The sequence below is a fragment of the Rousettus aegyptiacus genome, unplaced genomic scaffold, assembly GCF_014176215.1.
Source record: "Rousettus aegyptiacus isolate mRouAeg1 unplaced genomic scaffold, mRouAeg1.p scaffold_m13_p_13, whole genome shotgun sequence".
Classification (NCBI taxonomy): domain Eukaryota; kingdom Metazoa; phylum Chordata; class Mammalia; order Chiroptera; family Pteropodidae; genus Rousettus; species Rousettus aegyptiacus.
The window spans coordinates 77,191,473-77,335,651 of record NW_023416288.1 but is presented as its reverse complement, the minus strand read 5'-3'; the positions used below and the strand labels follow the sequence as shown (position 1 = coordinate 77,335,651).

At 38.0% G+C, this 144,179-nt stretch overlaps 1 protein-coding gene and 3 pseudogenes across 2 annotated transcripts; 1 reads left to right on the top strand and 3 right to left on the bottom strand.

Moving 5' to 3' along the window:
- Nucleotides 1-2,972: 2,972 nt before the first annotated feature.
- Nucleotides 2,973-3,543, bottom strand: LOC107512711 (annotated as a pseudogene).
- A 59,861-nt stretch (nucleotides 3,544-63,404) lies between these two features.
- RALA (RAS like proto-oncogene A) lies at nucleotides 63,405-128,464 on the bottom strand. 2 transcript variants are annotated; one of them, XM_036231031.1, is made up of 6 exons: nucleotides 128,245-128,464; nucleotides 96,738-96,848; nucleotides 81,702-81,854; nucleotides 72,847-73,055; nucleotides 69,819-69,993; nucleotides 63,405-65,373 (listed from the first exon to the last, which is right to left on the bottom strand). In XM_036231031.1, the coding sequence occupies exons 3-6, from the start codon at nucleotides 81,813-81,815 to the stop codon at nucleotides 65,251-65,253; spliced, it is 621 nt and encodes a 206-aa protein (XP_036086924.1). In that variant the 5' UTR covers nucleotides 81,816-81,854; nucleotides 96,738-96,848; nucleotides 128,245-128,464; the 3' UTR covers nucleotides 63,405-65,250. The 2 variants fall into 2 exon arrangements, with proteins under 2 accessions (XP_036086924.1, XP_016004015.1); XM_016148529.2 differs by lacking the exon at nucleotides 96,738-96,848 and having other exon boundaries at nucleotides 128,245-128,463.
- Nucleotides 128,465-130,205: 1,741 nt separating this feature from the next.
- LOC118611261 lies at nucleotides 130,206-130,324 on the top strand (annotated as a pseudogene).
- Nucleotides 130,325-137,427: 7,103 nt separating this feature from the next.
- Nucleotides 137,428-137,545, bottom strand: LOC118611235 (annotated as a pseudogene).
- Between the last annotated feature and the right edge of the window lie 6,634 nt (nucleotides 137,546-144,179).

Genomic DNA, 144,179 nt, shown 5'->3' with positions numbered 1-144,179 from the left:
TTAAATTGGGGCTAGCTTAGCCACAAATACAGGCAAAGGATCTGGTTATGACAAACATAATGTCTGTTTTCCCCTTCCTTCCTTCATTCATTCAAGAAATTTCTATTAACTGCTAGGCTCTGCTCAAGGCTCTGGTGAAAGGGCTACTAAAATCCAAAGGTCCTGTGTTCTCAAAGACTAATAGGTCACCTGCTCCCTTTCCTGTCCCCTCCACCTGCCCTTTCATCCTAGTCCTCGTTTTTTTTCCTTCGAAATTTCTTTAGGAGTTAATTGAGCCCAAACCAGAAACTCTAGTCACCAGATTGTTAAATCTCAGGGTTTTTAAACAATTTCTAGTACAATGTTTCTCAAACTAGTTTCTCCACCTTTATAGTTTTAGGTTATGAATATAGTGAATATACTCACTATTAAGGATATAGCTATATAAAAATAAAGCTAAGAGTATGCAAGCTAGGAAGGTATTACCTCAAGAAATTAAAGACAATCTATAAAACTTTCAGTTGTATATTATTACTAAAATATAAAAATTTTATCTTTATAACTGACAAAATAATTCCACCAATATAAAATCACAAATACAAGATGATTGTTTCATTTTGACATTAGGTGCAATGTTCCTCAAAATGAGGTCTGCAGATCTTGGGGTAGGGGATGTGTTCTATGAACATGTTAGGGCGAGATCATGTATTTTCCTGTTTGAGAAACAAACCTAGGGTAGTGGATCCCAAAGCTAGAGTTAGAGTTAAAATTAAAGTCTTAAGAGGATTTCTATTGTTGTGCCCCGATTTGGAACCCCACGAGCCGCGAAGAAAACAATTGCCGATGCAATCACACAAGGGAGTTTATTAGCGAGCTAGCTCGGACCCAACTCCATACACAGCCAAAGCAGTGTGCAGGAGAAGGGCCCCTTCCTTAATCTTACAGACATATTTAAAGGGAAAAACCACAGAATGGGGTGACAGGTCTTGGCGTTGCAGGATTGGTGGGCAGGTAGCCGCAGGGGAGATCTAACTAGCAAACAATAGAAGGGGAATTCCAGGGCCATTCTTACAGGTTGACTGGAGGGGGGGGGGGGGAGTGGCTACCGTTTCCATAGCGTCCCCATAGTGATGGTCACACATGCATTCACGCAGTAATTTCCAGGAATTGGCTAAAATGGAGGCCCATCACAGAATGGAGTCACTTTGGTTCTTCACTATAAAAATATTCATGCCAAGGCTCTATCCCGGACCTACTAAATTAGAATTTCTATGAGTGAGGACAAGGAATCTGAATTTTAACATGTTCATTAAAGGATACTGATGATGTGCTACTTTAAGAAACCGCTAATCAAGGAGTTCCTTTACTTCTCTCCATTAATAAATGTTTAAATCTATTCTACAACGTTCTGACAAATGCTCATCTAATATTTGCTTAAATCCTCCAGTGAGGGGCATCTTACTTTCTTCTGAGGCTGCCCACTCTGTTGTAGACACAATTGTTGTTGATTTCTTATATTAAGCTGAAACTCCCTTTCTCTTAAGTTTTACCTAAAGTTCCAGTGATAGAACAAATTTACATTAAAACTCGTAAAGTTATTAGTAAACAATTATCTTTGTATAATAACCCTTTTAAGACACCCTGTCTTCTAAAAGGCTGATAATTCTTAGAGAAATTTTTTTGACAAAAACAATCCCAACACCACACACTATATCGGAACTAATTCTTTTTTTTTTTCTTTTTTCAATTTTTATTTTAAAGTTTTGAAATTATGAAAACAGCAAATCCTTCTCAGCACAAATAGCACTTGTTTAAAAAAGGAGTTGGGGGATGCACAACACGCAATGGCGTGTTTTCCTATTTTATAAGATTGTACAAGTTTTTTCTCCTGGCTCCCGGGTGTGAAACTTAAGTGCTAGCTCTAGATAGGTGTATACACATTTACACGCACACAAATTTAGCTCTGTAAAACTACTTAGCAATTCAAAAGCGACTGCAGTATGTCTTACTGTCCACTCCCTGCCCACTATCCCTCCCCCACCTATCACTACTTAGAAAAGACTCAGAAATAAAGAGGTAGGGAGGTTTTTAAGTGGTAGTGGCAGGGCTGGAGCCCCGCTGGACCACCAAGCAAAGCCACCTCTTATACAGGAGGATCCAAAAACCAGGAGGGAAAAAAACTCCTCCTAGGATACAATCCAATTTGTGGAAAAATACAAGTTTCAACAGGGAAGACTGAGGCACTTGGCTAACTGACTTCTCACCCTTCCCTCAAAGTTTCCACTCCTATTTAACAGGAGATTTTCGGAAGCCACAAAGACCCCTTCTCCATGGCTAGTTTCCAACTAACTGAGAGAAGTCATGGCTTATCAGACCAGCTGGTACTTTGACACTCACTCTAGGACAACAGGCCACAAGGTTAGACTAAGTGAGAAGGAAACTCGATTTGAACATCCACTGCTCACCACTGGGAGGTGGAAGTCAGGCCACGGAGGGTTTATTCCACCTCCTTCCTTTGCATCCAGCTGCTGCCACCATTCTCCTCCCCACCAAGGTTCTGAAATTCACAAGGGCTGCTCAACTTTGCTGGCTAGTCTTAAAAGATATTCCTACAAACTTTACAATTCCTGGGCTCCCTCTCATCTAGCCAGAACAATCTGCCTTTCCAATCCTCCCTCTTTTTCCTTCATAGCAAACAAACCACCCAACTAAACATAACACAAACTCACCCCAAAACCATAAGTAGATTAATAATAAATTAAAACATAATTTTAAGTACATTCTCATTATTACAGAGATGTAATGGTTTTTGCTGTCCTTGCATGACTGGTTAAGGAAAATGAACTATTCTCCAATTTCCAAGGAATCCAAATTCTATCTCTCATAAAGTCAGACTAGAAAGGGACAAGGGGCTGCAGATGAGGAGTAAGAGAGAAGAAAGGAGAAAAGCATTTACAGAAAATAGGAGACAGGCAACAGACAGAAAAGCTTCATTATTCCTTCTTATTGCTGGCCCTCTTGGTACTGGACTTGGCTTTGGACTTCACTGGTTTGGCCTTCTTAGGCTTGGATGCCTTGAATAGCTTGGCTTCCACAGTCTTGGGTCTTTTGGTTTTCTTAGGCGTGGCAGCCGGCTTTTTCCTGGCCTTCTTGACTGGGGTGGCTTTGAACTCCTTGCTAGGAGCTTTGGAGACAGCCTTTTTAGGCTTGGCTGACTTCTTTGGCATGGCCACCTTCTTGACTTCCTTTTTCATCTTCTTGAAGGCTACCTACCTCTTGGCCAACCAGAAGGACCCCAAGGCACTCACCCCTTTGGTCTGCTTGAGGACGGCAGTGGTAACCAAGTGCTTGATAGACAACTTAATCTGCCAGTCAACATTCTTGCCCACCTTGTAGTGGCTCTTGATGTACTTCTGAATGGACTGGCGTGAGGAACCAGGTTCTTCTCCACCTGCATAGCAGCCATCATCATGTCTGAGTATTTAGGGGGTGGTCTGTTGACTTCCTGGAGGCCTTAGCCTGCTCGGGTTTGGCCACAGGGATGGAAGTGGAGTGCTTGGTCATAGTGGCCTGCATCGTTTTGCTGTTGAAGAAGGTGCTTTCAAAAGAGCCAGCCCCTGTCGGAGGGCGAGTAAAGCCTGACTCAGGATCGACTCCAGCGCCCCTGCCTCTGAGACCAGTCTGTAGCCCGGCACTTGGGGACTTGCCTTGGGTCACAGGAGGACTCATTGAGCTGTTTCTGCGTGGCACAGCACCGCAGGTTAGTCAGGGTAGTTGCCCGGCTCCGACTCTAGCTCAGGATCTGTCTCTGCTACCGCCTCCGTTGCTTTCCTTTTCCTAGCTCTGCGACTAGGACTACTTCTTACAAGCTTTATTTAATTGTAATGACTCACAGACCATGGTCTGGCAGGACTACTAGAAAGTGTTTATTACTATCTTTAGGAAAATTTAGAAGGATATGTGCAAAATTATACGTATTAGGACTGTCAGAAATGGAATTTGTTAAGAAAGGTAGCTTTTATATTTTTCTCACAATGAATCTTTTCATTTTATTTGCAAGTTATCAAAATTTTTCAGTATTGTTTTGTTCCCTCCCTTCCTTTCTTCTTTCATGTTTTCCTAGAGTCATAAGCATGTGTTGTGTCTTCCTACCACGAGACAGGGGAGAGGCTGGAAGAGGAGAGCCAGTTTGGATGCTGTTACAGCAATCTAGGAATGAATAGACAAAAGACAATGACAATAGAGATGGAAAGAGAAGGTGGAAATAATAATTAGGAAAGGAAACATGCCAGAACCAAATTACTAAGTAGATGTAAGGGCAAAGGAGATAGAGAAGGTAAAATTAATCCCAGATTTGGACAGACGCAAGGGGGAGTGATTAGCAGAAATGGTAAGATCTAAAGAAGCAAATTCTGAGAACAAGATAATGTGTTTTGACATACTGGTTTGAAGAACTGATGGAGAATGTTTCAAAGTTTTTGTAATGTAGTACTTCTGTAATGCAGTACTAGGATCAAAGTTAGGACAGAGGAAAAATATCTTAAGTTATAGTAATAACTCTCAATGACTGAATCTAAGGTATTGATGAGAAGTTTGGAAGAATATGTCAGAGAAAGTTAATCTTTCTAGTGATCTATATTTAGAAATATTTTCATTAGTTTATTGGGGTAACATTAGTTAATACAATTATATAATTTTCAGATGTACATTATCATTTGACATCTGTATATTCTATTGTGTGTTTACCACCCAAAGTCCAGTTTTCTTCAGCTACCATATATTTGATCCCCTTTAACCACTTCACCCTTCCCCTACTCCCCTATATTTAACTGCCTTCACCTCATCTACCTGCCCCCTCCTCCTCTCACCCCTACCCTCTGGTAACGACTAGTCTATAGTCCATGTCCATGAGTCTCTGTTTGTTTGTCCTGTTCATTTGTTGCTTTTAGGTTTATAACCCACATGTAAGTGATATCATGTGATTTTCAGCTTCTTCTGTCTGGCTTATTTCGTTTAGCATGATTGTCTCAAGGTCCACCCGTGTTGTCGCAAATGTCTGTATTTCATCTCTTCCTATGGCTGAGAAATATGCCATTGTATATATGTACCACAGCTTCTTTAGCCAATCATCTATCATAAGACACTTCAGTTGCTTCCATGTTCCGGCCACTGTGAATAATACTGCTATGAACATTGGCGTGCAAATATCTTTTTAGATATGGGTTTTGAAGTCTTTGGGATAAATACACAGTAGATCGATCGCTGGATCATATGGTAGATCAGTGCTTAGTTTTTTGAGGGATCTCCATACCGTTTTCCATAGTGGCTGTACCAATTTGCAGTTCCACCATCAGTGAATGAGGGTTTCTTTTTCTCCACATCCCTTCAACATTTGGTATTACTCATCTTGTTGATTATAGTTATTCTAGCAGGAATGAGATGGTATCTCATTGTGGTTTTGATTTGCATCTCCCTAATAGGTAGTCATGTTGAACATCTTTTCAAATGTTTGTTGGCCATTTGTATGTCCTCTAGGGAGAAGTTTCTGTTCAGGTCCTCTGCCCATTTATTGATTGGACCGTTTGTTCTTTTGTTGTTCTTATTGAGTCGTATGGGTTCTTTGTATATTTTGGATATTAGGCCCTTATCAGAGGTGTTGCTTGCAAATATATTTTCTCATTCTGAGGGTTGTCTCTTTACCTTGTTGACAGTTTCTGTTGCTGAGCAGAAGCTTTTTAGTTTGATGTAGTCCTATTCATTTATTTTTGCTTTTACTTCCCTTGACTCTGAGGTCAAATTCATAAAATCCTCTTTAAGTCCAAGGTCCTTGAGCTTTTTTCCTATATTTTCTTCTATGCGTTTTATTGTTTCAGGTCTTACATTCAGGTCCTTAATCCATTCTGAGTTCTTTTTGGTGTGTGGTGATAGGTAGCCTACCCTGTTTCCCAGTACCATTTATTAAGGAGGTTTTCCTTTCTCCACTGTATGTTTTTGGCTTTTTTGTCTAAGATTATTTACCCATATAAATGTGGGTTTACTTCTGGACACTTGATTCTGTTCCACCGGTCCATGTGTCCGTGTTGCTGCCAATACCATGCTGTTTTGATTACTGTTGCTTTGTAGTATAATTTGAAGTTGGGCAGAGTGATGCCTCCAGCCTCGTTCTGTTGTCTCAGGATGGCTTTGGCAATTCAGGGTCTTTTGCTTCCATACGAATCTGATGACTTTTTGTTCTGTTTCTTTAAAAAGCGCTGATAGGATTTTGATGGGGATTCCATTAAATCTATATAATGCTTTAGATAATAAGATCATTTTAACTACGTTGATTCTTCCAATCCAAGAACATGAAATATCTTTCCATTTCTTTGTATCTTCTTTGATTTCTTTCAATATGGTCTTATAGTTTTCATTATATAGGTCTTTCACATGTTTCGTTAGCTTTATTCCTAGGTATTTTATTCTTTTTGTTGCAATCGTGAAAGGAATTACTTTTTCCACTTCTTTTTCTGACACTTCGTTGTTAGAGTATAGGAATGCTATGGATTTTTGAACGTTGATTTTGTAACCGGAAACTACTGTATTTGTACTTATTGTTTCTAGTAGTGTTCTTGTGGAGTCTTTAGGGTTTTCTATATAGAGCATCATGTCATCCACAAATAGTGACAGTTTGAATTTTTGTTTCCTATTTGGTTGTCTTTTATATCTTTCTCTTGCCTGATTGCACTCGCTAGGACTTCCAATGTTATATTGAATTCCAATGGCGACAGTGAACAGCCTCGTCTTGTTCCTGATCAGGAACAAGTTTTTCACCATTAAGTATAATGTTGGCTGAGGGTTTGCTATATATGGCCTTTAACGTTGAGGTACTTTTCTTCTATACCGATTTTGTGAGGTGTTTTGATCATAAACGGATGCTGTATCTGGTCGAAGGCTTTTTCTGTATCTATTGATATGATCACATCATTCTTATTTGTTAATTTGTTTATGTGGTATATCACTTTGATCGATTTCTGTATGTCGAATCATCCCTGTGCCTCTGGGATGAAGCCCACTTGATTATGGGGTATAATCTTTTTATTATGTTGCTGTATTCGATTCACTAGTACCTTATTTAGGATTTTTGCATCTGTGTTCCTGAGAAATATTGGTCTGCAGTTTCCTTTTTGTGTTATCGTTACCAGGTTTTGCTATCAGAGTAATATCGGCCTCACAAAATGAGTTGGGAAGTATTTCCTCCTCTTCAACTTTTTGGAAGAGTTTGAGGAGAATAGGTATTATATCTTTGAATGTATGGTGGAATTCACTGGTGAAGCAACTGGTCCTGAACTTTCACTTTTTGGTAGGTTTTTTGACCATTGTCTCAATTTCCAAACTGCTGATCCATCAATTTAGGTTTTCTAGTTCTTGATGCAGTCTAAGAAGGTTGTATATCATCAAGTACTGGTCCATTTCTTCTAGGTTATTAAGTTTGGTGTTATATACTTTTTCATAGTATTCTTGTATGATCCTGTGTATTTCTGCGCTGTCATTCATAATTTCCCCTCTTTTGTCCCTGATTTTGTTTATCTGTGTCCTTCCTCTTTTTTCTTTAGTGAGTCTAGCCATGGGTTTGTCAATTTTATTAACCTTCTCAAAGAACCAGCTCTTTGTTGCATTTATTTTTTCTATCCTTTTGTTGTTGTTGTTTTCAATTTCATTTATTTCTGCTCTCACTTTGATTATTTCTTTCCTTCTGCTGACTTTAGGCTCCATTTGTTCTTCCTTTGCTAGTTTTTAAACATGAAGCGTTAGGTTGTTTATTTGGGCTCATTCTTGTTTTTGGAGATAGGCCTGTAATGATATGAACTTTCCTCTTAGGACTGCTTTTGCCGTGTGCCAAGTTTTGATACGTTGTGCTATCATTATCATTCGTTTCTATGTATCTCTTGATCTCTCTTTTTATTTCTTCTCTGACCCAGATATTCTTCAGCATCACGTTGTTTAATCTCTGTGTATTTGTGGTTCTTCCTGCTTCCATTCTGCAGTTGATCGTTAGTTTCAAAGCATTATGATCAGAGAAAATGGTTGGTATGATTTCAACCCTCTTGTATTTGTTGAGGTTATCTCTGTGTCCCAGTATGTGGTCGATCCTTGAGAATGTTCCATGTGCCCTAGAGAAGAATGTATAAGCAGCTGTTTTGGGATAGAAGGCTCTGTAAATGTCAATTATGTCCAGTTGGTCTATGTGTCATTTAAGGATGGTATTTCCTTACTGATTTTCTGTTGGATGATCTGTCCATATCTGACAGCAGGTACATAGGTCCCCTACTATGATTGTGCTTTGGTCTGTTTCTCCTTTTAGTTCTGTTAGTAATTGCTTTCTATATTTCGGGGCTTCCTGATTGGGAGCATAGATATTAATAATTGTTATGTTTTCTTGGTGCGTCATTCCCTTTATTATTATGAAGTATACTGTAGTATCTTTCTTTTTCATTGTTGTTGAAGAAGACTTTTAGTTTTTTTAATTAATTAATTTATTTAAATAAGTTCCAAGTATACAGCACATTGGTTAGACATCTATAATGTTCATAAAACGAACCCCCCAATTGCTCCCTCCCTCCCTTGGCTTTCCACTTAGCCATCATAATAATGCTAACTGCATTCCCTCTTCCATGCTCCTTGTGTCCAACTATCAACTACTAATTTGTAATTCTTTAACCATTCACCCCATTATCCCACCCTCTAAACTCCCATACTCCTCTGTCCGTCACTAAATTGTTCACTATATTTGTAAGTCTGTTTTTGATTAGTTTGTTCTTTTTGTTCCTTAGATACCTCATGTAAGTGAAATCATATGGTATCTATCTTCTCTGTCTGACTTATTTTCCTCAGCCTAATAACCTCTATGTCCATCCACATCGTTGCAAATAGTAGCATTTTATTTTTTAATGGCTGAGTAATATTCCATTGTATATATGAACCATAATCTCTTTATCGAATCATCTGTTGATGGGTATTTAGGTTGCTTTCATACTGTGGCAATTATAAATTGTGCTGCCATGAATATTGGAGTGCATAGATCTTTATGATTTATTGTTTTGGTTTTCTTTAGATAAATACCCAGAAGCACAATTGCTGGGTCAAAAGGTATATCCATTTTTAATTTTTTGAGGAACCGCCATACTGTTTTCCATAGTGGCTTACCAATTTGCAATCCTTCCAATAATGCATGAGGGTTTCCTTTTTTCTGCATTTTTGCCAACACTTGCTGTTTTTTGATTTATTGATGATAGCCATTCTGACATTGTAAGGTGATATCTCATTGTGGTTTTAATTTACATTTGTCTGATGTTTAGGGACCTTGAGCATCTTTTCATATGTCTGTTAGCCATCTGTATTTCCTCTTTGGAAAAGTATCTATTCAGTTCATTCACCCATTTTTTATTTGGATTGTTTATTTTTTTGTTGTTGAGTTGTATAAGTTCCTTATAAATTTTGGATATTAATTCCTTATCAGATGTATCATTAGAGAATATCTTCTCTCAAACAGGTGGTTGTCTTTTTGTTTCGTTTATTGTTTCTTTTGCTGTACAAAAACTTTTTATTTTGATGTAGTCCCATTTATTTATTTTTTCTTTTGTTTCCCTTGCCCAAGGACATATATCTGAAAAGAAATTCCTGTTCGTAATATGTTTTCTTCTAAAAGTTCTATGGTTTCATGTCTTACATTTAAATCTTTAATCCATTTTGAGTCTATTCTTATATATGGTGTAAGAAGATGGTCCATCTTCTTCTTCTTCTTTTTTTTTTTTTTTTGCATGTATCTGTCCAATTTTCCCAACACCATTTATTGAATTTTCTTTATCCCACTGTATATTCTTACTTTCTTTGCCATATATTAAGTGAGCATATAGGCGTGGAATTATTTCTGGGCTCTCTATTCTATTCCATTGATCATTGTATCAGTTTTTACACCAGTACCATGCTGCTTTGATTACTGTAGCCTTGTAGTGTAGTTTGATATCAGGTAGTGTGATGCCTCCAACTTTGTTCTTTTGACTATTCAGCCTTTTTTTTATAGCTTCATATAAATTCTAGGATTATTGTTCTAGCTCTCTGAAAAATGCCACTGGTATTTTGATAGGGATTGTATTGAATCTATAGATTGCTTTGGGGAGTATGGCCATTTTAACAATGTTGATTCTTCCCATTCATGAACAGGGTATATGCTTCCATTTATTTGTAACTTCTTCAATTTCTTTTTTCAATGACTTATAATTTGTTGAAAACAGGTCTTCTACCTTCTTGGTTAATTTGGTTCCTAGGTATTTGATAGTTTTCGATGCAATTGTAAATGGGATTGTTTTCTTAATTTCTCTTTCTGAAAATTCATCATTGGTATATAAAAATGCCACTGACTTCTGAATATTTATTTTGTAACCTGCTATTTTACTGAATTCATTGATCAGTTCTAACAGTTTTTTGGGTGGAATTTTTAGGGTTCTCTATATATAGTATCATGTCATCAGCAAGTAGCAAGAGTTTTACTTCTTCCTTTCCAATTCAGATGCCTTTTATTTCTCTTTCTTGTCTTGTTGCTGTGGGTAAGACTTCCAATACAGTATTGAAGAGGAGTGGTGAAAGTGAGCATCTTTGTCTTGTTCCTGATCTTAAGGAAAATGCTTTTAGCCTTTCCCCATTGAGTATGATGTTAGCTGTAGGTTTGTCTTAAATGGCCTTTATTATGTTGAGGTATGTTCCTTCTATTCCCACTTTGCTGGGAATTTTTATCATAAATGAATGCTGGATTTTGTTGAATGCTTTTTCTGCATCTATTGATATGATCGTATAGTTTTTATCTTTCGATTTGTTAATGTGGTGCATCACATTAATTGATTTGCAGATATTAAACCAACCTTGCATCCCAGGAATAAATCCAACTTGATCATGGTGTATGATATTTTTAATGTATTGCTGAATTCAGTTTGCTTATATTTTGTTGAGGATTTTTGCATCAATGTTCATGAGAAATATTAGCCTATAGTTTTCTTTTTTGTAATGTCTGTCTAGTTTTGGAACCAAGGTAATGGAGGCCTCATAAAAGGAGTTAGGAAGACTTCCCTTTTATTGAATTTTTTGGTATAGTTTGAGAAGAATAGGTGATAATTCTTCTTTGAAAGTTTTGTAAAATTTGACTATGAAGCCATCTGGTCCAGGACTTTTGTTTTTCAGGAGGTTTTTGATTACTGATTCTATTTCATTGGTGGCAATTGGTTGGTTCAGATTTTCTGTTTCTTCTTGACTCAGTCTTGGGAAATTGTATGTTTCTAGGAATGTGTCTATTTATCCTATATCGTCCAATTTATTGGTGTATAGTTGCTCATAGTATTTTATTATGATTCATTGTATTTCTGTGGAATCTGTGTTGATTTCTCCACTTTCATTTCTGATTTTATTTATTGGAGTCTCTTCTCTTTTTTCCTTGATGAGTCTGGCTAAAGAAGTGTCAATTTTGTTTATCTTGTCAAAGAACCAGCTCTTGGTGCCATTAATCTTTTGTATTGTTTTTTTTAGATTCTATTTTATTTACATCTGCTCTGATCTTTATTATTTCCATCCTTCTATTCACTTTGGTCTTTGTTTGCTGTTCTTTTTCTAGTTCTTTTAAGTGTAAGGTTAGATTGTTTATTTGAGTTCTTTCTTGTTTCTTGAGGTAGGCCTGTGTTGCTATGAATTTCCGTCTTAGGACTGCTTTCACTGTGTCCCATAGATTTTGAGTTGTTGTGTTTTCATTTGCATTTGTCTCTAGGTATCTTTTGATATCTTCCTTGATCTCATTAATAATTCATTCATTGTTTAGTAGCATGTTATTTAGCCTCCATGTGTTTGTGTATTTTCCAGTTTTTTCTTTGTAGTTGATTTCTAGTTTATACCATTGTGATCAGAGACGATGGTTGATATGATTTCAATCTTCTTAAATTTATTGAGACTTGATTTGTGTCCTAACATGTGGTTAATCCTTGAAAATGTTCCACGTACACTTGAGAAGAATGTATATTTTGCTGCTTTGGGATAAAATGCTCTGAAAATATCTACTACATCCATCTGTTCTAGCGTATCTTTTAGGCCCATTCTTTCCTTGTTGATTCTTTGCCTGAGAGATCTGTCCGTGGGTGTCAATGGGGTATTAAAGTCTCCTACTATGAGTGTATTACTATTGATTCCTCCTTTTATGTCGGTCAATAATTGCTTTATGTATGTAGGTGCTCCTATGTTGGGTATGTATATGTTTACTAGGGTTATGTCCTCTTAATTTATTATTATATAATGTTCTTTTTTTTTATCCCTTATTATAGCCTTTGTTATAAAATCTATTTTATCTGATAGAAGTAATGCTACTCCGGCTTTTTTTTTTTTCATTTCCATTTGTGTGAAATATCTTTTTCTATCCCTTTGCTTTCAGTCTGTGAGTGTCATTTGACCTGAAGTGGGTCTCTTGTAGACAGCATATGCATAGGTCTTGTTTTCTTATCCCTTCAATTACCCTATGTCTTTTGATTGGAGCATTTAATCCATTTACATTTAAAGTGATTACTGATAGGTACATTGTTACTGTCATTTTATTATTCCTATTTGTGACTTCTATTTTCTTTTTTATATCTTCTCTTTTTACAGAAGACCCTTTAACATTTCTTGTAATACTAATTTGTTGGTAATGAATTCCTTAAGCTTTTTTCTTTCTGGGAAGCTCTTTATCTCACCTTCCATTTTAATCAAAATCCTTGCTGGGTAGAGTATCTGTGGTTGTAGATTCTTTTTTTTTTTTTTTTTTTTTTTCATAACTTCGAATATTTCTTGCCATTCCCTTCTGGCTTGCAAAGTTTCCATTGAAAAGTCAGCAGACGTTCTTATGAGGGTACCCTTGTAAGTAACTAGCTGATTTTCTCTTGCTACTTTTAATATTCTCTCTTTGTCTTTGACCTTTGGCATTTTCATTGTTATGTGTCTTGGTATAGGTCTGTTTGAATTCCTCTTGTTTGGAATTCTTTGTGCTTCCTGAACTTGTACGTCTAATTCCTTCTCCAGGTTAGGGAAGTTTTCTGTCATTATTTCTTCAAATAGAGTCTCAATCTTTTGCTCTCTCTCTTCCTCTTCAGGTACTCCTATGATTTGGATCTTTTTATGCTTCATGTTGTCCCAGAGGTCTCTGAAACTAACCTCACTTTTAAAATTCTTTTTTGTTGTTGTTCTAATTGGATGTAATCAGCTACCTGTCTTCCAAATCACTAATTTGATCTTTTGCTTCATCCAATTTACTATTACATTCTTCTAGTGTATTCTTCATTTCTGTTATCATATTCCTTATTTCTGTCTGGTTCTTTTTTATGGTTTCTATGTCTTTTGTTGTTGTTGTTGTTCTTGTTGTTGTTGTTCTCATTGTGCTCATTCATTCTCCCCATAAGTTCGCTGAGAATCCTTAATCCTTATAATCATTATTTTGAACTCAGACTCTGGTAGGTTGCTTACCTCCATTTCATTTAGCTTATTTTCTGGAGTTTCCTCTTGTTTTATTTGTAGAATGTTTCTTTGTTTTCTCATTTTATTAGCCTCTCTGTATTCTTTTCAATGTGTCAAGAATATTTGTTTCATCTCTCAGCCTTTTCTAGATAGCCCAATGTGGAAGGTGTCCTGTGTGGCTCAGTGGTGCACTCTCCCTGATCCCTTGTGCCAGAAGCTCTGGAGATGACTTTGTGTGGATTGTATGTGACCTTCTGTTGTCGCCTAGCCTTTATTGCTGTTAGTAGATCAGTGGGTGGGATTAACGTTCAGGTTGACTAATTGTAGGAATTGGCTGCACTCTCAGGATAAGAGTTGTTGTGTGAGGGCTGACCCCACTAAGTGGGATTTGCCCTAGCAGGCTTGTGTACTTGTTGCAACCACCCTTTGTGTGTATCACTACTGGAACCAGTTAGGAGTTGCTCCATTGTGGTCTGATGCCAGCTTCCAGATGCATTGGTTTTGTGGCCCCTTGGGAAGGGCTCCCCCCATAGGCCAAGATCAGCTGCTGCTTTTGATTGCTCAGGGCTACCCAGTGAGAACTACAAAGTGATTCACTGATGGTTGTTGCCTATGCTGGATCTATAGGTAAGTGGAAGAGACACTGCTGTATGCAGCTCTCAGTTATCCCCTGTCCCTGACCTACAGCAGTTTAGCAGAGGGATCAGTGCTCCTCAAGTCCTGATACTGCCTGTAAGTCTCTGAAACTGGGTGAGCTCTGGGTGATATCTGTCTTGAGTGGTGCAGGGACCCTGGCAGTCTCCTGGGTCTAGTGAGTAAATTTCCCCCTGCCACTGCAGTGTCAGTTTACATGCCCACGCTGTCTCTGTGGCTCCCTGTACAAGTTTCCACTCATAGCAAGGTCAACTGCTGCCCACCCTGAGCCTAAATGCACTACCCCAGAGCAGGGACAGCTGCCTATCAATGTGCAGTGGGCACTTTGTATACTGGATGGGACAGGAACTCAGGGAGTTAAGGGCTGTCAGGTCAATGCAGACCCCTACAATCCCCTTAAGAGATATTGTAGCTCATACAGGCAGCAGTGGTCTGTCCACAACTGTTTTCTTCAAAATGCGCTCACTGTACTACCCAAAGTCTTTTGCCTGTGCTAACTCCTCAACCCTAGAGCCAAGTAGGGCACAAGAGGCTGCTTGGCTGCAGGCACTTAGTGGCTTGAGAGAAGCGGGATCTCAAAGCAACAAGGTACATTCGGCCAATATAGCCTCAATTTTGCTACAACTTCTGTGCCTGGTCATTCCTGCTGTAGACCCAGATCACAGTGAGACCAACTGCCATCAGGAGTGTTCCCACAGACTCCTGTGCTCTCTGGACACAATATTGCAACTCTTGCAGGTAGCAAAGGTCTGCCTGCTGTCGATTTCTGTGCAGTGACCACCCTGTACCAGCTGAAGTTTGTTACCTGTCTGGATTAGGCGATCAGGGGAGGGAAAAGGCAAGGTTTTGTCAGTTCACTGTCACCTGGGGCAATTTGTGGGTAGGGTAAGACAGGGTCTCAGAGAGACAATGGTAGTGAGATCAATATAGCTTCAGTCTTGCTGCAAATTTGATAACTGTTGTGAGTTCCCACTAAAGACCCAGATCACAACAACACCAGCTGCTGTCTGGGACTGGCCCACAGGTCCCCAATATCCACCCAAGTTCGTGTTGGCAGCAGCAATCTGCCTAATCCTACCTTTGAAATGTGGCTCACAGCACTGGTCACCCACTGGGAATGGAAATGTAACTTACCAGGTTGGCCGCTTTTGCTGGAATTGGAAAGGCCACTCACAACGATGACTGCCCTACTGTGAATACTTGGCCCTGAATCACTTTCTCAGAGCTGAGCTTGGCAGCAATACAACACCACCTGCCCTGGGCAGTCTGCAGTTTGGATGGGGTGGGGTCTCAGAGAGACAATGGCAGTGAGATCAATATAGCCTCAGTCTTGCTGAAAATTTGGTAACTGTTGTGAGTTCCAGCAGACGACCCAGATCACAAGACCAGCTGCTGTCTGGGACTGGCCCACAGGTCCCGATATCTGCCTAAGTTCATGTTGGCAGCAGGGATCTGCCTGCCCTTATCTCTGAAATGGAGCTCACAGTGTTGGCCACTGTTGCTATTAGAAATGCTGCTTACAACAATGGCTGGCCTGCTGTAAATATTTCACTCTGAATCACTCAACTGCTCCTGGCAGTCTGCAGGTTAGGTGGGGTGGGCTGCTCCCTTCAGACTAGTGCTTCCTAATGGATCTGTGGGAGGGGTTTGCACAATCAAACTGGCGTGGTCTTTAGGTTACCTTGTAGGGGGGCTGGACTAAGGCACATGGTGGCTGCCTTTCCAGCTGTCTTTCTGACTCCAGGTAGTGGAGACTTTTTCAGAATGAATCCCATGGAAGCCTCAGACTCACCACCAGTGTCCCGGGTGAGTGTCCACAGGTCAGAAAGCCTTTGTGTGGGTCCTTCGAAGGGATCGCCTTCCATCTCACCCAGATGGCCAGAATCCCCTCTAGTTTCTACAGTCAGAGTTATTCGAATATCCTCTTTCCTGGGCTGGGACCCTGTGCTGGAGAGCCGCAGATGAGACTAGGACTGTTCCCATCACACCCCCACGCCCCTTCAGGAGAGCATCTGCAGCCTCGCTCTCCCTCCTGGTGATTCTCCACCACCTGCGGGTGCAGTTTCAGCCTGATTCGGGACTTTGCTCCTCCTACTGGCTTTGATGTAGCTCCTTTATATTATCAGATGTAGGTACTATGATCGGCTGGAATTTAGGTAATTCTCCACATTGATTATCTTATAATTTGTAATTTCCGTGCAGTCCAGGGAGGAGACAAACCCTGCTTTTGCCTAATTCACCATCTTCCCCTTGGTATCTTTCTTTACATTTTTTATTTTGAAGTCTATTTCAACTGATATTAGTACCGCTACTCCCACTTTTCTTTGAATGCCATTTGCTTGAACTATCATTATCCACACTTTCACTTTGAGTCTATTATTGTCTTTGGAGCTGAGATGTGTCTCCTGGAGGCCACATATGATTGGGTTTTGTTTTTTAATCTATTCTGCAACTCTGTGCCTTTTTATTGGTGAGTTCAGTCATTACATTTAGGGTGATTATTGAAATATGAGGTCTTCTTTTAGCCATTTTATCTTTCGCTTTCTGGTAGCTTTGTGTTTCCATTGCTTCCTTGTCCTTGTGTTTCTTTTTTCTTTATTTTGGTTGGCTTTTGTGGATTTTGTCTCTGGTTCTTCTTGTTTTATGTTATATACTATGGTTCTGAACCTTCTCTGTGTGGTTACCATTATGAATATGTAAAGGATAGTTATATATATACACAGTCATCCATTTTCTTCTGCACATACCTTATCTCCATTCCCCTTTGCAAATCTGGATCTTTGAATCCTCCCCTTTTCAGTCACTGTTGTCTCAATTTGTCCCTATGTATGCTGAACATTCATTACTATCTTGCTAATAGCAATTCTCTTCTCATTGTTTAAGTTTATAATGCCCTATTCTTAGTAAGGGCTGCACTCCTCTGCTTCTATTTGCCTGATAGGCACTTTACTCCTAATTATGTATTTTTTTTTTGTCATTTTCTTTTAGGTGAATTGAACCCTTTCAGTATTTCTTGTAGTGCAGGCCTCGCAGTGGAGAATTCCGTCAATTTGTGTATGTCTGGAAAGGTCTTAATTTCTCCTTCATATCTAAAGGAGAGCTTAGCTGGATACATTATTCTAGACTGGTAGTTCCTTTCACTTTAAATATTTGATTTCGCTCCTTTCTGGCTTGTTAGGCTTGTGCTGAGCAGTCCGATGATAATCTAATGGGTTTTTCTGTATAAGTTATCGTTTTTTTCTCCCTTACTGCCTTGAGAATTCTGTCTTTGTTGTTGATTCTGAATAATCTTAATACAATGTGTCTTGGAGAAGGCCTTTTTGGGTTAAGATAATTGGATGTTCTGTTAACTTCTTGAATTCCAAGCTCCAGCTCATTCCTTAGATTTGAGAAATTCTTGTCTACTATTTGTCTGAATAATGCTTTCTAGTCCCTGCTCCTTTTCCTCACCTTCAATAATGTCCATTATTCTCGTATTTCCTCTCCTAATGGTATCAGCTAGTTCTTGTATTTCTCTTTCATTATTTTTCATTCTTTGATTTCTCTCTTCTTCCTTCTGATTTATTTCTATATTTCTGTCTTCTGTATCACTGGTTCTTTCCTCCATTTGGTTGATTCCATTTCCCAAACTTGCTATTTCATTTTTCAACTCTTGCAGTTGTTCTTCATCGGCAGAAGTTCTATTTGGTTCTTTTTGAGGGTTTCAATCTCCTTGCTCTGCCCATCTAGTTGTTTTTCCAATTCCTAAAACTGTTGATATGACTAATTTTGGAATTCACTGAGCTTTTTCAGAAGTATCGTTCTGAATTCTCTATCATTTAAGTTGCATATTTCTATGTCTGTAAACTTATTTTCTGGAGATTTTTCTCTTTCTTTCTGAGATGCCCTGTCACCTTGGTTGTTCATGGTGTTTAATGGACTATTTCTCCACCTGGGCATTAATGGACATGTATTCTGCTTTTTTTTTTTCCGGAAAGATTTATTATATAGAGGTCTCTCTTTAGCCTGGTGCAAAGAAGGAGCTTTTCTTTTGGTTTCTGGTAGGTGGTATTTAAATCTCTTAGATCTCTGCTTTATATAAAGCCTTAAAACTGGTTTTTAATTTTCTTGTAGATATTTAATTACGCTCCCTGCCCTCAGTTTCAGTCCCTGTCAGTGTTAGCAACAGCTTTGGTAGCATATTCTCAGATTCCCCTGGGCCTCCATGGTGTTCAGTCTCAGAGGGTATGGGAGGAGGGCCCCTCTGGGTTGATGGATGAGGGCTGTAGCTCAGCCCCAGTTTTGCAACTGCAGCCAGTAAAAATCAACTATTGTTTTTCTGCCATCCTGCTTCTCTGCTTTCTGCCCTGAAGACTGGACCCTGCTGCCTGCTGCGTGGAACTCACAACTCTCCCAGGCAGGCTCTTCAGGGAACTTGCTGTAACTTCCTCCCTTCCCCTCCTACCTCAGGTAACTCCAGCAGCTATGAGAAGCAGCTTCTTTATTTCTCCCAGTCCATCACCTGACACCTGGGGTTCTGACTTGTGGTAGTTCTCATATGCAGATCCCATGCTCGGACGTGCTGGTGTGCAGTTTGGGTGTTTTTTGTTGAGTTTTAGATGTTCAGCTTATTGTTGTTTCAAGGGGAATGATCTGGGGACATCTCTCACTCCACCATGTTTCTGAAAAATCCTATATTTAGTAATATTTTGTTTATAATCTTATAACACCAATATTATCAAACTCAAAGGTGTGCCTCACACAGTGTAAAGCCGATCAAAAAATAGAAATATCTATTCACGTTCCTTGCAAATTTTTAAATCAGGTAATTTGAGTTTTTTTGTTGAGTTGTCCTTGTAAGTATTGATGGTCATGTTTCTCTAAGTAATTTCTATGCTTTTCCTTCTAATTTTTTATATTTTGTGAGCAAAGCGTAGCTTCCTAGAACTCTTATATAGTTTCAGTGTTCATTTAGGATTGAAAGCAAGCAACTAAAAAAAAGTATAAAAGAAAGTAAAAGAAATGTAGTAGCTTCCAAATGGAATCGGAATATTTCACAAGCAAGTCTCATGAAAAAGAATAAGTTGATTTATGTTAGCTAAAAAATATATGGGTAGAGATGATTAGCTAGCCAATTTAAAGCTTAATGTAGGGCTCCAACAAAGTCACCCAGATCCACCTTTTGTCTCCACTTCTAATGGCTGTGTTCCATTCTGAGATGGCTTTTCCCAGTGTGATTTCAAGATGGCTACCAACAGAAACCTTCTTTTCTTCCCTTCTCTTCTGCTACTTCCTCTTCCCGCTACTGTTCTTCTGTAGTAAACTTTATTTTGACATAATTACAGATGTACATAAGAGTTACAAGAATAAAATAAGGAATTCCTGTATAACCTCTGTACAGGAAAACGCTTCTTATGTGGTTCCTTTACTCTCATTGTACCAACACACTTTACTTCATATCTGATACCAAGTGTGTGGTAGTTTTTTCCCCCACATATTGAACAATTCTGTGACACCAGCTGGATATCCTACAATTTACTGCAATTCTGACATTATCTACCTGGATATACTATCAGATTCCACAGGCTCAGTCCTACAAGATCACTCCCCTCTTTTCAGATGCCAATTACAACTGCAGGTTGTCACCTCTGTTTTTGACCAACTGGCTATAAATTAGAGGTTCCCAGATTCCATTCTCAAGTTTAATTACCTTGATAGAGTGGCTCACAGAACTCAGAGAAACATTAACTTCCATTTACAAGTTTATTATAAAAGGATATTATAAAAGATACAGATGAACAGTCAATTGAAGAGGTATATATAGGATGAGGTCTGGATGGGTCCCATGGACAGGAGCTTCTGTCCCCATGGAACTGGGTTATGTCACTTTCCTACTATGTGGATGCTTTTGCCTATCCAGAAGCTCATTAAATCTTCTGTAGAGTTTAATCTCCAACCCCATCTTCCCAGAGGTTGGTAAATGTGGCTGAAATTTTCAACCCTCTAATCACTTGACCTTTCTCGTGACCAGCTCCATCATGAAGCTATCCTAGAGCCCAACCTAAGTCACCTCATTAGAGTAAACTCAGGTGTGCTCAAGAGGGGCTCCTTATGAATGACAAAAGGCACTCCTATCACTCAGAAAATACCAAAAGTTTTAGAAGCTCTGTGTTTCTGTGCCAGGAATCATGGACAAAGACCAAACGTGTTTCTTATTATACTACACCCTTTAAACCCCAGGTTCTTCAGTTGTTAACTTTTTATCCCATTGCTTTATCATTCTTTTTCTTGTCCCATACTTTATACATATATTATCTCTGTGTATGTTTGTGTAATGTAATTTTTTTTGAACTATGGGCAAATTTGTTGTAGATGTGATGACACTTTATGTGTAAATATTCCAGTGTGCATTACCTAGAAATAAGAATATTAACCACAACACAATTAGCAAAATACAATGATCAAAATCAAGACATTAAACTTGATATAATATCAGCAGTTCATCTATAGATCTTATTTAAATTCGCTAATTATACTGAGGGGATCTTTTATAGGAAGAGAAAATCACAGATTCTGAATTGTGTTCTGTTGTCAGCCTATTTAGATATTTCAGAGTTCCCCTACATAAGGTTGTAATATTTTATATTCCTATCAGCAATGTATTCTAGCAGTAGCTCTATCCTTTTTTATCTTTATAAAATACTTTATTTATTATCTATCTATTTATTTATTTAAGTTTACTGAAGTAACATTGGTTAATACAATTATATAATTTTCAGGTGTATATTATTATTTGACATCTACATATAGTATCTTTATTCTTAATCCACATCCACTGAGAAAGAATAGATCCAAGTCACTCACCAATAAACTCAGCTTCTTGGAATTGAGTCTTTTTGCCCTCATTGATCTGATTTGGGTAATGAGTTCTTTCCTGAACCCAATTACTGTTGTCAGGGGAATTGGGCTATGCTGATTAGCTTAGCCTAGGTCACATACTCCTGAGGAGCCCATGAATTCAGAGTCACCTGAAGCACATAGGCTCCGAGTGGAGGTGGGATGGTTCCCCAAAGCAAAATTGGAGTATTTTTTCTACAAAATAGAGTGGTATGAAAACAACATCAGCAAGGATAAATACCCAATACATTCTCTCCTTAATGGATGCCCAATATGCACATGTACCTCAAAACAACAAATGCCTACTGTGCTTGGCAAAAGAACGAGAGATACATCAAAACAAGGGCATAATAAATGATGAGAACCTCCCTCCGGGCTCCTTCATGTAAGCTATAATAGTTCTAGTTGCTTTTTTTTATATAATTTTTTTCTTACCTGTTTTTGTTTTTGTTTTTGTTTTCTGTTTTATTTTATAATGAGCTTGAAAGAAATAAAGATATTTGGAAATTTAAAAAACATGAGCATAGGTAGACTTCAACTAAATTTTTTTTTTCATGAAGTAAATATTTTAATCTATTCTTTTATTCACAGCACCACTCTAAGAGAGATATTTTAGTTCATCTACTGTCTGTTTTATTTGGTTTTGTTTTTCAATTTAATAATTTTCACAACAGCTCCAGATAGCAGCAGAAAATTGAATATTTATCCCACTTTTGGAAAGTACATGCTAAAAAATAAAAGTATGTACTTGAAATAATTTCACTAAATTTAACTAAGTAAATAAACTCAGTTTGTTGTTGTTGTTGTTGTAGACCATAGGTCTTCTTTCTAAAAGAACATAGGTGCTATTTTTCTTCTCGGTTTCTCAAAAAAAAAAATCTTAAGAACTTTCATTGTTAGTATGTTTATTTTTCTACCTTTTCAAATGGCAGAAGGTTTTCATCTTTTACAGAAACTGGAGAACTCTTAATGTAGGGTGATAATTTGTTACTGTTTCACATTTCTTCTCAAACTTCTTTTTCGTCTGAGTGTAAGCTTCTAAATGATCAATTGCCATCATAACAGATCTTAGGTCAATCATGTTTCTCCTGTTCTTGGTACTGTCTCCTGGGAAGTTTCTTTAAGCCCAGGAGTATTAACTCTCCCAACTGTATCATTTATGGGATAAAATTATTTATTGTTTTAGATCCAAAGAGTATTTAGGAAAGTATTTTCTGAACCTAAGTACCTGATGTACTTTGAAGTGCACACATATAATTTCCCTACTCATTAAACCTCAAAAGGTCTGACCATTCCTTGATGTAGGAAGGTACTTTTCTATTTTCCATAATTAATTTATTTTCACTCAGGAGAAACCAGAAATGCCAAAAAAAAATTTATTTATATCAGTCTCTTTCTGTTCTTAATCAATAATTACACAAATATTGAATAAAGAAAACCCAGTTGTCAATGAAAGAAATGTCTAAACCTGTGGAGAATGTTTTTAAAAATTTATTTGAGCCCAAACTGATGACAATTTCCAAGAAGTAAGATCTCAAATGCTCCATAGAATGATGGTTTTACATTTTCATTTGTGTTTTTGAAATTAAGGAGAAAGAGTGTAGGTTCCAGTCAAGATAGAAGAGTAAGTAAATACTGTGCTTGTCTCCTCCCATGACTATATCAAAATTACAACTAAACTATAGAACAACCATCATTGAGAACCACCTGAAAAGTCTAGCTTAACAGAAATAATATAACTAATGATATACAGAAAAAGCCACATGGAGACTGGTAGGAGGGGAAAAGACACAAAACAGCTGGCCCCACACCATGTATGGAAGTTAAAAATTGAGATGGATATCTTGGCTGTGATGGCTCCCCAGGAGGAGCAAGAGGTTCCAGCCCCACACCAGGCTCCCCAGCCAGGGTTTCAGTACTGGTAAGAGAAGTCCCCATAATTTCTGGCTGTAAAAACTAGCAAAGGTTGTGGCTGAGTGAGACCAAGGGCTGTTGGAGTGCCAAGAAGTCCCTCCTAATGGGTCCATGAAGAGACTTACTTGCTCAAAGACTCATTCACTCTGAGCTCCAGAGTTGGACCAACAGCTCAAAAAGCATTAGGGACATATGGGGAGGAACTGCATTGTCTGGCTTCAGGGAGAAGGCTAGAGAGGCAGTTTTCTCCCAGACAGAAGTGCTGTCAGAAGCCACTGTTTCTTTGTTGATCCCTCCTGCCATCCAGCATGCAGGTACCATATCTGAGTCTCCATCAACCTAGCTAACACACTGTTTGCTTTACCCCGAGACTCTGCCCACCCAACTTGTATGCCCACCCAATTTGCTTCCAGTGGCTTTTCTATACAATCAGCCTTTCTTGGCTCAAGCTGAAGACTTTGATAAAGTCTCTCGAAGGTTCACAAACCCCAAACAAGCAGAATCTGACGTTGGCAGGCCCTATACCTCTTATTAAGTAGCTCCAACCCAGACACTTGTGGCAGCCAGCCTCAGTTCACAGCTTTAGCCTCTCCCAGGCACCTTCAAACTCAGCACAAGTGGCAACCATCTGCATATCACCTTATAGCTCATACCAAGTGACTTCAGGCAGGACCCAAGCACCGATTGATCTTGGCCAGCAACAAAGCCCATCCCAAGAGGCCCTAGAACCAGCATACCCAGTGGCCAGCTTCAGACCATACCAGAGCACCACCCAACCACTTCCACAAATGACACACGTAAAGGGCAGCCTGGGCAGGCACCAAAGCCCTGCTAAAGTGAATCCTGCTACATAAGGTCAGCCCCTGCACAGCACCTCCTCCACTGTAGTCACAGACAGTCCTCACAACCAATTAGCCTGAGGATAAATCCTTTCCACGGATGAGCAAACAGCAAACAAGGCTTACCTACAACAGAAGGGCACACACAACCCATACAAAGGACACACCTGAAACATCTGCCTCAGGTGACCAGGGAGACTGTGCCACTGGGCCCCACAGGACACCTACTATACAAGTTCACTCTACCAACACTGGGTGACATAGCAGATCTGCCTAATACATAAAAACAAACACAGGGAGACCGCCAACATGAGGAGACAAAGAAACATGTCTCAAATGAAAGAACAGAACAAAACTCCAGAAAAAGAACAAATCAAAATAGACAAAAACAATATACCAGATGCAGAGTTCAAAACACTGCTTATAATGATGCTCAATGATTTCAGTGAGAACTTCATCAAAGAGATAGAAAACATAAAAATGGAAACAGAAAACATAAAAATGGAGATAGAAAACATGAAGAAGAATCAGAAATGAAGAATACAGTAATTGAAGTGAAAAATACATTATAGGAAATCAACAGTAAATTAGATAAAGTGAAGGACCGAATCAGCAACTTAAAAGATACAGTAGCAAAAAACACCCAAACAGAACAGGAACAAGAAAAAAAGAATCCAAAAAAATGAGGATAGTTTAAGCGACATCTGGAACATCATCAAGCATATCAACATTTGTATAGTAGGGGTACCAGAAAAAGAAGAGAGAGAGCAAGGGATTGAAGAAAGAATTTGAAGAAATAATGACTGCAAACTTCCCTAAACTGGTGAAGGAAATAGACATACAAGCCTAGGAAGCACAGAGAGTTCCAAACAAGATGAACCCAAAGAGGCCCATATTATAACACCTCATAATTAAAATGACAAAGTTTAAAGACAAAGAGAGAATCTTAAAAGTAGCAAGAGAAAAGCAATTAGTTATTGCCAAGGATCTCCCATAAGACTCTCAGCTGATTTCTCAACAGAAATTTCCAGGCCAGAAGCGACTGGCATAAACTATTCAAAATGATGAAAAGCAAGGACCTCCTTGATCGAGATTACTCTACCCAGCAAAGCTACCATTTAGAATCCAAGGACAGATAAAGAATTTCCCAGACAAGACAAAGCTAAAGGAGTTCATCATTACCAAACTAGTAGTACAAGAAATGTTAAAGGGACTTCTACCATCATCATCATCATCATCATCATCATCATATAATTATAAAACTCAAAAATATAAATATAATAAAATGGTAATAACTACATATCTACCAACAATTACTTAAATGTAAAAGGGTTAAATATTCCGATCAAAGATAGGGTGGCTGAATGGATAAGAAAAGACCTTTGTATATGTTGCCTAAAAGAGATAAACTTTAGATAGAAAGACACACACAGACTGAAAATAAAGGGATGGAAAAAAAAAGATATTTCACAGAAATGGAAACTTTTTTAAAAAATGTGGAGTAGTGTCAGTGCCAAGCTTATCAAGAAAGGAAGATTTAGGTGGTGGGACGCCCAGTCGAAATAACACACAACCTGACATGAGAATGAAATGGCAGGCACCAACTTCATTGTGGGGAGTGTGCACTTCTGCACTAGTGGACCATGTGGGCTTTATATATGTCAGAGAACAATAGTGGCATTCTGCCACACATGCATAATACAATAAGATGAATTATGTTTACTGTATTAGGCACAGGCTCCCTACTACACTAATGTAACAGTTCAAATCTGGGGCCCTCTTCCTAGCCATGAGCCTGGATCACAGTCAGACCTGGGACCAGCTAGGCCTGGGACCCACAGTCCACCTCTACAGGGTCATGGCACAGGCCTGGAGGGCACTACCTTGGGCCTATAATCCACTTACCATTCTTGGAGTGGCTTAGCCCTGCAGGGTATCACCTCCGGAATATTCTTTACCTGCCGTCTCTCTGGGTGCTGCTCAGCATACCAGGGGCATTGTGACACAGAAACTTGTGCTTATGCCCGGGTCAACTGTAGCCCCCATCATTTTCCTACCTGAAACATGGTACGAGCTGTCTGTGTACCAGGCATCCTCAGGGTTGGGAGCCCAACCCTCTACATAGAACTCGGTACATCTCCTGTCTCAGCAGGCTCCACTAGGAGCTCTGCTTGAAACTGCACTGATCCCAATAGGGAGTGCAGTTGACCTCACAGGGGGCTCACAGAGAACTGTGCCTGCTGCTCCAGGTACACTCCCCACTTGGTCATTGTAGGGGTCTGAGCAATTCCCAATGTGGAGTCTTCACCAAAGACTGCAGCCACCCCTCCACAGGGTACATGGAGTGCACAATTACGGGATTAAGGCCAGTGATGGCCTCACTGGCCAGAAGGGCTGCATATATGGCACCAGTTGTTTCTCTATCAGAGAATACTGCACTTGCATGGCTTTCCATAACTGGGACTAGAAGCCTATCAGCACCTTCCAGGAAATGTGCTTCTGCCACAAGCCCCACCTAAACCCTGTATCATCCACTTGCATCTTAAGCAAGAATGGGAGGGCTGGATCTACTAGGTGTAGAGTTTGGGCTTGTGCTGCAGCTTGCTCTGTAGCCTTAAAGGCCTCTTCTATCACAGGGATCCAATCCCAATGGGCACCCTGTCGCTCTAGATGGAGCAGGGGTCTCATCAAGGGGGCCAAATGGAGAACGAACACTCTCTAACACCCCAGCAGTCCCAAATAGGTTTGGAGCTGCTTCATAGTCTCAGGTCAGGGATATGCCTGTATCTTATCAATCACCGCCTCCAGCATTACTTTTGTCTTACCCAATCAGACAACTCCCAAGAATGTGACAGAAAGCCCAGGTTCCTGGACCTTGTTCTTGTTGACTGCCTAACCCCAGTCAGCAAGAGTTTCTCACAGGCTGGTCACTGCTGGTTCTAGTGCTTTAAAATAATCAGAGGTTAGCATTATATCATTATATATCATAATGATACAAGTGAACTACGGGCAGTCGTTTCCACATGGCTAAATCTTGAGCCACAAGACCATAGCACAGGGAAAGGCTGTGCAGATAACCCTGGGGAAAGATGAGGAATGTCTGTCACCCTTCCCAGATGAAGGCAAACCCTTCTTTCTGGGGCTATGGCAATAAAAAAAAAAATGGCATTTGCCAAGTCTACCACATAATGATATCATCTAAGTTCATGTGACAGCTGGTCCATAATGTCTGCGATGTTTGGTATGGTGGCATGTAACCTTATTCAGCTTCTGATAGTCAACCACCATGAGCCAGGAGCAGTCAGGCTTCTTCACTGGCTACACGGGGGAGTTGTACGGACTATGGGTAGGATGAATGACACCAACTTCTTTCAGTTTCAGAGTGGTGCATCCTATTTCCTCATGGCCACCTGGCAGGTGATATTGTTTTGTGTTCACTACCTGGGTAGCATGGGCAGCAGGAATGGGGCATGGTGTGGAAGTCCCCAGATAATAGTTTTCACCACCCAGATATGAAGGTGAAATTCACCAGCAGTGGTATTTACAGTCAAGCCTCGCAAACATCAATTCCCAAAATGTACTCCTGTATGGGGGATATGTATACGTAGTCCATCCGAGGAGGCAATCTGCTAATAGCCAGTGTAATGAGGACCTGCCACATGCAAATCATTTGACCCCCATTGTCTTCTATGGTTGCAGTAGGTCTGGGGAAACTTGTCCGGATTCCCATAAAGCAGGGTGCTATCAGCACCCGTGTCCACAAGGGCTAATACCCTCTGTACATTGCGAGGGGGACCAATGTATAGTCTGTTCTACATGCAGCCTCAGGCCATCCAGCTCCCCCACCAACTGGATGTCCCAGCCGAATCACTAATCAAGGAGATAATAGGCCAGCTGCATCTCACGGGTTGTAGCTATCCTAGGAATAAGCATGAATTGCTAGTCAGGGCACAGCTGATTCCACAGAGCCAGCAGTACTTCATTAGGTTGCTGCTCAATCTTCTGCAGTGACCCCTGCCAAGAGGAGATCAAATCGCATATACCTGTGGCTCACCTTCACGGTCCAAAGGGCTGGGCACTGCTCTGCCCCACTTTTTCGTCCATGCCTCCATCCATGCACTGGCAGGTTTGGGAGTGCAGGGGGTGGTACAGCATATACTTGAGTGGAACGCTGCTGTGTTTCACTTCCACGTCCCCCAACCTAGCCATGGCAGATGTTACCTCATGGAGCCACCTATTCACGCAAGGAGCCAGTAGTACCGCCATGGTGCAAAAAATACTGGCCAGGCAGAGGTCAAGATCAAGTTCTTCATATGGGTTGTAAACACCTCTTCATCAGGGCTAGTATACTGTGCGCTAAACATCATCTTTCGCATGCTGATTTCCCGAATTATCTGAACCATATCTAAGTACATGGTCCATCTGCTCGCTGTCTCTGGCAGCTCCCCCAGGTCAGCGCACACTGTCCATGCAGCCAACTTGAACCAGTTAATCAGGAAGTGATTGCCTGTACCCTGTGCCAGATGTGTCACATTCTGGAGGCACTGAGGAACGGTATCACCCTTATGGAGGCCAGCTGAATCATCTGTTCCAGAGATAATTCAGTGCCTTTAACCCCATCATCCCACAGCTGCAGCATCTCCTCTGCTCTCTGCCATACCTATTTTGTCAGGTCCTGGAGTTCGGCAGGGGTGTACTGGATCAAAGTGGTATGCTTTTTAGCCTGGAGGGGTGGGGGGCACCGCTAACTTGCCCCCTCCCCCGCAGAGCCAATGGCTGTTCCACCTCGACCTGCTGCCATATTACTGGTCACGCCTGCCGGGGTATCACTGGTGGGCTCCCAGATCAGGACAATAGCAGCGACCTGTCAGGACCCTGCAGCATGCGTTCTGCTGCTGCCAGCAGGCTTTCCAGCACTTCTTCCTGGCGTTGCAGTTGTTGCACCCATTGAGCTTGGTCCTAAACCTCCAGGCTGGTTGCTGCAGCACCAGCAGGAAGATCCAGGCCACCTGGCTCGCTGCCTCCCAGTGAGTGGTCAGGACATTTGGCTTCAGCATCTCCAGGACTTTCTGGATGTCCTCCAGACTCAGCTTCCCTTCATCCCAATTCTCCAAGGATGTCTACGTAGCCAGAAATGCAGCCACAGGATACCATTGGGAGGCAAGGGGCCACCTGTCCTCCACCTGGGTATCCTCCCCCTGAGGACCGTGGAGTGCTGGGGGCTGTACTCACCTTATCCTGCCAGCTACGCCACGTGTCAGCACCGAGCTCATCAAGAAGGAAAGGTTTAGGTGGTGAAACACCCAGTTGAAAAAATGCATAAGGAGCCAACATAAGAATGAAACTATATATAGGCACTAACTTTGTTGCAGGGAGCATGCTTTCAGGCTAGGAGACTGCATGGGATTTTTATATGTTAGAGAATAATAGTGGCATTCTGCCACTCATGCGTAATACATAAGCTGAATTATGGTTATATAGGTTAGGTGCAGGCGCCCTACTATGCTAATGTAACATTCCAAATCCAGGGTCCTATTCCTAGCTGAGAGCCTGGATCACAGCCAGACCTGGGACCAGCCAGGCCTGGGACCCATAGGTAAAAATACTTATACAAGACAAAGTAGACTTTAAAACAAAAACTGTAACAAGTAACAAGGAAGAACCCAGTAGTTTTACTTCTGGATTTTTATCCAAAGAAACCCAAAATACTAATTCGAAAAGATGTATGCATCTATATGTTCACTGAAGTATTATTTACAATAGCCAAGATATGGAAGCAACTTAGTAGTTCATCAATAATGAATAGATAAAGAAGAAGTGATACTGATATATAACAGAACATTACTCAGCCATAAAAAAAAAGAATAAAATCTTGCCATCTGCAACAACATGGATGGCCCAGAGGGTACTATAGTAAATGAAATAGACAGAGAAAGAAAAACACTGTACGATTTCACTTATATGTAGAATCTAAAAAAATAAACAAACAAAACAGAAACAAACTTATAGATATGAAGAACATTTAATAGTTGCCAGATGGGGTTTGGGGGCCTGTTGTGGCGCATTCAAATCTAAGACCTACGGAGCCAATTGAGATTAATTATGAGCCTTTATTAGCCGGCCAGCGACTGACCCTCCCCACTAGAGAGTCAGCCTCAAGCCTCCGGAGGAGGCAGCTTATAAAGCCCAAAACTATGTCCTGGTTGGCCTTGATCAAGCAAGCAAGCAGATTACAAAAGCCAAAGTTAGCTGTTAGCGTCTAGCACAAAGAAATACGGTTTCTGGTGGACAGCTATGTTATCTGTACTCTAGCGGCAATATTGTTTTATTTTTCTTCTTGGGAGCCTTGGAGCTATTTACTCCTAGGCAGCTGGCACCTGGAGATATCACTCTCTGCCCTGTCCTTGGGGCTGACTCACTGAGGAATTGATACCAATAACCATAACAACATATTTTCCAAAGTAGTAATGGCCGGAGTAAAGAGGGGAGATGTGAACAAGGAAGATGTTATTGAAATGCATTTTTTTACAGTGTTACAGGGCATAAATTAAGTGAAGGAATTAAGTTCAAATTGGTAGTTAAAGAATAGTCATGGGGATGTAAAGTATAGCATTGTGAATATAGTCAATAATATTGTAATAACTATGCATGGTTTCAGACGGGTACTAGATTTATCAGAGTGATCACTTCATAAATTATATAAATGCCTAATCACTGTTATACACCTGAACTGATATAATATTGTATATCAACTATAATTAAAAAATAAAAAATTATTTTAAAAATAGAAATTAAGGAGGAAACATAAAGATTACAAGGGGGTGGGAGAAAGCAAGGCGGGGACTGGATTATAGGTTAGTTAACCTGTAATGTTAACTAAGTTATGTGCTCTCTTGAGGATGGTTATTTCAAAGGCAGGCTAACCTAGATACACAAGAACAATGGACAGGGCTTGCTTTGGGGTGACTACCTACCATGACCTACTCAGGAATTTATGTAAGGTTACTATCTATAGAACCCCTTTTTTCTCTACATAGTGATGGCTTCTCTGCATCTTTCTCTTCAAGTGCATTTAAAGGCAGAAGATGCAGGACAGTGTTTCAGGGAGGCATTGAAGGATGTAGAGAGGAGTATGGGCCCTTGGAGATGCGAGACAAGGCACCTGGGTCCTCCTCTAGCTGTGTAACCACAGCCAAGTCACATACTTTCTGGGTGTTAGACCATGGTATCTAAGAAAAATTCTGCAGAATTTAATACAAAAGCCATAATTCTCCCAAAAGCAACAATGAGAGTTGTCCTGAGAGAACCACCATAACTTTATAATCTCATAATTCAGATTTTCTAGATAGAAGTTTATATATATATGTAATTTCCTTATATATTGATAAAATCTGTCCTTTCAGATGGATACTTCTATTTTAGTTGAGTGGGACAGGGAGAAATGTGTATTTCTAGTGAATACACTCTCTTCACCTAGTACAAGGTAAACCAGAGGCCACTTCTTTAAAAGTCTTATAGAGACAAACTACAGAAGACAAGCCTTAGGGAAAAGGAGGCAAAAGTGGATGAATTATTCTTTTAAAAACAACTGATCTGACTTTGAATTTGAAGGGCGTGGCTACTTTCCTAGAAAATTTTTTACCCCAAAGTAAGCAGTGATTTTGTCTTAAAACCCATTTTTGTGTACATCCCGTGTCTATAAAATAGGATTAAAATGTGGAAGGGTTTAAAAATAAAACAGAAACAATGAAACAAAATAGTTTCTAAACCTCTTAAAATATCAAGTGGTCAAAATTAATTTCTAAAATTCCAGTTGGCAACTCTGGACATTCTCATTACAAACCAGAGAAATTGTTTTGATAAATAGCCTCCATGTCTAAAGACTTTGCCTCCAGGTCTCTTAATTAAATATTTCACAGTGTATATTCATTATTTTATAAGGCAAACAATACCCCCATTGTTCTCTGTTACTGTAACTTTGTCTAGAAACTACACTTAATTGATCTCTTGTTACTCCAAAAATAAGAGTAAAATGATTTAACCTCCAGAAAATCTCTTAGGAAGAATTCCTATTAGAGAACATTTATTTACTTATTTTAATATTTACTGCAAGCATCTGGACATGTAATAATGAATTAAAACAAAGACTCTTATCTCATGAAACTAGATTCTAAAGAGGGGAGACCTATAATAAACAAATACATATGTAATATCAGCTGGAGATAATTGCTGCAAAGAAAAATAAAGCATAATAAGTTTGCAAAGAACAGACGAAGAGCATGTGTTCCATTTAGGGAGGATGGTTCAAGAAGACCTAGATGATAAAGTAACATTTGAGCAGAGACCTGAATGAAGTGGGGAAGTGAAACATGAGGTTACCTAGAGCAGGAGTTTGCAAACTTTTTCTGTAAGGGGCCAGATAGTAAATACTTTTGGTTTTGCAGCCATACAATCTCTGTAGGAACTATTCAACTTTGCCCTTGGACAAGAAACAGACAACATAAATGAATGGATGAGGCTGTGTTCCACTAATACCTTAATTATGAATTGCAATATAAATTTCATATACTTTTCATGTGTCACAAAATATTATTTTCCTTTTGATTTTTTTCTAACCACTTAAAAATGTAAAACACATTCTTAGCACAGAAGCTGAACACAAATAGGCTATAGGCTATGTTTGCTGACCCCTGATCTCTGACCCCTAATTTCAAGTATACACATTCCAGAAGAGGGAACAATTAAGACCTGAAGCAGGAGCATGCATAACTTGATGATAGAAAGCAAAGAAGTAAGTTCCCAGGTAATGCTGATGCTGCTGGTCCTTGGACCTCACTTGGAAACTATTTGATAGAATGACCTTCCAAATGCAGTTGTACCTGAGAGCAGCTCTAAAAGAAAATGGTGCCAGGCCATTATAGACTTTCTTATGCATGAATTCCCTTCTTCTCCTGCCTTCTTTCCTATGACTCCTCAGGAGGGCTCAAAATTTATAAATATGTCTCATGTGGTGCTTCTACTTCCGGATTAAAAAAAAAAAGTTATTGAGACATGTTTTGCCATCAGCAACAAACATAGCAATTAACATGGAGTGGCACAGAGTACACCAAGCATTCAGAAAGACAAAGGAATTAAGAGAAACTTGGAATTGACTCTCATAGTGAGTTTATGTCTCTTTCTCACAAATTAAAGGCAAGGATTAAACTTAAATTCTCCAGCAGCTAAGAATATCATAATTAGGCTTTCTATTTACACATACTATTGATTCTTTCATCTTAACCATTCTTTTAGAGTGGCAGTTAGGCAGAACCAAGCAGCACGTATTTCTTTAAAACCATTCAGTTGAACCAAGTTTTCAGTGATCAGCAAGAAATCTGAAAGGCGGACAATTGGAAAATCAATATATTCTAAAAGAAATATGTGTTTTAAAACAGAAAATATCAAAAATAAAAATTCTCCTTTGGTGTTCATTAAACAATGAAAAATGAGGTGAAACACACACACACACACACACACACACACACACACACACACACACACATCTAGAAGTAGCCCTTCAAAAATATTCAAGTTAATACTGAACTACAATCTAATTAAGAATATGGAGCAAAAACTCAAAATTTGAATAATCAGAATAACTTCTGTGTGCTGAGCTTGCTGCTGACCAATCCCTTCTAAGTGCTAAGGCCCTGCCTACAGATTCTGCAGCCTGACTGGCTAGGGATTGTATTTCACAACCCTCTTCCCATGACGCCGGCTTTGGCTTACTGGGTATTTGATCCAAGGGTGACCTACCTCAGGCATGCCAGCAACCTATCATGTAGCTTGGTGAGGCTGAGTCAACTAGCTATGAGAGCTAAGGGCTCACTCTGGACTATGGGTAAGGTGAGGGTATAAAGAAGCCCAGTGGTAAAGAGAGAAGGGCAGAATGAACAGACTCACAAGAAAGAAGCAGAGAGGACATGAGTGGGAGGTCATGTGGCTACTAAAGGAGAAAGGGGTCTCTAGTCCCAGTACACATGCATTCTTTTCCTCGGGATAACTAACTTGTATGGGTTTCTTTAAAGGTACCTAATTTTAATAGCAGCTATGTTTCTAATTACTACCATTGTTTCTAACTAGGAAAGCAAAGCATTTGTTATCTTAAAACATTCAGCTTATATACTGGAAAAAAGTGGTTCAGAAGCAGGCATTGATTTAGGCTTTGTGAGGCCTGAAGATTATACAAACTGGGTGATATCTTTAAAAAAAAAGAATGTCAAATTACCCACTAAAAAATAGGTATAAGACCCTAAAAGAGGCCTGCGCAAGTGAGAAGGCTTAAAGCCTGAGTTTCATTATCTTCATAGTAAATTCAATTATTTAAAGGATGAAATAGAATAAGATAGAATATGATATGAGGATAACTCTTGTCATATGAGACTTTTGTTTCAGTTTTATAAATATATATGCCAGTCATTCGTAAACTCTTTGGTTTCAGGATCTCTTCATACCCTATTATAGAGAATCCCAAAATGTTTTCTTTATGTGGGATATGTTTATTGGTATTTACTGTATTAGAAATTAAAATTGGGAATTTTAAAATATATTTATTTATTAATTATTATATTAATAACTGTTGTGGTCATCCCAATGAAGCAGATGAACCCAAGAATTGGCACAAGGAGTGAGGTGTCTAGGTGATGACCAACAGCGAGGGTCTTTCTTCTTTTATTTGGCTTGCTTACTGGCTCTGCTGCCTGCTGCCAAGCATGTATTTTGAGCTGCTGCCTCCTGGCCAGCATGTTCTTTGAGCCATACTGCTGCCTGCTGGGGAGTTTGCACTTTGAACTGTCCTGCTTTGTGCAGTATTTGCTGTGTCCTACCAAGTCTGTTATAGATTTAACCAACCTAAGTTAAAATAATTGATGTTTGGGGACTGGAAAATTGGAATGAGGCTCTCTTTAAAGTAGCCCTGGGTCATATGTCTCAGTCTTTGCCAGATACTACCGTGCTAGTCGCCCCTCTCCAGACCCTTTGACTATCTGGGAAGCCTCTGGGGTTTGATACAGTGAATAGCAATGATAGTTTGCACATTTTATAGACAGCATTGCCATGATTATACATGATGGAGCTTGTTGAAAAGCTGCTTTTCATTGCTTTACTGGGACATCCCTAATTTAGGATGGGACATAAGAGTCAACGGAACTAGCTAGACTTCAGGCTGTCACCTTAGCACTGGTTCCTGGCCAACAATCAGCCCTAACTGTACATTTTTACAGATACTTGGGTCATTCATTGCTAGTGGTAGACCATCTAGTCTAGCCAATGACAAAAACAGTTCCTTATCCAAGATTGCACCCTTATGGGTGAAGAATTCTGGAAATCTGTTGCCTCACAGATACCCAAAATATAAACCAGGGTCACACATATCTCTGCACAAACTGAAAGCACAATGTGAGAGCTCACCAAAATACTTATCTTCTTTGCAGTTCCAAACATTATTGGTAGTGACCAAAGTATATGTTCTACTCTGCAAAATACACAATGCTGGGCTCTTGAAGAAGTCAGTCAACAGAACTCCTTAACTAGTCTCAGAATACAGGTCTCACAGAGCACCATAACACCTTATTTGTTACAAATTCAAATTCAGCTAAATAAAACATGGCACATTCATTAGTCACCTATTAGGGGTGAATTTTAATAGTGAGTCTGACTCCATTTTTGATATTTGAGCACCAACTCAACCTCTACTTTTCACCTTTCCTCTTGCCCCATACTTGGGAGGGCAGTGAGAAAGCTCGCGAGCTCCCTCCCTTGGTGCCAACAAAAACGTCAGACCACACAAAATCTGGTGCACAGGAGGAAACCCTCATTCCAGTTCCACCCGCTGAAGTGGTGAGTAAAAGTTTTCCAAAATTCTAATTTTTGCTTGAAAGCTCAAATTTTATTATTGGCAACAAATGGTGATAATTGTTTCCTTAAAGCGACAAGCTCATTTCATTCATTTTTAAGGAAATACCTGCCAAATACCCAGTGTAAATAAATCTAGTTTGTCTCTTCGGTGTTGTTTCAGTAGGTAAAAATGGTGTTTTATGAAAAATATAGCCAGTTCAGTTTACAACTGAAACAATGCTCAAGTGCCTTTTTTGAACAACCATTGTACTTCAGTATGCAGCAAAAGTGTTTTATGCATAATTATTACACATTTAAAAAGATGTGTATGCAAGAATCAAGATCTGATCAAAGTAATGACTTTTCACAGCTTTATCAAGAATGTTCTTAAACAATCCTGGCAATGATTACCGATAAAGTTTGGTGCCACTGCCTTGACTGGTGCTGAGGACCCAACAAATTTACCATGACTGGTTTCCATCAGTCAACACAGTGAAAAAGGCCAACAATGTCTGGTGATTTGAGGCTGTGAGATGAAATAGCATATTAGACAGGAAAAAACAGAAGACCAGGAATCTGGAGTGAAGGGTTCTAGTCTGGCCCCTGCACTACCAAGCATAGAGGTTTACATGTAGAAGTGAATTAATAAATATTTTTAGGTGTTTGATGAACTATGTGAACTTGGGAAATCACTTAGGCTCCCTGGAGCTCAATTGTCTATAAACTAAGGCAACTACTTTTGGAGATGAATAAGTAGATACAGGTGATGAACCCTTAAAGGATATTCTCTATAAATGTGCATTTCTGTAGGGGAGCAGAGCACATGGATAATTTAATGTGCCAGTTCACTTGTGAGAAGAATATCATTTTCTGTTCTTTTTAACTTGGTGCTAGGTGGTTGGCACCATCCATTAAAATCCTTACAAAAGACCCTAGCTTATTTGGAGTAAGGCAAAGAGAATGAATGAATCCAAACCAAATGCAAAACCATCTGTAGCAGGTTGCATGATGTCCCTCCGTACTCCTTAAAAATTCGTGTCCAACCATAAATTATGAATTTGACCTTATCTGGAAATAGTTTTTTTTTTTTTTGCATACATAACCAAGTTAAGATGAAGTCGTACTGGATTAGGGTAGGCCCTAAATTCAATGAATAGTGTACTCATAAGGAGCAGAAGAGTTGGAGACAGAGATACAGAGATACAGAGACACAGACAAGGATTGAAGGTCATGTGACCATGGTGGCAGGGAGTGGAGTGATGAAGCTGCAGGCAGAAGAATGCCAAGGATTGTCAGCACACACCAGAAGCTAGAAGGAGCAAGGACGAATTCTCCCCTCCAGGTTTCAGAGGGACATGGCCCTGCCAACACCTTGATTTCACACTTCTGGCTTCCAGAATTGGGAGAAAATAAATTGTTGCTCTAAGCTAACAGTTTATGGTAATTTGTTACAGCAGCCCTACGAAACTAATATAACATCTTTAAAAGCTTCCATTTGAGAAAAGTCAATGTTCCAAACAAAAAGGCCAAAGAAACCTTGAGCGAGACTTCTCTGGCAGGCAAATGGAATCTGCATTCCAGGTGACAGGATGATTCAGCTTGGAGTGGGGGGAGGGGGAACATAGGTACAGGCCCAGAAATATAATTCAAAATGCTTATTTTTTTGCCTTACACCTACTATATTCATGAATTTAAAATGCATGTACTCTAAGGAAAGTTAACATAGTGTCATACTCTGTAGCAGGAGAATATTGAGGATCTAAGGACAAGGAGAAGTTGAAAATGAACAAACGAATTAAAGACTGAAGGGTAAGTGTTGTGGTGTGATGAAATCCAAGACCCACGAAGCCAATTGAGATGAATTGTGAGCCTTTATTAGCCGGCTAGTGACTGACTCTCTACCACGCAGGGTTAGAAGAGATCAGCCCCGAACTCCCAGAAGAGGCAGTTTATATAGCCACCAGCACATCCCTGAGCAGATCACCACACCCTGGTTAACAGTTGGCTGTTAGCATATCCTTGATCAGATTACCACACCCTGGTTAACAGCATCTCCTTGATCAGATTACCACACCCTGGTTAACAGAATCAGAAGTAAATACTTAATGCTGGCTTACTGGAAAATTGTCCACCCATAACAAAAGGAAGATAAAAGAAGTAATGCAATTCCATTTCTATGAAATGTCCAGAACAGGCAAATCCATAGAGAACAAAAGTAGATTGTTAGTTGCCAGGGGGTGGGGAGAGAAGGGCACAGGGAGTGAGTGCTTAATGGGCTCGGAGTTTCCTTTTGGGGAGCTGAAAAAGTTTTGGAATCTTTAGTAGGCAAATAGATAAACAAACTGTGGTACATCCAGACAATGGAATATTATTTAGCACTAAAAAGAAATGAGCTAGTGTTAGGTAGTTAGGCAGGCATGAACGACAGGAGGGAAGGCCCAGCTCTGTAACCACGGAAACCTCCCTTGAAAACCTTCCTTAAGAACCTCAGAAACACTTTCCATTTTATGGTTATAAATTACCCCTACATCCCAAGGCACAAAGGCCATAAAAGCTGCTGGCTTAGACCAGCCACAAACATGTGGCACAGAAAGTACTACCCCAACCTGCCCATAACCTCAGCCTCATTATACCATCATTATAATATCAGACATATCCCTAGAAGTTCATAAATCTAATAATAACAGACTGAATTCCATGTAAGTACATGTGCAGTAGGCAAAGGGTGATAGGGCAGTTAACTGTCAGTGAAGGTGACGTCACATGCAGATCATCTAGTACTGTTGTGGTGTGATCAAATCCAAGACCCACGAAGCCAATCGAGATGAACTGTGGGCCTTTATTAGCCAGCCGGCGACTGACTCTCTATCACGCAAGGTTAGAAGAGATCAGCCCCGAGCTCCCAGAAAAGGCAGTTTATATAGCCCCCAGCACATCCCTGAGCAAATCACCACACCCTGGTTAACAGTTGGCCGTTAGCATATCCTTGATCAGATTACCCTGGTTAACAGCGTCTCCTTGATCAGATTACCACGCCCTGGATAACAGAATCCTTGATCAGATTACCACACCCTGGTTAACAGAATCAGAAGTAAATACTTAATGCTGGCTTACTGGAAAATTGTCCACCCATAACAGTACCACCTTCGTAACCTTCCATGGAGGCCCAAACATAAACAGACCTATCCCACTTCTGCACTGTTACAGCTCTTGCTGAAACCACCCCTCCCTTGGGATGTACTGTCTTTTATCTTTTTACCTCCCGAATTCCACAGGGCTGCAGCCTTCTTTAGCATGGCCTGTCTCCTAAAAATGTACTTTCAACAAATTTAACTGTTTCTAAATCTTGCTGACCTGTAATTCTTTACTGTGTCAGTGGGGAAAAACCGAGGAACCCCTTCATGACTCTTGGGTAATGCCAGATTTCACATCACCCCAATAGTAACAACTAGGAAGTCATGAAAGGACATGAATGAAGCTTAAATGCACACTACTAAGTGAACAATGCCAACCTGTAAAGTCTACACATTGTATGATTCCAACTATATGACATTCTGGAAAAGGCAAAACTATTGAGACGGTGAAAAGATTAGTGGTTCCCAGTGGCTAGAGAATAGTGAGAGTCAAATAAGTGGTGCACAGAGGATTTTTAGGAGAGTGAAAACTGCTTTTTATATTGATGGATACGTGTCATTATAAATTTGTCCAAACCCATAGAATGTACAATACCAAGAGTGAACCCTAATGAAAACTATGGACTGAGATGACTATAATACATCGGTAGCCCATTTAAACAAACAAAACCTAAGCCAGAGTGAAAGCATATAAATCTCTGAAAACAAAATTTAAGAGCGAACAGCCGACTAGATTTTCCCAAATAAGGCAACATTCAAGCTATAGCCAATCAAATTGCTTTGCTTTGCTTCTGCATCTTCTCAAAATAAATAAATAAATAAATAACAAATCTCCTCACTCCTGTTAATGGAGGGCTCTTTTGGTTTGGTACTACCTGACTCAAACTGATGTTTTTCAAATAAACTCTTCAAAATTGTAATGTTACTTTGTTTATCTTTTAATAATCATCATGTGCTGAGTGAACATTATAGTTAGAAATGTTATGGGTGGACAATTTTCCAGTAAGCCAGAATTAAGTATTTACTTCTGATTCTGTTAACCAGGGTGTGGTAATCTGATCAAGGATATGCTAACGGCCAACTGTTAACCAGGGTGTGGTGATCTGCTCAGGGATGTGCTGGTGGCTATATAAACTGCCTCTTCTGGGAGCTCGGGGCTGATCTCCTCTAACCCTGCGTGGTGGAGAGTCAGTTGCAGGCTGGCTAATAAAGGTTCATAATTAATCTCAATTGGCTCTGTGGGTCTTAAATTTCATCTTACCACAACAGGAAGAACTCTGATACATCATTCAGCTCCAGGATACTGTGATGAAGTGACTAGAGAATTCAACAGAACGCTCAGAGGCACTGATTCCACAAACACTTTCCCTGCCAGACTACAGAGATGTGGCACTTCTTTTTTTTTGCATTTTTTTTCCACTTTACAATATTCGTACATTCTTAATCACTGCATTACAGTCTTATAGGACAGTCAGTTTTGCTATAAGAAAACACAAATTTGTTTTGGTGCAATTGGTATGTTAGGGAACTATCTGAGCATGATGGGAATTTCACATTTGTTTATGTGTCATTCTTTCTGCAAGACATGCTAGGTGAACACAGAAAACTGAACCTTGCTGAACTGAGCTACAGAAAGAATTCATTAACTGCACACAGGTCCATACACCTCAAACTTCCTCCAGGGACCACAGCTAACTGCTGTGTTATGAGCCACACTCATCCAGATGTGGCATGTTCAAAAAAATGATTCCACTCTAGGAAAAAGAGACACTCAATCTGCATTTCACTTTTGCAAACTAAATCCCCGAATGTCTTTCTTTTTCTGTATAGCTCATTCCAAAACATTGGGCTAGTAAAATCTCAAGCAGTCGAGACGTTTAAAGAGACATTAAACTTCTCAGATGGAAGAGAATCACATTTCCTTCTGATGTGGGAGGATCTGATTAACACAATCAAAGAAAAGGAATGACAAAACTGTGTTGCCAGAAGGTGGCACCTGGTGTGCAGCAGCTGGGAGCTTGGCATTCTAGAAGTAGCCTTCAGGAAAAGTGAGGCTGGTAAGACATGGCCTTGAGGAGAAGTGAGGTTCCCCAGTAATGCTGGCAGCAAGAAGACTGTGAATGGGGCTGGAGGGGGCAGGTCTTAGTGGCCCCACAGCAAATCAGGAAGCAGAAGAATGACCTCTTTCTTCTATCTCCCACTCGCCCCACAATATGTTAGTAGTTCTCAAACTCCTTGGGGTGCATAAGAATCACTCAAGATGTATTGGAAATGTAAAGATTATAATGGACCCCATTCCAAGATCCAGATCTACAAAGTCTGCATAATAAGAAGCATCCCAAGGGATACTGATGTATGTGTGATCCTTAGGTCACAGCCATAATTATTTTAAGAGAAGAAAGCACTTTTTACAGCCTTAGGTTTGAGTGCAATAATAACTGACATTAGATCTTACTTCTCAATTTACAAAGGGCTTTCACATCAAAGGTCTTATTTGAGATTCAGAATCGCCCTTTTATTTAAGACTCAGAATTACCCGGAGAAGTCAAGCCAGCAAGAGCCTTCTGTTTGCAAATCACATGCCCTCTCCTCAGCCCCAGGCAGCCCCTTCAGGGCCCAGGTCAAAACAAGACCAGGAAAAGGTTACTTCAGTGGCTCTCAAAACACGAGAATCAGATCACTGAGAACTTGTTAAAAGTGCAATTTGGGGTATCCCAGCTCAGACCTATGGACTCAAGGATTCTGGAGTGTAGTTTAGTAATCTGTTTTAACGGCCCTCCCCAGGTGATGCTGAACCTTTAGGATCACTGGGTTACCTCAGACAGACCCTTAAACCTAATGTCAACCTCAGTGTTTAGACTCTTGCCACACTACTGAGCACAGCCTGCGGCTGGAGAGAGCAGGAAGGGTGGAGGAGGTTGGAGGGATGGGCAGCCCAGTTTGTAAACCTTTCCCTCTAGTCATGTGTAAACAAGTGCCTTGGGATCTGTTTATTTTTTCTGCTCCTAAGCAGGACTACATTGTGCATATTTCTACCCCTCTCCCCAGGAACTTTATCTAATTTCAGATAAATTTTATCAGAGCCTGCCTGGTTCTCAGATCCACCCTCCACCCCTCAGGCCATTTGGAGGCCACTGACCTTCAGACCCAGCCTGAGTCTAGTTCTTGGAGCAAGCTGTTCTTAAGAGGGCAGTCTGGAAGGAGCATCAGCCCCACCCTTCGGGACTATATCTTCCTCTTCCCTTGCCTGCCTGGATCCTGCTGCTGCTCGCTCACACATAATTCTAATTGTGGCTCTTTGGCTCTTGAAAGCTGAGAATTCTCTGCCTCCCACATGGAGATATCTGATATCTCCTTTTTCCTGCAGAGCCAGGCTCAAACTGCTCCTTGATAACAGCTTTCCTTGTACCCACCCCACCCCCTTTACAGGAAGAGTGAGCCAGTTCTTCCTCTGGGCTCCTGTGGCACCCAGAGCTCACCTCACAGCATTTACCTCACTGTTATAAGCATTTATTTACTCTTCTGAAATCCTGTTTGGATTCCCAGGATGTATGTCTGTTCCTGGCAGGCATCGGTAAACGCTCATTAGATGGAATGAATGTTTCTTTTCTCCTAATTACAGGCTGCAGTCAGTGTACAGTGCTTCATATATCTGGATTCCCAGTATGTGGAGCAGAAGTGTGGGTGCTCAACAAATGGGGTGACCGGGACATGGAGACGAGTCAGAGCATGTATCTTTGCCTCCTGGATCCTTCCTACTGTCGGCTGGACAATGCCGACCATCCCCTGCACTCTCCATTTCTTTTACCTTTTAGGGACCAGCGCAGTGTTCCTGGACCCTGGTTCTCCAAACCGCGTCTTGCTAACTGTTGGGAATCAGTCAGGTTCTTAATAAGAAGAACATATAATTTATCACTCATACTGGGGCACTTTGGAGAGTGAAAGAGGCAGTATAAGTAATGAAGAGGAATTTTCACTCAAATGGTTATCATTGTAATCTGTAGACATGCTTGCTGCATACAGTGAAGGAACAAGTGACCTCAAAATCAACTGAAGACTCACTCTCCCCTTTGCTCACGCTGTCTGGATAACAGATGTATTGCCTTTGTTTGTTAAAAACAGATGTATTGCCTTTGCTTGTTAAGCCCTATAAAAGTTAAGTCCTGAGCTCGGGGCCCAGATCTTCAGAGTGCTAGCTCTTCTGAGACCACTGAGCATAATAAACCTGAGTTCTCCAACTCTGAGTGGTGCTTGGTTTTTTGCCGGTCTCGTTCCACAACATTTCTGCAACACCACCATGACAACAGGCATAAATAAACAAGAGTGTCGCAGGCAAACTAAGAGGAGATGTGGTCACCCCATGTCTGAGTCACATGGTTGCTTGGGCCACTCACATTCCATAGCCAGGTTTGACCAGGCTGGGCCCAGGTAGAAGCTGGATAGGGTCAGTGAAGAAGTTTCATGCCTGAGATAGACAGCATTTTTCTATGTAAATTACAGATGTCTTGGACTTACAATGGCTTGACTTAACCACTTTTTGACTTTATGATGGTATGAAAGTGATATGCATTTGTCGAAACGGCACTTGGAATTTTGAATTTTGATCTTTTTCCAGGCTAGCGATATTCAGTATGATACTCTCTCATGATTCTGGGCAGTGGCAGCTGCATTTCCAGGTCAGCCACGAGGTCATGAGGGTAAACAACTCATACTCATCAGTGCATTCATTGTGTTAGATGATTTTGCCCAACTGTAGGCTTACATAATTGTTCTGAGCACTTCTAAGGTAGGCTTGGCTAAGCGATGATGCTTGGTAGTGTGGGGTAGGAACAAACTTTCCTCTCTACCTTAGAAGTTCTTCTGGCTGGTTTTATAATCAAACATAGATGACGCAGATTAGCAAAAGAAAATAACCAAATGGAATACGTACATATTTATGGGAACCCTACATACACAAGCAAGTCAGAAACCTCACATGTGTGAGCGATTCAGAGAGAGAAAGGGGAATTGAGGTATATAAGACATCCTGAACTAGGGATGAGGTGATGCACTTGGGGGCTTCAAAGTGTCATTGCAGGATATGAAGAGCAGATGTTTAGTAAGTAGAAGCTTGCCCTATCAGAGGTTATCTCTGATAATCTCTCATTATTGGCAAGGCCCCTGATTCAAGGTCTAGTTAAAGGGAGGACAGAAGTTTCTGCCAAGCCTTAAGCTAAAATTGTCTTTGGCTCAAAATAATCTGCATACCACTGAGGCAGATCTTGGGGTGGCTTGAGCTGAACCCCACAGTAAGTTACATAGTTAAATATATTTTTGACATAATATTTTCAACTTATGATGGATTTGTTGGAACATAACCCATTGTAAGTTTAGGAGTATTTGTAGTGCCAAATTTTAAACTGTGGGCAGGCCAGTTTAGGGGAAAGAAATAAATTTCAAAGGTCTGATTTGACATCCAGCTCCCTCAGTTATCTCCTCATATTTGACACTTCCTCTACCTTCTCAATGGGCAACTCATCAGTGCCCTTTATTTCCTTTTCTCTAGATGCTCAGGGACACCTGGAAGTCACCTAACCTAATTATAGCCCCCAGCCTGTCTAGCACTTTGGGGCCACATAATGGCTTTCTGGGAGGGAAGTGTGAAGAGAAGGAATTCTGTGTGTATAAATATTCCCTGTCCCCTGCTGGGCAGTCTTTAACGTGATTAAACAAAATGCTTACCACTTATTATCTTATGACATCAGCCTAGAGGATTAAGTTTCCATGACAAAAAGATTCCCCATATTGCAAAAGTGTCACTATAAGAAGCAGTTTCACGTGTGCATACTTACAGATCAGATCCTTAAATGCATAACAGAGGGAGAACCCAAAAGTTGAAGGGTTCTAAGCTGCTGCTCATTAAATGTCATTAAAAATGAAGAGTAAAGTTAACCCTAAATTATAATGTTAAAGAAAATATTTTTCAAATACTTATCTTTAAATGGCCATTTCACTAGTAATGTTTTTTACTTCACCAAGCAGGAAGCCAAAATGCCAGATATCCAGCTCAATGTTGGAGCCTGAGAGAGTTAGGTGACTTGTCTTCATTCCCACAGCCAGATGGAGGCAGACCTGGGCCTCTGATTCACTCTCCCTAGGTCCACACCACCTCTCATCCAGAGCCACCCCATCACCCATATCCAGCCTCCAGCCCAATGTACCCACGGTCATTTCCCTGGGCCTCTTCTAGTTAGGAGCAGTGCTTTCCCAAACGGTTGTTACAGTGTCATCTGATCATGAACCTCCAGTGTTCGATTTACAGGATCCCCAATATAGCTTCTCCCTAGTTGAGTCATAGCTGAAAGAGCATTGTCTCAACAAATAATACTACACATGTTTCCCCACACTTAATTTGAGACTCATCTGGGGACACACCCCTCACTCACTACATCAGGCCACTCGCATCTTTTTTCTTCTCTGAATATGCTAAACTCCTTCCCACCTCAGGAACTTTCCCCACGCTGTTCCCCTGCCTAGAAAGTTCTTGCCCTTATTGGATTATCTGTTGAATCTCTCTCTATAGAAGCCTGAAAACTCTATACATGCTTTTGTAGATCATCTGTTTGGTTACAATTCTCTCCTCAGTACTTAGCAGTACCTGGCATATAATAAATACCAGTGAAATGACCCAGTGTTTTGGTGTTCTTCCCGTCAGCCTGCATAGAAACTTCTGCAGTGATGCCAGAACTAGCAAAACTTCCAACACCACCACGCAATTTTAGATTTTTCCAGAATTCTAGGTTATCTTTGTTCCACCATGAAATAAAAAGCCGTGGGGACATGTTACTGAACAACCATGAACATCCTAAGTAATTGTTTACAAACAAAAAAACAAGTAAAATCTCTGTAAGATTCTGAATTTCTAAAAAATACTCATTTGTTTTTCGTTTGTTTTGCACAGTGTCATTTAAAGACCTCCCTGGAAGAAGATCCTATTCACAAAAGCAACCAAAGATCTAAACTACCAAGGAATAAACTTAAAAATAAATGTGTAAAAATGATCTAAAAAGTTATGAAACTTTGTCAAGAGACATAAGGATTTTAATAAACACTAAATGAGAATTCTCTGAATTAAGATGTTAAATTAACTTATATACATTCAAATCAAATGCTACCATTAAGCTTCCTGAGATCTTTGCTAAATAATACTAAAGTCCATCTGTATGGAAAAATAACATGCAAAGATAGCCAAAAAATTCTGAAAATAAGAAAGGGGAGATTTCCACCCTCCAAACACTAAAAGACATGCACAAAAATGTTCATAGTAGCATTATTTAATGGTAAGCTGAAAAAATTAGATAAAATCCAATGTCCATCAACAGTATACTGACTAAATAAGTTGCTGTATATTCATAGAATGATGTAGCAATAAGGGATAAACTTCTGCTACACCCAGTAATGTGGGTGAATCTGATAGATACAACAATGAATGAAATAAGCCAGTTGTCAAAGAATACATACTATATGATCTATTTATATGTAAAGTTCAAAAATCAAGAATGATAAAACTTCAAGAGAAGTTACCTCTGGGGGAAGTAATGACAAGTAGGTGTATAAAAAATATTATAGACTGAGCCACTTCAAAATGAAGTTGGGGCTGCTATCCCAGAGGACCTTCCTTGCATGTCTTACTCCTCAAATCTTTGGAATGTTAAAACCGGGCAAAATAACCTCTGTACTGAGTCAAAAGCAGCAGCGTATTCTAATCAACTGTTTGTTATGACCACGGACTGAAAATTAAAGATTTCTTTTAGAGTTAGCATCCCTATGTTTTCATATCTGCACCTATGGAAATCCCTTTTTTAGCTAATTAATACCCATAAAAATTATTTCCTTCTATTCATGTAATTATTTCCCTTCCCTATCTCATAAATACTCCTTGCCTTTATCTCCTTATTGAAACCCTATTTGGATTTCTCCCTAAATCAGTACTTCACAAATATCTATTCTTTTGGATCTCAAATTAAATGCTTGTTGCCTCTCACTTGAGTTTTTTATTTTTAGGTTAACAGGTAGCACAGGAGAGGATCCTGGTGTGATTGTCACACTTGAATATTCACTTTTTTTAAATTCAGTATTAGAATTTACGAGAATATACAGCAAAGAAAATAAGTGAGCTACCACTATATTCAACAACATGAATTCACAAAGATAATATCGAGTGAAAGAAATCAGACACTAATGAATACACTCTGTAGGATTCCATTTTATATAAAGCTAAATGATAGTCAAAATCCATCCATGCTGAACAGTGGAAGAGTGTTTATATCTGGTAAGGCGAGAGCAGTAAAGGTTGGGAGGAGGCGTGAGAGGAGTTGTGGGTGTTCATATTTGTCTATTTCTTGATCTAGCTGGTATTTCCACAGGTGTGTTCCCTTTGTGATATTTGATCAGACTGTCCACTTATAATTTGTGCACTTGCTATGTACATAATATATTTGAATCTAAAAGTTTTTTTTTTTTAATATGTGCATTTCTTTTGTCTTTGCAATTTCACTTTTAGAATTTTTCCCTTAAGGAAACAATAATAAAAGTAGCCAAAGATGTACAAAGATATGTATTGAAGTATTGTTTATAATAAAAAAAAATTAAAAACAAACTAAATGTCTAATGATAGGGGAACTAGATGAATAATTTAGGAGACATGCACACACTGAGATACTATACAGCTAACTGTAGATGAGATAGATCTACATTTACTGACCTAGAAAAAAGGCTCACTAAAAAGGTTCACATGACAAAAGTAGGTAAATATATTTATGTTTTCAAATATAACACCAAATTTTTTTCTGCAGTAACTTTGGATGGGGGATTATGTATGATATTTTTTCATTTGCTTCTATATATTTTCTAATTTTTAAAAATACACTCAATCATTGTATACACATTAAAACAGCCCAGATATTGATAAACAGATGAGTTGCCTCCCCTAAGACTCTGAGGACAGATCCAGAATTGTGTTCTACCCGCAACCACTTATTAGCCAGGCTACTTCAGAGGTGTTATCTCAATTTAAGAACTTCTTTTTCCAGACCAATTAAAATGAAAATAGCTAAAAGGATTTTAAATGATAAAACATATATATAAAGCATTTATCATTAATTGACACACAAAAAACACCAATGAAAGTCACTGTCCTGCTTTTGATAGGTTCGAGGAACTTAAGTTCTGAATTTGGATTTCAGATACACAACAAACAAGTCATTTCAAAAGTTGTCCAGTTTTTCAGGGTCTACAGTCTCTCTTGTTCTGTTACAGTTCTTTTCCCCTTGTGTCAGTTGCTTTTGATCAAAATTGTTGGCAATTCCTGAGCCTTTTTCCTTCAGGAGGGCAAAAGCAATGGGATCACTGGGTGAGGGCAGAATTCCCTTTTTAACTCTGTCTGTCAGCAGGTGGAGTTGCTGCACTTGTGCTCAAGTTTGTTAACAGAAGGGTCAGCTCCCCAAGGGCCTAAAAGGATCTCTGGTGATACAACAGACCAGATCCAGCATAAATTTGGAGAACAGCAGGTAGGCTTCTTTACTATATCTCTCTATTCAGGGTAGATATCCCAGTGACTTCACACAGACAAGGCATGCCACACCCAGCTGTTGGTGGACCCAAAGTTTCAGCCTCCTAAGCATCTTTTTTCCAATAAGCTAAACTAGAAGGTCAGGCTACAAGCATAAGCACAATATTTGGTTGTTAGGGAGACCTGGAGTCCTTCCCAAATATCGTCCATGGCCCAACATGTTAAGAAGTACCTTCCCCAACACGACAAGATCTTGCTGATGTTCCAAAGGAGGAAAATGCAATGAAGCTTGCCAGAACATGAAGTATGTTAGTACATGAAAATAATATGCCTAATGAAACAGAAGTTAATTTACTCTGAGACAGTACAATATTGCAATTGTTTTCATCATGGTAAGAATGAAAAACAAAGTAAACTGTGAATACCTTCATAGGAAGAGACTACATGGTAGGGAAGAGATACATGTGAAAAATATTTCTATTTTATTTACTGAAACAGCTGCCTCATTTCCTCACCTCTCCAAACAATAATATTAATAGCTAAGACTTAGAAACTCTTCATATAACTACTTATGAGGTTGATAGTATTTCTACCACCAATTTACAGATGAGGAGACTGAGGTCATCATCCAGTCAGATGTAGGCAGCACCGGCCTTACTGTTCCACTTTCATCATCATCCAGCTCTTTCAGCATCTTTTGCAATCTGGCGAAAAACCGGTCTCCTCTGTCCAGGCCTCTTGGTGATGAGATCAGAGTTGACAGACATTGATCCACCCCAGAGATCGCTTCCTGCCATGAGTCCAGGCTGGTGATATTGGGTTGTCTGTAGTTGTTTAGAGCTGCCATTGCTAGGTTGCTGACATCACTGTCAGTCAGATGCCAATCCCAAATGTATGCTACCAAGTGGAGACTCACTCCATTCTCTTTCTGATGTTGCTCCCACCAGCCTGCCCGGGGCGCGGGGGTGGGGGTGGTGGGGTGGTGCTTTACTTTAGATCTAACAGTGACTCTCAACTTTGCCTATACATTGGAATCACTTGGGGGAACTTTTTAAAAATCTATTGCCCAGGCCACACCCTGGGCCAATTGCATCAGAATCTTTGGGGGTGGGGCCCAAGTATCAGTATTTTCTAAAACTCCCAGATGAGCTAATTTTAAGTAAGAATCATTGTTAACTGTCTGTCAGTGGAAAAGGGGAGGCCAGACCTCCATGGAAATGGTCTTCAAACTGAATAAAGCAAACCCAACACAGGGCTATGATCTTAGCTTACTTTTCAAATTGTTTATTAAAAGTTCCAGGGATTTTGGGGCTGGGTTCTTTTTCCTGTTACACAGAACAGAAGGTAAGCATTTTGTAATAAACACATGATATGCATTATTCCTTCAAACTAGGAGGGCCTGAATAAAAAATAATTCTGTCTGCTAGGTTGTCATTAGCAGAAAAAAGAGTCACAGATTGACTTTGTTTTAAATTTAATAAATACTTATTGAACATCTACTTTAAAATGTTCCCAGTTTTCAGTAGTCGTGGAAATCCCAGACCTCGTTTCTTGGTGTCTGGTCAACAAAGAATTGAAGGCTGAAGCCCAGAAATTAATTGTATGCAAGCTAGTTTTATTAAAAGTGAAAGTGCACTTTTAGAAGGGAGAATAGGCCACCAGGAGTGGTCAGCCTTGAAGACAAAATAAGTGCATTCTCAAAATATAGGCAGCACCAGCCTTGTCGTTCCACTGTCATCATCAAACCGCCAAAAGTGGTCAGCTTTAAAGACTTCTTCCAGGTGAAAATACACCCTCAGATAGGAGAGCAGGCAAGCTCAAGGGTGAGCTGCTACCTCATCCTGTTGTGAGTTTCGGGATTTTATCCATTAATCTAATCAAGGGGTGGAATATTCATGATTTAGTGTGGTCATTCGTGGAAAGGTGTTTTTTTTTTTCCGTAATTAAGGAGATGACCCTTTTCTTACCGTGTTTGGGCTTTTCAGAATTGTCATGGTGTCAGATGCATAATGGGTACAGCCTTAACTGCAATGCTATTTTATTATAATGATTGTATAATAAAACAAAAGTGAATTCTAGATCACAGCAGCTGTCCTTCTGTGCATGCTTATGTTAAGGACTTTATCCTCTTTGTTTTCCCCTTTAGCAGGAAAACTACAAAACTGCTTCACTACATCAAAGCTATTGTTCAAGGCTGTTTTTCTGGGGAGGGGTCCTGATGTAATTCCTACCTCAATGCCAGGTATTGTGCTTGACACTGGGAAAGACAGACAAACAGGCAATTACAGTTCAGCATGATATCTTCGATGGAGAAAAGTTCTGTGGAAACCATAGAAGGGACTCCTGCCAAAGACAAAATCCAGATAAGTAGACTGATTTCTTTCTACCTATTATATTCAAGGGAACCCACCCACTTGGACTCCTCTTCGACCAAGGCCTTACTGCTCTAGGGCCCACTTTCAGTTCTTCCCAGAGATGGGAAACGTTAAAGTCTAGTGGGAATCCAAGCTTCAGGGAGTTCAGTTTATATATATCATTTTTTAGTTCCTATTTCTTTTGATATGGACATACAGTGAGGAAGGGGAAAGGGAAGAGTATATAGCCTGAAAGGTCAGCTGGCAATTCCCAGCCTTTAATTCATAGGTTCCCCACGGTTTTAGGCATAGGGAATGAATGTTATATGTGTAGGGCTGACCCTTAAAGACTGTTGCTCCTGTTTCCTCTTCCACATGTGAGGGAAATGGGTTGTTAGGTGAGAGAAGCAAGCTGAGTCCCTGGTAATTACAGAAGTGGGGGAGGGGAGTAAGAGGGGAAGGGAAAGAAAGCCAGAGAAGCCAGAAGGGAAACCCATTAACTTATAGAATAAGCACTGGGACCCAACACAGAACACACATTCAATAAGATTGACTTTCTTTATAAAAATTGAAGACATTATAATGATCACTTATTAATTGCCCCATGCTTGGCATCTTTTCTGTGTGATTTCACATAATTCTAGGTACACCTCACTGAAGAGGGGTTCTCAGGCCTCAGTATCCTGCAGATTAGATGCATAGGAAATGATCTAAGTTCTTACCCAGCGGCTTCCTAACTCTGGGACTTGGGTCACGTCCCTCTACCTTGAACTCCTCAGGGCTTGGAACTACAAACCTAGAGGATCTCTTATGTCTCTACACTCCCACTCCTTGGTTCCAAGTCTCAACATTCCAATTTTACAGATGAGGAAACTAAGGCCAGAGGTAATGCCAGGCTCCTGGTTATGAACCTCTCATTTTGAAACAGAAGCTCCTTGCCAATCATTGCCTACAGTCCCTTCTCTCTAATTCTACACAGGAAAAACATGCCCAGAAAAGGAGAAACTAGTCCTAGGTCAGGATGCAAACACAATGCTAGAGGGGGCCAAACTCCAGTTCTGATGGAGGATGGGCGCCCACCTTCCTCTCCCACCTCTTCTGCCAGTTGCAACTAGGGAGAATCCGGTTTCGACTTTCCAGGCACAGGGAGGGGGCGCGGGGGGCGGGGGGTGAGGAGGTAGCCGCCTCCGCCCTGGGGATCCCAACTCCTAGAGCAGGCCTGGGAGGCTCACGTGGGTCCCTGGAGTCAGCCTGCCCTGCAGTCGCCACGGAAACCGCCTCCGGGTCTCCAGGGACCACAGCTCTCCCTTCTTCCCACGCAAGGGAGAGAGGAAATATTGACCAATGAGCTAGCGGGAGTTTTCTGACGGAGACAATAGCTGGGTGGGTGGAGAGCTAAGAGCCCTGCCTGGAGCCTCTGATACCTTTTGGGAAGAATGGTGCTGGATGAAATTGGAAAGATACTGCTTCCTCTCCTCCTGGATGTCTCACAGGCACCATCTCTTGTGTCTTCCTAAAATTCACCTGTCCCCTCCCTCACCTGCTCCTCCTGAATTCAGTTTCAATGCTGCCTTGGCGACCTCCTCTAGGAGTGGTGACCATTAGGTGTGGGAGGGTGGAAGAGGATCATTGTCAGAGCCAGCCTCACTGAGGATTCCAGTCGCTGTCTTCTGAATCTGCTGAGTGGATTCAGGCAACAAGGGGAGAAAGTAAGGGCGGGGAAGGCTTTTCCTGGCTGGGGAGGCAGATGTCACTGTGGAAAACAGAGAAATCTACTCAACTGAGATGTACCTGGGGGTAGGAAGAGACTGGCTAAAGCGAAATTGCAGTGAGCCTGAATGCCAGCCTGTCTCTACTTCATTCTGCTGGAGATGGCCAGCAGACAGTGGAAAATGTGGGTTTGTAGCTACAGAAGCCAAGCTGGACATTCCTATATGGCTAGTATATACTTACTGGGTTTTTGAGGTTTGGGGGGCGGTGCAGGGAGAGGAGTGTCTTTATCAAGGATTCTTTGGACACAGAAGGCTGAGGTGCTATTCTTCAGATGACCATAGACCCTGGCTCAGCCCAGCTTGGGTGGGGTTCCTGGAATGAGGTCAATCTGCCCTCCCTTCTTTTGTCAGTATGTATTAAGGGCCAACTATGAGCCAGGCCTTGTTCCAAGGACTGAGGATACAATTATGAATAAGACAATAAGGTTCCAGCCCTTAAGGAGTTTGTGTTCTAGGATGCATTAGAACCTGAATTCTAGACTATACTGCAACCTCTGCTCTGAAAGGGATCATTTGTGCTGAAAGTAGTGAATAGATCATGTTAGATGTGGCCCTAGAAGAAAGTATCATTTAGTTTTAAATTTCAGCTTTATTGAAGTATAACTGACATATAAAACTGTAAGATACTTTAAGTGTACATAATGGTGATTTGACATACATAGGCATTGTTAAAGGACATCTCAGATTTAGTTAACACATCTATCAACTCACACGTTTGTCTTTTTTTTTTTTACACTCTTAGGAAGTTTCAATTATACAATACAGTGTTTTCAACTATAGTCACTGTTTTGCATTAGATCCTCTTATTCACCTTATAACTGAAGTGTGTACCCTTTTACCACCTGTCCCTATTTCCCCCACCCTCCAGCCCCTGGCAAACACATTGCTTCACTGTTTCTAAGAGTTTGACTTTTTTTTTTTTTTTTTTTTTTTAAGATTCTACATGTATGTGATATGTGCAGTGATATTGTCTTTCTCTTTCTGGGTTATTTCACTAATCGAGTATCCTTTCTTGATGGCACCCTGACCATTTCCCAAAAACTGTCCCTCCTCAGTGCTGGGAGCTGAGGCCTCAGGGCTGCCTCCCTAGGCCCCTTTGAAGTATTTGTCCCACCCCCTTCTCACAGTATGTTCCCTCCACTTCTGCTGTTTCTGATGGATCAAAGGATTCACACACAAGAACAAGTCTGGGGTTGAGAAGGCTCCTCATCCCTGTCCTGAGCTGCAGTCCCAGGAAGGAGTAAATGGGGCATGGACAGGAATATGGGGTCGGGATTCCAGGGACTTGGGTGCTGGTTAAGGAAAAAGATATGACCATGAGAGACTGTAACACGCAAGCTTTAATAAGGTTGTACTTAGACAAGATTGCATTGGAAAGGATGTCCCTCATAGCACGAGACCATCAGAGCACTGGCTACCATCCAGGTGGGGGGAGGAGATCAAAGGAATTCCCTGGAGGTATGGGACTTGGAGAGGGGCTTACATGTCTGGGAGGTGTTGCTTAGCAGTATGGTGGAGAGTGTCTAGGTTAAAGGATAGCTTAGAGGGGTCTTATAACTATTAGGCTCTATCTTATTTATGGCTGGGAGACATAAGGCAAGACACTTTTTGCAGCATATGCAAGACAGGAAAGCTCTAAATGGCTGAAAATCTGTTTGGAGGTTACTTTAAAAGTAATTGGGTGTATAAAAATTTGAGTTTCACACTTCACAGGCTTTTGAACTAATGGGTCTCAGCCCACAGTGAAAAAAACAACCTAGGGAGGCCATCTTTGGCTCATTTGTATCACATGGACTGAAGGAGGATAGAAAGGTCTGCTGATGGCCTTCTTTCTAGTCATGACCTTGACTCAGGGTCATCTCAGATAGCAAATGAAGGCATCTCATTATAGGGAATTTCCACCCTCAGAGGACTCCTAAAACTACCATTTAAAGTCCCTTATGACCTGGTCCCCGCTGGCTCCTATACTGCTGCTGTGTTGTGATGGCATCTGTAAGGTTCGGCCGCTCAACAGACAGAGTCTGACTCAGGAATAACAGGCGTCCTTTATTGAAAGGCAAATGGTCCCGGGCGAGGTTTTCAGGTCAAGCATGTTGACCAGAGAAGTTGCGCCGGGGCAGGGTCGGAGCAGGGTTTTAAGGGTCGCGTCCAGGAAGGGAAAGCAGGTGACCAAAAAAGGCAAAAACATAGCATGCGGCTCTTTCATTGGTGCATCGGTTTGGCGCCACGAGTGTAGTCCTGGCACCTGCGGATTGGTCCATGGGCTTCAGGTGGCCAGCAGGCGGGAGCTAGGGGCGGGGACCTGACGTCCTTGGGGCCTTTTCCAGGAGCACTTCCCTTACAGCATCCTGGGTAGACAGCCTCCTCAGAGTACAACTTTCCTCATGCCATTATCCCACTTGAAACCTTAATGGCTCCATATTGTCCACTTTGCCCCACAAACTGGGTGGTTTAAAACAACAGAAATTTATTGTCCACAAACTGGGTGGTTTAAAACAACAGAAATTTATTGTCCTACACTTCTGGAGGCTAGAGGTCCAAAATCAAGGCATTACAGGACCATTCTCTCTCTCTCTCTGAAGGCTCTTGGGGAAGAATACTTTCTTGCTTTCTCTAGCTTCAGAAGTTTGCCAACAATCTTTGAATTTCTTGGCTTGTAAAGGCACCATTCCAATCTCTGCTTCTCATCATATGACTATTTTCTCCCTATGTGTCTCTCAGTGTGTCTCCTCTTCTTACAAGGACACCTGGTGAGTCATACTGGGTTAGATACCACCCTTAATGATCTCATCTTGTGTTACTGTACTCCCTGTCTCTGGGGCTGTGCCCCCAGGCTGCTGTAGCTGATATATGAAGGGGAAAGACCACAGGGACCAGACATGACCAGGAATGAAGATACGTTGGTATATTTATCAGATATGACCCTGTCACCTGAGCATTCACATAGATATTATGTCAGAAAATGCCAATACTACAAAAAGTCTTTAAGTATTTCCCACAAAAGAATAGTTCTGTGTTCAAGTAAGTATGAGAAACAGAACATTTAGTATGTTGATATGCACTATGAGGTAGATAGATTGCAACATGTCTCAAATTTATCTTTTTCCCCAGAACCATTTACCAACACATCAAAGCACAGGAGGGTTCTGTCTTCCAAAATATATCTCTAGATAAGTACATACCTGTGTGTTGTTGCAATGTGTCTGCGAGGAAACATGCTGGTATAAATGGTGGCCTCTGGAGATCCAGGGTGGGAATTAGACATGTTTTTCACTGTACAGCTTTTGGTGTTTGGGCTTATGTTTACCATATGCATACATTAAAATAGATTCATTAAACTTTTGGAAGCTTAGATGATCCCAAAGCTAGATATTATAATTAATTGAATTCTCCTTAAGAAATCTACTGAGGGTCATCATTAGAAATATCTCAAAACTTATCATTGAGCCTGATGTAAAAATGACATTGAGGACAGTATAAAATAGAAAAACAAACAGAAAAACCCCCAAACTAACAAAAACAAAAAGATTTAACTGTTCTGGTATGGAACTGTATCTACCAAATTTTTAAAAGCTCTAAAGTGCAGCTACAGTTGAGACTCACTGGGATTAAGAGTGATCTTTAAGAAATCCTCATCCATTAGCCACTTCCTTTGTGCTGGACAAGGCACTAGGTACAGGAAATTCAGAAGTGAGTAAGACTCAGTCTGTATCTTCAGATGGCTCCTGGAGCTGGAATTCTCTTTGCTTCTTATCAGAAACTTGTCTGGAAAAAGCCTCTCCCACCCCACCTCAGTTTCATTGTTTGCACTAGGGCTGGCTGGTACTGGCTTTGCCTAGAGACGGCTGAACTGCTTTAACGAGCCAACCTTGGATAATAAAGAACTTTGGGTCACCTGGAGGCCTTCTAAAAGTGGAAAATTCTCCAGTAAGCTAGTCACAAAGACAAGACAGGGAGTGATACCTTCAAGCGCCAGCTCCCAAGAAAATAAATAAATAAATAACATCACCACCAGGATGCAGGTAACAGAACTGTCTATCAGGCCCTGTTTTCTATAAAATTTAAGAGTTCCCCAGAAACAACATCTTTGCACCAGACGATAACAGCCAACTTCTGCTTCTATAATCCCCTTAATGTATAACTAGGATATAGTTCTAGGAGATGTCCTGTGCAAAGATATACTAATGGCTAACTTCTGTTTCTGTAAACCTGCTTGCTTGTTTGATGTGGTTTTAGGCTTTATAAGCTACCTACTCTGAAAGCTCGGGGCTGATTCTCTATTGGGGAAAGTCAGTCGCCGGCCGGCTAATAAAGGCTCATAATTAATCTCAATTGGCTCCGTGGGTCTCAGATTTGAACACATCACAACAGCCTGAAGATAGCTGGGCCCTTCCAGGTACTTCTGAGAGACATCACATTCCAGATTGCACTCTCAGGCCTAGAAACTGTAGGAAGGATCTGCCAGGTGATTTATAACTGGACTTGTAATTGGCCTCTTAAGTGGAGGGCAGTCTTGTGAGAATGAGCCCTTAACCTGTGGAATTTGATACTATCTCCTGGTAAAAATAGTGTGAGAATTGAGTTAAATTGTAGGGTAACCAGCTGGTGTCACAGAGCATTGCCTGGAGGTGTTGGGGGAACCTCCCTTCCACACAGTAGAATTGGGGTGCAGAACCCAAATAGCTATATACTTAAAAGTGGAATTCCTGGATCATAGGATAAATGTTTAATCTTTTCGAGAACTGCCAAACTGTTTTCCAAAGCAGCTGTACTATTTTACATGCTCACCAGCAGTGTACAAGGATTCTACTTTCTCCACATTCTTGCCAACATTTGTTATTTTCCATCTTTTCGATTGTAGACATCCTAGTGGGTGTGAAGTGGGATATCTTGGTTTTGATTCCCATTTCCGTAATGGCTAAAGATGTTGAGCATGTTTTCATGTGCTTATTGGCCATTGTATATCTTCTTTGGAAAAATGTTTATTTGAATTCTTTGCCCATTTTAAGATTGGGCTATTTGTCTTTATTGTTGAGTTGTAAGAGTTTTTTTCATATAACCTAGATGCAAGTCTCTTATTAGATGTGTGATTTGCAAATATTTTCTCCAATTCTGTGGGCTGTCTTTATGCTTTCTTGATTTCTATTGAAGCAAATATATTTTTAATTTTGATGAAGTCCAACTTATCTGTTTTTTTTGTATTTAAGATTTACTTCTATATTTTCTTTTAAGAGTTTTATAGTTTTAGCTTTTACATTTAAGTCAATGGTTCATTTTAAGTTAATTTATATATATGGTATGAAGGAGTCCAATTCTTTTGTATGTGGATATACCATTGTCCCAGCACCATTTTGTTGAAAATGATTCTTTTCCATTGAATTGTTGTGGCACTCTTGTACAAAATCAACTAACTTTAAGTGTAAGGGTTTGTTTATGGACTCTCAATTCTTTTACATTGATCTCTTTGTCTCTTCTTATACCAGTACCTCTTAGTCTAGCTTTGTAGTAAATTTCAAAATCATGACTTTGTTCTTTTTCAAAATTGTTTTGGCTATTCCAAATCTCTTGAATTTACATATGCATTTTAGAATCAGTAAATGTTAAAAAAAAAACAAACAGAAATTTTGGTAAGGATTGCATTAAATATGTTGATCATTTTGGAGAGCACTTATTGCCATCTTAGCAATATTAAATCTTCCAGTCCATAAACATAAGATGTCTTTCCATTTATATAGGTCATCCTTAACTTCTTTCAGTAATTTTTTAAAAAGTTTTCAGGCTGTAAGTTTTGCACTTCTTTTGTTAAAGTTATTCCTAAGTGTTTTATTCTTTCAACACTACTGTAAGTGAAATTATTTTACCTAATTTCATTTTCAGATTGTTTATTGCTAATATAGAGCAATGCGACTGATATTTGTATGTTGATATTGTACTGCAACCTTGCTGAACTTATTAGTGCTAATAGTTTTTGATGGATTCCTTAGAATTATCTATATACAAGGTTATGTCGTCTGCGAATAGTTTTTGTCCCCCACATTTAAAAAAAATAAACTATATCTTTCAGAGTTGGTTTAAGTTCACTGAAAAATTGAGAAGGTACAGAGATTTCCCATATACCTTCTGCCTTCACACATGCATAGCCTCCTCTATTATGAACATTCCCCACTAGAATGTACATTTATTACAATTGATGAACCTACACTGACACATCATTATCACTCAGAGTTCATAGTTTGCCTTATGGCTCACTCTTGGTGTTGTACATTCTATAGGTTTGTACAAATTTATGACAAGTATCCACTATTATAGTATTATAAAGAGTAGTTTCACTGCCCTACAAATCCTCTGTGCTCTGCCTAATTATTCCTTCTTCCTCTCCAACCCCTAGGAATCACTGATCCATTTTCTGTCTCCATAGTTTTGTCTTGTCCAGAATGTCAAATAGTTGGAATTGCACAGTCTGTAGCCTTTTCAGATTGGTTCTTTAACTTAGGGATATGCATTTAATGTTCCGTCATGTCTTTTCATGGCTTGACAGTGCATTTCTTTTTAGTGTGGAATAACATTCCGTTATCTGGATGTAACACAATTCATCTATCCATTCTCAGCTTGGTTGCTTGTCGCTTCTAAGTTTTGGTAATTATGAATAAAGTTGCTATAAACATCCATATGTACATTTTTTATAAACATACGTTTTCAATTTCTTTGGGTAAATATGAGGAGCACCATTGCTGGATCATATGGTATGAATATAATTTAGTTTTGTGAAAAACTGCTAAACTGTCTTTCGAAGCAGTTGTATTATTTGAATTCCTACCAGCAATAAATGAGAATTCTTGCTGCTCCACACACTCATCAGCATTTGATGTTGTCAGTATTCTGAATTTTGGCCATTCTAGTAGGTGTGTGACAGTATCTTCTTACTGTTTTAATTTGCATGTCCTTGATGACATATGATATGTATTATACATGAATGTATTCTTTGTTTAAAAATGGTAGAATAAGATAGCTAAGTTTAAAGCTTCAAATTCTTTCCAAACCATCCTCTCAGGAGTAACCATTATTATGTATTTGAAGTATATCCATCTAGATACTTAAAAAATGCTTTTCTCAAGATATACAAATTCATAGAAGGTATATGGTGGTGTGAAATGAACATGTTTTACAAAAAAAGTTAAAATGTTTATATCACAGTGCAAGATGCATATTTTTGACTCAAGGATATTTTAAGGATCTCTCTATGCTGGTAAACATCTCTAGTCTGTTCTTTAAAACTGCTATATAGTAAATAATACATTATATGACTATGATACATTTTGTTTGGCATTCCTCTGTTCCTGGACATCTCGTAGTTCTCAGTGTTCCTCTAGTAACAATGCTACAAGGAACCACCTTGTACATCTGTGGGAACATGTGCAATTGTTTCTTTAGAGCAGGGGTCCCCAACCCCAGGGGCTGCGGACCCATACAGGTCAGTGGCCTATTAGGAATGGGGGCCGCACAGCAGAAGAGTGGTGGGCCAGTGAATGAAGCTTCATCTCTCTTTGCAGCTGCTCCCCAGCACTAACATCACCGCTTCAGCTCCACCTCAGATCATCAGGCATTAGATTCTCATAAGTCCTTGGTGCCAAAAAGGTTGGGACCGCTGCTTTAGAGATACAGAAAAGGGGAATTTTGTGAATATTAAAGTATGCGCTTTTATATTTTAATGGATCCTGCCAAACTGCCCTCCACGATGTGTGCTTCCCCACACCTTGGCCAACAACCACGTATCTTCTGAATATATGACCGTTTTGTATCCCAGTTGCACACCAACTGCAAAGAGAAAGGGATATCTGAGGTGGGCCTTGAACAGGAGTGGGATTTAGACTGGTAGGGTGAGGTAGGGCACAGGCCACACGCTTTCAATTCATCTCTATTAGGAACTGTCATTGACTGGAGGAAACTAAGAAGACATGAAGACTAAGTTCTATGCGGAATCTGGATTGGACTGTGTAACAGAAAAAGTTTCTGGGAAAACTGGTGAACTCTAATAAAGTGTGTAGTTTCACTAATTGTACTGCGCCAATGTTAATTTATTTGTTGTGATAAGTGTACAAAATTAGGACTAACTAGGAGAAAGATATATGGGAACTCTCTGTACAATCCTTGCAACTTTTCTGTAAATCTAAAATTATTCTAACACAAAGACATATAAAAGAATTGAACATGTAATAAAATACAACGTGTGGACCATATTTGGATCCCGACTCCAACAAACCAACTATAAAGCCTTTTTTTGTTTTTGTTTTTTGAGAAAACAGCAGACCTTTGAATACAGACTGGGCATTAGATATTAAAAATTATTTTGTTAGGTATAATGTTTATGAACAAAACTCATCTTGACTTACTGAAGGTGTATACTGAAGTATTTATAGGTGAAATGATACAATAGTTGGTATTCATTTTAAAACATTCAGAAAGAAAAAAATATTTATGGGTAAAGGATATAATTTCTTGGGGTTACTATAAAATACTCTAGAAAAAAGTAGAATTGGGAAAAAAGATGAAAACGATTGGCAAAATGTTGATACTTATTGAAACAATGAAAGGTACATGGGGTCTATTATATTATTCTATTGTTATTTTTTTCATAGTTAAAGTTAGATAACACTGCTCTATAGATGTGACTTAATGACTCTCCACTTTTTATTCTCATAGGACTTTTTTCACACCTTGATAGAACTTCCTATGTTGTTTACATTGTTCATAGAAGCTGTCTCTCTTCTTTCTTGTCTGAAGCCTCCTTGTGGCTGTTTTATGTCTGCATCAACCTCATTCACTCTAACAAATACTTGTTGAGCATTAATATGTGTACCAGGCCCTGTGATGCCCAGGGGACATCATGAATAAAAGCAGTAAAAACACAATAAATGTAACTGCTAGTGTTATGTCGGAGTGCTATAGCATTCTTTACAAAGATTAGTCCATAAACAAGCAATAGACAAGAATTGGCATGTGATGTTGCAGCTCTCGGGCCCTGCAGCCTGAAATTCCTTGCACTTTCTCCACATGGGCGTTCTCTTTCAGCAAAGGCCCGGAAGTTAGCTTGTACCTGCTCTTTTCCCTTCCCATTAACAAGTCTCGACTCATATTTTTGGCTGTTTCAAACACTACCCTTAGGAGCATTTTCTAACTGCTAGGTGGTGGAAGCACCTAACCACTTCAGCTGTTTTCCTTGAGGCTTTTGATAAAAGCAACCTTTCTCTTCTATTAGATTTAGCCGTGAAAGTATCACAGGTCTCCTCACAGCTTCTTTTAATCAGATGTTAAATGCTCCCCTGTCCCATCTCTATCCCCAGAATTGGGAGTTTCTGGGATTGAGAATACAGATGGCCAAACCTCTCTTCTTGCCCACTCGTCAATCTGGAGCAAAGAAATGGGAATAGGAAATTATTTTGCAGTTGAAAAAACGTAAGACGAAAGCTGCTGACCTGCCAAAGGAATGCTGCCTCTTTACTGATGTCATGGAACAAGGACTGTAAAGCCTGACTCCACAGTATCTCTCTCAGCAACCAGGCTGGAATCGCAAGAGGCTTCTTTTCCCTTCATAGCAACCTCTGTAAGATTTCTGAAATCAATCATTGAGTAAGTGGCTGCAGCCTTGGGTAAATCTTGGGCATTTTCCACCTTAGTACAGGTTGAGTAGTTAATTCTTGTTTCCACTCTGCTTCCCTTTCACTGTGATAAAGAACATGGATTTGAGAGCCAAAGTACTTTGCTTCCAATAACAGTTAACAATTACTAGCTTTGTGGCCTTGGGCAAGTTATTCAACTGCTCTTTGCCTATCTCCATCTGCAAAATAGGGGTTAATGATAGCACCTACTTCATAGGGTTAATATTAACTTTATGTATAAACATAGTATCTTGATACAGAACACTTTTCTGCCATTATTATTAGGATTGAAAATTATAGGAAATAGGCCTAATCCATAGTAAGAACTAGACTTAATCTCTGATCTTCAGCTTCCTCTCCTTAAGCATGGGCACAGAGACATACTTCGCCTGTGTGAATTTCTCTAACTGCCCCAATTCATGTTTGCCCTTCACCTGTTGTATTCCCAGCAGTTCCTACAGTAGGCAGTCCATAAACATCTACTGAAAACTAAAGACACGAATGAACACTATTGACCTTGTCACTCCTGACTTCCAATGTAATTTGCTAAAGGAGACTTCTAACCCTGGATTAAATAAAAAGGATCCCTTCAAAAGCTTTACATGAACTTTTGATAAATACTCTGAATAGTTTTACTTTTAAGGTAGTAATATAAAGTTGCCAAATTTTAAGTTTTTTATCCTTGTCATAAAATTCTGAGATATGACATTTTGTTTGAGACAAGAACTTTAATTTTTGTGTGGTACATATTTAACATCACATCTGTTGTTGGTGTTAAAAATGGGCCCATATAGTGAGGTTAAAATTAAGCCAATAACTTAAATGTGCTCATTCTAGCACTGCTCATGAGTTAAGAAATTAAAATGCTGTGCTCAGTACTGGACCAGATCATTTCTAACCCACGGGCTATTTGATAGTTAACAGGCGACTATTTCTTACCAGACCCAAATGTGCAAGAGAATAGCCTGAAGCTTGGTGAAATGGCAATGGAATGGTTACCCCTGCCACAATTTGGAAATTAAGTCTCTGGGGAGCATTCTGATTAGAAAATGAATATAAAACTGCCACCTATTTATTCTAGAGTTTAGTAGTATTCTAAAAGTAACACACACACATTTATGACTTTCACAACTCCACCCCTGATTAAACCTGAGCAATGATAATACTGTCATGTAGGAAATTTGGTGTTACACAAAAGAGGTGTCTAAAAAGATTTAGTTGTTCTTTATCTCTGGTAAAGATGCCCAGGTTGTTATATATGAATTTTAAAATGTCATATTGTAAACATTAAATAACACCAAAAACATTTTTAAAAAAGGAAGTTTATTGGTCTTTAAATGGCTCAAATTGCAAATAAACCAATTGGGTAGTGGCATCAGCCTAAGACACGTGATGCATCTTTGTCAGTTGGCTTCATAGCACCTCAGTACCCAGGAGAGGAAAGGTCTCAAAGCAAAGTCATAATGTTAGTGGTTAGGACCCCTGGTTAAATAAGACTGCAATGAGTATACATGGAGATCGCTGGACCCGCAGGACCAGCATTACATTGGTACTTTAATTCTGCACATGAAAAATACAAAATGAAAGATGTACATCTCAAACCCTTTAAGGACACATATTCAACACAACAAGCTGGATGTAACATCTAAAGAGTTGAGTTTCTAAAAAGCCTATTTTTATTAACTTTACGTATACATCTGTTACCTGGAATGCCTGAACACATCTCTGACTTCTTGAAATCAGAACTGAACAAAAAGAAAAACTGTGAATCAACTGTCTTAGCTCTGTTCCAAAGAAAAGAAAAATCTGACAGTGGTACATTTCCCATTGAAATTATGTTCTCAAATAGCATGCTTGAGTTCTTCCCTTGGGCATACCACACAATAGTGACACAGGTCTGTGTGTACACTGAACATATTTTCTGCATTATACTCAGGTTTGATTGCTTGATGTTAACTTTAGGAAAATGCAGCTATGGCGTTCTTCATTATGAAAACAAACAGTCTACAAATATTAATAACTCCTGTGCAGCCAAACTGTAACCTCATGAGTACAAATTTAAAAATTAACAGGTAGCAAGCATGAATATTTTCCCAGTGTTCTAGTGCAAATTGCATTAGCACTATTGCTGTTTTTCCTGTACCTGCTCCAAAAAGGTCAAAAACTTAACATATGCTTAACCGTTACAAAAAGGGATTTCCAGGGACCAGCATCTTAAAGAGAGGGTTCACTAAAACAACTAGTACTGAATCCTCAGAATCCAAAATTATCTTACAAGTACATGCTGGTCTTTCATTTTAAACTACTGTATAGTTAACTAAAAACAATCAAGAGCTCTGGAACCTTACTTTCAAGAACCAGAGTATGGCACACGTTTTAAATTTGGACAGACTCACAGCAGACAGTTTTTCTTAAGAACCTTCTATACAAATGTTGTATTCCAAACTAGGCATATAGTCTCTCCCCAGGACACACAGGGCAATGGGCCCATGGCACCAGTGAGGACACACCCAGAATGATGTAACCAGGTATTTTTCAGTTTCTAAATTAAGGCATATTCAAAAATTTCCATATACAAGTTTACATCACTTTTCTAAGTTCATCACCAGGTAATTAATGCAGGTTCACAGAATTACTTTCAGTTTAACTATATGCAACAATCATGCCAATAACTTTTCTTTTATATTTTGCATAACAATGTGGTACAGTTAAAAAAGTGGTACAGTTTTGACTATCATGTTCACAATTGTTATTTTAAAGGCAGTAGAAGACAAAGACATTTTAAAATGATATAAAATTTAAGCTTTATAATAAACCAGAGGAAGTAGCCTTTCCTCCCATCCCCCCACCTCCATCTCACCTTTTTAACAGTTTAAGACTGCCCTCAAAACACAAGCTCATATGTTACATTCAGGACTGTGATAAATGTAGCAATTATGAAATAAGTAGACTTTGCTTCTTGGTGAAGCCACATTAATTTCTTTTTTAAGTGAATTTGACTTTCAGTGCAGTTCCAATTCATGCTCTTAGTGATACATAACAGTTTCCAAAATGTTAAAGTAATTTCAGTCAATTGATTGACCCTTCAATGGCAATGCTTATAAATTATATTTATTAGTATGGTCAAGATAAGAAAGAGTTTGGGATTTGATTATAAAATGCAGCATCTTTCTCTGATTCTCTTAGCTAAACTTTTCCTCTTCTTTTTTCCATTCTTTTCTTTGCTGTCTTCCATCTTTCTGGCTCGAATTTCCCTCATTAAATCAAAAAATACCTAGAAAGAAAAAAGGGTAAATAAAGCAAACAGATAATATGAGCTTGGTATTTCTCAGAATCATAGTAAACTTTGGGAATACTATAAGGATAAATATTTAAGATCTCTCATTTGGGGAGTATAGGGAGAGGAAAGCACAAAACTAAAGTTTGTTTACTCTAAGTATACTGGGAAAATTGGAAAATCTTCTGAATTGCACTTTTAGTAAAAATGTTCACATAATATAACCTGATCTTTCCATCCCAATTTTTGAGATAAAAATAAAAAAAGCACTCTAAGTGATGATAGTTCCAAAGATAAAACTCAGTGGATTATGTCTGAATTATAAAAAAGCCTAACTATTGAACACTTCGTAGATTTTAAAAAGTGTTCACCTATATGCAATAACATGGAAAGAACTACAGGACCTATTTGTTGTAAAATTTAAAAAGCAAACCACATAAATTATCTATACACACAACAATACTATATATATTATATATACATGTTATATATTTATATACTATATAATATAAAAATTATATTTATAAAGGGGAAAAACAAGCAAACACAAACTTTCCCTTAGGTTCTGGATGCTAGCCTTTAAATGCAGGCAAATGTCTGGAAAGGTACACGTTAGGAGTGGTTACCTACAGGGAGGGGAGGGGAAAGGAGGGGAGTAGAATTTGGGTGAAAAGTGACTCACTTTTTCCTTCTTTCTACTTTTCCCTCCATGTAATGAATTCTTCTTTATACAATAAGCATATGTTCATGTATTACTTTCACAATGAAAAAAAAATTAAGAGCTAGAGCATTTAGCTAGAAGGATAATAACAAGGTCATCAGATGAACCTGGTGCCCACTGAGCAAAGAGGCAGGTTGTCAGATGGTCCTCTAACTTCTGGGTGCTTCCTCTGCGACAGGCACAGCCTCCTGAGACAGGCTAGGCCCTAGCTTGACAACTGATAGTTACGAAGCTTTTTCACAGGGAAAATTTAAAATCTGCCTCTTTGAAGTGTCTACCCAATGGTCTATTTGGAATTCAGGTGAGGATAAGGCATATTGTAGTGAGCTAGTATTTATTTTCTGTGACAAAACATGACACTTTCCCATATTAACAGAGGAATACAATATTAACACTTGCTACTCCAGAAAATCTGTATCAGGCTTCTAGTAGTGGATGATGTACAATATGGAAGCTACTAACCATTGTTTTGAGTAAAATACTGAAAAAAGAACATGGGTACCAGATTTGGCCATTCTCAGAGCCAGCAGGTGCCACTATCAATTCTGTGAACTTGAATCAGGCACGTACTCTCTCTACACTTCAGTTTCCTCAGTTAAAAAGTGAGCATGAGAAGAGTATTTATGCCTCATAGGGGTAAAGATGAAATGATTCATGCCTGCCACAGTGCTTGGCTCTTGTAAACATTAATAAATACTAGCTCTTATAACTATCACATTATATCCTCAGCAAAAACAAAAACAAAAAAACTCCCTAAATATAATTTAATTCTAGTAACTAAATAGTGTAAGTTACTTTTATTTAGCCCCTGAGATACTTTATCTGGTAGTCAGTCTTCAGAGTGTAGCAGTACATGAAATTAGTTTCAGCACGAACTTGTACCTCAGATTATAAGTGGCCTCCTTTAATGTCATTCTCCTTTGGAGAGGTGACCACTGACTAGAGATTCTATTTCCCAAAATTGGCCACAGCAATACTTCTTATGTGCTCTTCCAGAATCTTGCCACTCTATATTAAGAGGTGTTTATTCCCTTTCCTCCTGAACCTGAGTGGGACTCTGTGACTACCTTGACCAATGGAATGAGGTAGAAATAATGCTGCATAGCTTTTGAGGCTAGGTCATAAAAGGTGATATGTTTTCTACTTGGTTCTAATTCACTTGTGACACTTGCCCTTAGAGCTCTGCCACTCTGCTGTAGAGAAAGCCTAAACTAGCACACATGGAAAAGGTCACGTAGGGAGGAACTGAGGTATCCCTGAACAATAGCCAGCATCGACTAGATCAACCAGACATGAGTAAACAAGTCTTTAAATGAAAGTTTAGATGCTTCCAGTCACTGGACTTAAAGCTTTTCAGATGAGGCACCAGACACTGTGGAGCAGAGACAAGACACTTCCATTGTATATTGTCTAAATTCTTGGCTCATAGATTCCATAAGCATAATAAATTGTTTCACCCATTAAGTTTTTGGAGTATATTTTGCTCTATAGCCACAGTAACTAAAATAGCCATATAACTTTAACTTTTCTTTTTTGAAAAGTAATATATGCATACAGCAAAAAAAAATTCAAACACAGAAGTCCAAAGGCAATGTATTTAAAGTGAAAAGTCAAAAGGGGTATTTACTGTGACGGATCTCTGGTAAATATAGGTACTAGATTCTTACATATCCCTCTGATGTATACATACGTGTGCGTGAGCATACACATGTGTGTATGAGGGAGCACTTAAAACACAGATGGCAGCAAACTATGGACACTGCTCTACACTTTGCTTTTTTCATTTACTTTATGTTGAAGATTATTCCATATCAGCACATTTAGTTCTGCCTTCCATTTCTTTTTAATGGTCATATAGTCCTCTATTATATAGACATACCATATAGACACAGTCCAGCATTGAAACTTGGATATTTTGTCTTTGGCTGCTACAAATAATGCTTCGATTACTACCAGTGAACATACATTTATGTGTGGATGTGTGATTTTATCTGTATAATAAATTTTTAGAACTCAAATTGTTGCGGTCATATTTTGATAGATGATAGCCAAATTGCCCTTCCATAAACATATGAGAATTACTGTTTTCCTATTTTCTTAACAGTTTATTATCAAACTGTTGCTTTTTCCCCCAATGTGAAAAATACATTTTTTAACTGCCCTATTTTAAAGAGAGACTAGACCTCTTTCCAAGTTTAAAAGTCATCTGCATTTCTTTTTTCTGATATCCCTGTTTATGTTTTTGACCATTTTTCCATTGGGTAGTTAGTTGGGTTTTTATCTTACTGTCCTGTGAGAGCTCTGATAATGAACACCATCACACTTTCCAAGGGCCTCTGATGTCAACAGGTGGGTGACACTACAAGGACTAAGAACTACAGTTTTATAGCTTGGACAGTTACTATTCATCTCTCTTTCCTACTTCCCTTAGTTCCAGATATCAGTTAGGCAGAAACAAAGTATACATATGCTATGATAATGTTCAATGTTGCCTTTCAAAACCTCAAACATGCTGAACCTTAAAACTTATATTTTCATTAATACTTTAAATACATCTGCCATAACTTTAGAGAAAATGTATACTGAGTAGAAATCTTGTAGCATTCATTTTGTACAGATATTTTCGACTTATAGGAGTCTGATCACGTGACTAAAAAAAACTATTCAGCTTAAGACAGCAATGACAGTCCTAAGACCTACAGTAAATGAACAGAAAAAATCTCTTAATTTTAATCTAATAATTTCTGGATCTGGGTTATGAATCCACATATACAAGCAGATCAGTTCATTAAAACTTGGGGACACCCAGAGCAGTGTTGTTACTCAGTGTGGTTCACCAGCTCAAAGTCTGCACCACCTGGGAGACAACAAATATTCAAATTCTCAGGTTCCATGGCAGACCAGATGAATTAAAATCTCAGCTTGAAGGGATAGGGGAGAAGACTCAGGAATCTGTATTTATCAAGCTTTGCAGGCAATTTTTCAGTTACAGTTTCAAAGGTATTTAGTAGGGCCTAGATGGTTGGGGGCTGAGAAAGGCCCCACCTGTGCTGCCTCAGCCCAATGAGCAGTCTTCCTAAATACCAAAGATGGTCTCCAGCAGCAGGATGAAATGCACCTGGGAAGGCTCCTCCTAGACACAAGGTAAGGGTGGTTCCTCACCTGGTCTCCAGGAAGGGCCAATCTAAACAAAGCGGGCAGGTAAGGAAAATGGGTAGAGGGTTTCCCTTTCCACTCAAGGGAAAAAGAGGCTGAGGGTGGGGAGTGTAGTTAGTTAAACTAATGGAGACTTAAAAATTCTCTCATCCAGGGGTCCTTCATCTTGAGAGGCACCTTCACTTTTGAGAACTTAAATGGGGCAAGGCAGGTGTCAGTTCTGAGGACTTGCACAATTCCTTCTAAGTTATCCAGCCAGATAAGGAAAAAAAGTAAGGGAGGGAGGTCAGGGATACAGGCCTGGAATCCTGTCAATGCTTAACACAAAACAAAACAAAACCCCGCCAGTACATTTAGCTGCAATGTCTAATGTTTTGATGTCTTTTGGAAGTCAAAGGACAAAGTGAAGTAAGAAATTCCTAATACTTACTTGAGTATTCAAGGCTGATAAAAATCAACACATATTAAATCGCTATTTGAAAGTCTCAATTTTCAGACAAAATGAAGCCGAGTTAAAGCAAATCAACCTATTTTTCCATCTAGAAGTAAAGAGAGCCACCTTTACCTTGTCAACATTAGCACGAGTTTTAGCAGATGTTTCCACATAATTAACATTCCACTGATCGGCTCTAGTTTTTGCCTCTTCTACAGAAACCTGCCTTTTGTCTTCTAAATCTGATTTGTTACCAACCAGCAGAAATGGAACATTCTCATCTTCTTTTACTCTCAAAATCTGCTCCCTGGATAAAAGAAATAAGAAAGAAACATGAATATTACCTCTACATGTTAAAATAAATACCATCTGTAATTAGCATTTATTTATGTTTGTATATAATAACAATTAACTCATTTATTACATGGTGGGAAATGAGCAGCTATTTTTCCTTATTCTACCACCAATCGTTTGCGTTTCATACACCAAGGAAGACAATATAAACATGGCATATAAAGTACAAAATTAAAGTGTAAAGTATCGAATGTTCCCCCTAAATGCTTCCCATGATCCCATCCAGGATACATGACATTTAGTCATCACATCTCCTCAGATTCCACTTGGCTATGACAGTTCTCAGACTTTCCTTGTTTTTGATGACCTTGACCGTTTTTGAGGAGTGCTGGTCAAATAATCTGTAGACTCTCATTTGGGATTTGTCTGATGTTTTTCTCATGATTAAACTGGGATCATGAGATTTTTGGGAGGAAGACACAGATGGAGAGGGTGACATTTCCTAACATTCACCATGATTTCTTACCAAAAGCATGTTAATAATACTCACCATTACTGCTATTAAATATACGATGTACTTGCGAAGAGGACTTTAGCCAATTACAATCTTTTTCCAGTGCTAGTAACAACAAATATAGCTGTTACTTTCTTACCCAGTTTCCTTTGCGATGAACAGCCTGAACTAAATGTTAATAATGACTGACTTACCACTCAGTCTCACTAGTCACCAAGAATGTGAGATTGACTCAGGTGTTTCTTTCTAACTCTAGCACTTCTGGTCATTTTATATATAGTCAAGTGCTTTAGGAAAATCCATATTGAAATTATAATGATTAATGCTAACAGAAACATGGCTGTGGAAAATTTGGACCTATTGGGTTCAGGGGTGAGAAGGCAATACTCTTTAGAGTTAATGAGCTGGATGTCAGAGAAAGGTAATGCTATGTCTATAACCTTCATACATATTTGCTTAATGTAATGCTCCTTTTAAATAGTTTGAGAGGTTATTACAAAATTGTAGAGTAGGAAAAGTACCTTTATGAACTGGTCCAGCTCCTTTATTTTTGACATAAGGAAAGTGAGAATCAAAAAAGGTAGGCTTTTCTAACAGTTCTATCTAATGTTTACTTAGCATTACATGTTATATGCTATCAACTGTGCCAAATCTGGGTACAAGGAACACTAAGATAAGAAATGGATTCTGCACTCAAGAACTTTTACCTTGCCAGGAAAAACACATATAAATCAATCAAGCTCGTACAAAAGTGTGATTGGAGCTGGGACAGGTACATTGCATTCGGGGATGAGGACACAATGGGTTCTGCCTTGGTAGTGGGAGGACCCAGAAGGCTGAAGAGAGTAGCTGGCATCTGTGCTGTACTTTGCAGGTTAAACCATGTGGATTGCGGACTGTCTCAAAAATCCCTTCCCTATCACTGGCTGGTCATTAAGACATTGTTCTTTGTGGGAAGGGCAACACACTGGAGATACAACAGAAGAGTAATGAATGATTCACTGTAACAGCAACAGCCCAAGATTCTACTTGGCATCAAAATACCTTATTCCCTTGGGAAACCACTTCGGCTTTGGTGACTATGGTGGTAAAATTTACTCTGTTACCTAGAAGAGGACCTGCTACATAATATACACTCAAATATTTGCTGAATGAATGAATAAGCACTAACATTTATGTATCTTTCGATTTATCTTCCAGGATTACAAGTTACCAAAACCTGCAACCCTTTGAACTTTATCACATACAAAACTCTTTCCTTATAAAGACTAACAAATTTAATTTTGCAAATAAATCTATATTTTAAAAGGTTCTCAGCGACATACTCTCCACCCCACCCCCACCAAGAATTTCTTTTAGAATCCTTTAAGTTACGGAGACTTCCAAGTGTACACAAAGGTATACTAGGTATAAGCCTAGGTTCAGGTTTTTGTTCAACCACTTGAAATGACTTCTTTCCTCGTCTGTGGAAATCCTTTTTATCTTTCAGAGTCATCTATTTCATGAAGGTCGCCAGCTTCTCTCCTTTCCTGGATCCCCTGTAATAATCACTATCTACGGTCTCATAATAATCAGTAATCATTGTTCCTAACTGGCTCTTGGTTTCATGCCTTATTTAACTAGGCTATGTGAATCTTGAAAACAGGACAAACTACATGCTTCTTTTGTGTCCCCCATACCAGAGCAGACACTTAACACAGAAATAAAATATACAATTAAAGAATACTTTTGATTATGCATGTGGTATTTAGGGGACTAATTCGGGAACTTATTTACGCTGCATTTCTCTTAGGTAGAGAGAAAACCCCTCTCCCCTTCACCAAAACCTTCCCCATCACCCACCAAATGAAATATATGACAGATTCTGATTAAGCAAACAATATATAAGATATAAAAAATATTGTCTAACACAATATAGTGTGCCAAACTATGGTATTATTATTTCTATTGTAAAATTCAGTTCGTGCTATCAGGACATTTATATTGTGAGGAGGATGGTAATGTGCCTGCTGAATTATACAGGGGCTGAGAAACTAGTAAATAATAGAGAAAGACTGAAGACCTGGGTAAGTGCGCCAGTATGTGATCCACATGGCAACTATTATGGAGTAGTAGTATTGTACTCCAAAGAGAAATACTTCTGTAATGCGTACTGAGGCTGTCACTAACTTAAGTTCCAATGCAGCTGGCACTGGGATATCATCTGAATATAAGTACACAGCATCAGAGTCACATACTGATATCAAAAAGAGAATAGACACAATTAGATACAGAGTGAAAGTAAGAACCTCCAGTTATCCACTTGTTTCTGAGGAAGAAATTATTATGCAATGACATTACTCCCTGACATACCTGAAGTCAGCTGTGGCTGCAAAGGATTCCATTTCTGTAATAGAGAAGACACAGAGGAAACCCTCACCACTCCGGAAGTAGTTATCTCTAATTGCAGCATAGTCCTCTTGCCCAGCTGTGTCCAAGATATCGATCTGCACTTCCTCCCCATCCAGCACCACCTTCTTCCGATAGCTGTCTGCTTTAGTAGGCTCATAGTCCTCTACAAACTAAAAAAGATGAAAAACACATCAATTTTTTAAATTATCTTTTGTTTTTAAAACTTATTTTGGAATAAAGATTCACATGAAGTTGCCAAAATAGTAGAGAGAGGTCCTGTACCCTTTGCTCGGTTTTCCCCAATGGTTAAAAAGACGTTAATTGAAATTTTCATTTTAGAGAATTTGGTGGTTTCATTTGCAAAAAGTGGGAGTTGAAGCATCAGCTCTATCTAGGCTGTTTACAGCTTGGAATATGTCCTTTTTGTTCTTTCTTAGAACACTATACCTGCCAAAGCTATTATACATATACAGGCATACCTCGGAGATATTGTGGGTTTGGTTTCAGACCATCACAATAAAGCAAGTATCGCCATAAAGCAAGTTGTAATCTTTTTGCTGGTGGAGGGTCTCAGCTTCAATTTGTACAAAACACAACACCCGTGAAGTGCGATAAAGCTGGGCGTGACAAAACGAGGTACGCTTGTATTTTATCAAATGTGTAAAAAACCCCTTTCGATGTGACTCTAAATATAAAATTTCATGCCAGAATTTTGGAAATAACTTGAAAAGAAGTCCATGTTTAGGTAAGCATTGAAAGTACCATTAAATATTTTCTTTCTCCAAAATGAACCAAGTCAATGTAGTGGCTTATACTATTCAGCTGAATGTCAAGTCTTGAATTGTGAGACTTCTCCTAAAACTTCTGAATTTAAAATAGTACAACAACTTTACATTCTTGCTTCTATTTTAACCTCATGTCACCTTGATATTTTGATCAGGGTATTATTGTTAGCATTTGTGTCTATATACACATACTCTTGTAGGTTATTAGTTCCCATAAATATTTTGAATTTCTAATATTTCCTTATATATTTGCTCAATGTCTTTATTTTTCTGCTAGAATTTTAACCTCCCTGGAAGCAGTTCAACTCATCACTATATCTCTAAAACTTACAAAAGTGCCTGGTACATGGCAGACACAATAAATAATTCTTAAAAAAACAAAACAGTGTTTTTATAACTATGAAAGCTATAGAACATTCTACCACATTTACATGCTAATATTTTGCAAACATTAAATATTTATAAACACTTATGAATACTTTAATAATAAAATATTCCAATATATCAGATATTATGAATATTAAATATTGAATGTTAATGAATAATAAATGAAGGCCTAAACATTCATCAAATGTCAGGCATGTCAATATTCTTACTTTTGACCTCCTTACTGTCAAGAAGGAAACTGATTTAAGGATTAGTCTGAAAGAAGAGTAACTAGGTTCTGGTCAGCATGGCAGAGTAGGTAAATGCTGTGTTTGTTTCATCCCATGATTACATCAAAATTATGACTAAATTATGGACCAACAACCATCAGTGAGAACCACCTGAAGACTACCTGAACACAATTCCTACAACTAAGGATATAAAAAAAGCTGCCACTTCAAGACTGGTAGGGGGATGGAGACACCAATAGGGCTTGCCCCACAACCATAATGTGGCCATTAAGAAACAGGTGGGATATCTTGGCTGTGGAGGTTCCCCCTGAGGAGCAAGAGGCCCTAGCCTCATACCAGGTTCCCCACACCAGGGCATCACTGCCTGGAAGTCCCTATCTGGCTGTGAAGACCAGTGGGGATTGTGTTTGAGAAGGACAGGGGTCTGCTAAAGACAGAGGTGAACCTCTTAAGGGGCCCGCACAAAGACTTACTCACAAACTCACTTACTCTAAGCTCCAGTGCTGGAGCAGCAGCTTGAAAAGCACCAGGGACATATATGGAGGAACTAAATTGACTAACATCAAGATGAGGGCTGGAGGGACTGGGGTCAGAACAACTCTCCAGGGACAGAAGTGCTGGCAGGTGACAAATCTGAGCTCTCCAATAAGTTGGCTGACACTTCTCACCCCACCCTGGTGATTCCCTGAGAATCCACTCACCCAACTGACCTGCCTGGCCCCAGCCTCTTCCAGCAGCTTACCCGAACAAACAGTCTGCCTCGAATCGAGCTGCAGACTTTCTCAAAATCTCTCAAAGATCCACAAACGACAAAGCAGCAGCAGCTGACCTTCATATATCTTGTAGCTTATGCTAAATAGACCCAAGCCTGGCATAGCAGTAGCCAGTCTTGGCCTAGAAAGTACCTTTAATTAAGTGGTTAGAAACCTGGCACAAGTGGTGGCTGGCTTCAGCTTGCATTGTGGTGCCCACCAAAGGGTCCTAAGACTGAAACAAGTGGCATCCAGCCTCAATTCACAGTTTAGCCTCTCCTAAGACCTCCAAAACCAGAACCAGAAGCAACCAACTATAGATCACTTTGTAGAATCTACCAAGAGGCCCTGGGCACAGGGCACAGCACTAGTGATGGCTGACCTTGGCCTGCACCAAATCTCTTTCCAGAAGGCTTGAGACCCAACACAAACAGTGACCAGCTTTAGACCATACTAGAGCACCACCCAATCACCTCCACAAAAGACACACCTGAAAGGCTAACTCGGTCGATACCAGAGCCATGTTAAAGTGATTCCACTTCATGGGGACAGTTTCTGCACAACAGCACAACCGCTGTAGTCATGGCCAGGCCTCACAGCCAGTCTGCCCAAGAGTCAACCACACCTGCTAATAAGCCAACAGTAATAGAGCCCCTACTACAACAGGGAGGCATATATAACCTATACATGGGGCATCCCCGAAGGACCCAGGTAAGGTGACCAGGGAGATTGTGCCACTGGATGCCACAGAACACCTTCTACATAAGGCCACTCTGTCAAGAAGTAGTAGATCCACCTACCAAATAGACACAAACACAGGAAGTCAGCCAAAATGAAGAGATAAACTTGTTCAAAATGAAAAATAGGACAAAACTCCAGTAAGAGAACAAAATGGAATGGAGACAAGCAATCTACCATGATAGAGTTCAAAACACTGGTTATAAGAATGTTCAACATCAACAAAGATAGGAAACATAAAAATGGAGATAGGAAACATAAAAAAGAACCAGTCAGAAATCAATACATAATTGAAGTGAAGAATATATTTGATGAAATCGACAGCAGATTAGATGAAGCAGGAAATCAAATCAGTGATAGGAAAGACAAAGTAGTGGAAAACACCTGAGCAGAACAGCAAAAAGAAAATAGAATTTAAAAAAAAATGAGAATAGTTTAATGGGCCTCTGGAACAATATCAATACTAAGGAGAAGAGAGAAAGTAAGGGATTGAGAATCTATTAGAGGAAATAATAACAGAAAACTTCCCTAACACGGTGAAGAAAATAGACATAAAAGGCCATGAAGTACAGAGACCCAAACAAGATGAACCCAAGGAGGCCCAAACTAAGACACATCATAATTAAAATGCCAAAGGTTAAAGACAAAGAGAGAATCTTAAAAACAGCAAGAGAAAAAGCAGCTAGTTACCTACATGGAAGCTCCCATAAGAATGTCAGCTGACTTCTCAACAGAAACTTTATAGGCCAGAAAGGACTGGCATGAAATAGTCAAAGTGATGAAAAGTAAAGAACTACAACCAGGATTACTCTACCAAGTAAGGCTGTCATTCAGAATTAAAGCAGTGAAAAAAAGCTTCCCAGACAAGAAAAAACTAAAGAAATTCATCACCAATGTTACAAAATAACTACATACCTACCAATAATTACTTTAAATGCAAATGGACTAAATGCTCCAAACAAAAAACACTGGGTGGCTGAATAAATAAGAAAACAAGACCCTTACATATGCTGCCTACAAAAAACCCATTTCAAATCAAAAGACACACATAGACTCAAAGTAAAGGGATGGAAAAGATATTTCATGAAAATGGGGAAAAAAAAAGCTGAGATAGCAATACTTAGACAAAACAGACTTTAAAACAAAGGCTGTAAAAGGAGACAAAGAAGGGCTTTTCATTATGATAAAAGGATCACTCAAACAAGAGGGTAAACTCTTGTAAACATCTACATACCCACCATAAGAGCATCTAAATATGTAAAGCAAGTATTGACAGATATAAATGGAGAGATCACAGTAAGACAACAGTAGGGGACTTTAACACCCCATTGACAACAACGGTTAGATCATATATGCAGAAAACCCACAAAGAAACAGTGTCCTTAAATGACACATCAGACTAGACACTGAATGAGTTAAGATCGAGATCAAGGAAGAAACCAAAAGGTACCTTGAGATAAATGAAAATGAAAACACAATGATCCAATATGGGGGTGCGGGGGTGGGGTGGGGTGTGTGTGTGTGTGTGTGTGTTTGTGTGTGTGTGTGTATCACAGCCAAAACAGTTCTAAGAGGTAAATTCATAGCAATATAGGCCTACCTCAAGAAACAAGAATGTCTAACCATTATCCTGTACACATGAAACTAATATAAGATAATGCTAAATGTTAACTCTAATTGAAAAATAAAAATAAGAAAAATATCTAACAAATAATCTAAACTTACACCTAAAAGAACTAGAAAAATGAGAAATACAGCTTAAAGTAGAAGGAAGAAAATCATAAAGATCAGAGTGAAAATAAGAGTCCAAAAAAGCAATAAAAATGATCAATAAAACCAAGAGCTGGTTATTTGAAAAGGTAAACAAAAGTAATAGACCTTTAACCAGACTTATCAGGACAAAAAAGAAAAAGGGCTCAAATAAAATCAGAAATGGAAGAGGAAAAGTGACAACTGACACCAAAGAAATACAAAGGATTATAAGAAAATACTATGTCAACAAATTAGACAACCCAGAAGGAATGGATATGTTTCTAGGAACATAGTCTTCCAAGACTGAATCAAGAAGAATCAGAGATTCTGAAAAGACCAATAACTACTAATAAAATCGAATCAGTAATAAAAAAAAACTCCCAACAAATAAAAGTCCTGGGCCAGATGCGTTCACAGGTGAATTTTACCAAACATTAAAAGAAGAATTAACCCCTATCTTTCTCACACTACTTCAAAAAACTGAAGAGGAGGGAAGGCTCCCAAGTTCATCTTACAAAGCCACCATTACCCTAATACCAAAACCAAACAAAGACATTACGAAACAAAAAAAATTATAGGCCAATATCCCTAATGAGCAAAGATACATAAAATCTTAAACAAAATATCAGCAAGCCGAAGTTAGTAATACATTAAAAAGATCATACACCATGTTCAAGTGGGATTTATTTCCGGGATACAAGGTTGGTTCAATACCTGCAAATCAATTACCATGCTAATCTACATAAACAAAATGAAAAATAAAAATCCCAAGATCCTATCAATAGATGCAGAAAAAGCATTTCACAAAATCCAGCATCCATTTATTATAAACTCTTAGCAATGTGGGGATGGAGGGAACATATCTCAATATAATAAAGGCCATATGTGACAAACTCACAGCTAATATCATACTCAATGATAAAAAGCTCAACACTTTTTTAAGGTCAGGAACAAGATAAAGTTATCCACTTTCACTCAACATAATATTAGAAGTTCTAGCCACAGGAAACATACAAGAAATAAAAGGCAAGGAAGGAATAAAACTGTCATTTTTTGCAGATGACATGATGCTATATAGAGAGAATCCTAAAGATTCAATCACAAAACTATTATGACTGATAAATTCAGTAAAGTAGCAGGATAAAAAACTAATATTCAGAAATAGGTTGCATTTGTACACAATAATGAACTATCAGAAAGAGAAATTAAGAAGACAATCCAATTTACAAATGCATGAAAATAAATAAAATGCTAGGAATAAATGTAATTGAGGTAAAGATCTGTACTTGGAAAACTCTTGAGAAGATAGACACAAATAGATGAATATGTAGTGCTCATGGATAGGAAAAATTAATATTGTTAAAATGTCCATAAAACCCAAAGTAATCTATAGAGTCAACGCAATCCCTATCAATGACACATTTCACAGAACTAGAACAAATAATCCTAAAATTTATATGGAACCACAAAAGACCCCAAATAGCCAAAGTAATCCTGAGGAAGAAGAATAAAGTTGGAAGTATCATGCTACATGATATCAAACTACGCTACAAGCCTGTAATAATCAAACCAACATAGTACTGGCATAAAAACAGATATGTAAATCAGTGGAACAGAACAGAGAGCCCAGAAATAAAACCATGCCTATATAGTCAACAAATACATGACAAAGAAGGCAAGAAAGAGTATACAGTGGAATAAAAACAGTCTCTTCAATACATGGTGCTGGGAAAACTGAACAGATACATGTAAAAAACTGAATCCAGACCCCTCTTTTATACCATATACAAAAATAAATTCAAATGAATTAAAGACTAAATATAAAATATAAAACCATAAAACTCCTAGAAGAAAACATAGGTGGTAAACTCTTTGACATCCCTATTAGCAATACTCTTTGAGATATGTTTGCCCAGGCAAGGAAAACAAAAGAAAAAATAAATAAATGGGATTACATCAAATAAAAAGTTTTCGCACAGCACGGGAAACCATCAACAAAACGAAAAGACAACCTACTGAGTGGAAGAAGATACTCACTAATGATACATCTAATGAGGAGTGGTTAACATCCAAAATACATAAGGAACTAATACAACTTAATACCAAAAAAAAACAATCAAATTTAAAAATGCACAGAGGACCTGAATAGACGTTTCTCCAAAGGGTATATACAGATGGTCAACAGACATATGAAAAGATGCTTAACATCAATAATCGTCAGAGGAATGCAAATTAAAAGCACAATGAGATATCATCTCACACCTGTCAGAATGGCTATCATCAATAAATCAACAAACAACAAGTGGTGGCGAGGATGTGGAGAAGAGGGAACCCTCGTGCACTGCTGGGAGGGGCTGTCAATTGGTGCAGCTCCTATGGAAAACAGTAGGAAGGTTCCTCAGAAAAGTAAAAACAGAACGACTGTATGACCCATCAATTCTATTTCTGGGTATTCATCTGTAGAGATACAAAACACTAATTCAAATAGAAACATTTGTACCCCCATGCTCACTGCAGCAATATTTCCAATTGTTAAGATATGGAAACAGCCTAGGTGTCCACCAATAGATGAATGAAGAAAGATGTGGCATATATACACAAGAAAATATGAGCTATAGAAAAGAATGGAATCTTGCCATTTGTGACAACACAGATAGACTGAGAGGGTATTATGCTCAGAGAAATAAGTTTGAAGAGAAGGACAAACACCATATAATTCCTCTTATATGGAATCTAAAAAACAAAATAAATGAACAAACAATACAAAAACAAACAAATACAGAGAACAAACTAATGGTCTCTAGACAGGATGGAGCTTGGCAGAGACAAGTGAAAAGGTAAACAGGATTAAGAAGTACAAATTGCCGGTTATTAAAATAGTCACTGGGATGTAAAGTACAGCAAGGGATAATAGTAATATTGTAATAACTCTGTATGGTGTCCGATGGGTACTAGTCTTATTGGAGTGATCATTTCATAAGTTATATAAATGTTTAACTACTATGGTGTACACCTGAAACTAATATAATATTCAGTATAATTGAAAAATAAAATTTAAAATCTAAAAAAAGATGGCAATGAGAAAAAAAAGGAAATGGTAAAACTAAGAAACTAGAATAATTACTTGGTGGAAAATGTTTTATAAACCTTTATTTTTGAAAAAGGAACCCATTATTCTTACTGACAAAAGTAAATAGTTTGTAGACTTTGATAAAAAAAAAACAGAAGAGTGACTACTAAAATGAATAGTATGAGTAATGGAATTGGACAGATAAATTAGTAATTTCATTTAAAGTATTATTTCGATCCTCTCCTTTCCAAATTTTTTATTAAAGTCACCAACAAGCAGGACAACTGATGGATTTGAGTTTTGTGTGTATGAAAAAAGTGCTGACAGGTAGGCAATAGAAATGGAATGGTAAAAATCTGCAAAATTTTTTTGTCAAGAGACCAGCTTTAAGCAGGTTGGATAACCCCTCTGAGGTTCTTTCTCATCTATAAAATGAGGATACCCCCACCTACCACACAGAACTTACGAGAATTAAGTAAGAAAGAGTAGCCACAAAACCCTGCTTCTACTGGAAGGAAGAAATGAGGATAAATGTTTAATAAGATTGCTAACTTTTAAATCATTGAGACTCGATAACAGTCCTCTAGGTAAAGAATGTGGGTAGACAAAGTCTGATATAAATACATACACACAAATCTGTTAACTCGTCTAATAATTATATTTTAGAGATATATCGTTTATCATTTAATGTAGTGTCATGCCAAATACACAACAAATAACTTTTTCACTGAGGTTATTAAAGTACCTTTATGTGTGTTAACCTCAAATCTCAATTAGGTACTATATCTACCACTTTTATTAATTTAAGGTGAGAATTGCCATTAGAACACTAAAATTAAAAAAGCTAAAGTTAGATTGCTCAAAAATAGGTAGTTTCCTGTTTTGTTTTGTATTTTAAAATGTAAAGTTTTTACAAACCTTGAGCTTTTTACTTGTTAAATCAAGTTGTATATAAACGTTAGCTTTCAATTTTTTAAAATGGAAAAAAAGACGATTAGCTTTCAAGATTCAAGAAATCCATCCAAAATATCACCAGAACTAATCTAGAGAAATACTCTCTGAAAGCTCAAACTTTGATATCCAGTATAAAATCAGCACTTACCTCATCATACATGAACTGCAGAGTAAGAGCGGACTTGCCCACACCACCACTGCCCACCATGATGACTTTGTGTAATGCCAAAGAATTCTGACCCTTGGGCTTATTTGTGGCCATCCTGTGTCACAGAATTGTCACCAAAGGATTAAGAAGAATCTAAAAGGAAAGAGAGAATAAGTAATGCTTAGTACATTCTTCTTTAGAATTCTAGTGTGGGAAAGAGGTATGACGTCCTTAGGCTTCAAGATACTAGTTTTCATTCTGCAGTGATTTTCAACAAATGACAAATGAAGTATGCTCATTTAGAGGAAGAACTACTTGTCAGAGAACACCACAGTGATAGTACAAGTATATATCTTAAGGTCATTTCTTTTATTATAATAGTTTTCAGTAATAAGCTGTGACCAGAAGTGAAAATTTCCCAGTGCAACCACATGCTAACAATGGAGAATAGCTGTATGATAATATAATCACACAGATTATGAAAACAGGCTAAATGATCATTTTGTTTTTATATTAACCTTTACTGGTAATAATTAAAGAGAGGTTTCTTCTAATTCCAGTAAGAAGTAACTGACAAAAGAGGGGGGAAAAAAAACCCCTGCCAACTGAAAGGCTTACCTACTTACTGCCAGTTTATAAAAAAAGAAAACGTATCCTAACAACTTGGTGGTAGAGTAATCAATCGAATCCAACACCACCTACCCCAATTCTCAAGTATTCTATGACACGAACATCTGTGTACCAGGTTCCTCCAGAAGCTGTAGTGGTAAGGTACACTAAATGCACCCAGTTACCTTTGGCCATGGTACGAGGCATCAGAAAAGGAGGCCATGAGGTCACGACAAACACTGAGCCTGTGTGGAGGCCCAAGCAAGCACGTTCTGTTATTAGAGGATTTTACCCTTCTATCTCAGAATCTCTTTGACTTCTTTTGGTCACAGATACAGCTTCACCAAGTTGTAGCTCACAGGACTACACTCCATCCTGCCTACCCCCCTATCTTGTGCCAATCTCTCCCAACTCGGCTATAACAGACCACAGTGGTCTCCTTCAGTTCTTCACATGCTCTTCTCCACCTCTTGGCCTTGGCCATGCAGTTTCCTCCATTCGGCATATTCTTATTTTAGCTGGCTAACTCCTCTTGTTTTTTGAGTCTCAGCCTTACCCGAAACTCTTCCTTTCCCTGTGGCTCATTATAGTATTTGATACTTTTCCTTCATAATTGTTATTAAGTAGATATTGCTTGAGTGTTGTTTGATATGGGTCTTCTTCCCTAATATACCAGAAATATCAGAAGTGCAGGGGCTACCTCTGTTTGGTTTACTTTATGCTTAATGTAACTAACATGACTTGGCAAAATCAGCCATTCAGTTCATGTGTCCATTGAACAAATAAACAAATGTTTGAAGTCTGACTACCTTCAGAAATGCTTTAGACTATACTGGTGGGTAAAGCAGCTTTTGCAACTAGAAACTCGATCACAAATTTGGGCAAGGACAGTCTGTCTGGTGTCTGTACTTCACACGCTGTCTGTATAGGGCACTCAAGAGTTGGGCACTGCTTCAGGCTGGACCCAGAAATCATGCCCATATGCCTTTTTTGCCCAATACAGAAAAGTATTAAGAAATAGACCTCCGAAATCTTGCTATCCATTTTAATAATATAAACATGTTAACATACTTTTTTTGAGGCTGCTTTTAATCTATATGGAGCATAACAGATCACACTGTATATGCAATTTTTGATCCCATTCTTATTATATCATAAGCATTTTAGCAGAAGCAGCTTGAACTGTGAAACATACGGTAAGAAATCCGTAATTGGAGGCAAGTTCAATTCAACTCAACAAACAAGGATTAAGTCTTTTTCCTGGGTACCAAGGACATGATCATGAGATTTTGAATGAGTATCACTGCTCAGAAATAGTGAAAATAGTAGACTTCAGATAAGTAACCAAAAGTCTGAAAGATACCTAGTCTAAGCAAATTTATGAAGTATTCTGTTGCTGGTCTACCTAAATAAACCAGAAAATGACTTGTCACTATTATGATCCTTATTTGGCAGCTGTAATCATTTCATGGCTATGTAACTGCTGTTTTATTTCTAAACAGTAAGTACCACATGAGCTCAGGCTATTACCACATCAATTAATACTCTAAGAATTGTGTATCTGCTCATTTTAAAAAGCAAAACATTTACCAGTCACATCGACTAGGCTAAAACACCTTCCCTTACAGAACAATTTAAAATATAGTCTGTGACTTAGAAAAGGCAGAGGGTCCCAAAGACATTTTTCCAAAGTGCAGTTAATTATTCTCTAATAATTATAAGCTGAACGTTCCACACTTTCAAGAGGTTCTCTAGGAAAAGAAGCTCCCTCTAAGGATATACTTCTCTCCCTGCATTTCAAAACCTTTGCATTCCATAGCTTAGCTTCCAATCCCTAGTTTACATGCTGTTTTGATGGTAAATAACTCAAAGCCCCCGCCTACCTGGAACTTCAGACAAATACATATATAAATAAGAAAATTCCATTTTTCATGCTAAGTGCAACAAAAACACAATAGTCAAAACTCCATCTCCTTCTTTTAAGGACACTTAAGATTACGTTTTAAGGCCCAGACAGATAATCCAAAATGATCATCCCATCTCAAAATGCTTAACTTATTTAATCACATCTTCAGAGATCCTTCTACCTTAGAAGGTAACATTCAGATTCTGGGGATTCAGACACGTGTATCTTGTCAGGTCATTTAGTCAGCCTGTCACATACAGGAAGTGGGTCAAGGTACTTCAGATCACATATCTCAAATCTAAACTCTAAGCTCTCCATTTTAAACTTTAAGAAATTTTCTAACAAATGATCAATCTAGTTCTCCTATACTTGATAAGGAATACTCTACCAAGTAAGATATCAAATACTCCTTTGCCCACCAAAAATAAAAATCCCAATGATTTTTATATTTCCATAGTTCATTATCATCTGCTTAGACTTTTGTAATAAAGACATTTATTATTAAACTTTAGTCTAACAAAGATATTAGGTGGTAAAAGATCTTACTGAGAGTCTTTGGTAATAAAGAGATTAAATGAAGTATTTCCCTCCTCTCCAATTTGAAAAGTGGATTAAAGGTGTATGATCACTAAAGTTTAGTCCCTAGCAAATCATTAAAAATGATAACTAATCACAAGTAGGCAGATGCCAAGTTAGTAAATCACTCTCAAAAAAAGAAAGTATTTCATATAAAAAAATTCACACGTCACTCCCTATGTGTATTAAGAATATCTGCTCGATAAAAACAAAACAGAATTTAGTCTAAAATGAACAATTTTAGAAGAGTTAGCATATACTTGACCAAGAAAGTAATATATACAATTATTTAGGCTTATTACCATGTACAGGTATATTTTTCCAAACATTCAAAGAACAGGTGTATTATCAATACTATTTAATATTCTAGAGCATAGAAAAAGCTTCCAAATTCTTTTTAGAGAGCTAGGTTCACACTGATATAAAGTCCTAACAAAGATAGACTAAAGGAAAGGTAGATTGACTGACTTGTAAATATATGGTGAAAATTCTAAATAAAAAAAATGTTACTAGATAAACCAAAGTGACCAGGTGCAATTCAATCAGATATGCAATAATGGCTTTATATTTTAGGAAGTCAATATAATTATTGGTATTAATAGAAAAATCATATTATCTCTATAGGATCTGGAATGATAGTCGATAAAATCCAAAGTCTACCTCTTATAAAAATCCTTAATTAAAGTAGAAATTTACTGGTGTTCACTTAATACACACACAGAAACTGGCTATCTAAAAACACAAACCATAAAAATATCATGCTTAATGATGAAATAAAAGCATTCTCATCAATGTCGGGAGTAAGATAAGAATGCCCACCATCCTCACTCTTATTTAACATTGTGCTGGAAGTAGTATCTGATGGTATTAGAAAGAGAAAGGAGGAGGCAAATGAGCATTACAAACAGACGTTATTTTGTATTTAAGCCAAAGGAATCAACTGAAAAATTACTATGAACAAGAGATTCAGAGAGTAACCAATATATTATAATCAATGTATAATATGTAAAAAAAAACATATAAGCAATACATTATATAAAAATAAATATAATACAGAGTATATACTAAGAATAAAACTAATACGAACTATATAGATATACATGAAGATAATAATGATACTCAGATAACATAAAGGGTGACTTGAGTAAATCAAGATAGGTCCTGTTCTTGGGCCAAGAAGATGGTATATTGATAGAGGCACAAGATCTCGATAATGAAAAAAGACAATTATTAATAAATAAAATTTCTTCATGATAAAAAATAATGGTTAAAAGACTTTGGAGTCATTTGATCTACCTCCTAGAGTATTCTTTACCCTTAATCTGTGAAGAGAATTTCTGATGTTCAAATCTTGCTTTAACTTTTTCTTTAAAGGCAGGTTGATTTATGTACAATAAAATCAATCTTTAAATGAGTTTTGATAAATGTACAGTTATGTAAGTACCACGACAATCAAGATATAGAATAACATTCATCATTTTAAAGCATGCAATCAAGCTCTATAGGAGCAACATGCAAAGTTAGAAAGTCCCTGAGGCAATGTTTACTTTTGAAATGTAACAACTTAATATTTTCTAATTATCCAAATTGCACTAAATAAGAACACAAAATTATAACAAAGACTGAACTAAGGAAAGTACTATTCTATCTTAAGGGTACAATAGTTGAAGAGTGTTTAATGATGGCTTAACATTTTGCCTTGTCTGCATAATAAAATTTATTGGTATAATTTGCCAGAAAGTCTGTCAGGCCTCAAAGAAAAGACTTAAATTTATCTCTTTGGATCTCAGCTTGTTTGTAAATATAATGCTAAGATGAATAAAATAGCACATGTAAGATGTTCAAATATACATATTAAGTATGGGTAATGTAAACATTCAGCTATCTTCAGAAGATCCTACCTTTATATACAATATATTCGGCCCCCAGTCAGTGCAAATTACCAGCAACACAAAGGTAAGGCCCCCACCACAGTTAAAACTAAAAAAATTTCCAGAACGCATGAAGAAGTGATGGCTAAGCTGAGACTTGAAAAACAAATATCCGCAGACCACGTTTACCTGGGGGTGATGGTGAATGATAAAGCTATAAAAAGTAAAACAAACAAACAAACAGAAACAGAACTTTACATACTAGGAATTTAGATTTTTTATCCTCAGAGCAATGGAGAACCATCAATTTTTAAGTGAGAAACTATGACTCAGAAGGCAGAGAGAACATCTGGAAGGCTACAGGGCAATGATACCCTGGGTTTGGACTAAGGAGAAAATATGAATGGATTCAAGAGCTATTAAGGGAAAAGTCAACCAAATCTGGGAATAGATTAGATGTCAGGGGTGAAGGAAAGGGAAAATTCAAGTCAAATTACCCAACTATATGGCTTGAGTGGGTATGAGTAAGGAAAAGAGGAACAAGCAGCTTTTCTTTTAGGGAGTGTGGGTAGTGAGAAGAGTTAATGAAAGGAAATGATGGAAACCAGTATTGATCTTTTAACAGATCAAAATATTTTAAAAGCATCTAAGTACAGTATAGCTTAAGGATAAGCAGTTTTCTTAATCCTGGCCCCAGTGGTTTTGTCACCACATTATGACTTAACTTGAGACATGCTGAAAAATAAGTAAGGGGTGGAATATGAAAGGTGAAAGATAAACTACTATTTATAGATATTTTAACATTTGTCTTAAACTCTTAAATGTGCTTTTAAAATAGATGATGTTGTTTAGGAAAACATTTAATAATTATTTATTGTAAAGAATATAACTTTTGCTTCTGTATTCCTATGGTAACCCTGGAAGGATACATAACAGTAATCTTTTGAATTTTATTTTTTAAATTATTTTTATTATTTATTATTATTTATGCCTACAGAACCTGGTCTTCCTAGGTGGTCTCTCATCCAAGTACTAACCAGACCTGACCCTGCTTAGCTTCCGAGAGCAGACATCGGGCTTGATCAGGGTGGCATGGCCGTAGACCATGGACCGTGGCTTCACTGGGGCGCGAAACTGGGACCTTCTGTGTATAAAGCAGACGTGCTAACCGCTACACTATGGAACCATGTCCTTGAATTTTAAACAATGTGATTATAATACCTATCTGGAAATTAAATACGTACAAGGTTATTACTGAATTAGGCTACAAAATTGGATGAAGAAATATTCAAAACCTGGATGCTTCATAAAGCTAATAAAAAAGTATAATTCATATCTGCTTTAGGTTTTACTGTGTAAGACCTATAAACTAAGTGTATATAAACAGTTTCTCTTATTGATATCTTTATGAACTTGATAGTGTCTATGAAAGTTTTGCTAATTTAAAAAAATATAACTGTAAAAAAAATAACTGAATTAATGATGCGTGAATGATCTAGCTTAAAAATTATTCAACTAAGAGTTATAGTAACACACATATTAGAATACTGTCAAAAAGTTTAACAGAAAAGTCATTGGCAAACCAAATATTTTTTAAAAATCTAAGTATATATATGAAGATGCTTTTTTTTTTTTTTTTTTTTTTTTTATTTTATTAGCATTTATGTGAGGCTAAATTTACTCCTGGGCCATAATATTCTGTTTCTTCAGTTTCTTCTGGGATCTTTTTCTTCTGTGCAACCTCCTCTTCTGGTTGAGGAACAATCTGCTCTTTTTCAGTAAGGATTATCTCAAGGAGAGCTCATGTAAAGGTTAATCCATCCATAAGCTCTGTAAATTCTGCACTGCATCTTGGAAGCTTTGTTCACCTGGATGTCTAATTCCCATTTTTCATTGTGTGTATCATTACTACATTAGCTCTCTCTTTGTATAGTGGCTTTTCTAATTTTTTGGTTTGCTTTTAGATTTCCTTTGTTTCTGTTTCCTATGCCTATTTTCTGAGTCGACATATATTTATTGTGAGTCAAATAGTGTGCTGGGCATTTTGACAGGGTGGTGGGTAGGTATATGGACGAGCAAGTCAAGACTGCTGACTTCAAGGATCTTAAAATCAAATACAGAGATGTGCAGAGAATTATTAAGTTGTAACACACGAGCTTGCCTTTTGCATACCTTTACATTTAAGTTATACTTTATTTTCTATGTTGTTTTGTTGATTTCATAGCTGCAATTTTTAATGGCTATTTGATATATCATCCTATGGATGAAGAGCAGCTTACTTACCAAATCCTGTAATAAAACATTAGAGCTGTTTAGAATTATTCACTATTATAATAAATGACCTTCTATTTCTACATTTAAAATGCTTTCCCATGAAGTAGATTGTAAGAAAAGAAAATGAATGAGTGGTTTAAAGTTATTAAGCACATGGTCCAACTGCTTTTCAAAAGTGCAGTTGTTCACCACATTCATACTAACGATATATTTTTTTAAAAAATCTGATTTTTGATATGATTGCATAAAAAGGGTGAACATTTTTTCCATGTATTTACTTTGTGAATTGTTAATTCAAAACCTGTACTAATCTGGCAATAGTATCCTGTATTACATTTTGTATAATTTCATGTCACCACTGGCTAGACTTTCTTCCTACTTTCCCAGTCCACTGTAGCTGGTTTCTTCTGTTGTTGGGTATAGCCGCTTCCCATACCAGATCTGGAGAGGTAACAGACTTTGTATTCACTGGCCATTTTAATGGACATGCTTCACTTCAGGACTCAAGGGCAAGGAACAGGTTGATGGGGTGGATCTTTCTCCAAATACCAAAATAAAGAGATATACCTGGGTCACTAACTCATTAGAACTCCTAGTTCTCTTTAGGCTGAGAGCTTAAAAAAAATATTTTTTGAAAGCGGACTTCCAAAATTAGCATGGGAATCAATGTTGTAGTTTTTGTACGGGTTGGATGTATGGGTAGAATATCCAGTTAGCTCTTAATACACCCTCTTTTAAATAATACCGTGTCCTATCATCTCTTCTGTTCTCTGTTCTTACTGACTTGAGCTTAAAGTCTCTTCAGAATTCCACTTGCGGCCTTCCCTTGTGAGTGTGCTGGGCAGAGGCTTCCTCCACCCTGATTCATCTATCAATGCCATTTATTTTGTCTTCTGGAGTCTGGAAGTCTCTGCTTTGCTGACAGTCATTGTTTCCAGTCTCAGTGCTGTTACGGATTCACAAAACACTGTCTGTAAAGTCTTTTTCCTCTGTCATTTCACGGGGAGTTGGGAATACAAAGGAGTTAGATATATGAATTTAGATTATTGACCTTCACTGTAAATGAGTTAAAATCCTAAACTGACTTGATTTGGAATTCCCAAAATTTCAAATTTAGAAACCATGAAAATCTCAGTTAAAGACATCTAATTAAAATAAGCCCGAGTTTTAAAGAATATTTATTCAGTACCAGTTTTAAGAATAAATCAGTTTCCTGATTTGAGTGACCAAAGAATCATAAATTAAAAAAAAAAAGAAAAAAGATAAGATTAGGCAGTATCTGGCATAAAAAGGGAGTGGGAGTCAGGTACAAGTTGGAGAGGAGAGAAAGGAAAGTCAGTAGTCATGATACAAAGAAGGGCTGAGACAATTTTTAAAAAATGTTTCCTTTAAATTATTGAGATATGTTAGCTACAACTGAAAATTTGTAAGAGGACATATTGATCAGTCACAGCCCTGCAAATTAAGTACTGAACTATTTTTACAAATCAAGAATTTAAAGTTAAAGGTAAACTCTACAGCAACAACAAAAAAATTCTCCTTGTGCCAACTAACCTTTACTATACAGCTCTTTTTTACAGACCACCTCCTGAGTGGAATTTTGTGGAATTGTGGCTCAACAGCCAATTCTTTTTAAGAAATAACATGCAGCCCTTCAAAAAACAGAAAAAATATACACACTTTGAAATTCTGACTCGATCTATCCAATCAGGTTAACCTTTTGTTATGTACTATAAATAAAAAGCTTACTGTAAAAGTACGGCATAGCAAATGTACAGAAAATATTACTTTTTAAATTAAAAACTTCCTCTGACGATATAAGAAATACGTGACCTAAACTTATGTTTAACGACAACTTAAATATTATCAAATAATTCTCCAATGCAAATTTGTTTAACAGGTAATTTCAAGGGCTATCTTGAATGCTCCTGAGAACTCCTAATCTCATCATCAACGTTGATCACTACCCTTACCCCTATTCTTCCTCACATACTTGCATGCATGCATGGGACTTGAGACCCTCCTTCCCTCAACAATTTTTCATGATTATACAAGTGATAGGTTCTCATCTATATAATGTAGAGAGTAAAGAGGAGGAAAAGTCACTTGTATGGTTCTATCATCTAGTGCTAATATTTTTGAATTTTGATCTTCTATAAGACTATTTTACACTAAGTATTCAACCAATCATATGGTTGAAGAAGCTGGGAGAAAAATTCTAAGGAAAGCAGATAAAAAGAAAAATAAGATATATTCTGGAGAAAGGATAATAACACAAGAAAATAATTTCATTTAATTTCTTGAATGTTTGCTCCATGTCATACTTTTTCCATTACTTGATTATCTTACAAGATTCCCAAGCCTTTATAACTATTATCCACATTTTACAGATGAGAAAACTGAGCCATATAACCTTTTTAAACATGACCAAATCATGTGGTTGGTATAGAATAAGGATTTTATAAAATCCAGATCCTAAGCATTTAACATCTAAACTTTATGATCACTATGAAAGAAACTGATAAGAATGATCTTTCTACTAAGCTTGGGGCCCAGTTTTAGAGGCAATTTCTTTTAAACATAAAAAGGTTATTTCTTTGGATAGCACAGAAAGGCTACCCAATCATTTTATTTGAGTAATAAAAGCCAATGATACCAAAACAGCAATAATCATATCCCTCACAAAAGCCATATTACAATTTCATTAATGAACACATAAGTTCCACAAAATACAAACACCTGAATTTTACTTCTTTGAAAAGAAATGATCCATTATAGTTGTGTTTTATCCCAAAAATAATAGCTTAAGAATGCAGGAATAGGCCCAATGAGAAAAGCCATGTAAATGACATAAAAAGATATTAGATACAATTCAATATTCTTTCCTGGTAAAATTTTTTTCTGACTTAAACGAAAGTACATATGCCTCATTTTTAAGGAATGCCAATTAGATTAAACAGCTAGGAAAAAATGGAATGTAAATTTAGAGTGAACATGATGGTGGGAGGTAGAAAAAAAGCTCAGATTCTCTTTTCTGGATTTTAATATTCTTATCTACAGCTGCCAATGAACTAAGAAAAAAAATTATGCCCATAATTTTCGGCTTATTTAGAGCCCACTTACCCAGAGATTTCAAATCTTGCTAAGAAGACAACACACAAATTACCACCAGTGAAGGGAGACAGCTACTGTTCAAAGAAATTCATTTTCTTTTGGCTACATTAAAATTACAAATCATGTAGATAAGCTGTGCTGTAAATCAACTGAGTCAAGGTAAATTAATATTGATTAAACTGTGGCTTGCTTACTACTCTTAATTCTCTTTTTCATAAAAAGGCAAAAGTGTATTTGAAAAGCACAAAATCCTAAGTTTACGTTTTATGAGAGATAATGTAAAATTCCAAACTAGAAGAAAATGACTTGGAAATTCTCTGAAAATCATAAAAACATCTTGTAGCACTCTAGATTTTTCTTCCCAAGACTGAGTACTGATTCACTGGGCAAGGATGGGTACAGTGTATGTATATATTTCGTAAAATGCTGCCTAGATAATTCTAATTTGTATTTGGCTTAAGAACCATCTCTCTGTATATCTATAAAGTTGAATCATATGAAATTAACAACATGAGATCTGTTGCTTACAAATAAAAACAGTAATTTTGTATGGTCCATCTAATTGAAAGTGGCCAAGATTAAAAACAACTAACATTTACTGAATGTACTACTTTGTACCAGGTACTAAGTTCTTAATATCTATTGTTGAAGTCTAACAACACTAGGCAAAAGGTAAGCAAAAATAAACATGGACTTTGTATGAGGAGGTAAGGGAGACAGAGAAGAAATTAATAAAGTGGAGGAGCTGAGTCAGGGATGATGCCACTAGGCAAAATATTGTTATGTTTGGGATAAAGACCACTGGGGTTACAGACAGACTGATGGAGGCAGGAGAAGAGACCAGAGAACATTAATTTAAAACAAGCCCCACATTTAGTAATTTTCTATGGGGTCAAGGAAAGGACAACCCTCTTCAATCATTTCCAATATGTCCAACAGCAAGAATATTGATTGACTAGAATGCATGTCCTATTACTCTGGGGGTGGTGGGTGGTGGTGAGGTGGGAAAGAGTGAGCAAGAAGAGTACTCTCTCTTTAAGGGACTTACTGGGTACAGTCTTGGCTCATGAGGAATGATCAGGAATCAAAGGCTGAGCAGCAAGCTGATGCACAAGTAAACCTCCAATCTTTTCAACTATTACTAAAAGCCAATCATACATTTAAAGCTAAAACATTAAACACCTGTGCCTAAATTGACACTAGTGGTCAGAAGCAAAGTTGTAGCATCTCGTTTGAGGCTTCTAAGCTTCAACTAATATAGAGAGGACAATTTGATGATGAAAGAGAAAACATTTGGAAAGTCCAGGCCCCACAGAAAGTGAGATTTTCTTGGGGACCTCATACAATAGCCTTAAGTATACTAGTCTATTTCTTCCAATTTTATTTGTGGTATGATTTTAAGTTACTTTCATTTTTACCTAGAAAGTTTACTGCAAGATATTTTTTAAGTCAAGTAAATATGATGCACCAAAAGAACTACAGAAGGTAGTCTTAAAATAATCCAATTCTCTCATTTTTCATGTGAGGAAATAGGGAAAGTCCCAAGAAATTCCACAGTAAATTGAGGTAGAGTTAAAACTGGAACTGACTCAGGCAGATTCTATGTACCTGTGGCCAGTACATAGATCAGATGTAAAATCCCTATGTATTTGCAAATGATTTGGTGATGCCAATATAATATCCCTTCCTCTCAATTCTTTCACTCTACCCCTAAATTTGGAGTTCAGGTCAAGGGATGGGCTGAGTATGTTTGTTTTACTTAGTAACTGGTACCCATTTCTAGGCTTCCATATTAACCAATCCATCATACTGGAAGACTGAGTTTAACCAATCAAGTCTGAGTTTAACCTCCTGAGGATCTGGCCTCAATGTGACCTAGTAGTTAGTAGTGTCATGTTATGCCAAGTATTCAAAAACACGGTCTTGGTTACACAGTGACAGGTGCTGTATGAAGACGACGAACAATTCTGGTTGCTAGATAACTGGGTGTTTCTCATAAATCACATTTCTTCCTTTCTGGGTTCTTGCTGTCATCAAGAATCAGGAGTGGTCTCACAGAGAATCACAAGTAATCTCAAATTAGTGAACCCTGACTGTAAAGATTCAAAGAGAAGAAAAATATTAAAGCTCTTACATGCTATTTTACAAGATTTTATACTGAGAAACAACAAGCATGAATAGATGAGGCTTGTCTAAGTCCAATAGTCTAAATTCTTAGGCCTAAATATAGCTGTTATTCTCATAAATCCAAGAAATAGAAGCAAGAAAATTCTGGTAGTTCTTAACTTTGAATTGCTAATAATATTTCAGTTGATAGGATGTAAATATATACCAAGCATGGGAACAATTGAAGACATCAGATTTAGGATTTTGACCCTGCCACCTCAAAACACTATATGTTAACTAAAATAGCAAAGGAATGCATATGAAACCCCATATAATGAATATTACCTGTCATTCATGTAAGTATCACAATAAAAAGTAAAATTATTTTCACATGGCTTACTTAAAATTCTTCAAGGACTCCACATTGCTTAGGTTAAAATCTAAATTCCTTAATACTGTCTCTCTATATTATTTGCTCCTGCTCATTTCCTTTTTCATTCTTCTCCCCTTAAACCTTATATGTTGATCTGATACATTTTTCAGTTTCTACTAATGAAATATTTGTGGACAGTATAGGGAAGTATGGCTTAAATGATAACGAGTGAAGTGCATATTTATATGTAGTTGAACAATGGTATTAAACAAGGTTAACAGAGAACAGTATGGGTAAAATTCTGAGACATTCCCCCAGGAAGAACAGGAACCCCAGTTAAGAGTTGCTGATTGAGGAAATGGTCAGGGAAAGGAGAGTCAGCAAAAGAGATAGACTGCTCTCCCATCAGATAACACTACGTTGTATTATCTGGAGTTACAATGCATTATGTATTATGGACAAATTGAACACTGGTCTTAGAAGCTAAGTGTGCTTTTATAAGACTCGTTTTAAAAAATAGCCCCTGAAAAAAAATAAAATAAAATTGTCAAAGAGAATTTTCCTAAGTTGAGCTGATACTTCAAGCAATTTTCTAATAACTACGACCATGTCAATGTTATATAACACGTGACTAGACAGAAATTCAATCTTCTGATAATAAAGTCATTTACTAAAATCACTATAGCAGGTGGCAAATCTCTACAAAACATTTTTATACTTCTTACCTTATATATGTATTATGAGGCTTAGGAGTTTGAGGGACATTAGATGTGCTATGTTCTTATATCCAACACAACAGGTTTATGTAAGGTATGTTTACAGTGACTAAACTATATCTGTAAATTCACTGAGGACATGAATATCCTAGGCCCCTTTGGAGTCAATGACGTTTATGAACCCTCAACACAGAAATGCCACCATGGTCCTAGATGGGAACTAATATAAATGTTACAAAGCTTCTACTTAGTTACTGCTTTTGCTGAACTTGCATGTGAATTATAAGTAAGAAAGAACTGATCTTTGTTTTTTTTAAAAAAAAGGCTGTCATAATCATGGTTGTGCATAGAGAATTCGTGGCAAGAATATTTCTTGTAATAGTATTAATAATAATAATCATAAATGAAAGATTAAGTTATGCATATCATACAATGGATTATAAAACAATTATTAAAAAAATTAGTGAGTACTAAATGACATTGAAAAATGTTCACAAAATATGTGAAAACAGTTTACAAATAGATTTCTGTATAAACTTAAAGAGAAATGAATTAGTTCAAACAAGAAAAACATTAGATAGCAAAATAAAATTTCAGTAAGAGTAATCTAAACAGGAATGTGAAAAATGTTTAATTTCCAGAGTTTTTTGTTTATTCCAGTTTTATACCATGAATATATATCACTTTTGTAATCAGAAAAAAAAAAAAGCTTAGTAAACAAACAAACAAAAAAAATTAAAATGTGCAGTTGGGCTTTAATATAACCAAACTGTCACAAATAACTGTTTTGGGCCAATTATGAAAACAATGGTTACATGGCAAAGCTGGATGTACACAAGGTCACTCTCAATTTTGTAGACATTCAAGTGGGTCTGTGGTAGCTAGACTCCAAGATGGCTCCCAATAATGATCCCCACACTTCTGAAATCACCCTTATATTGTACCAGCCTTGATCTGTGTGACCAATGTAATACAGCAGAAGTAAAGGCATGTCACTTCTGAGATTACATTATAAAAGACTGTGATTTCTGTCCTGGGCACTCTGTCTCTTTACAGGGGAAACCATGTTGTGAGGAGTCCTATGAGAGAAACCTATGTGGCAAGGAATTGAAGCTTCCTGCCCTGTGAGTGAGATAGGAAGCTGACCCTCTAGACCTGGCCAAGTCTCAGATGATGGCAGTCCTGGCTGACTGTAGCCTCATGAGAGACCGAGTCAGAACCATACAGGTAAGCTGTTTCCAATTTCTTGACCCTGGAAACTAACATAATAACTGTTTTTTTTTTTTTTTTTTTTTTTAAAGCTGCTAAGATTGAGGCCATTTGTAACACAGCAATAGCTGACTACTCAGTTAGCTTCCAGCTTTGGAGATTAGGGTCTGTCCAAGAACCTAGCTTTGGAAAAAGTACCCAGGCCAAAACTCATTTTGCTCTAAATTCAAGATTCTGATTTCCTATCTCGTCTGACCCAAACCACAAATGATATTTAAATACCTTTTCAAAATGTTCAGTTCCTTAGAGCTGCCTTCTAGTTCTTCCCCTCTCTTACTCATATTTCATCCCATCTTCTCTTTTGGTTACCATAAATCTAGGGTCAGCAAACTCCTAAAAAGAGCCAGATGATAAATATTTTAGGCTTCTCTGTAGCAAGTACTCAACTCTGCCTCTTTACTTTGAAAACAGCCATAAACAATATATAAATGAATGGATATGGCTGTGTCCCAATAAAGTTTTATTTCAAAAACAGGTGGTAGGCTGAATTTGGACCTAGAACTGTGGTTTGCCAATCCCTGCTACGAATGAAACTGATCAAGATCCTAGTAAGAGCAATGCTTCCACTCCTTCAATAGATCCATCCCCTCTTGCCAAATCAACAGATATTGCTCTGGAAATTCCCCCATGTGCCACCATGCATCAATTTGTCCTTCTCTATTAGATGCAAACTTGTTATTTCTCCTATCTTAAAAAACAATGGTTACATGGCAAAGCTGGATGTACACAAGGTCACTCTCAATTTTGGTCCATTTCTGGAACTCACTACATCTAATTTTGCTCCTCTCCTCCTCTTCCAAACCTAGTCTTATCTGGCTTTTGTTAAGGCCCTCAATGATCTTCATATCACTAAATCCAATTATCAATTTTCAGGGTTCATTATACTTTACTTAGCAGCAGTTAACCAAGACCATCACTCCCTCTTAAAAATACTTTCTTTGATTTCTAGGATACCACAATCAGTTGGTTTTTCCTCAAATCTCCACGGCTGCTCCTTTTCAATTTCTCTCTCATTCTAAATGCTTGTGTCTCTCAGGGTTTGGCTTGGACTCTTTTCTATTTATATTCATTCTCATCATGTGTTGCTCAGTATACTTCTTTATGGGATGACACTAAAATTTATACCTTCAGATTTCATCTCTCACTTGAACACCAGACCCCTATTCAACTGTATACTGATCATCTTCAACTGGCTACCTAACAAGTATTCCAAACTTAACTGTTCAAACTCCAAACTGTCTAAAACTCAACTCCTAATTCCACCTACCTCAATGTGCCTCTCTCTCAGCTTTCCCCTTATCAGTAAATGGCCACCCCATTCTTCATGTTACTCAGGCCAAAACCCTGGATCACTCTTAATTCTTCTTTCATAGGCAAAATCTGATCTGCTGGCAAATTCACAAGCTCTACTATCAAATTATATTAACTCTTGAGAAGAATTTCCATGTTACTAGGAATAGAAGCCTTATAATGGTCTATAAACCCCAAATTATCTTGCCATTCCTTTTACTAGAAGATTAACACAAGGTTTACTCCCTCCCTCACATCCTTTAGGACTCTCCCCTATAGAATGTGACATTCAGGAGGGCAGAATATTTTCTTTGTTTAGTGCCTGACTCATAGTAAATCCTTAAGAAATATTTGTTGAATGAATGAGTTAACTGTAAAAGGGGACAAAAAATAATTTCTAAGTTGCTGGAAAACTCATTGGCAAAACAAATTGTGTACATCTCTTTTCTCATTTCCCATTTTCGTATTGTTTTTTAAACATAATCAAAGCCCCTGATAAGTTATAGTAAAAAGACTAGAATGTGATTCAATGGACCTAGATTCTGCCACAAAAAGACTAGCTGTTCTAACTTATTGACTTCTAATGATCATGGTTTCCAGAGCTGTAACATAAGAATTGAATCAGGAAACTTGGACCCCTTTAAAACCTACAAACTTCAAACTTTGCATATGACTTGAGAGGCTTATGTGATGACAGATGCTCCCCAAACCACAGGATCTGACCACGGCCTCTACAAAGGTGTGTTGATAGGGAAGTACAAGTCTGACTTCCTGGAAAAAATGTCATGCTATATAGGAGAAGTATCATCAGCTGATCAGTCTGTGACACAGAAGTGAAACAAACACTTATTTAAGGGCTTAAAATGTCCAAGACTTTGTTAGATATTGAAAAGTTATCTCCTAGTCTTCAACAAAAACACTGGAAGGTAGGTAGGAAATTCTATTCTTTGTTTAGGTTTTTTGTTAACAGAACATGTAAATGAGCACCCAGAAGTTATATAACATGTCCAAGATCACACAGTTAACAAATGGCTGAGTTAGAATTCAAATACAGGTCTATGAAACTCCAAACCTACACCATTTCCAATGTACCATATGCCAGAAGTTTTAGTTATAAGGAAACAACAGATGTGATAGCCACAGATACCAAAGGAATCTTTTGATCAGATAGACAACTAGCTGGTCTTTACCTCTACTATGTTTGCAAAAATCATCTTCATAGCTGAGTCACAGGTCATTATGAAGGATACTTCAGGAATTCATAGAATAAGTTCCATAATGGCAGAGGCTGTGTAGATTTCCTACTAGAAAGAAACTGCTCATAAGCTGTTATAGTTCTTAACACAAATAACAGATATTCCTGATTATTTTTAAAGGAAAGGAAACTAAAATTTGTGGATGAATGCCTACTGTGTTCTAAAACTTCATAGTATTTATCAAAATGACGCTATTAAACAGGCAGGCATCAGACAAACAAAAAAACAAGATTCATAAGACTGCACAGGGATGATGTATCTTTGATATTAACAATCGGCTGAGTGGAGATGTGAATACAGCCCACCTTGTTTCCAACTGCTACTGCTTATATTTTGAATATTCTCATGCAACTCAAACTCAAAATGACTACAACAACCTGTTATTTCTCTTATGTTCCCCATTTCAATGAATGGCTTGCATCATCATCCACTCAGGCTCAGGTACCTACACCAGAAACTTCAGTTAATCTTGATGTCTCCTCTTTAACTTTTCATGTACGATTAATCATTTATGTTTTATACATCCCACCTCCTTAGTACTTCAAATCCAGCTGCTTTTTTCCAACCCCCCTGACTCAATTTAGGACATCATCATATCAGCCTGGATTATTCCATGAGTCATTATCCTAATTATCCTAGTGTCATAGCTTGATGACTTCTAATGCAGGCTCTAAAAAGGTGATCTCGAGAGCAAGCTTATATGCATCCCAGGATGAATATAAAATGAGGCACTAGATAATTGGAAATATTAGAGCTTGTATTTACGCATTTCTAATCTTCAAAAGTAAATTACTTCTTTTATAAAAACAATGCATGACATGAAAAAATTATGTAAATATATCACTGAAGGAGCTAGTTAAATGAAGAAAAAAGGATGCTAGGGTAAGCATACAGAGGTAGCATATTTGAAATTTATTTTCTGCATAATTTACAGCTACCGTAACAAAAGTGAATTGGAAATGGACAAAATATTATGACATAATTAATATGGTTCAATTGATAAAAAACAAGACCTTTAAAATATGAAAAAGAGGGATCATATCCCCATTCATTTTATGACTCCAAGATAATTTGATATGAAACCTGAAAATGACAAAGAAAATTATAGACCAATCTCTCACGAACAGAGATGTAAACCCATTAAAATATCAGCAGACCAAACCCAGTGATATATTAAAAAGTCAATATACTGTGTTCCAACTGGATTTACGCAAGAATGCAAGGTTGGGCTTCTGGTCAAGATAGCAGAGTTGGTAAATACTGTGCTTGCCTCTTCTCACAACCACATTAAAATTACAACTAAACTACAGAACAACCATGATTGGGAGTCGCCTGAAGTCTAGTGGAACAGAAGTCCTACAACTGAGAACACACAGAAGAGGCCAACTGGAGACTGGAACAGAGCTTCACTACAACCAATCACTTATACTCTGGCTGATATGAGAACTGAATCAATCACGGTGGCCTTTCATTATAGCCTCTCTCTGAGCTGCAAATCAGAATGACCCATCCAGAAGCATTCACTGAATATTCATCACACACTACCAGTAAAGCGCAAAACTTTTCAGGATGCGGGAAATAAACAGATAAGAATTCTAAGCCACCTGTTTGTACCTTAACTTCACATGGTCAAGCCAAGTGTCTGAAATTTTGGACCAAATTAAAGTCTGTTAAATGTAAAAGGTATAATTAAAGAAAAAATTAATCTGTTTTACACAAATACATTATAATTAAGTTCTGTTTTGTAACTTTTTAGTCAATCATATGGATTATCTACAAAAGGAAGAAAGTGGAATTTTTCCAATTAATAAATGACATTTCAGTTCTAAAAAAAAGAATGTAAGGTTGGTTTATACAATGTAATTCACAAAAGGAGAGAAATCATCTCAACAAATGTAAAAAATGTATCTGATAAAATTCAATATTCATTCATGAGAAAATCCTTAGCAGACTAGAAATGGAAGGAAAGCTTTTTAAACTGATAAATAATATTTACAAGGACTTTACAAGTGAAACATGTTATCCTATGAGGTAAGGGGTAAGACAAAAATGTTTACTCTCATCACTTCCAGTCAATAATGTCCTGGAGATTCTAATCAGTGTGGTAAGGCAAGAATGAGAAATAAAAGGCAAAAGACTGGATAAAAAAAGTAAAACTGAGATTATTCATAAGCAATATTCCAAAACAACCAAGTTATAAATATTAATAAGTGAACTCAGCAAAATTGCTGGAAATAAGGTCCTAACTTATAACATTATATTTCAATATATACTGGTGGTGAAAACCAGCAGAGGCTGGGACTGAGTGAGCTGGAGGCTGCAGGAAGCAGAGATCCTCCTCTTAAAGGGCCTACACCTGGCCTTACTTGCTGACAGACGTGCTCGCTCTGAGCTCCAGTGATGGGGCAGCTGCTCAAGGGGTGCACGGGCATACGGGGTGGTGCTGAACTGTTAGGCTCTAGGGTAAGGACTGGAGCAGTAGCTGGCTCTTGGACAGAGGTACAGGCAGAAGCCATCGTTCCTTTGTTGAGCCCTCACCCCTTCTAGCCTGCAGATGCAGGTGCTGCCATACCTGAGCCACCATTAACCTGGATAACAAGGGTCGCTCCACACAGGGGATTCCCTGGGACTCTGCCTCCACGAACTTATGGACCCACCCAAGCCACTTGCAGTGATTTATTCCACACAAACCACTGCTTCGGCTTCTGCTGTGAACTTTTGTAAAATCTCTCAAAGGCTCTTGCTGAGCCGCCTCAAGCCCCATACCAGTGGCAGCTGGCCTCAGTTTCTGACTCAAGGCACTTATAAGCTCAGCATGGGTGGCAGTCACCTGTGGACTGCTTGGTGACCCTTACCAGGTGGCCCCGGAGGTACCCAGCTACAGCTGAACTTGGCCAGCTGGACCCCTACCAGGTCTGGACCAAGGGCCCCTACAACACACCTACTACATAGAACCACTCTACTTAAAGACTGGGAGTCTCAGCAGTCTTAACCAATACACAGACACAGACACAGGGAGGCAGCCAAAATGGGAGACAAAGAAGCATGTCTTACATGAAAGAACAGAACAAAGCTCCAGAAAAAGAATTCACCAAAATGGAGACAAGCAACATACCAGATGCAGAGTTCAAAGTGCTGGTTATAAGGATGCTCAAGGAACTTAGGGGAAGAATAGATGAACTCAGTGGGAACTCTAAATGAAGAATATAATATCTGAGATGAAGAGTACATTAGAGCAGGGGTCCCCAACCCCTAGGCTGTGGACCGGTACTGGTCTGTGGCCTGTTAGGAACCGGGTCATACAGCAGTAGGTAAACAGCAGGCAGGCATGAGAAATTTCATCTGTATTTGCAGCTGCTCCCCAGTGCTATCATTACCACATCAGCTCCACCTCAGCTCATCAGGCATTAGATTCTCATAGGAATACTGGTCCCTGCTGCCAAAAAGGTTGGGGACCACTGCATTAAAGGGAATCAAGAAAGTGGATGGAATGCAAGATCGAATCAGTGACACCAAGGATAGGGTAACAGAAAATACCCCATCAGAACAGCAGCAACAAGAAAAAGATTCCAAAAAAATGAAGATAGTTTAAAAAAGCCTCTGGGACAATGTTAAGCATAATATTTGCATCATAGAGGTACCAGAAAAAGAAGAGAGAGCAAAGAATTGAAAACCTATATGAAGAAATAATGACAGAAAACTTCCCTAACCTGGTGAGGGAAACAGACATACGACTCCGAGAAGTTCAGAGAGTACCAAAAAGATGCACCCAAAGAAACCCACATCAAGAAATATCATTAAAATGCTAAAGGTTAAATTTAAAGAGAGAATCTTAAAAGCAGCAAGAGAAAAACAGTTAGTTACATATAAGGGAGCTTCCATAAGGCTGTCAGCCAATTTATCAACAAAGAATTTACAGGCCAGAAGGGCTTGGCAAAAAAATCTTCAAAGTGATGAAAACCCAGGACCTACAATCAAGATTACTTTACCCAGCAAAATGATCATTTAGAATTGAAGGACAGATAACTTCCCAAACAAGAAAAAGGTAAAGAACATCATCACCAAAGAGCTAGTATTATAGGAAATGCTGGAGAGACTTAAGAAGAAAAAAAAAAACCGTATGTATCAAAAGTCTAAACAAAGAATGAGTATAACTATATATCTATCAACAAGTACTTCGAATGAAAAAGAATTAAATGTGCCAGTCAAAAGATAGGGTGGCTAAATGGATAAGAAAACAAGACGCTTACACATGTTGCCTATAAGAGACTTACTTCAGATTAAAAGACAGACATGGAGTAAAAGTAAAGGGATGAAAAAAGATATCTCATGATGGATAAGTCAGAGAGGAAGACAATGTCATATGATTTCACGTATATGTGGAATTTAAAGAGCAAAATAAACAAATGAGAAACAAACTCATAGATACAGAAAACATTTTCAGGGCCACCCGAGGGAAGTGGGTTGCGGAGGGTTGGTGAAAAGGGGTAGTCATGGAAACAGAAAGTATAATATAAAGAATACAGTCAATAATATTGTAATATCTATGTATGGTGTCAGAGTGGCACTAGATTTATTGGGGTTATCACTGTGAGTTATACAGATGTCTAATCACTATGTCATACACCTGAAACCAACTATAATTGAAAAATAAAAAATTATTAATTTAAAAGAAATTGCTATCAATAGAGTAAAAAGGAAACCCATAAAATGGAAATACTTATAAATAATATCTGATAAGGCATTAATATCCAGAATATATAGAGAACTCCTAAGACTAAACAACAAAACAAACTTGTTTAAAAATGGGCAAAGAAAAAATAAAAGGAAAAAAAAAATGGGCAAAGAACTTGAATAGACATTTCCGCAAAGAAGATAATGAATGGCCAACAAGCACTTGAAAAGATGTTCAACATTACTAATTAGGAAAATGTAAATCAAAATTTTGGGATACTACCTCACATCCATTAGGATGTCCACTATCAAAAATCAAAACCAAACAAAAGTGTTGGGGAGGATATGCAGAGATTTGAACCCTTGTGCACTGCTCGTGGGAATGTAAAATGGTATAGCCACTGTGGGAAACAAGTAATTCCTCAAGAAATTAAAAACAGAATTACCATATGATCTCAATTTCACTTCTAGATATATACCTAAAAGAATTAAAAGCAAAGTCCTGAAGAGATATCTGTACACCCATATTCCTAGCGGTATTACTCACAGTAGCTAAAGTGTCAGAACAACCGAAGTATCGGTGGATAGATGAATGGATAAGCAAAATGCTGTATATACACTCAATGGAATATTGCTCAGTCTTAAAAAGCAAGGAAATTAGGCAATGTGCTAAAACATGGATGAACTTTTAGGTTATTATGCTGTGTGAAATAAGCCAGCCACACACACACACACACACACACACACACACACACACACACAAATACTGTATGATTCCACTTATATGAGGTACTTAAGAGCAGTCAAAATCATAAAGACAAAGTATAATGGTGGTTACTAGGGAATTACTAGGGGAGACTGGGGTATTACTGTTAAATGAATACAATACAGAGTTTCAGTTTTACAAGATTAAAGAGTTATGGGGATGAGTGGTGATGGATGCACAATAATATGAATGTTTTTAATAAAATATGTACATGAATACATTATTTATTGCTGCATATGAACTACTCTATAACTTAGTAGCTTAAAATAGCATTTATTAATTAGCTTAAGCATCTTAGCTAGATTCTAATTCTAGGACTCTCATGAGTCAAGATGTTGGCAGACTACAGTCATCTGAAGGCTTAAAGAGTTGGAGGATATGCTTTCAAGATGGCTCACTAACATGGCTATTGTGTCAAGAAGCCTCAGTTCTTCACCACTTCAGTCTCTCCCCTAGGCTGCTTGAATGTCCTTATAACATGATAGCTGGCTTCCTCCAGAAGAGTAATCCAAGAGAATAAGTCAAAAGCTGCAATGTCTTTTATGACCTAGTCTTAGAAGTCACACAACGTCATTTGGTCAGCCCTATTCAATGTGTAAGAGAACCATATACAAGGTTGCGAACAGCAAGAGGCAAAGATCTTTGGCAGACATTTTGGAGGATGTGACTTCACAAGAAAACAATAAAACACTGCTGAGAAAATTTAAAGATGACCTACATAATACTTTAGGTCGTGTTTATGGATTATACATATTATTGTAATTATGTAAATCCTCCCCAAATTTATCTATAGAGTCAATGCAATCACAACAAAAATGCCAGCAGGGTTTTCTGTGGAAATTGATAAGATAATTTTAAAATGTGTCCAGGAAATGCTGATGCCAAAAATGTCCAAGGCAATTTTGAAGAACAGCATCAAAGCATGCAAGGGTTGGTAAACTAGGCTTCCTGTTTTGTTTTGTTTTTTTCTGTAATAAGTTTATCTTATTTAGTTTTAATGATACATATTTTCTACAATGTTGATACAATTTCAAATTTACAGAAAAGTTGCAAGTACGATGTCAAAGTTTTTTCCCTGAGCCATCTGAGAATAAGTTACTAATACGATGCTCTATCTCACCTGAACACCTTTGTGTTTACTTCCAACAAACAATCTACTACACACCATAATAGAGCCATCACAGCATGGGGAAATAAACATGACCACGTTTCTACATTAGAAAGCTCAGACACTATCCAAGATTTCTGTACTAAGTCAGAATCATGTGTTAAATTTAGTTGTCACACCTCTTTGGTCTCCTTCAATCTGGAACAATTCCTCATACTTTCTTTGACTTTCAAGAACTGGACTATTTTGAAAGATTACTGGCCAATTATTTTGTAGACTGTCTCTTAATTGGGTTTTGTCTGAAGATTAGATTCAGATTATGTATTTGGCAGAAACAATACAAAAGTTATGCTGTTCGTTCTGTTCTGAATTTCTGTTTCATAGACTATCTTTTAAGAGCAGTTTTAGGTTCAGACTAAAACGCTCTTTTTGTAAATAAAGGTTTACCGGGACATGGCCACTTCCACTTATTTATGTATTGTTTATGGCTGCTTTCTATTTACAACAGCTGAAGTGAGTACAAAGTTATAATAGAGACCATGTGGCTTGCAAGGCCTACAACATTTAATATTAGGCCCTTCAGCAAACTCCTACTTATCCTTCTTGTGGTCAATTCTGGAAGGCTCTCCCTATTCCTTAAGCCTCGGTTAGGTGTTTGTTACTCATATGGATCTAGCACAGTTTCTGGCACACAAGAGGTGCTTAATTATTCAAGAAATATTTTATTAAACAAGACCTATGCTCATCTCATCACACAATACTGTCTCAGAATGTTCTATACTTCTATTTAAAACTTTATACCATGTTAATGATAAACGGATGTCTATCAGCTTCAAATATTAAAGAAAAAGTAAACAAAACAAACTATAATTTCTAAAGGTTAAAAAAACCCCAATTACTGTTATTCCTCCCTTTCTCATTTCATTTATGAGACCATTATTGCCAAATGTCCCAGTTTGGGAATGAAGAAAACCCATATTAGTCAAAACTCTGATCTCAAAACTACTTTCATATGACTGTTTTAAAAGGGAATGTTTCTTTCTGAACCCTTCTGTTTCACCTCCATACTGTGACACAGATTTAAAACAGGTTTACTAATATTATAAAAATAAGCTACAGAAAGGAAATGTGCTGCTGTTTATCTATATATGATGTTATATATATTAAAATATATTAATATATAAAAACATATACTGTATTATATAAAATACATATTTTAATATTTATGACATTAAGTTGAAAAAACAAGTTTCAAGTTCTGAACTAAAATGATGCTACAATCTCAATATTCTAAACCAAAGAGCATTTCACATTTTTAAGGTTTGGTAAAATTATTAAGAAGTCTATCTGTATCATATTTCTTAATCTATTAATGTAAGGAAACAGTAAAAAGTAATTCATAAGCAGAAACTGGGTTTTCTATATTTTGCACAAATTTTTCAGGTGATGACATACATTGTACAATGTACAATGAAACTGTTCTTAACACGAAGCTACTAAAATTTAACTAAGAGCTGGGGTTTGGGAGCAAATGAGATGAAAGATGAAACCTAAAGTATCTATGCAGTAATACAATCTTATTCTTTAACTTTCCAATATATAAAAAAAAAACAACAACTGGTAACTAGATACTTTATTTTTATTTATTTATTTAAAAAAAGATAAGCAAGCCAGTTTAATGATGGGCAAGGGACCTGAATAGAAATTTCTTTTTCTTTTTTAATTAAGTTTATTGGGGTAACATTGGTTAATACAATTTTCAAGTGTACAGTATCATTCGACATCTGTACATTCTATTGTGTGTTTACCACCCAAAGTCCAGTTTTCTTCTGCTACAGTATATTTGATCCCCTTTACCTACTTCACCCTCCCTCTATCCCCCTATATTTAACCCCTTCATCCCATCTACCGCCCCTCGGCCCCCTCCTATTAGTAACCACTAGTCTATAGTCCTCTGGTAACCACTAGTCTATAGTCCATATTGAGTCTGTTTGTACTGCTCATTTGTTGCTTTTAGGTTTATATCCCACATATAAATGATGTCATGTGATTTTCAACTTCTGTCTTACTTATTTCACTTAGCATGATTTCTCAAGGTTCATCCATGTTGTCGCAAATAGCAGTATTTCATCTCTTCTTAAGGCTGAGGAATATTCCATTGTATGTATGTACCACAGTTTCTTTAGCCAATCATCTATCACAGGACACTTAAGTTGCTTCCAAGTCCTTGCCACTGTGAATAATGCTGCTATGAACATCGGTGTGCAAATATCTTTTTGGATATGGGTTTTCAAGTCTTTGGGGTAAATACCCAGTAGAGGGATTGCTGGATCATATGGTAGATCAATTCTTAGTTTTTTAAGAAACCTCCATACTGTTTTCCATAGTGGCTGTACCAATTTGCAGTCCCACCAGCAGTGTATAAGGGTCCCTTTCTCTCCGCCTCCTCTCCAACGTTTGTTATTACTTGTTCTGTTGATTATAGCTATTCTAATAGGTATGAAATGGTACCTTATTGTGGTTTTGATTTGCATTTCTCTAATAGTTAGTGATGTTGAGCATCTTTTCATGTTTGTTGGCCATTTGTATATGCTCTGGGGAGAAGTGTCTGTTCAAGTCCTCTGCCTATTTTTTGTTTGGAACTAGATACTTTAAAAAGTACTCACGTACATTTTTATATCAAAATTTAATTGTTTCACTCAGCCTAATAACATTCACTAAATACTTAACAACTGTGTTAAGACACAAAGAAAAGTCAAGTTGGGATAAACCTTAACACATCTAAGAAGGGAAAACCTTGGCAATTCAGTCAAGGTTATAAGAAATGATAAATTCTAACTGCAAAGATTACCTCTCCACATCAGCCATTAGTGAGTAAATACCTATTTACCAAGTACCTTAAAACCTAACATACATATATTAAAAGATAATCGCAGGACTATCATCCCCAAAGACAATAATCAAAGGGAAATAAGCAATTTAGTCACAAGAAATGGCATTTGAGTTAGACAGTATTTTAGTTTTTTAGTTGTATTCAACAAAGATTTTGAGTTTAAAATTTTATGTCTCAGAAATTCCTCAACTCGCCTTTTGAGCCACGTTTCTCTCACTGAGGCCTGCTTCCACATCTGGCAAGTGTACTTTCCCTTCTAATAAAACTTTTCTTTACAAAAAAAAAAAAAAAGAATAAAAAAAAGGAATTCCTCAACTTTACTGAATAATTTTTTTTAAAAATCTGATAGCCTGGAATCATAATGATCAATAATTATCCTGCTCTCAGAGGCTATTATGAATTCAGGGAAGTTTCCTGGATTCAACAGCCTTAGAATGTGGAACTTGAGTTCTCCTGAGTATTGCCATTTTATATTCTGCCTCCACCCTTTCTTTTATAGTTATCCCTCACTTATCACTACCACCTTGAGAAGCAACCTTTCACCCCTAACAATTGTTTGGAAGCAAACTACTGGGCATATTGTAATTAGATATAAAGTAAGAGTAAGTAGGTTCTGACTGATAGTCTAATTATCCTCTTGAGCATCAGATGCCTAATAAATAGCCTTTAGTACTATGACTTTGCATTTCTACTTTGGCTGCTCAAAGGTCTTTTTCTTAGTTTGTTTTTAAAGCTTACTTCCTAATTCTTAATGCTGTAGCCTTAACTTTCCTAATCTTCCTCATAAGGTTGTGTTTAGATAATTATACGGAAATAATGAGCCTGAAATTGCTTAGCTCTGAGTCTGGCTGCAGAAGGAAATCTACAGATTCTAGTAATTTCCTCTTCCCTCTTTAAGTGTTTCCTATTATAGGTTGTAAAATTTGACCGCAAATTAGTGAATGTTACTGTAATAACTTTAAAAGCTTGCGATCAGGATGTTTGGGAAATAACTAAAAAAAAAAAATGAGGAATGGATGCACTGAACAGGCAGACACCTGGGAAGCCAGCAAGGGAGGTGAATGGCTGTCATCTTTGATTATTTTAACAAGGGTATATATAAAATGACTACTCTCAATTCTGTTAACAGATGGAACAAATAGTCACAGGACAATAGACTTCAGGTCGAAACAAGGATGGATTTTTAAATTAAAATATCCCCAAATGATGTAGATTTATACAACATCATTACAAGTGTTTAAAGCAATGGTTAGTGGTTGGGTAGTTTTGAGGAGATTTTTGTAATGAGTGGAAGAATATACTAGATGACTTTTTAAGGCCTGTTTTAATTCTATGAGAGATTATGTGTTTTATATACACAATCTAAGACCAAAAGTTCTCATTTTCACACTTAATTTTCATGCTGAAAATAAATCCTGAAGAGTACTCAAAGAGTATGCAAGCAACGCAAAAGCCACACAGTACCCAAAGTTATTTGTTCAACTTCATGATATTATTTACATATCACTTATATCTGTCTATTCAAAGTTTAGACAGAAACATTTTAAGTGATAAAAACAATTTCCTTTCCATAATGAAGATATTAGTACTTACTAAAAAAATGATTTCCTTTTTTGAGCAGGAAAATCCCAACTACATCAACAGTATCATCACCATCAGCATACACATCATATATCCAATGCCATGGAAAATAATTGGCAACTATCTTTACTTAAAAAAAAAAAACAAAACACAACACTTCCAAGATGAATCATATAACATATAGACACTGGCGGAACTTGAGAGTCCAAGTAAATGAAAAAAGAGAGGAAGGAAACTAATTATAAAAAATTGATTTCACTGATTTGTAGGAATGTGGGAACTTCAAGACAGTTGGTACAACCCCCACTCAGAGAGCTAAAGAAAACTACATAAAGGAACGCTCAAGAGAAGTGTAGATTATCAAATTATTATCACTGTTAATGTAGGTTATCATTCCCTCACCTCGATGGGAGGCAGGAAGAGGTCTATAGAACACTTTAATTTAAACCAAGATGACATAAATTTATTTAGATAAGAAAAAGTGCTACTAGTAAAGGCTAATTTAAAGTTAATCAGATAACAAACATGATTTCCACCCCCCTCCAAACACTACATATATTAACCTTCTATTCACTACTCTTGGTTTAATCTTACAGAAGTGGGCAAAAAATAACCCCCAAAGAAGCAGACATATGATTGTTTGGCCAGCACCCCTTTCTCTAGAGAGAACTTCCCCTCTCCTTACTAGATTACAACAGGACTGTAAATCAGGATGTTCCACCTCCCTCAAAGGAGGACAAGAGATCCAGGCTGGCCAGAGTACTCCATTCCTTGGGCTTTTCCGGTAGGGCTAGCGAAGAAGATTGGCTCTTTCTGCTGTTCTAGGAAGGACTGAGTCAAGATGAAGATGGCTACCACATGAAGAGAGTCTGCCAGTAGGATGAAGAAAGGAGCAGAGATGAGGAAGGGAGAGAAAAACAGCAAAATTCTGTTGTGCTTAAGGTAGCTTAAACTGGATTTCTGGCTCTTGCAACTAAAAGAGCCCTAATACCTACGGTATCTCTATTTGCTTCTCGTGGTTGAGAAGGGAAAGTTTCCCTGTGCTTAATTGCAGAATCTAGACAAAGGTGACTATCACTGTCATTAACTATTGACTCTGCTTCAGTACTAGGCATATGGAAGAATTAAGAATAGAAGATTTAGCTTTTATTCCAACCCTCAAAAAAAGACCCAGGGCAAATCAGAAAAATTCAAAACTGTTCATGGTAAACATCACACACACAAAAAAACAGCACTCTCTAGGAGAAAATCTTTGCAAACTGTATATCTGTTGAAGGTCTTGTATCCAGAACACATAAAGAACTCTGTTGACTCCATAATGAGAAGATAACCAAATTTTAAAAAATGGGCAAAAGATCTGAGTAGACATTTTGCTAAAGAAATAGATGAATGGCTAATAATCGCATGAAAAGATGCTCAACACCATTAGTCATTAGAAAAACGCAAATCAGAACCACAATAAGATCATTTTATACCCACTAGAATGACAATAATAATAAATACTATAACAATGTAAAGAAATGGGAACCTTCAAAAATTCTAGTGGGAATCCGAAATATGCAATCACTTTAGAAAACAATTTGGTAGTTTCTTAAAAGGTTACACTTAAATATACCACACAATGTAGCAATTTCCCTCCTTGGCATATACACATGAGCAATGAAAACATGTCCACACAAAGATTTATACATTAACGTTCACAGTCTGATTATTCATAATAACCAAAAAAAGGAAACAATCCAAATATCCATCGATTGGCAAATGGACAAGCAAAATGTGGTATATCCATAGAATGGAATACTTACTATTCATTAATAAAAAGGAGAGAACTACTGACACATATTACAGCATTATGGACTGGAAAAATATACTAAGTAAAAGAAATCCAAAAAGACTACATATTATATAATTCCATTTATATGTATTGTCCAGAAAAGGCAAATCTATGAAGAAATATGTAAGTCTGGAGGTGGGGATGTGGATGAGGATTAACTACAAATGGGCATAAGAGATTTTACTGAAGTGATGAAAAATGTTTTAAAACTGGATTATGGTAATGATCACACAACTCAGTAAAGTTACTAAAAATCACTAGAAGCCTAAAATGAGTAAATGTTATATGTAAATTATATCTTAAAAATGTTCATTAGAAAAAAATTAAATAAGAGACTAAAGAAGACACAATAGGTCTAAAAAAATGGCACAGGTGAGAAAGGCTTTGGTTCATCCCTCTTGAGACCAAATCAGTTGTAACAAACATGAAGCAAAAAGCAAGCAGAGTTGCCTGGGATCCAGATGAACAGAAGCACTACTACTAGGGAGAAATCACTCTGCAATAAGAAATAAATCACCCTGCAATGATAGGAGGTAGGAGGTGGCAAAGATGTGAGGCTTCCTGGTCCCAAGGGGCTAAGAGGGACTGATGCTACTGGGAGCTGCAGATGCCACTTAAAGGTCCGGTGCACGACAGGACTTTCACGGTGATACCTGCTCTGAGCACCAGTGCCCTATCGGCTGCCTGTAGAGAAAGACAGGATTTACAGGGGTACACTGAGTTGTGGGAGCAAGGGCCAGAGGCTTTCTCTTGGGCAAAAGTGACAGCAGTATCCATTGTTCCTCTGCTGAGCCCTTCCTCTTCCCAGTGTGCAGACTCAGCGTCGCCATTGCTGAGACATCATCAATCTGGGCAACTGAGGCAGCTCGCCCAGAGGATTCCCTGAAACTCCAACTCCCCCAACTCACGGCCCTACCCAAGCCACATTCCGTTGTGTCCTCCACGAGTCCAGCGCTGCCTGCTAAGCCAACCCCAAGACTCACACTGGAGGCAGCTAATCGTGGCTTCTGGCATGGCCTCTTGAGGCAAATTAGGCACAGCATCTGAGGATTGCCTGCTGAGTCTTAACAGGTAGCGCCAGAGGGGCACAGGCTGGGGCTAAACTTGGTCTACAGCTGAGCCCCTCTCAGGACAGTACCACTGGACACCTACTACACAGTCATGCTGATCAGACCGGGAGCCTTAGGAACTTTGCTTAGTACATAGAAACAGAAGCAACACAGAAAGGCAGCCAAAATGGGAAGACAAAGAAGCAGAAACCATATGAGAGAATGGAACAGAGATTCAGGAATAATGGAGTTGAGCAATCTCACAGAGGCAGAGTTCAAAACACTGGTTATAAAGATGCTCAATGAATTTAGGAGAAGAGTAGATGAACTCAGTGAGAACTTTAACAAAGAGATAAAAAGCATAAAAATGGAAATAAATTATAAAAGGGAACCAGTCAGAAATGAAGAACACATTATCTGAGGTGAAGAGTATATTAGAGGGAATCAACAGAGTGGAGGAAGAAGAGGATCGAACCACCGATATAGAGGATGGGGAAGCCAAGGACATGCAATCAGAACGGCAAGAAAAAAGAAGCCAAGACTATAATAATAATTTAAGAAGCCTATGGGACACAATTTAATGGTAAAAATATCAGTGTCATAGGGGTACCTGAAGGAAAGCAAGAGGTTGAAGAGCTATTTGAAGAAATAATGATGGAAACCGTCCCTAACCTGGTGAAGGAAATAGACATACAACCTCAGGAAACTCAGAGAGTCCCAAAAAAGATGAACTCATAGAGGCCCACACCAAGATACATCATCACTAAAATGCCAAAGGTTAAATACAGAGAGAGAACCTTAAAAGGAGCAAGAAAAAAAGCAGTCTGTTACCTACAAGGGAGCCCATGAGCCTGGCAGCTGATTTCTCAAAAGAAACTGCAGGACAGAAGGGCTTGGCACAAAATAGTCAACGTGATGAAAACCCAGGATCTACAACCAAGAATACTTTATCCAGCAAAGCTATCATTTAGAGTCAAAGGACAGATAAAGAGCTTCCCAGACAAAAATAAGCTAAGGGAAATTATCAACACCAAGCCAGTATTACAGGAAATGTTGGAGGGACTTCTTTAAGAAGAAAAAAAACATGTGTCAAAAATATGAATAAAGAATGGTAATAACTACATTCCTATCAACAAGTACCTCAAATGGAAAAGAAGTGCTCCAACCAAAAGACAGAGTGGCTGAATGGATAAGAAGACAAGACTTTTACATATGCTGCCTACAAGAGACTCACTTCAGATTAAAAGACACACACAGACTAAAAGGAAAGGGATGGAACAAGATATTGCCTTGATGGACCTAGAGGGTATTGCGCAGAATGAAGTCAGATAGAGAAAGACAAATACCACATGATTTCACACACATGTGGAATCTAAAGAGCAAAATAAACAACAACAACAAAATCGAAATAAAACTCATAGATACGGAGAATATTTAGAGGGCTACTAGGTAGGAGGGGGGCTGGGGGAATAGTGAAAAAGGGCAAAGGGATTAAGAAGTACAAATGGGTCGTAACAAAATAGACATGGAGATATAAAGTGTAGCATAAGGAAAATAGTTAACAATGTTGTAATAATTATGTAAGGGGGAAGAGAGGTACTACATTTAGTGGGGTGATCTCTTTGCGAGTTATGTAGATCTCTAATCACTATGCTATACAACTGAAACTAATATATCATTGTATGCCAACTATAATTGAAAAAAAAAAACACCTCACTGAATTATACAATGTAAGTACAAGCAACTAATTATCTGTTATATTTCAATAAGCAAGGAGAAACCATGAATCTTGGTTTGGATCTGGATCAGGGAAAAAGTAGCTATTAAAGACATTGGCAACAATTAGGGAAATCTGAATTCCGACTAGATATTAGATGATGTACTGAATTATCACTAGTTTTCTTAGGTGTTACAACAGTATTATGATTATACAAGAACATGCCTTTATTTTCTGAAGATGCAAGATGAAAGCATACAGAGGTTAAGTTTCATGATGTGTCCAACCTTCTTTCAAATTGTCAGAAAAATAAAAGCATTTATACTTAGATAAACCAAATGTGGCAAAACAATGATTGGTAATTGGTGAATATAGGCATTCGATATACTTCTCTTTTTTATAGGTTTGAAATGTTTCAATATTCAAATTGGGGAGGGAGAATACTCTTATTTTAAAATATAACCAAGTGTAAAAGGAATAACTAATATAGTTCTCTGCATATCAGAAGAGGCACATAGTCGATGTATAAAGACTGTCATCACTTTGGTACTATGTTAACATACAGAAAGAACAGAGGGAACAAATTAGAACTAAAAATATAATTATGCAGTCTTAGCAAACTAGAGCTTTTAGAAAATGCTATGAAAACAAATACATTTAAAAATAATCACTTAATATAAAGCCACATAGTTATTAGTTGGTGCTGAGATCTTTAAGTAATGGATATGTGCAAGAAAACATTGTGGATTTTTCCTTTGGAAGAGCACGCATCCTGCCTATGTCACTTGGCTGATGTAAAGATCACATGAGATCGTGTATGCAAAAGTGCTAAATTTGAATTTTAAAAATTTTAGTTACTTACATTTTGCACCTCCCTGGTAGGACAGGCATAGAAACATAGGACTAAACATAACATCATCTTTGGGTACTCTGGTCTATCCACAATTGGAACTCCTCAATTTTGTAGTCAACACTGCACTAACAATTCTTCAAAACACTGGCAGTGTTCATTATAAATAATTCCCCTTTACTACTCTAGTAAGGCATTTTGTCTTACCATTTGCTATGCCACAATTTTTAACAATGTTGCTATGCCACAATTTGTAACGGTGTGCTTATAACAATTTAAAGTTTTAATAGCTTGAAACTCATCAGACACAGTAATGTAAAATAGAAATCTTATCAAGTATCAGAAGAGAAGTTCATCTGAAAGTTCAAACATAAGTCACATTTATAGTTTTTACAATAAAGAAAATATTCTTGGAATTGGACCTTGAACTAAAATATCCAAGGAGGAAAAGCCATGATGTGCAAAGACACAGTTTACTCCACATATACAGGAAAGATTAGACGCAGTACACTAGCAGATAAAAGAAGACAGGACTCTTATCCACTAGGATAGATATAATAAAAAAGATGGATAATAACAAATGCTAGTGAAGACATATGGAAACTAGGAATTCTCACACACTGATTGGGGGATTGTACAATAGTGTAGGTGCTTTAGAAAAGTTTGGCAGTTCCTCAAAATATTAAACACACCCTATGTCCATTGCAGCATTATTTACAGTAATCGAGATATGTAAACAGCCTAAGAGTCCATTGTTCTAAGTGGATAAAGAAAATATGCTACACACACACACAGAGGAATATTATTCAGCCATAAAAAGAACAAAGTCTTGCCATTTATGACAACATGGATGAAACTTGAGGGCATCATGCTAAGTGAAATAAGTCAGTCAAACACAGACAAATACCTTATGATCTCACAAGTGGAATCTAAAAACAGAGAGGGAGAGAGGGAGAAAGGGAAAGAGAGAGAGAGAGAACAAACCCAAGCTCCTAAATATAGAGACCAGACTCCTGGTTGCCAGAGGCAGGGCAAAATAGGCGAAAAAGGTTAAAAGGTACAAACTTCCAGCTAAAAAAATAAGTAAGTCATGAGGATTTGACAGCACGGTGACCACAGTTAATAATACTATACTGCATATTTGAAAGTTATTAAGAGAGTAATCTTAAAAGTTCTCATAAGAAAAAAATTTTGTAATTATGTATAGTGATAACTGTTAACTAGACTTACTGTGATCATTTCACAATATATACAAATGTAAAATTATTATGTTGTACACCTGATGCTATATGTCAATTACACTTCCTTTTAAAAGATGACTACATACTGTATGATTCCATATATGGAGTCCAGAATAGGCAAATCTGTACACAGGGAAGTAGATCAGTACAGCTAACCTTTGAACAACACAGGTTTGAAAATGTGCAGGTCCACTTACACATGGATTTTTTTTTCAATAAATACACAGAGTACTATAAATATGTTTTATGATTTTAATACTTTCTTTTCTCTAGCCTACTTAAGAATATAGTATAATATATGTTATTTGTATATAACATACAAAATATGTTAATGGACTGTTTCTGTCATGATTAGACTTTCAGTGAACAGTAGGCTACTAGTAGTTAAGAGTGAGTGAAAAGATAAACACAAATTTTTCAATGCACAGGAGTCTACACCCCTAATCTCCCCATTTCCCACCCCCCGCATTGTTCAAGGGTCAAGAGTCGTTGCCTAGGGCTAAGTGGGTGGGGTGGGGGTGTGGGGGAGGCGGGCAGCGTGGAGGGAATCAGGACCGATGGCTAATGTGCAATGGCTTTCTATTTGGAGTCAGGAAAATGGTCTCAAATTAGACAGTGGTGATGGCTGCACAACTCTACAACTCTACTAAAAACCACTGGATTTGTACACTTTAAAAGGTAAAGTTTATGGTATATGAATTATTATCTCAATAAAATTCTTACTACTACTACTACTAATAAAAAAAACCCAGCCCCCTACTTCCCCAAAATAAGCCAAGGACATAAAAAGGCAATTTATAGAACAAAAAATATAAATGATCAATGAATGTACAAAAACATTAAAGTATTTGTAACCAAATAAATATCAACTTCAAAACAATACATTAAAATAGACCAAAGAGGATATGAAAAGATTAGCACAGCAAAAGATCAAGTTTTATTTTATTCTGAAGTATCAAGAAAACTAAAAACTGCTAGCAGCAAATAAGAATAAATTAAGTAACAGACACAGAAAATTATCTTAGTTGTAGTGTTTAAACACATGAAATAGGGAGACCTTAGTGACTAACAGAGTAGTATTGGGTAAGTTACCAATAATCCAAGCATTAAGACACTAGGGTTGGTGTCTCAGAAACCCAAGTCCTCAGGGGACGAAGATTTTCTGTCACAGACAAATGTCTTAGGCAGAAAGATGAGGGGAGACAGTTTGTCCTCAGAATAAAAAAGTAGGTGTGGGGGAAGTAAGGAATAAAAGAAGGAACAGAAAAGATCAACCTTCTGCCCAAGCCCTGCCATCAGGGTAGCAGCATGTACCAGAGGGTGAGACCTAAGGGTCTTCAAGGAAGGGAGTCCCTCCCCACCCAAACTGCATGCCAGTTAGGCAGCAACACTCAAAGAATAAAAGGCAGCATGGGTGCCAGGAAAAGTGGGGATGGACAACTGGCCATGAACCAAGAGTACTCACCTGGCGAGAACTCCTCAACCTACAGACAAGAAGAGATTACTAAACACCCCACCCACCAGCACTCCTGGGACAGTGAAGGCAGACAATAGGCATGAATTGAGAATTGCAGAAACTTCTAGAGAAGAGCTCCTCAGCACAAGAAACAAGAAATTAATAAATATCCTACCACCTAGCACTCCTGAGAAAGGAAATACTTAGAATGGCATAGACAGACAATAAGATGTGGACTGGGAGTTCAAGTATGGACCCAGATAAACTTGAATAAGAATCTACAGAAAGTAGGTTACTTGAACTTTCTGGATAAATTAGAGGTATGAAATGAAAACACTCCAGAATTTGGAAGACTGAATACTGGTATGTGTCCATAACTGTGTAGATGAAATGTGTGCAAGATGTTGGGCCAACACCTGGTTCACATCAACACATCACCTCCAGCCATAAAACTGGGTCTTCACAAATAAATTCTGGAGAAAGAAGTGCCTCAAAGTCAGATGATCCAGGCTCTACAAACTTTTCTAGAATTGCCCCATAGCTGTGTACTCTAGGCCACCACAATGGATAAACTCATCTACACACCTGCCTCTCCAAGGACTCAAGGACTCAAGTCATAACCACATCAAAACAAGGTGAGCCTAATTCATCTGTAAAATACAGAGACCACATAAGACTGTGAAAATCTAGAAGGAAACCCTTAGATCAGTGGCGCCCAACCTTTTCAGTACCAGGGACCAGTACTTCCATGAGAATCTAATGCCTGATGACCTGAGGTAGAGCTGAGGCAGTGATGCTAGCACTGAGGAGCAACTGCAAATACAGATAAAGCTTCCCTAGCTGGCCTACTGCTCACCTCCTGCTGTGTGGCCCAGTTCCTAACAGGCCCCTGACCAGTACTGGTCCACAGCCCAGGGGATAGGATCCCCTGCCTTAGATTTTCATAGGCCTATGGTAGCTTTAGCCTAGAGGTCATCTGTGGAATCCATGATTGGCTGAGTGAAGTTTGGAAGAACTGTGTGAAGCAGGAAAAAAACTCAGGAGTGGTTGTATGAACAAGGAAACCACAGAGCAGTCCTAACCTTGCTCATCACTGCACTTTGCTGCTGCTCACCAAGAAAGTCCATCTTTCCTCCCTCTTACCACATCCATCTCCATTCAACATCTCTTACAAAGACAGCAAAGGACTGACTACAGTCTTTGAAATATCCACAGCTACATTAATATACAAATGTACATCTTTGTATATCCACAGAGATAATATAATAAAGCAATCAGCATAACTATTAAAGACATTGTAATATTGCTATTTAGCACTGTTCTGGAGATATTAATCAATGAGATTAGATAAGGTAAATAATGAGGCATAAATTGGAAAAGGGATAAAATTTCTATCTACAAGTGACACAACAGTAAAACTGGTTTTAAGAAAAGCAATGATAAATATAATTCAAACAATAAGAATTCAGCATAGTATCAGGAAAACTCCAGAAATCTCAGCAATATTCAAATACATGAATAACCTGTTAGAAGAAAGAACAGCTACGAAAACTCTATTTATAATACCAACAAAAAAGATATAAGAAATGTTCAAAACTTACATGAATAAAGCTACAAACCACTCTCCTAAAGTAGATTTAAGAAAATGAAAACATATCACTTTTCTCAATACTATTCAATATATCAGTTTTCTGTAAGTTAAACTATAAGTTTAATGTGAGCCCAATGAAAATAACAATGATTCATGCTGTAGACTTTCCTAAAATCTCTCAAAGGTTCATAAACTTTAAATAGTATCTGGCTTCAGCATGCCCATACCTCCTGCTAAGCAGCCCCAAGCCCAACACTAGTGGCAGCTGGCCTTGGTTTATGGCTTACCTTCTTCCAGGTAACTCCAAGCCCAACAAAAGGGGCAACTATCTGCAGATCATTCTGTAGCTCATACCAAGTGGCCCCGGGGCAGAACACAAGGCAGTGGCTGACCTTGGCCAGCAACAGAGCCCCTCCTAAAGGGCCCCAGAACCAACACATCTGGTGGTCAGCTTCAAACCACATCAGAAAACCACCTAACCAACTCCACAAACAACACAGCCAAAGGGCAGACTGTGCAGGTACTAGAGTCCTGTTGAAACATATCCTGCTCCATAGGGTCAGCCCCTGCACAATAGCTCCTCCACTGTAGTCACAGGCCAGTCCTCCCAACCAATCAGACTGAGGGTCAGCCCTTCCCACTGATATGAAAACAGCAAGAAAGGCTCAACTACAACAGGATGACACACAAAACTCACACAAAGAACACACCTGGAGCACCCAGCTCAGGTGACCAGGGAGACTACACTACTGGGCCCCACAGGACACCTACTACATAAGCCCACTCTAAGACCAGGAGACATAACACCTCTACCTAATACATAGAAACAAACACAGGAAGGCAGCCAAAATGAGGAGACAAAGAAACATGTCTCAAGTGAAAATAACACAAAGCTCCAGAAGAACTAAAAATGGAGACAAGCGATCCACCAGATGTAGCGTTCAAAATACTGGTTATAAGAATGCTCAATGATTCAGTGAGAATGTCAGAGAGACAGGAAACGTAAAAATGAAGATAGAAATCATAAAAAAGAACCAGTCAGAAATAAAGAATACAATAACTGAGATAAAGAATACAGTAGAGGGAATCAACAGATTAGATGAAGCAGAGCATTGATTCAATAATTTGGAAGATAAAATAGTAGAAAATACCCAATCAGAACAGCAAAATGAAAAAATCCCCCCCTCCCAAAGTAAGGATAGTTTAAAGGGCCTTTGGGACAACATCAAGCATACCAAAATTCATATTAAAGGGGTATCAGAAATAGAGAAGATAGGAAGCAACGGATTGAAGACCTATTTGAAGAAATAATGACTGAAAACTTCTCTAACCTGGTGAAGGAAATAAGACACACAAGCCCAGGAAGCATGGAGTCCCAAACAAGATGAATCCAAAGAGGCCCACATTAATAATTATAATACCAAAGGTTAAAGACAAAGAGAGAATCTTAAAAGCAGCAAGAGAAAAGTAGTTACCTACAAGGGAGCTACCATAAGAATGTCAGCTGATTTCTCAACAGAAACTTTGCAGGCCAGAAGGGACTGGCATGAAATAGTCAAAGTGATGAAAAAACAAGGACCTCCTTGATCAAGATTACTCTACCCAGCAAAGCTACCATTTAGAATTGAAGGACAGATAAAGAATTTCCCAGACCAAAAAAAAAAAAGCTAAAGGAGTTCATCACCACCAAAACAGTATTACAAGAAATGTTTGAGACTTCTTGAAGGAGAAAGAAGAAAAAAGAAAAGGGGAAGAGGAAGAAGAAGACATCAAAAATATGAATAAAATGGCAATAACTACATACCTAGCAATAATTAGTTTAAATGTTAAATGGATTAAATGTTCTAATCAAAGGACATGGGTGGATGGATGAATGGACAAAATATAAACTTACTTACACATGCTGCCTACTAGAGACCCATTTCAGATTGAAAGACACACACAGACAAAGCAAAGGGATAAAGAAAGATATTTCATGAATGGAAACAAACAAAAGGCTTGGATAGCAATACTTAGACCAGATAAAGCAGACTTTAAAACACGGATTATAACAAGAGAAAAAGGAAGGACCCAGTAATCCCACTTCTGGGTATTTGTCAAAAGAAACCCAAAATACTACTCTAAAGGAACATGTGCATCCATGTGTTCTCTGCAGCATTATTTACAATAGCTAAGATATGGAGGCAACCTGGGTGCCCATAAATGGATGAATGGATAAAAAAATGGAACATATATATAATGGAATATTATTCAGTTATTAAAAAAAAAAGACATCTTGCCATCTGTAACAACATCAATGTACCTAGAGGGTACTGTGCTTAGTGGAGAAAGACAGAGGAAGACAAAAGTCATAGGATTTCACATATATGTGGAATCTAGAGAACAGAATAAACAAACAAAATAGAAACAAGCTCATAAACAGAGATCACTTTGATGGCTGCTAGATTGGGGTGGGGTCAGGTGATAAGCGAAGAGAGAAGGGCTTTAGATGTACAAATTGGTATTTACAGAGTAGTCATGGGGAGGTAAAGCATGGGGACTATAGTCAGTAGTACTATAATAACTACATACGGTATCAGATAGGCACTTAGATTTATCTGGGTGAACACTTTGTAAGTTATATAAATGTCTAATTACTGTGTTGTACATATAAAACTAATATGTCAACTATAATTGAAAAAATTAAAAAATGCTACTAGCAAAAAAAAAAAGAAACCAATGAACTTTATAATGGACTTAAACAAATTGATGCTAGAGTTCACATGGAAAAATAAAACATGCAAGAGTAGCAAGGAAGATACTGAAAAGGAGAAACTATAAGGGTGGACTAGTCCTACCAGAAACAAGGCCTGTAAGATTAAAATAGTATGGCTCTACTGCATGAACATCAGACAATCCAACAAAATAAAATACATCCAACTAGATATAGAAATCTTTTATATGATAAAGGGGAATTTTTTTTTTTTAATAAATGGCACTAGACAACCCCATAATAATGTGGAAAAGGATAAAATCAGATGCATCCCTCATATCATATAACAAAACATACTCCAAGTGGATCGGAAAACTGTGGAAAATGAAACTTTTAATACTAAAAGAAAGCATGGGTGAATTCTTTATAACCTGGGGATAGGCAAAGGCTTTCTAACTATGACTAAAAATCCAGGTGCAATTAATTTAATATTAATATATTTAACTACTCAAAAACAAACTTCTACATGACAAAAATAAAAAGAAACCACCATAAGCAATGTCAAAAAATGTGCGGGCAAAATATTTACAACATACTTGTCCAAGTTAAATGGCTAATATTCTTAAATATAAAGTAGACATGAACAGGTAATTTTAAAATGTAAAAAATGGTCCTTAAACACATAAACAAATTTTCGATTCACTTGTAGTAAGAGGAATGCAAATTAAAACTACACCAGGACACCATTTCTCACCTATCAGACTGGTAGAAACTCAAAAGCTTGGCAACATATTCTGTTGGTGACTGTGGTACTCTTTTATACTACTTGTGAGAATTCAAAATAGAATTACTGCACAGGGAGAAAAATCTGGCAATATCTAACAAATTCTATACATGCAGTTATCTCAAAGACATACTTCCAACAACACAAAAGTACATACATGCAGTTTTTCATTATAACATCATTTGTAATTGAAAAATATTGGAAATTACTTAAAAGTCTAAGTAGAGGAGTTTTGGTTGAATAAATCATGGTACAAACAATGGAGTACTATGCAGTTAAGCATGAAAATTAATTAACGTGTATCATTTTTTTCAAATAGCTTCTGAATTGTTAAGACATAAATACTTATTAAGTTGTTTTTTCCTAACTGTTTGAGAAAATAAACTGTTTGGTGTTTCTTTTGACCTAAGTACATGTTTCTTTTGACCTAGGGATGCTGTGAAAAATTACTAACATAATAAGACTGCTGAGAACTGAGAAAGTTTGGGAACTTCTGGTAAAAGCCTATGAAGGCTTTTAAGAGTGTACATGTATGTAGTTATGAGGTTGCTGTGGGTTGTAGGTTAATGAAGGCACTGTCCATAGTATAGTAAACACTGTGATAGATTTTATTGTAACACATAAGAGGAGCAACTAGCCCAATCCTGAAAGTTGCTTTTTTTTTTTTTTTTTTTTTTAAGGGATGGGGTCTGAGACAAGATAACAATTTTTGGAGAGCTATAACCTAAGCTGAGTTCTTAAGGATCAGGAGCACACTATGCTGCAGGAAGGAGTAGCCAGAATTACAGGAAGAGGAAATAGGGAACTGAGAAAATGCTAGCATTCCAGAAGTTTGGTATTGCTGGAACTATATGCCCTGGAAGAAAAAAGATGAGGCTATGAAGTTAAGGAAGGAGTAGATCTTAAAGGTTCTGAAGATTAAGGATAAAAGAAATGTGGATTTTCATTAATGGATAAGAAGGAGCTACAAAAGGGTTTTAAGCAGGACAGTAACATGATAACCAAGTATGAAGAAAAGATTGGCAGAGGGGGTAACCAGGCTCTAAAAAATTGCTGCAGTAATCCTGAGTAGATCTAGACAATGCAACTGAACTAAAGAATTTGCAAACACTCAGTAGTGTGGCAATCTCCATTTTCAATAGATTACTATGCCAGCTACTCAAATGCTTAATAAAGCAGGAGAATGCCTTCGGCCCAGATGACCACAATCATGATCTTTGTGAAAACCAGGATCTCTGCCCCACCTTCACAATACATCAGGAAGTACAAGTCACTTCACAATCTTGCTGTTTTATTCTTCTAAATGACACTGTCAAACCCTGATATTCAGTTTGAATAAGTGAATTCAGCAATGAAATCGGATCCCACACTTCAAAAAGACTACTCTGTCAAGCATTATGTCTAATGCATCTCATACAGGACTCTAACTGTGAAAGCCCTTAAGAACAGTATCATAATGTTTTATGAAAGCTTGCTTTTTCAGCTTGTACAGACTACCCTGTACAGACTACTCTCTTGATGATGAAGAATTAAGTCTTCACCTTCAGGTAAAATTAAATCAAAGATGCAAAATCTCTTCTAAAATTTACTTACAAGTCTTTTGAAAACTCAGAGCTTTAATTTCATTTTTTCTATATTATAACCAAATCCTTATGAATGCAGTAAGATAGTAAGAAAAGTGTCTCAGAGCTAAAGAAAAAAAAAAAAGAGTAACTGTTACTAATGAGGGCTAGATAATGCCTTGTTTTTTACATAGAGCTATACACTTTTATTAAACCAAGAGATGAACACATCCTTCAAATTAACCCCATTTAAAAGTGCACTAAAAAAAAAATGCACAGGCTTTGAAAGTGTAAAGAGAATTCTAGCACTGAATACAGTTAGACCCTTATAGGAATTCTGCCTTCTTTAAGTATCCATCGTAAACTCAAAGAGAAAATAACATATAGTCTGAAATGGTGAAAACAGCCCAGTACACCTTTGCTGCTTTTACCATTCTTCCATTCCCCCACAACCTCTCCCCCATCTCCTTTAGTGCAAGAAAACAAACAAACAAAAAACAATGTGCTTTCAAAAAAGGTGACTACAAATAAGTTTCCAATAATCCTCTCGAATCTCAAATACTTCAGAGGTAAAAAGCAGTCATCAAACACCAGAGTTGAGTTCCTAATACTCTGCTTTTCCAGGACACTTATAAAAAATATGTAAAACCTTTTTTTTTTTTTTCCATCACAGAACAGATAGGTGATAATACTGTATTTGTAGACACACTGGAGATAAACAGAAGAGTGGCTACTGCCTGAGACCACCTGACCAGGGTCACTAGTAATCCCAGGCCCCACTTAACAATCAATATGATCAGAATCTCTGCTTTCCTGAAGCTCAGCTCAATCAGAATCTTGATTTCTTCAGCCTTTTAGGATTAACTGGAATATCCAATGCTCTCAGAAATCTTTACTTTTACTTTCAAATCCAGCTTCTACTACACACGAGCTGCCTAGCTCTTGGCATGTAACTTCACTTAGCCTTAGTAAAGTGTGAGGAAACTACCTATCTTGCAGAAGTATTGTGAAGATTAGAAATAATATAAGTTACACCCTTATCACAGTGCTTGGCAGGCAATCAATGTATGAAGACTTATTATCAGGAGGGTTGATGAATTAAAGAAGAAAATCTGACCTCTGTACATTGGTAATGTCAACAGGACAAATTTCAGGTTTCCTTCTCCTTTATGTCCAAGAATTAAAACATTTTATAAAACAATGGAAACTCTACACTGTCTCTCTCCTTCTTCAAAATTATAATCTTCTCCCTCATTAACAGCCTCTTATTCTAGTACTTTTCGGTGACTGTCCTCACTATTAAGGGTTCAAGCACATACTATGCTGATATATATACAAGAAGTGATGGTGGTACATTTATTTACATTCTATAGAAGCTGAGCTTGGAAAACCAGTGCAGGACTAATACCAGATATTTGGAAAGAAGATATCAGCACTTTTTTATTTGGACCTTCTTAAAGTGAAAGTAACCCAACAAACTACAGAAAAATATTACCCCCCCACACAAATGGTAGACAAGATTCTTTCCTATAATTAGTCCTTTTCTCCCTGAAAGCTCTGAGAAGTGTTGTATGAAGAACTGCTTCAAAACACATGATACAGCTGACTGCACACTCAGCAGACACATTAGAGCACAGCATCTTAATCTCTGAAATGTGAAAGTGGCTATTGGTAGGTAAATCATGCCAAGGACATATCAAGATGTCAGAGGCTTTCATGTATGTATCCATGAGAAAAAATGAGCCACTATAAGCAATTCTGTGGTGCCCTAAGTTTTCTAAACAGTAGTAACTCCCAATTTCCGCTTTTTTTTTTTTTTATTAAGATAAGGTATGATTCTCAACTCTAACTTAAATCTACATAACCAGGAAATTTCTTGATAACCTTGGACAAACATGCTCAAGTAGTATTGGGAATACAACTTATTACAGTGCTCAATCACAACATCCCAAAAATAATTTTACCCTGTCAGAGGAGGATAGAGTTCTGGAAAGACAGCAAAGTCTGTATCTGTCAAGAAACAAAAACACAAATAAAATAACCCTAGACCAATATAATAAATGACTCCTGGGAGGCAACTGTGAGATCACCTATGCATTCATTCAATTAGTGAAGAAATGAATACACAACTTCTATGTTCTAGGCCACAATGAATGGAAACACAGGGATGAGTAAGACATAGCTACTGCTCTGAAAGAATTCATTCTAAAAAATACATATTTACACTCACAATCATTTTATTATAATACTGTATTAATAAAGAAAAACATAAATAAGATATTTAAATGTATTAGTATAATACACTTATACTAATTTTATTAGTACAATACAAATGTATAAGCTAAAAGGAATGCTCTCCACTGTGAGTTAACTAATGAAAATTGTTACTCAACTTTTGGAACATGACTAAAGTTGTAATTTACTTTCAGGACTAGAATTAATCTCTGACACATGTTTTATAAAGGCTTACCCTTACCATAGTCACCAAACACATTTGTAAATTAGGTGCTTTTCAACTTGATACGTAGGGCGTGGCACTGGAGTGCTCATACAACCTCAATGACACTTGATTGCGGTCTCACAAGTCTGGACATTCTGGTTTCCGAGCAAAGGCCAGTTAACTCCTTAATCCTCTCTAAACCTTGAAACAACACTGCCACCTCTCTGCGTGGTCGCCCCAGCCCACTTACATACATGTACCCAGGCTAACGCATACAAATCACACCTTCCGCTTCTGGAAAATTTTCAGGAATGAACGACGGAGGAAACACTCACTGAAAATATCTATATTCTCTTACTCTATTTAGAGGCTAAATTACTCAAATTTGCGCCAACTTGTTCAAGAGCCGAGGACCAGTTATTCAGTTGAGGAAAATGTAATGACTTCAGTCTGAAAAAGCCATTCCTTTAACTGGCACAAAACCCTGGCGGGGATGCTTAAAATTTAACTGCTCCAGTACAGGCAAGGAATGGAAAGAAAGGGAAGGAGGGGAGAGGGGCGGAGTGAGGCGCGGGGAAATAGGTGGCGACGGCGGGTCGCCCAGGTTGCGGGAACCGCCCAGGCGCGGACCTACGCGCGTGGAGTCAGAGATGCGGGATGACCTTACGACGAGGCCAGCTTGGAGGGGGTGCCAGACGTGGGGAACTCGCCGCAGCCTCCCGTGCACTTGCCCGCAGAGCGGCGAACACCGCGCTTCAGATTCCAGCCCAGACTCGTCCCGCAGCTCGTTCCCGGGCAGAACGCCGAACGTGCAATCTCGGCGGCCTGACCTGAGTCTGGGCCTCCACCCGCCCCCATCAGGACCTCCACCCCCACCCCACCCCCGCCACCGCCCCTTCGGCGGCCCGCACTCTTCCTGCAGTAGCCCGGGCGGGCATCGCTCACCTGCACTGCAAACCAGTCTACCGCCCCGCGGGCTCCGGAAGCTGCGACTGAGCTGGCTCCGGCCAGAATTCTCGGTCCTTGTCCGGGAGACTCCACGCCGGGAGCGGCAGGAGGAGGAGTCCGACAGGCGGCGTTGGAGCCTGGGCAGCAGGAGGAGGAGAACTCCCGGCGCCCGGCTCTCAAGAGTTCCACCCTCCTCCTGGCCGCTCTGCAGCAGCTGAGGCAGATCACTTCCGGGGCGCTTGAGAGTAGGGCGGGGCTGAGGGGGAGGGACTTCCTGTCCTAGGCAGAGAGAAGGGTGTTGGGGGCCGGGCTGGAGAACAATGGCTGGGAAGGTGCAGGTTATCCGGTGTCTACTGTCTGCGTGCTGAACGCGGGCTGAGCTGCCTTTCGGGTATTCCTTCCCCCACGCCCCGCGTTCCCTGCGCCCGACAAAATGAAGTCACCTCCCGGGGGCCCGGGAGTGGCCGCGGCCTCGTGGAGATTCCCGGATCTCGGCGTCGCTATGTCCTTGTATCTCTTCTTGGGGCAAGAAGGGCGTTCTTGGGAAAAGGAGGGGAGACCAAAGGCCGCCATCTTGCTTCTAGGGGGCAGCGCCTTCTCCCGGGGTGTCCTAGTTTGGAGGCCTCTCCGGCCTGTAGCCGGGGTTTCCTGGAGTGGAGCCGGCGAAGTGGCTGGTCACGGGCCGAATCCTAGGAGATGGGTCAGTCGCCTGCCCTGGAGGGTCTCGGTGGTTGTCCCGAGCCTCATATTAACTGCGGATCTGTGGAGAACTCACTTCCGCGGATTGTCTGGAGCCTTTACTGAGCGGGCTCCAGCGCCCTACGATGCTGCAGGTCTGGAGTGGCGTGGAGATCATTCTGCGGCCCCACCCGGTGATTTGGTAGCTTAAGTTGGAAGTAGTTGCACAGAATCGGTTGCTTTATTTAAATTTTCCACAGATTCGAAATAGATTGTTAGCCACATATTTGTTAGCAGGTCCAGAGCCTTATCTCTTTGACATTTACTTATTCTCTTACCTGCCCCCTCCTGCCTCCCAATTGAGTACCAACTCCGTGCTTGGCACGACTCATTTAAGGAATGCCCAGTCTTGTGGGGAGACAGACATGAAAGCATATAATTATGGTTGGAAGTATGGTATGTAAAGGTATACAGAGGAAAGAAAGGATGACTTTACTAACTCTGCGTTAGATTTTAAAGATAAACAGGGGTTTCCCAGGACAAAAACGGGATGGAATGGCAAATCCAGATACTAACAGAAAGGTCATGCAGCACAGGGACAAATAATGTGTTGAGAAGTCTGAGTGGTAATTACAGATGAAGCTGGAGAAGCAGGAGTCAGATAGATGATGAGGACTATCTTAGCATGGTGGGGCAATGAATAATGATCCAGGATAGTTGTACAATTTAAACCGTGGGTGGAGGACATATTAGTTGGGAGGAGCACATGGCAAGCAGATTGCTGGTAGACCAGGCATTAGAGAAATCAAGAAGAGAATAGGATAAAAGGACCGTAATGTAAGTGGCAGTGGGCATCCAAAGATAGATTCCTAAAATATTCAGGAGGCAAGATCAACTGATTTGTTACTTGATTGATGGGGTCAGATCCTAGGTAAGTGAAGGGGAGTGGCCATGATACTATGTTTTGCCTTTTGAGGAGGATTAAGCTAGATTTTACCAAATGAGATAAAGAGTTGGGATGGGATGGGGGGAGGTGCAGAAAATAAGTGCCATTTTGGACCTGGTCAGTTTGAATGAAGGACCAGTGATGCTTATGGCAGTTACTGTGTGGATCTACAACTCTGGAGAGGATCCAGGCTGAATTTAGGAACACCCAGGTTTGTATTACCACATCCAGGTAGCCTGCAGTCTCACTTCATTAAGCACAGTTTCAAAACCACTTCTCCTTCTCCCTGCCTTTTCTTAGGAAAATTGCTGTAATATACATTTTAAAAATCCCTATCTATGGCCATGTCGCCCTGCACACAACCAATCTCATCTGATCTCAGAAGCTAAGCAGGTTTGAGCCTGGTTAGTACTTGGATGGGAGACCACCTAGAACAACCGGGTGCTGTAAGCTTAAAAAAAAAAAAGAAAAAATCCCCATGTGATTTATACTTCTCATAGGCTAATACTCAAATGCTTAATGGTCTAAAGATCATAAAGTTTAGGCTTGCAGGGAATTGAATATGACAGTGGTAACTAGAATAGTATAAACTCGTGAAATAGTCTTTTAGTAAAAAGTTTTTAAAATTTAATCATCGATAATAGCTTAATTAAGCTGGTCACAGATGAAGGATTGAGGACGTTAGATTGTGTAGATCTGCTGAATGGAGAACTAGAAGGAGGATGACCAAGAATGAGCGGTAGGAACACAATGAAAGACAACTTCAGAGTCATTCGTCAGCATCTCTCAGCTGCATCTTGGTTGTTCACAGCTATGCCAACCTGCTTAAAGCAATCAAATAGAATGGGTCATTTTGAATAGATGCTTCAGAAAACCACAAAGCAAAAACCCTACAAATAATAGTGTCAAAAATTATACATTTTTATTCTGTACTCCTATAGAGCAGTATTTTTGAACCCTCACCTTTAGTTCTTAGATTATTTAAATATTCACAATATTCCTAGAATAGAGACACGTTTAGATACATTAACCATAAAATGGATAATATACCGAACTAGAAATGAGAACCGTGACCAAGTCCCTTTTTGTTCATTGTATGACCCTAGTAAAGTCACTTAACTTCTCTATGACCTAGTTTCTTTGTAAGATAGCGATAATAACTTTCTCCCAGCCTGTCTCTCAAAGATATAAGTAATAACAAATTAATACTTTAAATGCTTTTTGAGGTAGTTGGATGAGAGGGCATAATTGTAAGAACATGTTATCGGCATTAATACACAGTAGAACTCATGAGCATACCTAAATTTGCTGCCTGGTCACTCAAAAATGTTGAAACAAAAACACGAAGAATTCTGTTTTAAGATACACTTGGATTTCTTGAATTATGAGTTTGATTTTTATTTATGATCAAACTATATTAAAAAATAAATTGAGTAAGAAGTTACAGGAGAGAAGTTTTAGTAACTATTATTATGTTTGCTGCTACTTATAGCTATTTTATGCTTTTGGGAGAAGTATAGGTATGTTTTTGTTAGAATCATGTTTTAAAATGAACGATTTACTGCAGTTAATAAACTGAAATTTTCTATTAAAAACATTACTCATGTCCCTATAGAATAATAGGAATTTATATGCAGTTACATGTTTGAAACATGAAGGTGAATGTTACTATGAATCATCTGTTATTCGATCATTATTTAACCAGAAATGCAAAATAAAAATACTCCTGTGAGGTTTTGTCCAGTGTCTTTTTAAGAAATGTCCAAGCCTACAGAAAAATTTTATAAGATTTTATTTGAGCCCAACTGACAAACATTGCTGGGAAGCAAGATCACAATTACTCTAGAGAATGACAGTTTTGCAGTTTTTTTGTTTATTTGAAATTGAAGGAATGTAAGGAAGATTACATGATGGTGGGAGAAAGCAACGTGGGGATTGGATTACGGAGAGTTAAGATTATGTGCTGTCTTGAGGGTGCAAGGCTTGCTTAACACAAATATAAGATTTTTAATAAAGAAATTATATGCCTGGAGTGTGACTATCCACCGTGACCTTCCCAGTTAGGAATTTATGATCAATTCACCCTGTGAGGTTACTTTCTGTAGAATGCTACTTATCCACAGTCTATCCCTAAAGTAGATGAAATTTTGCCCATTAGATTGGTGGCTTCCGAATTTTTTTGAGGCTTAGATTGGTGTGCATATATGAACCCATTTGAATGTATTTGTGGTTATATAATGTGCATATATTTATACATGTGTTTATGTACCAATTTATAATTATAAATATACATTAATTGTACATACAGTAACCACAAAAGCTCTGAGGTGTATTGGGCGCTAGATGAGAAGTATTTGATTTAAAAAATGAAGTGGTTAATAGCAGTTTGTTAATATTAGTGGAAAAAACTCAATACATGTTTTATTAGTAGAATTAACATTGTTAATAACACCTAGGACACCTTAATATTTTATTATTTTATTTTCATACCTTTGTATGAAAATACAAAGGTATTTTGCATTGTTCCAAACAATAGACTCACAAGGCTTAAAGACTTGCTACAAATTGTCAAGTAGAAGAGTCAAACTCAATTTTTTAAGACTCAAATGCACTGTTCCTTCTAGTACTCTATACCAGGGTTACAAGCTTGATATGACAGGTCATAACATATATCTAATATGGTTTGTAATATGGCTTCTGATCGATTGCCTGCAGAATCTCTAAATTTTGGGTTTATGGCTGTGTCTTCACAGCCTTGAAAAGAAAAACTTTGTTTTGTTCATCTCTGTATCCTTCATGGGATCAAGCATAAGTACCCAAAATATTTAGGGATGAAAACAGAAAGTATATTCTAATGGTTCGTTGAATAATTTAAGGGGAAAAAAAAAAAAACCATATGATCACCTGGGAAATTTTTAGGTGTGTGTGCATGTTTTCCGCACATTCTGGTAAAGATTATTTGTTTTGATTTGTTTTATAACTTTAATTACTGAGACCATTGCTTCAGTGTCCTGCTTCACTTTTATTGACATCAGGTCTTGGAGGAGTTGGCTTGGTAGTTGCTGTAGATGACAGTCACCTGTATACCATTCCTAATGTTTCTGTTTGGTTGTAGATATTCTAGATGACCCTCTTGTTGTGACAATGCGGAAAAAATGGAGGTCTGACAGTTTAGGTCTTTATAATGTACCCCTTCAAGTCTATCTTTGTGGACCACATAGTTACACATTTTTTCTGTTAGGAGATTAGACTATAAGACTACTAGAATAATGGTTCCCAAGTGTCCCTGTTTATCAGAATCACCTGTATAGCTTTAAAGGCAATTCAGATTCTAAAGTTGCCCTCTAAACAATCAATTAGAAAGTCTTGGGTGAATCCCAAGGATTCTGTGACTATAACACTGTTTTTTGAATTCTGATCATCAGTCAGGTTTAGTAGTTTTGGTTTCAGCAATTTGTCCAAGGTCATGCAGAACCCTAAATAGAGCTGGAAACTAAGGCAGTTAAAGATCTTTTCACTATTCTTTTGCTCTTCTTTTACTCAGCGCTCCCCAACCTTTTTTGCAACAACATGGATGGACCTTGAAATAATACTAAGCGAAATAAGCCAGACAGAAAAATTTGAAAATCACATGATATCACTAATATGTGGATATAAACCTAAAAGCAACAAATGAATAGGACAAACAAAGAGACTCATGGACAATCGACTAGTGACTAGTGGTTACTGAGGGGAAAGGGGAGCGGGGAGGTAGAAAGGGTGAGAGAGGGGGGAATTTAAATCATTTCTTCAATTAAATAAATTAATTAAAAAATCTTCACTGTTCTTTTGCTCTTCTTTTAGTCAGCGGTCCCCAACTTTTTTTGGCACTAGGGACTGGTACTCCTTTGAGAATCTAATTAATGCCTGATGATCTGAGGGAGAGCTGAGGCAGTAAAGCTAGCACTGGGGAGTGGCTGCAAATACACATAAAACTTTGCTTGCCTGCTCACTGCTCACCTCCTACTGTGCAGCCCGATTTCTAACAGGCCATTGGCCGCATCCTGGCAGTTGAGGACTCCTGCTTTTACTGACTACATATGATAGGGTTAGATGGAAAGAGAGGGAGGAAAATAGCAATTTTAATTTTTAAAATTATTTTTACCATATTCTATTACATGATTTTAAGTTAATATCTGTAAAGTGTTCACAACATTTGACACATGAAAAGTACAAATGTTAGTAAGTCTCCATTGTCTTAATTACAACATTTATTTTGCCCAGGCTTAAATTAGGTAAAATTGTATTAGATATAAGCATTTCTATGTAGAAAAGTATGTAAATAACAGTGGAATACTCAGCTATTTTTAGTCATGGAAGCTTTGAATTTGTATAGCTGAAAATATTTCTATATTTTAATCTACTCTGATATATTAAGAGGTGTTAATATACTTATTAAATAAAATATTGGATTTACAGTGTAGTTTTATATATTTAAGATTTGATTATAGTTAAGGTACATAGGATGATGTATTTTACATTGTTCTATTGAACTAGCTCTAAAATTGATTCTTATTGTTATGTAATCAAATTTTTTTCCTGGCTTTATTGAAATATAAGACAATTAATTGCTCGTATTTACATTGTACAGTTCAATGAGGTTTTTTTCAATTATAGTTGGCATACAATGATATATTAGTTTCAGTTGTATAGCATAGTGATTAGAGATCTACATAACTCGCAAAGTGATCACCCCACTAAATGTAGTACCTCTCTTCCCCCTTACATAATTATTACAACATTGTTAACTATTTTCCTTATGCTACACTTTATATCTCCATGTCTATTTTGTTACGACCCATTTGTACTTCTTAATCCCTTTGCCCTTTTTCACTATTCCCCCAGCCCCCCTCCTACCTAGTAGCCCTCTAAATATTCTCCGTATCTATGAGTTTTATTTCGATTTTGTTGTTGTTGTTTATTTTGCTCTTTAGATTCCACATGTGTGTGAAATCATGTGGTATTTGTCTTTCTCTATCTGACTTCATTCTGCGCAATACCCTCTAGGTCCATCAAGGCAATATCTTGTTCCATCCCTTTCCTTTTAGTCTGTGTGTGTCTTTTAATCTGAAGTGAGTCTCTTGTAGGCAGCATATGTAAAAGTCTTGTCTTCTTATCCATTCAGCCACTCTGTCTTTTGGTTGGAGCACTTCTTTTCCATTTGAGGTACTTGTTGATAGGAATGTAGTTATTACCATTCTTTATTCATATTTTTGACACATGTTTTTTTTCTTCTTAAAGAAGTCCCTCCAACATTTCCTGTAATACTGGCTTGGTGTTGATAATTTCCCTTAGCTTATTTTTGTCTGGGAAGCTCTTTATCTGTCCTTTGACTCTAAATGATAGCTTTGCTGGATAAAGTATTCTTGGTTGTAGATCCTGGGTTTTCATCACGTTGACTATTTTGTGCCAAGCCCTTCTGTCCTGCAGTTTCTTTTGAGAAAATCAGCTGCCAGGCTCATGGGCTCCCTTGTAGGTAACAGACTGCTTTTTTTCTTGCTCCTTTTAAGGTTCTCTCTCTGTATTTAACCTTTGGCATTTTAGTGATGATGTATCTTGGTGTGGGCCTCTATGAGTTCATCTTTTTTGGGACTCTCTGAGTTTCCTGAGGTTGTATGTCTATTTCCTTCACCAGGTTAGGGACGGTTTCCATCATTATTTCTTCAAATAGCTCTTCAACTTCTTGCTTTCCTTCAGGTACCCCTATGACACGGATATTTTTACCATTAAATTGTATCCCATAGGCTTCTTAAATTATTATTATAGTCTTGGCTTCTTTTTTCTTGCCATTCTGATTGCATGTCCTTGGCTTCCCCATCCTCTATATCGGTGGTTCGATCCTCTTCTTCCTCCACTCTGTTGATTCTCTCTAATATACTCTTCACCTCAGATATTGTATTCTTCATTTCTGACTAGTTCCTTTTTATAATTTCCATCTCCATTTTTATGGTTTTTATCTCTTGTTAAAGTTCTCACTGAGTTCATCTACTCTTCCCCTAAGTGCTTTGAGCATCCTTATAACCAGTGTTTTGAACTCTGCCTCTGTGAGATTGCTCAACTCCATTATTCCTGAATCTCTGTTCCATTCTCTCATATGGTTTCTGCTTCTTTGTCTTCCCATTTTGGCTGCCTTTCTGTGTTGCTTCTGTTTCTATGTACTAAGCAAAGTTCCTAAGGCTCCCGGTCTGATTAGCATGACTTTGTGTAGTAGGTGTCCAGTGGCACTGTCCTGAGAGGGGCTCAGCTGTAGACCAAGTTTAGCCCCAGCCTGTGCCCCTCTGGCGCTACCTGTTAAGACTCAGCAGGCAATCCTCAGATGCTGTGCCTAATTTGCCTCAAGAGGCCATGCCAGAAGCCACGATTAGCTGCCTCCAGTGTGAGTCTTGGGGTTGGCTTAGCAGGCAGCGCTGGACTCGTGGAGGACACAACGGAATGTGGCTTGGGTAGGGCCGTGAGTTGGGGGAGTTGGAGTTTCAGGGAATCCTCTGGGCGAGCTGCCTCAGTTGCCCAGATTGATGATGTCTCAGCAATGGCGACGCTGAGTCTGCACACTGGGAAGAGGAAGGGCTCAGCAGAGGAACAATGGATACTGCTGTCACTTTTGCCCAAGAGAAAGCCTCTGGCCCTTGCTCCCACAACTCAGTGTACCCCTGTAAATCCTGTCTTTCTCTACAGGCAGCCGATAGGGCACTGGTGCTCAGAGCAAGTAGGTCGTCACCTCGAAAGTGGTGTCTGCAGCTGCTGGCTGCTGCTGCAGCCTCTGCCCCACTTGGCCTTTGTGGACTGGAAAGCCTCATGTCTTCGTCCCTTCCTACCTCCTTTTGTTGCAGATTGATTTCTTATTTGTCTCCCTAGTTGTAGTGCTTCCATTCATCTAGACCCCAGGTGTCTTTGCTTACTGTTTGCTCTGTGTTTCTTTCACAACTTTATTTTTTTTTTGCAAGAGGGATCAACAAAGCCTCTATCGTCTACACCATTTTCCCCCCTCCTGTAATCAAGCATATTTTAGAAGCCATTGTATGTTTGTATTTATCTTCCGAATGAAATATTTTCCTTGAAGGAGATAATAGATATCTTTTTTTATATTTAATTTCCCTACTTCTTTACAGGTTTCTTCATAGTCTTTCGACCTTCAATTAGTTTTTTGTACTTGTTAACTCTTTAAATAAAATTATGCATTTTCATCATCAGTAAATGAAGAACACTTTTAGTATTTTTTAGGGCTCTTTGATAAATTTTGACTGTCAAAATATGCCTTTGGTTAGCATCTATCACTGAAAATTGATTCCTCTTTTTAGTTTATTTTCAAGTTTTAGGTTGCATTATTTTGCCACATATCCAGCATCAATTTCTAATGGCAACTGTATTCGTGTGTGTCTGTGTGTGTGTGTACACACACACAGAACACCTTCATATCTTTTTTTTTTTTTTTTTTTTAGGGAAGGCAACTCTTGGTTGCCCTTATTGATTGCAGGGATCTTATCAGCTTACAATCCCTTATTTTTTTAAATTTTTTGCACCTACAGCACCTGGTCTTCCTGGGTGGTTTCCCATCCAAGTACTAACCAGGCCTGTTCCTGCTTAGCTTCCAAGATCACATGGGATCAGGCTTGTTAAGGTGGCATGGCTGTAGACACCTTCATATCTTCATGTTGGATACTAGTTTAGTTTTTAATATATTTCACTAAAATGAATTATTCTATCATAAATTAATTGATTTGTCCTGGGAAAGGGTAGAGGTAGGGATGGACCACATAGAAGGTATTTATAAAGCCAGGAAATATCTGGTATATAGAATGGATTATTGGACCAGAAGGTGCAGTTCTGCAAAGTCGGAAGAATTGGAGACCATCATCGGTAAAGCAGCTATTTGAGTCCAGAGTCAGCTAAGGTGAGGGAATTAAATTGGCATTTATTGAATATTTACTATTTTTCAGACATTGTACCAGGCACCTTACAAAAGGACTGTCTGGCTAGATCCCACAAATCTAGGTGGTTTAACCTTGTCAGTCATCGAAAATAGTATTAGTAAGAAGGACACATGAACAAATTATATTGCTCTCTGCCTTTTAAAATATTTATATTGTATAGTTCATTATAGGAATTAAAAGTTAAATGAGATAGTGCATGTTGATTATTATAATCAAACCTATAACTTTTGGACCATACCAGTCTCTTCCTACTCCACTCTTTTCATAATAGAAGGCCATTGTTCAGTGTGTATTTTCAGTCTCAATTATCCATTTGAGGATCTTCATCAATTACTCTCTTTCTGTTGTTTCTTCAGCCTCTCACAGTACCGGTTCCTTGCCATTAGCATGTTCATTTGCTTAAAGGGTCTCCCTCATACATATTCTCTCTCCCTCTAGCTTCTACCCAAATTCTCCTTCCTTTCCTTAAAGCCAAAATTTTGACAATATTTTATGCTTGCCATCTCTACTTTCTCATCTCCAAGTTACTCATTTGTAATCAGACTTATATTCTCAATACCACTGTGAAACTACTCTTAATAAAGTTACCAATATCATCCCTATTACATATCTTAATTTCTAATGTTTCAACAACATTTGAACTATTGATGATTACTTCATTTTTTAAACAATCTCTTAGCTTCTGAAATGTCACAATTCACTGTTTCCTTTCTGGTCACTTATCATTGTCCTTCAGACACCTCTGTTTTTGCTTAAATGTGGCAACATTCCAAGGAATTCTAAGGCTCTTATCACTCTATTCTACATATTCTGCTTGGACGATCTCATCTATGCTCATGGTTTTACTTTCTCTACATTGATGACTTCTAGACATGAGTTCACTCCTAAGGTTGAAAACTGTATATTCAATTCCCTACATGATATCTCTTGGATGTTTTATGAGCACCCACCTCAAACGCAGTATATCCAAACTGAGCTGATGCCATCACACACCAAGTGACCAAATGCAGAAATCTAAATGTTTACTTTGAATTTCTGTCTTCCTCAATATCCACTCAGTCACCAGGCTCTGTTAAACCTTCCTCCTTAGTATATCTCAGAAGCATCCATTTCACTCCATTTCTACTACTACTTTCCTAATTCAAGCTATTGTTACCTGCTTACTGTTACTGCAGTATATAGATCCAGTGGTGTCTTTTCTTCCTCTAAATCCACTATTCACAGTCCAACCATCATGATCTTTCTGGAAAGCAAATAGAATCATATCACTCTTCAGCCTAAACTTCAATATTTCCATTAATCTCAGGTTAATCTGAATTCCTTCATGTGTCTTATACAGACTTACACAATTTAATTTCTGTTTATCACTAGTCTCACTGCTGGTCACTTACTATTTCCCTCATCACACGTGTGTGTGCTTGCATGTACACACACACACACACACAGATCTAACTCCAAGAATATAGGTGCCTGCTTTTGTATATACTGCACTCTAAAAAACATGTAAGAAAGTTAAATGAATAAAAGTGAGACGTATTAAAGATTATAATATAAACATTATGAAATTCCCAATTGTTATTTAAAGGTTTTAGTTTTTAATTCCTGCCATATGTATACATGTATATTTAAACAGAGTAAACACTAAATATGAAAAATTAACACACATTCTAATCTTATTTGTGGTGACATTTAGTAGACGAAATTTATTTTCATGTTGAAAAGTTGATATAGATTTTGCGAAGTATTAATGCCATTTTTGTTAATGTATTAGAACTTCGAAAGATTACTGAGAGAAATTCGAATTCCAGATTTCTCTTGGTAATAGATCCTTTAGTAAGCTGCATTCCTATTTCCATTTATACCTTGTTCTTTCTGTGTCTGAATCATTAGAATATTTATGGATGGCAGTTACCAATCTATAATTTTAATAATCTTTCCATTTCTTTTGTCACTGTATTTTATGTTCTAGACACAATTGTCAAGGATAAATTTCCAATATTTCCCAAATGTGCTTTAATATAATTCTTTTCCTTCACATTTGAATTCATAGGCAATCAACTTCAAGCCTAATAAGCATCTGATTTAAGCTAAAGACTCACAATTTTAGGCAAATCTAAATTTTTTGCCTTTGTCTCAATTATACTATTGTTAGCAGCACTTTTATTTTTCATTAAATTTTATAAAACATTAGGTTCAAATGCAGTAAATTATTTAAATAATTATCTGAACACTGCTCTACAAAGATGACATTACTCTGAAGTTAAGCTGTTAGTTGGTGATTAACACCACTATGTAGTAACAGCTTCACATTTTTATCAGTGGGTATGTTGCTAATTCAGCCTAGAAATAGTAGAGAATAGGATGGGAGGGAGTTGATGGGTAAAATCCAATGTCACCTCTCTCTGGTGTTTTTATCCCCATTGTTTCTTCTGCATAGAGAAAATCTTTACTCTTTTCCCTCCAATGTCCTACTTCCCCTTCACTCGTCTTTCACATCATGATCTATATGTCACTTTATCTAAGAAGTTTCTTCACACCTTCCTTGATTACCATAGGCGATAGGTGACAGGCATGTGCTCCCTCTGTGCCCTTTACTTTTCTTGGCACATATCATACTTTAATGAAATTGCTTTTTTTCTTACTCATTAGGGAGGGCAGGAATTGTTTCTATTTTGTATACTGTTATATCCCTATGTTCGATCAATATTATTTTTTAAATGAATGAATCATGGGAAAAACTATGAAGGCAAATGCCCTCTGTGTTAATCAAGATAAGCTAGGTTATATTGTAGTAACAGAAAACAGAAAAGCTCAGTGGCTTAACATCACAAAAGTTTATTGCTTGCCCATGCTACATGTCCAATGCCAGTTTTCTGGGGTTCTCTGCACCTCACTGTCACTTAGGAACTCAGCTATTGGAGGCATCAAGTGACGACATGTTTCCACAATCACTGCAGACACCAAGAACCTGCAAACTTTGCACTGGCTCTTAAAGTGACATACTTCTCATAATTCATTGACAAAGCAAGCCACATAGTCATGCCTATTCAAAGCAGGTAACCCTACCACATGCCAAGAAGGAAAGGGAAACATGAACATTAGTATACAGCCCAACAATATCATACCCTCTGTCATAGTCAAGACCCTTTTAGTTGCGTGTGACATAAATCTAACTTGGTCTAGTTTAGGAAAAAAGAATGATAAGATCACTTAAAATGCAGGAGTGTCTCTGGGCCTCTTTGATAATTGGAACCAAGACCATTCTAAATCTTGTCTCCATTTCTTTCTGTAGGTTGGCCTCAGTCTCTTCCAGTAGAAAGACTGACTGTTCATGTGGACACGGACATCTTCCTGTCTTTACATCTCATGGCTCCCATTACATGGGATGGGGCCAAATGGTTTTTCCGTTTCTTTATTAAGTCTTGGGAAAGGCCTCTTAGTAGTCCTGTAGGGGTGATATGTCCACTTTTAAACCAGACATCTGTGAGCAGGAGTTATAGAGCACAAATATGGTGCCTGCTATTCACCCCTCAGGAACTGGGGGCTGTGATGGCTAATTTTATGTGTCAACTTGGCTATGCTGTAGTACTCAGTAATTTAATTAAACTGTAGGTGTTGCTATGAAGGCATTTTGTAGATGTGGTTAACATTTACAATCAGTTGAGTTCAAGTAAAGAGATTATTCTTAATGATGTGGGTGGGCTTCATTCAATCAGTTGAAGGCCTTAAAAATGAAAACAAAGGTTTCCTGGAAAAGAAAAAAAATTCTGTTTCCAATCTGCAATGGCAACTCCTGCTGAGTTTCCAGACTACCCAATTGAATTATAGGTTTTGAACTGGCCAACCCCTACAATCATGTGAGCCAATTCATTAAAATAAATCTCTCTGTATATAATTGATTCTGTTTATCTGGAGAACTCTGACTGATACAAGGATCATTCCAGGATATGATAGATTCACTGGACTGGGAACCAGAAAGCTATCTCGAATGTTATCAATGACAGGAAGAAAGAAGATACAGAGCAGTGGGAAAGAAGAAAGAAGGAATACTGAAATATATATATATATAACAAAGAGAATGTGACTAAATACTGATTCATATATGACTAGCCTTATATTTCCTGACCTTGTCTGAATGCATTAGTAATCATATAATCATTTAAGTATATACAGATTATGTCCTCATTCAGATTAATTTATTAATTTTGAACTACTTTTGTTAGTAGGTGGTACATTTTTTATAATTCATGTCTTAGCATGTTTTATTTTTTTTCTTATTTAACATTCTTGTGCTCACTTTGGCAGCACATATACTAAAATTAACATTCTTATACTTCATTTTCTAAATAAATATATTAGTTTCCTATATTACCACAAATTTAGTGGCTTAAGGCTGACAAATTTATTATTTTACGGTTCTGGAGGTCAGAAGTCTAATATGGGCTGGCAGGGCTGTGTTCCTACTGGAGGATTTGGGGAGAATCCTGTTCTTTGCTTTTTCCAGCATCTAGAGGCTGCTCACATTTCTTGGCTCATGGTCCTCTTCCATCTTCAAAGTCAGCAAGTACATCATGCCAACCTCTGATTTGTCATCACATCTCTTTGACTTTGTTCTGTATCCCGCTTATAAGAACTCATATAATTACATTGGGTTTACCAGAAAACCCAAGATAATTTCCTGATCTCAAGATGCTTAACTTAATCAGATCTACCAAATTTCTTTTGCCATGTGAAGTAACATGTACAGGTTCCAAGAATATAGGACGTGAATATCTTTGGTGGGGCAGTATTCAGCCTACCACAATAAATAATTATCGAACTGATACACATACTATACATACAAAATTAAATAATATTGAAAGTACCTTTTCAATAACATTGAAAAGCAAGTATTTCTAGCTTTTATATCTGTTTGTTCCAAAATTTCATCTTTCTCAAAAGTGGCTGTTATTTCTTGTTTTTCTTTAACTGTAAACATCTATTGACTTTGATAGAAAACGATTTAGCTCTGTTATAAACAACTCTCTCAACTATCTCTATCCTTTCAATTTGGTAACATTATTTTTGTAAACCAGTAATGAATGTTTATATCATGATGATGTGAATATTGTATACTATAGATCCAAATAGAGCCTTGTGATTGCATTTCCTTTTCTAAATACTTGTTTCACTTATATAATTTGCTATCCAGATGCTTTCAATGTTTTCAAAACACGTCATCATATTATCTATCAGATCTTCTCGTTCTTGGAGCCCTTCCTCTTGAATCCTTTAGTCCTCTTGATTTCTGGCCTGATTATTCTCTAGGTCTATAGAAGAGCTCTCATCCTGTGATTTCCCTTTATTGTTTTCTTGGAAAACTTGCATTGGGAAAAATAAAGAGTGGGGAGTAGAAAAAGGGACAACTTTTCTGAAAGTTAGATTTCTGACATGACTGACTATTATCTATATGTTCTACAGTGATGAGAAGGATTTTAAAATCTGGAAGGATTTTAATACATATGTATATGTATATATATATATGTATATATATCACATTTATTTTTCCCATTCATTCTTCAGTAGGCTCATAGGCTGTTTACATGTCTTGGCTATTGTAAATAATGCTGCAGTGAACATAGAGGTGCACATATCTCGAGATAGTGATTTCCTTCAGATGTATACCCCAAAGTGGAAATGTTGGATCTATTCTATTTTTTCTTCAGTTACAAGCTCCAAGGCTTTTATACAATGAATGAAAGAATTGTTGAAAATATTTTTTTTACATTCCAAATATGATTGCTTTCTGAAAACGTGGTAGATTTCTTATCAATAGATACCAAGAATTAGTACACAATTTTTAAAATTCTGCAATATTGATTGAAATTCCAGAAAAATGGAAAATTTTAATTAGATGTTAATCATGTCTAATATTTGTGTTTAATAGCTTTAGCTTCTTTTTTGGCATTTCACTGATGAGAAATCACAGTACACAAGCCAGTCCTTCTATAAATATTTGTTGGGTAGTTATGGTCAAGACATCAAGTCTTCTAGGAGTTCTTATTTTTGCCACATTCTCCTCCTCTCTGTTTTTAATCCTTCTCTTTTTCTCCACTCTTAACATCATCTATTAAATTTTATCTACCTTTCCATTCCATCTGCTTTTCACTTTCTTTCTCAATTCCTTCTTTGAGCTGTCGTTTGCTCAACACAGGTGCTTTCTATGTATTTCCAAGGACTCTGCCATATGCCATATGTATCACCCCAATTTTTATCTTATCTAGAGTGCTATGTTGAATATTTTATAGGCATTCAAGAAATTATTGGCTATTGAAAGATTTTAAAACTACAGGCAGATA

What these genes read in the sequence shown, in the direction of transcription:
- RALA (XM_036231031.1), bottom strand. Translation starts at nt 81,815, where the DNA reads ATGGCCACAAATAAGCCCAAGGGTCAGAATTCTTTGGCATTACACAAA. An exon ending in GCAGCCACAGCTGACTTCAG is followed by an intron (nt 69,994 to 72,846) that starts GTATGTCAGGGA and finishes TCTTTTATCCAG; the next exon opens with GGAGCAGATTTTGAGAGTAA. An exon ending in CTCGTGCTAATGTTGACAAG is followed by an intron (nt 65,374 to 69,818) that starts GTAAAGGTGGCT and finishes TTTTCTTTCTAG; the next exon opens with GTATTTTTTGATTTAATGAG.